Source organism: Odontesthes bonariensis, chromosome 13 (genome assembly GCF_027942865.1).
Source record: "Odontesthes bonariensis isolate fOdoBon6 chromosome 13, fOdoBon6.hap1, whole genome shotgun sequence".
Lineage (NCBI taxonomy): Eukaryota > Metazoa > Chordata > Actinopteri > Atheriniformes > Atherinopsidae > Odontesthes > Odontesthes bonariensis.
The window spans coordinates 10,470,767-10,592,662 of NC_134518.1; the positions used below are offsets into that span (position 1 = coordinate 10,470,767).

Genomic DNA, 121,896 nt, shown 5'->3' on the forward strand with positions numbered 1-121,896 from the left:
TGCAGGTTTAGATGTTTCCATACTTCAGCACACCTAATTCAGATTAAATGGATGTCTTCAAAAGCTGGTTAAATTCCACATAAATAGGCTAATGAGGCATCAATCTGCCTTGGAGTTTTGATTGGAAATGTTGGAACATTCAGGACCGCTGCCCTTGAGGACTGAAGCTTGAGATCCCTGGTCTACAGGCATTGATCATATGGCTGCTTGCAAGTCTCTGCATGATCTCTATATCGAGCCTTCAACCTTATCTGACTAGACTCTTTTGGGGTTCTTTCTTGACATGTCAACTCTGTTCATGTGGGCTCCTTCCTTGGAAGTTGAATTCTCTCAATGAATCTCAAAAAGAACCTATACCACTTTCACCTGACTCTTTATATGGTTGGACTATTTTTATTTATTTTTTCCTTCCTCAGAAACCCAGTGGGCCATTGCTCCTCATGTCTTTGAGGATGCATCAGCTGACAGCACAGCCCTTGGGCTTGGTGACTCTGTGCCATCTGGACCTGTTCTCCAGTCTGGAGAGACTTCCAGTGTTGTGAAGGAAGCTGAACTTGGGAACTACCAGCAGCAGACAGAAGAAGTTGGCTACCCAGATTTCCTTAAAGGATTTGGCCAGGAATTTGCCAGTTTATTTCTGCCCCGCTCTGGTGCTGGTGGCTTCTGGGGTTTCCCTTTTCCCTATTTTGACTACAGGCTCCTGTACGGCCTTTACCCTTCTGGTACATACAGCACCTTCAGCAAGCAACAAGAGGGGGGCAAAGATTTCTTCAAGAACATCCACTTCTCAAAAGTGCTTGCACCTAAAGCCCGTCGTTTTGGAAATAGGAGAAGGTTCTTCCCACATGCCCACAAGAGCTGAACATGATGTGCAAAGGGTATGTTGAGGAAACTATCTGCAAACATCTTTATCTCAACACTTTAACTAACATGGGTTTCCTTTCAGGTTGGACTCTGGGTAGCGCTGCTGTTACCAAATGCATGGTTTTTGGTCCTGGAATAAAATCCTGTCAAATACTCTGGCTTCAGAATGACTTGTTACTCTGAAATTGGGTCCCCTGTTTCTTGACAGTTCATCAAACATATCTAGACTGCCTCTGATCTCTCCACTAGAATCAGCAGATGGAATCACTTTCATGACAGCACCCAGAGACTTGAACATAGTTTGGGTATCTTCAACTGCTGTTGAAACCCCCACCCCATGACTCCTCTTGCCCACAAGGGATATGACAAAGACAACACTACACATGGAACTTATGGAATATCCTAACACCCTAGTCACCTTGGGAAACTCTAGAAAATTGTCCTATTCCCACATCTTGAGTTTAGGTCTAGGATCTGATTTGCTCAAAAGGAGCCTAACAATATGTTGCTTGTACAACTCAACCTCCTGAACCACTGAGAAATGTCGGTGAGCTTATTTTCTTTTAATAAATTTCAGTTCTGAGTTGTTTCATCTCTAGAACTGGTCAGTGACACTGGAAGCAACCAAGCAAAACCGGGTCCCTGCCTTCACTTGTGCCCTGGTTTTTCAACAAGTTGGTTGACGCTGATCTTTTGGTGGTTGGTCCACACAGTTGAAGCTCTAATTTTCAGACTGTCTGAACTTGGCTCCACAGGGTTCAGCCTAAAGAGGTTTGCTGCGCTTTGCAGAAAGATGTATTGCATCACTTCCTGTTACCTTGCTTGTGTAGCCTGTGGAATTTCTTCCACTGCTTGGACTACTGATAATCACTTTATTTCTATCTATAAGCTTACCGTTCTGTTCTAACACACTCCTACAGATCTTTAATCTTCTCACGTTTTAGCGGTGTCTGGTTCTCTAGCGTAGCATGGCTACCAGTTCTCTCACTTCTCCTGCTTTCACCTGCTCCGTGTGTCATGTTTAGTTACTCCTCTGCCTCCTTTAGCGACAATGGTACATGTAACAAATGTAGTTTTGGAGGCGAGGTTATCTAAATTGGAAGCTCTGCACTGTTGAAAATCAACCGATAGCAAGCCAGGTCCCTTTAGCCAGTGTGGAGCCGCCTAGCTAGCTCAATTAGCCTCCCCTGAGCAGCCAGGATTACAAGGTGACTGTCAGGAAGAGGCATAGCTCTAAAGTCAAGCCCGTTGTTCACCATCGACCTGTCCACGCTTAAAACAGATTTTCCCCACTCAGCGACACACCCGCTGAGGACAAAACCCTGGTAATTGGAAGCTCTAGTCAGAAACGTGGCATTAGAGACACCAGCGGTCATAGTCAAATGCATTCCAGGGGCCAGAGCGGGCGACGTAGAATCCTATTTAAAACTGCTGGCTAAGGATAAACGTAAATACTGTAAAATAGCTATGCACGTCGGCGTTAATGACACCCGGTTACGTCAATCGGAGGTCACTAAAATTAATGTTGCATCGGTGTGTAATCTTGCTAGAACAATGTCGGACTCCATAGTTTTCTCTGGACCCCTGCCAAATCTGACCAGTGATGACATGTTTAGTCGCATGTCGTCCAATCGCTGGTTGTCTAGATCAGAGGTCACCAACTGGCGGTCCGGGTCCGGACCGAGAAGCCGTCCGATACGGACCCGGACCTAACCGGCCAAAAACAGAAGGTTTATGATAAAACCTTCTATTTTAACTGGCGCAGCTTTTGCAGTCTTTACGGTAGCAGTTTAGCTGCTGTGATAAAACCTGATGGAGCGCTTCTATTTTAACCAGCGCAGCTTTTGCAGTCTTTACGGTAGCAGTTCAGCTGGTGTGGAAACGCAAAGACTAATCCCACGTGATACTACTCAGCCAATCAAGTCTGTGCATTACAGGCGGTAAACATTGCGAACCTACAGTACAGACAGAAAAGAGTTTGAGTCAAGTTACACATGAAAAGACGATAGATGGCCAGGGTTTGTACGGTCATGAAAAACCTGGAAAAGTTTTGAACTTTTAAAAATAAATCTCCAGGCCCTGTAAAAGTTATGGAATATATCTAGTGTTTAATCGATTATCTTAATAAAATTGATGCGCCGTAATAAATTGTAAATTGTCACGAGTTGTCTTGGGTGGAAATGTTTTCAAGCGCAGTCTAGCTTGATGCTGGGCGATGTTACAGTATGCCGGGGAAGTATAGCTTTAATAATCTGTGGCTGTCAAAAGAAAGTTACCGGCAATGGCTTGCCAGGGACGACGACCAGACTCGTGCCCGATGCTAGTTGTCACAAAACGTTCGATGTTTCAAATATGGGCGAAGGGGCCCTTGTTAGCCACCTGAGTGGTAAGAAACACAAGGCTATCACCTCAGCTACTACTAGCAGCCTAGCAATAACGGCTTTCGTGAGAACACCGGCAACAGACAAGCCGCCATCCAGCAGTGCCGCGGGTTCTTCAATAAGGTAAACGACGATCCACGAGTCAAAAAACTAAATCGAAACGAAAAAAAATACAAATCATCAGAAGACACAAGCAAGCTGTTCGCCGCTATGTTCCCCAACAGCGAGATTGCTAGGAGATTCAGCTGTGGAGAGAGGAAGTGTGCGTATGTGTGTACATTTGGGATCGCCCCTCATGTGAAGAGCCATAGTGCTAATAGGAGGGTTTCACGTGACGTCACAGAGCTGCATCGCGAACGCGCAAAATCCAGATGGATGTCAGGAAGTGAATTCTGCCCATAGAACTGCAAGCAAGATGCCCGTGTTTTGTGCTGTTTACGGCTGCTCCAACCGTTCTACCCGTGAAAAGGACAAAAGTTTTTTTAGAATACCAAAGGTGGTCGTACACAAAGGTGAGAAATATAAAAAGCTAACAGAACAACGCCGTAAAAAAAACTTTTGTCCTTTTCATGGGTAGAACGGTTGGAGCAGCCGTAAATAGCACAAAACACGGGCATCTTGCTTGCAGTTCTATGGGCAGAATTCAGTTCCTGACAACCATCTGAAAACCGCGCCCCCTTACGACCACATGACTGAAACCAAGCTATGGAGAAAAAAACAGATGAAATAGTGTATGAACCCTGTTTATATCTATCTCCACAATATACGTATGTTGATATAAATACAAATTTGTCTTCATGATGATTTCACAACCTAATTTCCTATTCATTTTCATCTCTGACTCAAGGCCTACACCAGGCAAGTGAAGTGAATAATATAAATAAAAAAGTGAATATAATTAATGTAGTATAACATAGTATAACGGCAGCGTATAGCATATAGTAAAGCATAGCCTATAGTATACGTAAATATATATAATATATATTATGTATAATATAGGCTATGTATATAATATGCCCGCGCGCACGCGATTGGTCATTGGTCTTTTGGTCATGGAAATTCAGTAAAAGGTTTTGGAAAAGTCATGGAAAAAAGTTGGTGAAAAAGTGTATGAACCCTGGATAGCATACAGGGACATATACATATACAGACGACTGACTTGAAGAAAGTTGAGAAACAGGAGTGAGACTGAGCAAGGGAGAGAAACAGGAGTGAGACTGAGCAAGGGAGAGAAACGGACAACGGAGACGGAGAAAGTCCAGGAGTGAGACGGAGAAAGGTAGAGAAAATTAAGTAACAAATGGCGCTCTCCAAAAAAAGAAAAGTAGACAGCGAAAATAGAGCATTTAATCCGGAATGGAGAGACTTGTTTCTGTTCATACTTCCCACTGGGAGCATTAAAACTTTGTGTCTCATATGTTCAGAGACTGTGGCACTTATAAAAAGTGCCAATGTGAAATGCCATTATGAGACAAAATATAAAGGTTTTGAACAAACATACCCACTCAAATCTGAAGTGAGATCACAGAAAATAAGTGGTCTCAGAGCCCAATATGACCAGTCCAGAAAGCGTTCTTTGAAGACCTGTTAGGTGTCACTCCCCTTCAGACCAGTACAAGAGGAGAAGACATCTACCTGGCCATAAAGGAGATGTTAAAAAAGAGAGCAATAGAGCCAAAACAAGTGGTTTCAATAACCACAGATGGAGCCCCTGCTATGATTGAGAACATTATACTTATCTGCAGTCATACATACATGTTCAGTTCTATGTTACGTGACAATGAATATTGTCAAAAAGTTTTTGAATTGTACTGAATTCATTTGATTTAACTGTCAAGTATTGATTACATGCAGATGTTGATACAACTACTTGGCTACTTAAATATATATCACACTAAACTTAAATATATATCACACTAAATAGTTAGACATTATGATCTTCCGGACCTTTGCTTCAAGAAATTTTCTCTAACTGGACCTCTTTAAATTTTAGTTGAATACCCCTGGGCCCTCATTTATCAAGCGTTCTTAGGAACAGATCTGTGCGTAAAGCGTGCGTACGATCATTCCTGAGCAAAGTGTGGGATTTATGAACATGTACTTGAACTTAGAAATGTGCCTAAATCTACGCACAGCTTTGACCATGCTTACGCACATTGCCTAGTGGTAGAATTACGAAACTGCAAATGGTGTTGATTGCTGCACAGGGGAATATTACAATGTTCATTCAATTGTTGCATTACAGTATGTCTGACGGCATTTGGGTCCGTGTAGCCTATGCAATTCCAAAGCACGGTGCATTAGACCTACCTGGCGTTCATTTCATTTCATTCAGAGTGTAACAAAAATTGTTTCACCAGAAGACCTGACAATAATCAGCCTAGTTTAATTGATATGGGTATAAAAGGCACACGTAGGACATGCCATTCAGAACGCAACATGGCCCATCTTGCATTGCTTGATCTGGAAAACCGTGCGCTACGGAGGGAGCGCGTGTTTAGGGAGCGTGCAGATTTATTGGCAGAAAGTAGTGAGTGGCTTCTAAGCAGGTTCAGATTTCCAAAACATATATTGCTCGACCTCTGCCGTGAATTGGGGCCATTTCTCGAGCAAGAAACTAAGCGCACGCAAGCCATACCTGTGCATATACAGGTGCTGTCCGATTCCTTTATTTTGCAGAACAGCTCCGTGGGCCTTCGTTTACAAGAAGGAGCTGCTGAAGATGGATGGCTTATTGGTGAGTGTTCCGCACCATGTTTGCAACATTGGTTATATGTATGGTCAGTGTTCGAACTACGGGGGGACTCGGGGGATCTGAGACCCCCTGAAACTGACACGAGACCCTTCCGAAAACACGATTTGGGAAATGTTGAGGGGTCTCTAAAAATATTGGCAAAATGTGATTTCCCCTAATGAGTTATGATTGCAGACGCGATGCGTGTGTGGAGGTGTAGAGCCTGTGTGCGTAATTGGCATAAAGCTGTGCTGTCCGCCGCGTATGATTCTGCATTGCTTCTCATGTGTTTTCGAGATCCGCGCTCTGAGTCAAGCGCAAGCAAGCAAGCAAGTTCCAGTGGCTTTTAAAGGGAATGTTGGTGCCATATATGGTTAATTGGGGGCGTTCCATGATGCAAATTAGTCTGATCGTGCCTGCGCAAGGTGAACTGGCAGGTGTGGTATTTATCATTGCAGATTACCTACCAGTGTGCGTACGACCTGTGTAAGAACGTTTGATGAATGCCGATTTTTTTGTACTTGGGCACATTCTAAATTTCACTCATTCGACAGGATTTAGAAGGGATTCTACGCACTAATGATAAATGAGGGCCCTGGTCTAGATGGGTGTCCAGCAAACAACGTGGGCTACATAGATAATTGGCAATCTTTCTGGAGAAAACCTGGTCTGATGAGAAGAGACGGCATCCATCCCACTTTAGAAGGAGCTGCTCTCATTTCTAGAAATATGGACGAATTTATTTGTCACCCTAAAACTTGACAACCCAGGGCTCAGACCAGGATGCAGAGTTCTAGTCTTACACACTTCTCAGCAGCTTCCCACCTGCTGCTAACCACCCAATCGATTAACACAAAAGGAGCAAATCCTCTTGTGCAAAGACAAATTAAAACGAAAACTTTAACTGAACAAAAACATCAAACTATTAAATGTGGTTTGCTGAATATCAGATCTCTCCTTTCGAAGTCTCTGTTAGTGAATGAGTTGATTTGTGATCATTGAATTGATATATTTTGTCTTAAAGAAACATGGGGGGTATTCCTAGAAAGAAGCTAAAGAAAGCCAGGCTATAGCCGGTAAGCGTCGCTTGAACTAGCGCCATCTCCCATTTAAGCCTTAAGTTGTTCCTCAAAGATATTTTAGCTGCATCTCGGTGAGGCTAATCCAAGCGAGGCTTACATAGCCTAGCTTAGTGCGAGTGCACGAGGAACATAAGAAGCCCTGACGAGTGGATGGTGGAAAAACGGAGATCTCTGTGAAAAGGAGAGCGAGACAAGAGCTGTTATTTTTTCGTCAGCTGAACAAATAATGCTGATGGAGCTGTATGAGGATTTTAAAAGTGTCATCACCAGAAATGGTAATACAGCTGTGATCAATAAAGCGAAGAAACGGCATGGCCAGGCTAACTGCAGACAGACTAAATGCGTGAGTTATGAAAGTTTCATACCATTGACATTCATTTTACTGTCCTCATGTATTTATGCTCTCTTTGTGTTATAATTTGTTTACATAAAGCATGCTAAATTGTCTCTGTATGAGATGTACAGCACAAATATACTGGCCCTGCTCAGTTTATTAATAACCCAATAATCGACACGCATCATCATACTTTGTGACTATATTATCCTGTGTGTGACCCACATATTATTTTTCACTGTTACATCTCAACAGGAGCAATCTTAACAGCCAAAAGCGTACCTGGCAGTAAGTGAAGGTAAAGTACAGGAAAATATTTCAGAGTGGTAAGTAGCCTTTGAAGAAATGTGTTTGTCCAATAAATAGAGCGCCAAACTAGATACAAGAAACTGAAAATAAAAAAGATCAAGCTAGAGATTATGAAACTGGAGATGGATGTTAGTATAAATTCAGATAAAGGAGACTTTCGTGTTGTGAACTGTATTTAATTCTGTTTTCTCTCCACAGCTTGAGAAACATGTAATAATAATTAAATTATAATTCAACACAACTCAAACTTGTCATTATTGTATGGTTCATGCAACGTGTTAGAAATGTGTTTACAGTGAACCCTCGTTTTTCGCGGGGGTTACGTTCCAAAAAGAACCCGTGATAGGCGAAATCCGTGATGTAGAAACCTTTTTTTTTTTACAATTATTATACAATGAAATACTGCATAATGCATTGAAACCAAAGAACAAAGCCGTTTTACAGGCCCAAGCATTTGTTTAACAAATAAAAGTACTGTATAAACGTTGTTTTTTTTTTACAAATAACTACTGTAGCCTACTGTAAAATAATCATTTTCATCATCAATACGAACTGAAGGCTTCAAATTGCGGAGATCAGCGCCGCCTCACCGCGACCCGAGTCATTGGATTAGAACGGGAGAAAATGAAAAATGATTTTGAAAAAAAATACAAAGTACAGTGGGACAAATAGTGACTCACGAGTATTTCAATGCTCTTCTGACTGAGCTGCTGCATCCTGACTCCGCTCTGTAGCGTTTTTTTTCTTCTAAAGCCCGCGGTGCAGGTGTGTTTTTTCGAGAGAAGAACATAGTTATCGGTAGTTGTTGTCGCTTTTTTTTCTTCTGGGCAAAAAGATTTATATATACCGACATGCCACCATCAATTATGTTTGAGAACTGTAATGAACGTGTGTGTGTATATTTTAAACTGCAACATTATTGACACACAGGTAGAGAAGAAGCGGAGAGACTGTTTAGCCAATCAGAATGCAGAACACAATGCACGATGCAAATCCGTGAAGCAGCGAGACCGTGAAAGATGAACCGCGTAATAGCGAGGGTTCACTGTATACATTTATATTCACAGTGGGGTGCCATGACCTAAACGTGTGGAAAGTTATAAATCATCTCTGTCCATTTAGCCTTCTTACACTTGCTCTGACTTAAACTGCTACTGTGTCAATGCTAAATTATGAAAAGAAGGTCATTTCTATCCGTGCCCTTGTTTTATCATGTGCATGTGCATGTGCATGTGCATGCCCTTGTTCCTGGATCAGGATATGGTGTGAGGAGGTACAGCCAGCATGCATAGCCTCTGTCCCCAAGCAGGACACCATTGAACTCTCCTGCAGAATAAGAGAAATGTTGGATGGATATACATGTGTTAAGACTTTAGGCAATTTGATGCAATGTGTGCCTTATATGGCTATCTATAATAAAGTATGACGAGCACTTTAAATTCCTTAAGATGACCTCTACACCTGACCTCTCATTAGATTACCAAAATTCTGCCTATGCTACACCTTACTTCAAAAGTACACTCCTTCGGGTTAGTAAAATTCTCGCCCCTTGTGCAAACCTCTGTGCCAGTGAGGATGCTCGGAAGATCCTAGAATCATGAACTAATCCCGGCCATTTAGCCTCAGTGTTGGAAATGAAATTACCTCCATCACAGATCATCTGTATGCACGGAGGATAGGAGTCAATGATGAGCTTTCACAGGGCATAAATGTAACATTGCTTAGCATTACTCAAAGGGGTTGATGTGGTATTTTTCAAAATGAGAAATCCAGTTCAGAGTCTATGGACAATTATCCCCAAGTGTACCTGAACATTTAGGATATGGAAAAATGTTCGGTTTACATAGTCAGCCTCCACGGGTCCAGCAGGGGCCTGGACAATGTGACAATGTTTAAATCCAGACTGAAAACAGTTCTATTTAGATGTGCATGTGACACCTGAAAGTATTTTATCTGCACTCTTAACTTTTCAATTAATTAATGATTTTTTTTTTTTTTTGGAATGATTTTATTGCCTTCTTGTGGTTTTATGTAGCTGTAAAGCACTTTGAATTGCCTTGTGTACGAATTGTGCTCTACACATTGCCTTGCCTTGGATGCGTACATGGGTACAGTGTAGTGCACCGATAACATTAGGGAAGCCTGAGGGAGATGATGAACTTAATGCAAATACTTCAGCCAGTAGGTTGTTTTACATCATCGGCTATTGTAAATGTGGAGCAGCAGCCTGAAAGGACAGAGGTCATATTTTTAATATGGTAAGATGTTTTAATTCCTGCGTTTTATCTAATATCTTATTTGTATCATTAACATTATTACCTGTCCCCCATTTTTCTGAGTCTGGTCCTACGTGGGTGTAGATCGGATGTTTGTTAGGTGTTGATTAGTTTTAATGAATACAATGTTCTCTCTCATTTAATTTCATGTTCAATACGTGTGTATAGTTGCGTTTCTTTAGTTGCACTGGCACCGACTGATTGATTTTTCGAGACAGTGAAAGTGGTGATATGATAACCACAGTTTTTGCTTCGTTTTTTAGACAAGACATGAGTTGCGGGAGCGCAGAATTCTTGGTGAACATTTCTTTCCGGAGTCCGTTTCAGCCGGTCGGACATTTTTTGAGTTGCAGCTAAGCTAAGCTTCAACTTTAGCCTGCCCGTGAGCAGGCTAGTTCAGCAGCATAAACTACCATGGTTACTCAGCGGGCGTTCAAATAAGCCACCTTTATGGAACGGAACTCTCGCTAAATTTAGCCAGAAGTAGCGAAATAAGCCAGGCTTTCCGCTAAGCCAGCTTCTAGGAATACCCCCCTGGCTGCAGCAGGAGGATCATGTTAGCATTAATGAATCAACTCCCTCTGACTGTTTAAATGTTTACGTTCCTCGAACCACAGGCAGAGGAGGAGGAGTGGCAGCTATCTTCAGATCAGGGTTACTAATCAGTCCCAGACCCAAGATTAGTGTGAGCTCTTTTGAATCTGTGATTCTCAGTTTTTCCCACGCAAAGTGGAAATCACAGAAACCTCTTGTGTTTGTTGTTGTGTATCGTCCACCTGGCCCTTATTCTGAGTTTCTGTCTGAATTCTCAGAGTTTTTATCCCAGTTAGTGATGAGTACCGATAAAGTCATTGTTGTGGGTGACTTTAATATTCATGTAGATGTTGAAAATGACAGCCTGAATATGAACTTTAATTCTATATTGGACTCTATTGGATTTTCTCAGAGTGTACACAGACCGACTCACTGCCTTAATCACACCCTTGATCTTGTGCTGACTTATGGCATTGAGAGTGAACAGTTAACAGTGTTCCCTCATAACCCTGTCTTATCTGACCATTTTCTGATAACCTTTGAGTTTACATTACTTGACTATACAGTTTCTGAGAAGAAATTTACATATAGAAGGTGTCTATCAGAGGAGACTGTAACCAGATTTAAAGAATTAATTCCATCATCCTTTTCTTCACTGCCATGTGCAGATATGACAGAGGACGACTACCTAAACTTTACTCCAGCAGCACTTGACTCTCTTGTTGACAGCACTATAGTTTCAATGCGTACAGCACTGGACAATGTTGCCCCTCTGAAAAGGAAGGTAATCAGTCAGAAGAGGTTGGCTCCTTGGTATAATTCACAGCTGCGTGCTTTAAAGCAGACTGCAAGAAAGCTGGAGAGACAGTGGCGTTCCTCTAATTTAGAAGAGTCTCAGTTAGTCTGGAAAGATAGTTTAATAACGTATAAGAAAGCCCTTCGTAAAGCTAGAACTGCTTATTATTCATCATTGATAGAAGAGAATAAGAATAATCCCAGGTTTCTTTTCAGCGCTGTAGCCAGTCTGACTAAGAGTCCGAGCTCTGCTGAGCCAGTTATTCCTTTAACTCTCAGCAGTGATGATTTCATGAGCTTCTTTATTAATACAATTGTTTCTATCAGAGAGAAGATTGATGGAGTCCTTCCCACTATTATCAGTGATGTATCATCAAGTACAGCAGCTTTAGAAGTATCTTTAGAACCTGATTTATATTTAGACGGCTTCTGTCCAGTTGATCTCTCTGAACTAACAACAGCAATAGTCTCTTCTAAACCATCAACTTGTGTTTTAGACCCAATCCCAACCAGACTGTTCAAGGAGGTTTTCCCCTTAATTGACACTTCCATATTGGATTTGATCAATTTTTCTTTGTTGACAGGATATGTACCTCAGACTTTTAAGGTTGCTGTAATTAAACCTTTACTTAAAAAACCTACTCTTGATTCAGAAGTGTTGGCTCATTATAGACCTATATCCAATCTCCCTTTTATGTCTAAAGTTCTTGAAAAAATAGTTGCAGCTCAGCTTTGTGATCACTTACACAGAAATAATCTGTTTGAAGAGTTTCAGTCAGGATTCAGAGTGCATCATAGCACAGAAACTGCACTGCTGAAAGTTACCAATGATCTCCTCTTAGCCTCTGATAGCGGACTTGTGTCTGTGCTTGTCCTGTTGGATCTCAGTGCTGCATTTGATACGGTCGATCACAGTATCTTATTACACAGACTTGAACATGTTATTGGGATTAAAGGAACTGCATTAGGCTGGTTTAAGTCATATTTATCTGATAGATTTCAGTTTGTTCTTGTAAATGAAGAATCTTCCTCACACACCAGAGTAAGTCATGGAGTTCCTCAGGGTTCTGTGCTTGGACCGATTCTTTTCACTTTATACATGCTTCCATTAGGTAACATTATTAGACAGCATGGCATAAATTTCCATTGCTATGCTGATGATACTCAGCTGTACTTATCTATAAAACCAGATGAACCCAATAGGTTGGTCAGACTACAAGCATGTCTTAAAGACATAAAGACCTGGGTGACTCAGAACTGTCTGCTTCTAAATTCAGACAAAACTGAAGTCGTTATCTTTGGACCTGAGCGTTTCAGGGAGAAATTGTCTAGCTATATAGTTACTCTAGATGGTGTTTCCTTGGCTTCTAGTTCTACAGTGAGGAACGTTGGAGTTATTTTTGACCAGAACTTATCATTTGACTCGCATATAAAACAGGTTTCTAGGACTGCCTTCTTTCATCTTCGTAATATTGTTAAAATCAGGAACATCTTGTCTCAGAGTGATGCAGAAAAACTAGTCCATGCATTTGTTACTTCAAGATTGGACTACTGTAATTCTTTATTATTGGGCTGTCCCACATATTCTCTGAAAAGCCTTCAGCTGATCCAAAATGCTGCAGCCAGAGTTCTGATGAGAACTAACAGGAGAGATCATATTTCTCCAGTTTTAGCTTCTCTTCATTGGCTCCCTGTTAAATTCAGAATAGAATTTAAGATTCTTCTCCTTACATATAAAGCTCTTAATGACCGAGCTCCATCATATCTTAAAGATCTCATTGTAAGATATTTTTCTAACAGAGCACTTCGTTCCCAAACTGCAGGTTTACTTGAGGTTCCCAGAGTTTCTAAAAGTAGAATGGGAGGCAGAGCCTTCAGTTATCAGGCCCCTCTATTGTGGAATAAGCTGCCAGTAAATGTCCGGGAAGCAGACACCCTTTCCACTTTTAAGACCAGGCTTAAAACTTTCCTTTTTTATAAAGCTTATAGTTAGGTCTGTTGAATCTGATAGTGTGTCTGCTAGTGTGTCTTGTTCTGCCTCCACCTCTGGCACCCTCTATACTTTCATTACCCCCTACCCGAACCAGGGTTTGAATCCCATTCCCGCCTATCTTACCTCTTTTATTTCTACCCCTACCCGAACCAGGGTTTGCATCCCCACCCCGCTGTGACTGGTGTGCAGTTGGTGAGAGTGAGTTGTATGGCTTTGTTTTTGCTGGTATTTTTAGTGATTATAGGACTGTTTAGGTGAGTTTGTCTGCTGAATCTGCTAGTGTGTCTTGTCCTGCCTCCACCTCTGGCACCTTCTATACTTTCATTACCCCCTACCCGAACCAGGGTTTGAATCCCATTCCCGCTTATCTTACCTCTTTTATTTCTCCCCCTACCCGAACCAGGGTTTGCATCCCCACCCCGCTGTGACTGGTGTGCAGTTGGTGAGAGGCTGAGGTAGCTTGTGGCTGTAAAAGATGGTTCTATATATGGATGTATATAGGGAGTATAGGGAATTACTCACTGAGTCTGGTCCTTTATTTATTTATTTATTTTCGTTAGCACAAGTTTCTTGTGTTTACCTTGAATAGGGATGGCTCAGGTGATCCTGAAACATCCCATAGTTAAGCTGCTATAGGCCTAGACTGCTGGGGGGCCTCATCTGTCACACCTTTCCTCACTTTACTCTCTTTATGTATATGTGACATTATTGTGGTCATTAACTCGTGTTTCCCTGTTCCAACAGATATCCTTTGAATGGTGTTACAGTGCCGCCGCCGTGCCCCCCCCCCCCTTTCTGTCTTCTCAAACCCCAGCTGGTCGAGGCGGATGGCCACCCTTGCTGAGTCTGGTTCTGCCAGAGGTCTCTTCCTGTTAAAAGGGAGTCGTTTCTCTCCACAGTCGCCTCAGGCACGCCGCTCAGGCCGGGAGATTGGACCGAAAAACAAAAAGTTTTCAGTGCAATCTGTTGGTTTTCTTAGCTAGGAAATTGTTTTTGAATTGGCTCTATATGAACGAATTGGATTATTTTATGAATTATGATTATTATTAATTAATTGAATTCCAATTGGCTTGAATTGGACTTACTATCTAAGTGCCTTGAGATGACATTTGTTGTATTTGGCGCTATATAAATAAAAATGAATTGAATTGAATTGAACCCCATGTTCAGTCCCAGCTTGAAATAGCATATGTGAAAGAAGCTTTTGAAAGATGGTGATGAAAAAATGAATGCACATGGACACAGATAAATGTCTTTTACAAACCAAAAAGATCCATTGCATTATCATGGAAAAATATTGTTTCACAAACGAGTGTATTTTACTTATACTCACCCCCCTATCCTCATATTTATTTACATGAATCTCAGTTAGAATTACTGTATTAAAATATAAGCGTAACTTTACTCTTATATTGTTCAGCTGAAAGGAACTGTGAGCCAGAATATTCTCCTGTTATTTTCATAAAAGAAGCAATGTGTACTATTCAACCGTACCCAGCACCCAATTTTCTGATAAGCCGCTTTCGGACAGACCGTTCTAAGAAAGTAGTCAGAACTACCCTCCTCGAATTTCGTTCTGATAACTATCCTTCCCCGGCGGAACTGTTTCAGTCCAGAGCTATAGAGTAATACATATACTTTTTACACCACTCTGTTTCAGTCTGCATTCGCACATGAGTCGGGACCTGATAGGGACTGATGCGTCGCGCGCAGCCGTCTGCTTCAGTGACGTGTTAGCCGTTAGCCGTTTAGCGCTACATTCAAACACAAAACAAAACGGTAAAAGTAAGGAGAGTAGAAAAAACACCACCAAGAAGCTAATATGGAGAGCGGGGAGGCCACCGTGTTTATGGTCTGCATGATGGTGATATTAATCATGGACAATCACATCAGGCGTCTAATATCAAGGCTGGAAAAGCTCACAGAGAGAGTCAGGAGATGATACTTTTTCATTTCATGAAGGAAGAAAGGAGAGCAGAGCGCTGCAGACAAATGAGACCAGTGTAAGTTTAACTTATTAAACACCCGCCGGTTGTGTCTGTGTCTATGAGGAAACATTTCAGCCGTGATAGCATGACATGGGGCGTAGCTACCGACCACCACACACCTCCGTTAGATTCGTTCTATAAGAACTATGAAAAGACCCGACCTCGGAGAAGGAGCTAAATAGTTATAGGAACTGAGGGAGATAGCCCCGAGTTCCTGTATGTCCGAACACGGGAGAAAACGGCCCCGCGGATTAAAAGGTTATAAGAACTGCCAAAGGTTCCTACAGTCCGAAAGCGGCTATAGTCAGTCACCAGCAGCTGTGTGTTGTTAGCCCGTTAAGCTCTGATTGGTAATGGCTGGTCTCTGGCAGCATTTATAAACCTTCACCTTTGCTGTTCTCTTTACTTTGTTTTTCTCACGTAAGGAGCTGACAGAAGCCATTCAGGCCGGGGCCAGTACTGCCCCAGGAAGATATAGGCTGTGCTACGACATGCTTAAACACTTGAGCGGTATGGTACTGGATGAAATCCTAGCATTGCTTAATATGATATGGGAGACAGGTAGCTTACCAGCAGAGTGGAAGCGCATGGTCATAGTTCCAATACTGAAGCCAGGAAAAAATGCAGCAAAACCAGATTCATATCGTCCTATAGCATTGACTTCAGTAATGTGTAAGGTAATGGAACGCATAGTAACCAACAGGCTTGTGTACTTCCTAGAAACAAGAGGGTTTTTTGTAGATTACCAAAATGGGTTCAGGATAGGAAGAGGTACAATGGACTCTGCAGCAGTACTGGACATGGAAGTTAGAAAGGCTATGGTAAATAAAGAAGCCATAGTAGGAGTCTTGTGAGAAAGTGTGAAAGGGTGAGAAACGTTCTTCGGAGCCTGGCTGGGTGTGAATGGGGAGCTGAGAGGGAGACTATGCTCATGATCTATCAGGCAATGATCAGATCAGCAATAGACTATGGGAGCTTTGTCTATGGGTCAGCTGCTAAGTCCACGTTGGACAAGTTATATGCCGTCCAGGCAAGAGCTTTAAGAACATGCTGTGGGGCATTTAGGACGACCCCTATCCCAGCCCTGCTTGTAGAGATGGGAGAGTGGTCACTTAGAATCAGACGCAACAAACTAGGATTGCATTATTGGTCTAAATTAAAGGGAACTAGCCAGAGTCTCTCAGCCAAGTGTCTGCTGAATGAAAGTTGGGAGTTTGCAGATGGGAGGAAAAAAGGAAACTTCCTGTCTGGGGCGGGAGAATTGGCTGAGAGAGTGGGTGTAGACAAAGAAAAAGTAGGCCTAATACACGCATTCTGGTCAGTTGTGCCAATGTGGTTGCTCCCAGAACCTATTGTAGACCTCACACTTTTAAACCTGAAGCAGCAGGGAGTCCTCACTAGTGCGATGGTTGAGGGGTACATAAAAGAGGAATGGGGTGCACACATGCAGGTATATACAGACGGGTCTAAGGACCCAGATAGTCAAAAGGCTGGGTGTGGAATATATGTGGGGAGTCCCCAAGTCCAACGAGAATTACGTATAACAAACGGAGCATCCGTTTTTGCTACAGAGCTAGTGGCAATAATTTGGGCACTATGGTGGATCGAACAAGTTAAGCCAGAAAAAGTAATCATATGCTCTGATTCAGCCGCTGCCTTGATGGCTATGAGGAGTGGGACATCTAGAGCTAGAGCCGACCTGATAAATGAAGCACTGATAAGTCTATATAAAATTGAAAAAGTGGGGTGTGATGTAGGATTCCTTTGGGTCCCAGGGCATGCAGGTGTAGAGGGGAACGAGACAGCTGACAAGCTCGCCAGAATAGCGCTCCGGAGAGAGGAAGTAAATGTGGAAATTCAAATGGGAAAGCCAGAATTCTATAGTGCCATAAAGGAGGGGCTAGAGAAACAGTGGCAAGAAGAGTGGAACAAGGAAGAGAGAGGAAGACTATATTTCTCAGCACAAAATACAGTAAAAAGACAGAGTGTGTATATGGGGGGTGATAGAAGAGACTCTGTCAAACTGTTAAGACTGAGGTTTGGGCATTGTGGTCTGGCCAGCTGCTTAAAAACCGTTGGGAAGCATCCAGATGGGCTGTGTGAATGTGGAAAAGAAGAGACTGTAGTGCATGTCCTATTGGAATGTCAAAAATATAGAGTGGAGAGACTACAGTTGCGAGAAGAACTGGGGAAAATTGGGATCTCCACTTTAGATTTTAAAACACTGTTCAGTCGGGGAAAGGATCACCAAGCTGTGGAGAAGAGCGTTCTGGATTTTATCCGCAGCACAGACCTCTACCAGAGGATATAGGAGCGTCAATATGATGAATAGCCCTTTGAACTGCGGAGGGCAGTAATGCGCAGCAGCGCAAACACTGCCGGAAATCCCCAGAAGAAGAAGAAGAAGAAGAAGAAGTTCTCTTTACTGCTGGCTTTCACCGTGATGACTGCTAGTTTTTTTTTTCCTGAGGTTTGGAACAATAGTCCTTTGAAGTCTCTTGCCAGTTTACTTAGGGATATTTGTTGATGCTTCTCTTTTACTGTATTTGTTAATGATTTCAGGGTTTCCCTCTTTGCCTTGCTAGTTGTGGATGCATATGGATTCCACTCAAAAGGTAAAAAAAAATCATCCCCTATATCTAAACCCTAGCTTTGTTTGCTTGAATTGGATCTTTCTAAGCTTTGTGTTCTCCTGCAACCAAGTTCAGAGTCTTCAGGCCAGGGGAGTGGTGGCACAACTGGTGCAGTTAACTTTGCCCCTTGGCACCAACCAGCTGTACCCTACAGAGCTTTGAGTAGTGCCTCTTTGCCTGTGCAACCTTTCAGTCTCTCTCAACCTCTCTTTCAGCCGGCACGAGCGCTTGTGCAAGCTCCTGGTGGCCCTCAAGTTGTACAGGCAGCACCAGCATTTGGCAGCTTGAGTTCTGGTCTGCCTGTGGTAGGATACTCCACCTTGGGATCTCCTGCTGTAGTTCAGGCAGGGTACGAAGTCACCCCTCCACTAAGCGGAGCTGCGCAGTCTACCCTACCAGGTAAATAATGTAATGCCTAGTTGGGTTGATTTAAAAATGTAATGCTGGGAAGTCTAAAGGTCTACAGCAGGGATCTCAAAGCCAACTGTCCTGCAGGTTTAGATGTTTCCATACTTCAACACACCTAATTCAGATTAAATGGATGTCTTCAAAAGCTGGTTAAATTCCACATAAATAGGCTAATGAGGCATCAATCTGCCTCGGAGTGTTGCTGCATGGAAACGTTAGAACATTCAGGACTGCTGCCCTTGAGGCCTGAAGCTTGAGATCCCTGGTCTACAGGCAATTGGTCATATGGCTGCTTGCAAGTCTCTGCATGATCTCTATATTGAGCCTTCAACCTTATCTGACTTGACATGTCCACGATACTGAAGGCTCCCTCCTTCCTTGGAAGTTATTCTCTCAATGAATCTCAAAAAGAACCTATACCACTTTCACCTGACTCTCTATATGGTGGGAGGACTACATTTATATATGTGTGTGTATATATATATATATATATATGTATATGCTCATTTCGCTACCTATTATCACAAGTATTCAACGTGACTGTGATTCACAGGGACTCAAGCTGAAACAAAGGTCCTTATCGAGTTTCGCGCCGAAAATGAAAGCTGCTTTCTGAGGTCGAAAGCGTCGGCCAAACAACAGTGGGAGTGAGTAATTTATTTTAAGTAATAGGTCGCTCACAATGGTTTGTTTTAGTGCATTTAAGGCGTTAACTGACGTTCTCCCTCGTATTTACAACACAGGAAGCTGATAAAGGAGCTGGGGTTGCAGGGTAAGGTCTCCTCCCAACAGGTCTCCAAAAAATGGGAGAATCTGAAAAAAAAAATACAAGGTAAACAGGAAGTAATGTCCTTTAAGTAGATGAATACTGTGTGCTCTTGAAATATCGTCAGTGAGCAATGAAATGCATTTATAATTGCCATTGAGTTTTAATTGTTTTGCTTCCTGCAGCAGCTGAGAACTCCCTCCACTGGGGGTGGAACTGAGGATGGCCAGGAGACCGCCACGACGTGGCAGTATTATGAGGCTATGCACGCAGTGCTGGGAGCAAGACCAGCGATGGACCCTCCGCTCTTGGTGGAAGCATGTGCAGAGGAGGATGTATGTTTGTATGCTTTGGTAAACATACAACCATGTATTATTTATGTATCTATTGGTCTTTAAAAATGAATGTGCATGGTATGTTTTTTTTTAAATACATACATGTATTGTACACACAGCCACCACTACCTAATTCTATAACACCTTTTTTGTCAATGGATGAAAGTGCATGCTATAATGTCATGTTGTGTCTCCCCCAGAACGATGCTAAGCCCAGCACCTCCGCCATGCCTGCTGCGGTCACCTCACCGTTGTGTCGTCGTTCTCCACCATCCCCATCACCATCCCCAAAAAGGAGCAGGAAGTCCAATCCTGTACTGGACTTCCTGCTTCAGGAGAGCGTTAAGGAGCAGCAGCGCCACGACCAAACAGAGCAGAAGACCGAGCGCTTCTTAGCTCTGTTTGAGCGCATGGTTGAGAAACTTTAAGGTGAGTTGATGCCCCCTGCACCTATTGTATACACAGCCACCACTACCGCATTCTGAAACACCTTTTTTTATTTTTTTACAATGGATGAAAGTGCATGCTATAATGTCATGTTGTGTCTTGTCCCCCCAGAACATCACTGAGCCCAGCACCGTCGATGTGCCATGCACCTTCTCCGTTCCTGCTTCGGTCACCCCACCATCATCTCGTTCTCCCCACCATCTTCCATGTTTGCACTGTTGCCCGTTTATATTTTTATTTTATTCTTGTTTTCATTCCATATTTGCACAACCAGACACTTTAAGCTTTTATTTGCACTATACCTAATAAAATAATTTAAAGACAAAAGGTTTGTGAGCATGATTATCACATCAACATCATATGAACGACTGGAACGGATATTGGTATGAAGAGATTTATTACAAAAGGGATAAAAAAAAAAAATTGGGGTACATTCTCAAACAAAAAATTAACATCTTGACAGTTCAGCATTTAAGTCACAAAAAAAATTATACATCGCACAGCTCTACAGTGAGACCTGGGCTGCTAATCTGTCCCGTGTTCCAGGCCCAGCATAAAAAATATATATATATAAAAAAAAAAGGCAGTAATAAAAAAGCCACCAAAACTGAAATGCATTGCAGATCAATACTGTGACACCAGGGCTGCCAATCTGTCCCGCATTGCATTTCCACTCGCCTCATTAACTGCTAGGGCCTCTCGGGGAGGTTGGGGATCCATGTTGTCCTCTGCCACATCCTCATCTGGCTCAAGCAGGTCCCCATTGTCCAGACACACATTGTTCAGAAATGCACAGGATGCAATAACCTGAGGTGCAAATACTGGCCTCACTTCCAGTGCCTTGAAAAGGGTACAACGCCACCTGATCTTCATTACCCCAAAGGCTCGCTCAATTATACTACGACCCTTGGCATGGTAGTAGTTGTAGCGGCCCTGTATTGGTCCATTGACTGGTTCCTTGTACGGAGGCATGAGGCTGATGGGTGTGTCTAAACATGGGTAGCCACCATCCCCAAGGAGAACATAGCCTGGTGGAGGGTACCGCCTCGCCTTGTAGCAGGTGCTGTTTTTCATGACCCTCGTGTCATGAACGGAACCCGGGTAACCAACAAAGATGTCCAGGAATCTTCCAGTGGAATCACAAATTGCCTGCATGTTGATCGAATAAAAGCCTTTGTAGTTAAGGTAGTCAATTCGGTGCAGTGTTGGTGGCTTGATTCTAATGTGGCTACCGTCTATTGCACCCAGAACATTTCTGAATGCAGGGCTCCCAGATAGCTGAACAAATCCTTGGCCAACTGCATCCAGCTCTCCAGCCTGCGGGAATACAATGGCACGCCGTAGATTTTGGCATATGTAATTCGCCACTTTGTGGATGACGCGGTGCACCGTGGATTTGGGAACGTTAAACACAAGAGCAACCACAATGTAAGAGAGTCCATGTGCCAACCAGTATATATAGATCAGGACCTCCAGTTGCCCGCCCCAACCATGGTCATGCTCTCTCTGTAATAGTCTTTGGACAGCTTGTACGGCTCTTCTGCTGAGGCGAAAGTCCTGCTTTAAGTCCGCTTCAACATTGAACCACAACCTTAGAACAGGCATGTTTTGGTCCAATCTGCAATAATTTGTAGGATGACCCGTCTGCTGGAAAGAAAAACATGGAAAGATCAGGCTTTCATCCTCCCAAACCAACACATTGACAGCACACACAATGCAGTGCATTAATTTATGTCATCAAATCTGAACCTGGTACAAAGAAAACCGCTTCAAAAACGCATTGTTTATCCCAAACGGAACGAGGCGAGTAACAAAAGGCTAAACGTTAGCTTATGCTTTCAGCTAGGTTAGCCAGGTTAGAATACTACTCCAATCAGCAAATCAGCAAATCCAACGAGACAAGCAAATTGTTTCTATATTACACGATATCACAAATGTACAGTTAGAAGCACTTTCATATACACACACACATTATCATATGCACACGCCGGCTCTGGAAGCTACCAGCTGCTCACTCACACGCGTTATTTGTATTAATTTATAATTCTACATACCGTAACAAGATCCAGCAATGCTCCCAGATGTTGAAGAATCCTTCGCCTGATGGCACTCCGTCGATTCAACGCAGATATTTCTAAAAATATCCGAATAGCCCAGGAGAGCGCGAACACCACTACAGCAGGCATGTTTGTTTTCGTCTGGCTAGAGCTGTCGCTTTTGGTTACGTAACAACTGACGGCGCGGACTTATGACGTACGTGAGTGTGAAGGGGTGTCCCAATACGTAGAGGTATGTTTTAAAGCCCTTCGCCTACGCCTTCGTTCGAAGGGGCGAGGGGTAGGGGTGAGGGGTAGGCGAAGGGGTAGGGAAATAGAATTGGGATTGGGCCTTTCTCTGAAATTGGGTCCCCTTTTTCTTGACAGTTCATCAAATATATCTAGACTGCCTCTGATCTCTCCACCAGAACTAGATGCTAGATCAGATGGAACAGCACCCAGAGACTTAAACATAGTTTGGGTATATTCAACTTCTGAAACTGCCGCCCCATCAGTGTTGTGCCAGTTCACAGCTTTTCTGAACTAGTTCAAGTTCAGTTCATACATGCTGAAAGTGAACAGTTCACGTTCAAAGTTCACAATTTTAATTCTGAACTAGTTCAAAGTTCAGTTCATTTTACTTTTTTAATGAGATATTCAAATAAATACTTTTTTTCACACTACGAGCTAGAAATCACTATACGTTCTTTGATACTGCTCATTGTAGACAATTGCTCATGACACTGCAATTGTGGGTTTCTTACCAGGTGATGAAACTTGCAGCAGTACAGACAAGGTAGACCAGTTCTATACTTAGTGCAATGAAATCTAGCAGCATTTAATTAAAAAAAGAATATATACTATGAAATGCCGTCGGGGTCTTGGTTTGCAAGAGTGTAAAATTGTTTTAAATGTTCATAAGGAGAATCAGTGTCTGTCTCCGTGCCATCACTTCCACTAGCCTTTTTTTTTTTTTAATTGCAGCGCGCTCTTTCTCTCTCTCTCTTTTGCTCGCTCGCTCCTCCACCCCTCCGCGCTATCGTCGTTGCCTGCTACGCGGCGTTGTTATGCCTACCCCGCTCTGCTGCAATTCATCACGGGTAAAGTCGTGCGGAAGCCAGTATGTTATTCAACTATTCTCAGCCGGACACTACGTTGCCCACAATGCATTGCGCAAACAATGTCAAAACCATTTCTGTCTGGTGATACATGATTTAGCGGCACCAGCGAGAATACAGGAGGGAGGAACTTTCTCTCGTTGCGTTTCAAAAGAGAAAACAGATGTCACTCAGTTTTCAATGGAAAACAAATTCCAACGTTCATTTACAGTGATGTCTGCCGTTCATGACACATAATGTGAACTAATTCACGTTCAAGTTCTTTATTAAAAAATGTGTTGTGTTCAGTTCAACGTTCACGAAAAAATGAGCGTGTTCAATGAACGCGTTCTTTTGAACTCGTTCATGCACAACACTGCGCCCCATGATTCCTCTGGCCCACCAGGGATAACTTGCCAAAGACGACACTACATATGGACTTCATCTTGGGCACCTCTGGAAAATTAGCCCAGCACCACATCTTGAGTTTGGTTCCAGGACATGATTTCCTCAGGGGATCCAACAATCTAGTTGGCACAACTCAACCTCCTGAACCAGTACAAAATGTCGTTTGGCTCATTTTAGTTCTGTTAAATTTCAGTTATCAGAGGGGTGACGTTCAACATCTCTAGAAATACCTGGCGATAGCCAGGTCCCTGCCTTGCTTGTGGCTCAGTTATCAAAGTTTGGCTGCTGATCTTTCTTTGTGGTTGGTCCGCAAAGTAACAGCTGTGTCCCTTGGCTCCATTGTTCAGCCAAGAGGTTTGCATAATTCTAATGGAGGAATACTGTGCAATGGGTATTGCAGTACAACTACAGTAACGTTTCTGTGTACACGTATCATACTTTGCAAATAAACCTTTCTGTATGTAACAGCCGAACATCCTAAATGCAGTGCTTGTTTTTGTAGTATGTATATGTACGTTGGCCTCACTGATGTTGTCACCACTTTAAAAATGCCTCACCATCTTTTGTACACAAGGCAATTCAAAGTGCTTCACAGCTACATAGTCACAAGAGGGAAAATATAAAGAATCTTAAAATCAAAAGCAATGAGTGCCAATGAAATGCTTTCAGTTGTCATGGATTTTAACATTGTCAGAATTGAGGTCTGTCATCTTCTTGAAGACTGTTCCAGATTTTGAGAGCAAACTGAAATGCAGCCTCACCTTGTTTAGTCCTGACTGGGCACCAGCAGGAGACCCCTCCCTGAGGTTCTTGGACTCCCAGTTGGTTCATATGGCTCTAACATGTCAGATGTACTTTGGCGCTAGACCTTGGCGAGACTCGTACACAAGCAGAGCTGTTTTAAAGTCTGTTCTGAGTGACAGGAAGCCAGTGCAGAGACCTGAGCACTGGACTAATATGGTCATATTTCCTGGTTCTGGTCAGGACTCGAGCAGCAGCATTCTGGATGTACTGCAGCTGTCTTACAGCCCGTTTAGAGAGCCCAGTGAGCAGGTCGTTACAGTAGTCTAACCTGCTGGAGACAAATGCATGGATTAGTCTTTCTAAGTCTGGTTTAGACACTATTCCTTTGATTCTGGCAATGTTTTTTAGATGGTAAAAAGCTGCTGATGTTATGGATTTAATGTGGCTGTTAAAGTTCAAGTGTGAGTCCAATATTACCACTAGATTTCTAACCTGATTATTAAGTTTTAGAGAGTCTCAAGGTGACTGATAACACTTTATCTTTGTTTCTGTGGGCCACAGACAATGAATTCAGTTTTGTCCGAGTTGAGCTGGAGAAAATTGCTTTGTATCCACACACTGATCTTTTTGATGCAGGGCCATAATGTATCTACAGACCCATGTTCTCCTGCCGTCAGTGACACGTAGATCTGAGTGTCATCTGCATAGTTGTGGTAGGACACATTAAGACCCGATTTATTGGTCATGCATACACGTGAAATTTGTCCTCTGCTTTTAACCCATCCAGGTTGGCACCTGTTGACACACACTTGCACATGCACAGGGTCACACACTCAGAGACAGATGCCAACCTGGAGCAGTGGACATCCATGAAGCGCCCGGGGAGCATGGGGGGTATGGTGCCTTGCTCAAGGGCACCTCAGCTGTGACAAGGAGGTGGACTGACACCCCTCCAGCTATCAGTTCCACCAATATTTTTGGAGTGGGAATCGAACCGCCAACCTTCCGGTTATTGGACGACCGACTCTAGCCCGTGAGTTATATTATAGCTGAGTATTAGCAGGCCTAATGGAAGCATGTAGGCAAGGCAAGGCAATTTTATTCATAGAGCACAATTCATACACAGGGCAATTCAAAGTGCTTCACAGCTACATAAAATCACAAGAAGGCAATAAAATCATTAAAAAGAAATTTTAAAAATTTTTTAAAAAAATAATATATATATATTAAAAACCCATTAAAAAAATCATTAATTAATTAAAAAGTGAAGAGTGCAGATAAAATACTTTCAGGTGTCATATGCACAGCTAAATAGAACTGTTTTCAGCCTGGATTTAAACATTGTCAGAGTTGAGGCCTGTTTCACATCTTCTGGAAGACTGTTCCAGATTTTAGGAGCATAAAACTGAAACGCAGCCTCACCTTGTTTAGTCCTGACTCTGGGCACCAGCAGGAGACCCCTCCCTGAGGTTCTCAGAGCCCGAGTTGGTTCATATGGCTTTAACATGTCAGAGATGTACTTTGGTGCTTGACCATGAAGAGACTTGTACACAAGCAGAGCTGTTTTAAAGTCTATTCTCTGAGCGACAGGAAGCCAGTGCAGAGACCTGAGCACTGGACTAATATGGTCGTATTTCCTGGTTCTAGTCAGGACTCGAGCAGCAGCGTTCTGGATGTACTGCAGCTGTCTTATAGCCCGTTTAGAGAGCCCAGTGAGCAGGCTGTTACAGTAGTCTAACCTGCTGGAGACAAACGCATGGATTAGTCTTTCTAAGTCTGGTTTAGACACTATTCCTTTGATTCTGGCAATGTTTTTTAGATGGTAAAAAGCTGCTGATGTTACAGATTTAATGTGGCTGTTAAAGTTCAGGTCTGAGTCCAATATTACCCCGAGATTTCTAACTTGATAGTTAGGTTTTAGAGAGAGAGTCTCAAGGTGACTGATAACACTTTCTCTTTGTTTCTGTGGGCCACAGACAATGATTTCAGTTTTGTCTGAGTTTAGCTGGAGGAAATTGTTTTGCATCCACACACTGATCTGTTCGATGCAGCGACACAATGTATCTACAGGCACGTGTTCTCCTGCCGTCAGTGACACGTAGATCTGAGTGTCATCTGCATAGTGGTAGGACACATTATAGTTGCGTATTAGCTGGCCTAGTGGAAGCATGTACAGATTGAACAATACGGGTCCCAGGATTGACCCCTGGGGAACCCCACAGGTCATAGCCATTTGGTCTGAGACACAGTTACCAATTTCAACAAAATATTTCCTGTCCTCCAGATAGGACTTGGACCAGTTTAAAGCACGACCAGAGATTCCCACACAGTCTTCTAACCTCTGTAATAAGGTCGCATGGTCAACTGTGTCAAAGGCAGCACTCAGGTCCAGCAGAACTAAGACTGTGACTTTGCCTGCGTCTGTGTTCAGGCGGATGTCATTTGTCACCTTGATCAGAGCTGTCTCAGTGCTATGGTGGGGCCTAAAGCCTGATTGGAAAGTATCAAAAGCATTGTTAGACAGGAGAAAGTCACTAAGCTGTTGGTATACAACTTTTTCTAGGACTTTGCCTAAGAATGGCAGGTTTGATATGGGCCGGTAGTTGTTCAGTACTGTGGCATCAAGATTGCTCTTCTTTAGAAGGGGTTTAATGACAGCGGTTTTTCCAGTCTGGAGTGAGATGTTGACTAGATGAGCGAGTTGTGGTAACAAACTGCTCAGCACAGACTTTAGGAATCTAGTGGCCAACTCATCAAGGCAGCATGTCGATGAACTCAGGCTGCGGCTACACGAAAACGTTTTTCACTGTAAACGATACTTTTTCTTATCGTTTCGCTGTCGCGGCCACACGGAGCCGGCGTTCCCACTACCCCAAAACGATAGTTTTTGAAAACGGGTTCCAGAGTGGGAAAGTTTGAAAACGGCCTCGTTTCGTTTCCATTGTTACAGCTAAAACGTTTTTGCGTCAGTCACACGTTGACGCTGTGAGCCAATTTTAACACTTCTCTATTGTCTCACAGCGTGGCGTGACACAGTGGCGTGTGTACTGCATCGTTTCATCGTTTTCATCCGTTTTCGTCTGGACCTGAGTCTTTACAGCAGCGCGTTTCCGTGTGGTCGCAAGAATTTTCGTACCCGTTTTCAAAAAAAACCTTGTTTCGTTTTCGTGTAGCCGTAGCCTCAGACTGCAGATGATCTCTTCAACTGTTTTGTCAGTGTAAGGTGTGAAATGTGTCAGCTCTAGGTGTCTAGCTGGCTGCATAGTTATTTGTGTTGTGGAAATTATTGCATTTTTAATGCCTTGAACTTTGTCATTAAAGAATATTGCAAACTCATTACACTTGGATGTAGAAATGAGTTCTAAAGGCAGTGAAACTGGAGGGTTTGTTAATCTGTTTACTGTAGCAAACAGGACTCGAGAATGGTTACTGCAGTTTTTGTTGATTTCAGAAAAATAACTCTCCCTTGTTCTACGTAAAGTCTGCTTGAACACAGATAGCTTTTCTTTGCAAATCGCATAATGAACCTGGAGCTTTGACCTCCGCCATTTCTGTTCGGCTCTCCGGCACTCCCTTTTCTGTGCCCTGACCGACTCTTCTTTTCTTCATGGTGCCCTTTGCCTACTTTTAACCATTATAACCTTGACAGGAACAATGGTATCAAAAACATTTAAGAGACTTGATGTGTAAGAGTTCAACAGATCATAAACATTAGAACACGGGGTGTTCTCAAACCTAATCATTTCCATAAACTGTCACTGTGCTGTCATTTATGAAACTTCCCTGAACAACTGCACACCCAACTAATGATTAGGGTGTAACAGACAGGTCGAAGAAAACACACAAATGATCAGATAAAGCAACATCGACGGCATCCACCTTTGAGATAACAACACCCTTTGAAATGAGCACATCTAGAGTGTGCCCTCTGCTGTGGTGGTTTGTAAATGGTGATATAAAGTTGGAAGATTATTTTATCTCCATTTTGAATGACAAATACTCAAATGATGAAAAAAAAACATTGTCCTTAAATATTGTCCTTATTGTCCAATATTGGTATATTGTCCTTAAACATGGCACAAACACACCCACCCCTCTGGTTTTCTCATGTTTCAGACACAAAATTGAAGTCAGATGGACTACACTCAATCAGGACTGCATTAAGAATGATTTGTTTCTTAAAGATCTGACATTGATTACTGTGTGTTTGAGATTAGCTAGAGTTGAACTGGACGCTGTGTTCTCGCAAGAGATATGGATAAGATTTCTCTGACTGGACAGTCTGTCTGTCCCTCTCTTCACTCCATCCCTGGACCTCTGGTTAAGACGGTGTTTACCAACACAGAGGCCCTTCGTGTCCTAGACACAGCATTGACGCTGTTGGAAATAACAGCTGTGGGCATCAATGGTGGGGGGCCGAGCTGGGGGGGCTTTGGTCAGTGAAGTAGGCTGAGAGGGAGAGGGGCTCGATGCTTTTTTGAGGATAGAATCCTTCATCTTGCCGTGTTTGGCGTGAGAGGAATCATTTTAATCCCTGATTTCCCTGATCAGGAAGTCTCATTGGTGACGGTGGAGAAGAGAACAATAGTGAAACGTCTCAATTCAATTCAATTCAATTCAATTAAAAAATACTTTATTTATCCCAGAGGGAAATTAAATGTTGATGTAACTCAATGTAACTTTATTATAGATGCTGATGGCTGTGGGCAGGAAAGATTTCCTGTATCGGTCCATTTTGCATCCAAACTGAAGAAGCCTTTGACTGAAGAGACTCTGTTTTCCGATAACAGTCTCATGGAGAGGATGTTCAGGGTTCTCCATAATTCTCTTGATTTTATGCAAAATCCTTCTTTGCATTATTGTCTCCAGAGGTTCCATAGTCGTCCCCAGAACAGAACCAGCCTTCCTTATCAGGTTGTTGAGTCTTTTTAGGTCCCTGGTTCTGATGCTGCTGCCCCAACAGATGACGCAATAGGAAATGACGCTCTCAACAACAGACTTGTAGAAGATCTGCAACATTTTGTTGCAAACCTTGAAGGACTTTAGCTTCCTCAAGAAGTACAGTCTGCTCTGACCTTTCTTGTAGATGGCTTCACTGTTGTGTCTCCAGTCCAGTCTGTTGTCCAGATGAACACGAAGGTATTTATATTCCTCAACCACCTCCACTTCTTCTCCCATGATGGAAACAGGGTTTGATCTGACCCTGTTTCTCCTGAAATCTACAATCATCTCCTTTGTTTTGTTAACATTCAAGATGAGATGATTGTTCCCACACCATGCCACAAAGCGGTCCACCAGCTCTCTGTACTCAGCTTCTTGTCCATCTATGATACACCCGACAACTGCAGAGTCATCTGACTATTTCTGTAGATGACAGGAGTCTGACTTGTACTGGAAGTCTGAAGTGTACAGAGTGAAAAGGAATGGTGAGAGTAGAGTCCCCTGTGGTGCTCCTGTGCTGCTGATCACCTGGTTAGACACACAATTCTTCAGTCTGACAAACTGTGGTCTGTTTGTCAGGTAGTCATTAATCCAGGTGATTGTTGAGGCCTCCACCTGAGTCTTCTGGAGTTTCAGACGAAGCAGATCAGGCTGAATTGTGTTAAATATACAGGAGAAATCAAAGAACATGATCCTCACAGTGCTGCCTGCTTTGTCCAGATGACAGTGGGTTTGTTGAAGTAGTTGTATGATAGCGTCTTCAACTCCACCTCCATGGCGATAAGCAAACTGCAGGGGGTCCTGATATGTACTGGTTTGCTTACACAGGTGGGTCAACAGGAGTCTCTCCAGGACCTTCATGATGTGGGATGTCAGGGCAACAGGTCTGTATCAATGCGTCCAATGTAAACTGTGCAGACCGAAGAGCAGACCGAGCACTCCCCTGCTTCCGAGCAGCAAACACCGTAACAGGTGCAGCTATCGCTAGGTGGCTTGACGCATTGATATCAAGGGAGGCAAAAATAGCGTCAAGCGAAGTGAGGTCTGACTTTTTCATGCAAAACGATTTTGCCATGCAAATGTATTACTCTTTTGAACGCATATATTTTTGAGAAGCAAGACGCTTTATTTTTCTAGCCCCAGCCAACTAGCCGGACTACCTTCGTGGACGTCAAAACTCAGCTGGAACTCACAGGACGCAGCGGGGGGGTAAGTCAATGTTCATAAATGATATTGCTAATATGGGATGTCATACAGCTTCATGTCAAAAGAGGCGAACTATCCCTGTGAAAGGGAGTGTTCATGGGTGTTTCACAAACGAGTGTATTTTACTCATACTCACCCTCCTATCCTCATATTTCTTTACATGAATCTCAGTTAGAATTACTTTATTAAAATATAAGCATAACTTTAAATCGTTCAGCTGCAAGGAACTGTGAGCCAGAACATTCTCCTGTTATTTTCATAAAAGTAGCAATGTTTACTATTCAACTGTACCCAGCACCCAATTTTCTGATTGTCAGTCACCAGCAGCCGTGTGTTGTTAGCCCGTTAAGCTCTGATTGGTAATGGCTGGTCTCTGGCAGCATTTATAAACCTTCACCTTTGCTGTTTTCTTTACTGCTGGGTTTCACCATGATGACTGCTATTTTTTTCCTGAGGTTTGGAACAATAGTCCTTTGAAGTCTCTTGCCAGTTTACTTGGGGATATTTGTTGATGCTTCTCTTTTACTGTATTTGTTAATGATTTCAGGGTTTCCCTCTTTGCCTTGGTAGTTGTGGATGCATATGGATTCAACTCAAAAGGTAAAAAAAAAAAGATCCCCTATATCTAAACCATAGCTTTGTTTGCTTGAATCGGATCTTTCTAAACTTTGTTCTCCTGCAACCAGGTTCAGAGTCTTCAGGCCAGGGGAGCGGTGGCACAACTGGTGCACTTAACTTTGCCCCTTGGCACCAACCGGCTGTGCCCTACAGAGCTTCCAGTAGTGCCTCTTTGCCTGTGCAACCTTTCAGTCTCTCTCAACCTTCCTTTCAGCCGGCACAAGTGCTTGTGCAAGCTCCTGGTGGCCCTCAGGTGTTTCAGCTTGTTCCAGTAAGTGGTAGCTCTGCTGTTGCACCAGCACAAATGCTTGTGCAAACTCCTGGTGGCCCTCAAGTTGTACAGGCAGCACCAGCAATTGGCAGCTTGAGTTCTGGTCTGCCTGTGGTAGGATACTCTACCTTGGGATCTCCTGCTGTAGTTCAGGCAGGGTATGAAGTCACCCCTCCACTAAGCGGAGCTGCTCAGTCTACCCTACCAGGTAAAGAATCTTCTAATGCATGGTTGGGTTGATTTAAAAATGTAATGCTGTGAAGTCTAAATGTCTACATTGGGGATCTCAAAGCCAACTGTCCTACTTCAACACACCTTATTCAGATTAAATGGATGTCTTAAAATCCTGGTTAAATTCCACATAAATTGGCTAATGAGGCATCAATCTGCCTTGGAGTTTTGATGGATGGAAACATTGGCCCATTCAGGACCGCTGCCCTTGAGGACTGAAGCTTGAGATCCCTGGTCTACAGGCAATGCTCATATGGCTGCTTGCAAGTCTCTGCATGATCTCTATATCAAGCTTTCAACCTTATCTGACTAGACTCTTGGGGTTCTTTCTTGACATGTCCACAATGTTAATGTGGGCTCCTTCCTTGGAAGTTGAATTCTCTCAATGAATCTCAAAAAGAACCTATACCACTTTCACCTGACTCTTTATATGGTGGGAGGACTACATTATTTTTTTTCCTACCTTCCCCAGAAACGCAGTGGGCCATTGCTCCTCAAGTCTTTGAGGATGCATCAGCTGACAGCACAGCCCTTGGGCTTGGTGACTCTGGCTCTGTGCCATCTGGACCTGTTCTCCAGTCTGGAGAGACTTCCAGTGTTGTGAAGGAAGCTGAACTTGGGAACTACCAGCAGCAGACAGAAGAAGTTGGCTACCCAGATTTCCTTAAAGGATTTGGCCAGGAATTTGCTAGTTTATTTCTGCCCCGCTCTGGTGCTGGTGGCTTCTGGGGTTTCCCTTTTCCCTATTTTGACTACAGGCTCCTGTACGGCCTTTACCCTTCTGGAACATACAGCACCTTCAGCAAGCAACAAGAGGGGGGCAAAGATTTCTTCAAGAACATCCACTTCTCAAAAGTGCTTGCACCTAAAGCCCGTCGTTTTGGAAATAGGAGAAGGTTCTTCCCACATGCCCACAAGAGCTGAACATGATGTGAAAAGGGTATGTTGAGGAAACTGTACCTGCAAACATGTTTATCTCAACACTAACTAACATGGGTTTCCTTTCAGGTTGGACTCTAGGTAGCGCTGCTGTTACCAAATGCATGGTTTTTGGTCCTGGAATAAAATCTTGTCAAATACTCTGGCTTTAGAATGACTTGTTACTCTGAAATTGGGTCCCCTTCTTGACAATTCATCAAATGTATCTAGATTGCCTCTGATCTCTCCACCAGAACTAGAATCAGCAGATGGAACCACTTCCATGACAGCACCCAGAGACTTAAACATAGTTTGGGTATCTTCAACTGCTGTTGAAACCCCCACCCCATGACTCTTGCCCACAAGGGATATGACAAAGACAACACTACACATGGAGCTTATGGAATATCCCAACACCCCAGTCACCTTGGGCAACTCTAGAAAATTGTCCCATCCCCACATCTTGCCTTTAGGTCTAGAACCTGATTTGCTCAAAAGGGAGCCTAACAATATCTAGCTTGTACAACTCAACCTCCTGACTCGTTGAGAAATAAGTCGTTGAGCTTATTTTCTGTTACTAAAAAAATTTCAGTTCTGAGAGGGTTGACGTTCCACATCTCTAGAACTGGTCAGTGACACTGGAAGCAACCAAGCAAAACCGGGTCCCTGCCTTCGCTTGTGTCCAGATTTTTCAACAAGTTGGTTGATGCTGATCTTTCGGTGGTTGGTCCACACAGTTGAAGCTCTAATTTTCAGACTGTCTGAACTTGGCTCCAAAGGGTTCACCCTAGAGGTTTGCTTAACCTCTCCCCATTTATGTGGGGGCACCAAGAATCACAAAGGCAAAAATCATTTATATATTGTTTGAAAACCTTTTTGGATTGCCAGTTCTGCTGACTTCCTGTAGTACTGCGCATGTCCACTCCTGAGTCAGATACCATGTTAAAGGAAAACGCCAGAAAGTTTCAAATTTACTATTTTCCCTGGTACATGTTCCCCAAAATCGATTTCTCACCTTGTTTACATTTGTCAGCCTGAGAGGGTAACATTCGCGAATGTTTGAAATTCAAGTTATACCGCTCTGGCTCTCCCTCCCTAGCGCCGCCATGTTCACTCAACATGACGTCAGAAACGCAAACATTTTTTCTACAGCAATGGAAGACACTTACGAACTGTCTTGGTCTGACTCGGACCCGGAGATAGAATGCGAAGTTTCGCCTGAGTCCGATCATGATCAGCCTCTCGATCCAAGTTATGTTAGCTTATAGCCATCAGCCGAGATGGTCGGATAAGGCTAAAAATAAGAATGGACAAGTGGCTGTCGCAGCAGCCGCGACACCGCCGCCAAATGCTAACGACTCACCGGTTGTATCCACGAGGCGTTTCCGGACCCCATACTCAACCTTGTGTACTGTTTCCAGGCCTACCGGCAGGTGACCTACTTTCTCCATGGGAGACTTGGGAAGCGCTTCCGAAGAGTGATTCCCTCCTGTGCGGTGTGGGCGATCAGGGATAAATATGAGTCGCAGGACGGGACCTACAAGGGTTTCCTTCACGCCGACGAGGCAGTTGTAGACTATCACTACAGATATATGTGAACATACATGTTGAAATAAAAATAATTTCTAATTCTACTATATACAGGTAGTATTCAATCATGTATTTCCAAGTTACACTCTACACTTTGTTAGAGCACACTCCCGCCACACAAGTAGAATTTTATTTCCGCTGCACAAGTAGAATTGCATTTCTGACGTAAAATATGCCCGGATGTGGCTGACCATGGCTGCGCCCATGGCCAGAAGTGAAAAAATCTGGGAGCGCAAGGTTATGGGTTGAATAATGTAAAACAGTGTGAGAAATCGATTTTGGGGGACAGGTGTCAGGGAAAATAGGAAAATTGAAATTTTCCGACGTTTTCCTTTAAATTCTCCTCCTGTGATCAGAGTGAAGTGAAAAAATGAGGGGTCATCAACATTTGGGCCATATATTAGCAATGCATAGACTCATATTTTGGATCAATAAGTGAACTATTATAAATCTGCCTTCTGGATCTATAACTGTGTTTACCATGAAATTTACTCTTCTACTTATCTTTGTCTGGAGTTGTAACAGGCTGAGTACACACAAGGAAACTGTGCTGTGGTGAGAATATCAGCTGCAGTCTTTGATAAATTAACCTCCTGTAATAAAACAATGTCTGCCTGTAGATCCTTTAATCTAGTCTCCCTGGACCCAGCTCCATGCACATTCCATGAAATAAACCTTAGCGTGGACATTCTCAGACTAACGCAGTGAGTGCTGGATGCTTGCAAAAAGCATCCCTTGCATGCGTGTACATATAGTTGCATGCAACTGATTGTGCTTCTGTTCTGAGTTGTGCGCTGTCAGTGCTGTGTAAGCGTGGCGTTTGATTACATGTGCTGCTCAAATCTTTATCTGTGCAATGCATGTTAATATGACGTATTGAGATGGAAACGCAGCAGGTTGGAGAAGAGAAAAACAGTACAAAAGAGTAGAAGTGTGAGATGAAGTAAAGCCCAAAACAAACCCAAATAAACAAATGTGACCTGCATAATCTTCTATGCTAGTGAGACTGGCAGTGAGCTTTATAGCCTACTTGACAGATGACTAAATTATATTTCAGGGTTACATTATGTACCATCTACAGCGGTCGCGGTACAGCTGCCCATTGATGAATAATAATTCGAATCGAGGAATACTGTGTAATTGGTATTGCAGTACAACGACGGTAATGTTTTTGTGCACACGTATCACACTTTACAATAAACTTTTATATTTATACCTTTTTTATACACTTTTTAAAAATGTGTTTTGCTTATATCTTAGACCTTTGTATGTTAGAGAAGGCACTTGTCAATGAGCGTGTGTGTAATGAAGGTAATGTTCATTACTGACTTTGGGTCACATGAGTAATGTGTTAAATAACGAGGCACAAACAAATAGTCATGATTTATTGAATATGTATATTGATAACATGTGGGTGTGCAGGTCCTGTTGCCCTCAGCAGGGAATGAGGGGGGACCAGGCCTGTAAAAGGGAAACATCCAGTTCATTAGTAGCCTGAAGGCTCTGATAAGTATACATTTAGCTGACGGATGTGAAACTGTGACTATGCTGTCTTGTAATTGAAATGTGTGTAAAGTCACTCACCTATGTCTCCTCTCCAGGGTGCTCGGGCAAAAGAGTCCCGGCAGCAGTCTGCAGCATTTGAACGATCTGGGTCATACCATGTGCTAATTGGTGTAGGGGGGAGTGCACCAGAATCAATGATAGGAAGTATAATTGATTGATTTAGTACTATGGTTTCAATATACTAGGAAGTATAATTGATTGTTTTTTATAATAGAGGGAAATGTATTTTAAGGTTTTTGTGTGTTGTTTTATGGGGATGTATAATGGGAGGAGCAGGAATCCCCTAGGGGTTTCGGTGGTAGAGCCTGAGTAAAATATAAGGCTGCCAGTTGTACCACACTCGAGAGAGCTTCCCGATTGTTAGTAATGCTGCTAGGACCACAGTGCTCCTGGTCCGGAGGATGTGTCTATGTCCAAGTCTGTCTGATATAAATGTTGGTGAATAAAACATCCGGTTGGTTTAGCACGACCTCTGCCTCAAGCCTCCTACTTTGCATATCCAGTCGCTACATGCCCATCCTCACAGTGTGTAATGGAAAATTTAATTCAGCCTTATGCTTGTCTCATGTTTAAATCACTTGTGACACTTGGTCTTTTCTCAGCTTTTACACATTTCCAAAAAAACATTTATTTCATTTGTTTTTGCGCACTCCTCCAGGCCTCCAAGTTCATCAAGAGATAAGTTAGCTTGGATAGTCTGAAACAATTTTTTTTTTTTTTTTTTTCCTTCTCCCGTGTTCGGGTATAATAACCATGCACTGAAAATCTCAATCAAGTTTATTGCTAAGTAGGTTTGCACTTACAAGGAATTTGACTTGGTGCAGAGTATTAAGTATAGACAATATCGATATATATACAAAATCTCAAAAAATAAGGAGCTGTATTGCAAGCTAAATACTATAAATGTGCAGATATACAACAGAATGAAGTGGTCCCAAATAAATAAAGACTGTGCATTAATGTAGCGCAGAAGATCTGAAGATGCTGCGCTAAAGTAGCTTCTAGGTCTGGAAGGGCAGAGGGAGAGAGTCGGTGTCAAGGGGTGCTCCGGTCCTTGTTGATAAGCCTAGTAGCAGATGGGAAGAAACTGTTCTTGTAGTGTGAGGTTATGGTCCTGATGGACCGCAGCCTCCTGCCAGAGGGGAGGGTCTCAAAGGGTTTGTGACCAGGGTGGGCGGGATCAGCCACAATCTTCTCTTCACGCCTCAGAGTCCTGGAAGCGTACAGGTCCTGGAGAGATGGAAGACTGCAGACTGAATGACATGCTGCAGTCTGCCCTTGTCCTTGGCAGTGGCCACCAGATGGTGATGGAGGAGGTGAGGATGGACTCAATGATGGAGGAGTAAAAGTGCACCATCATTGTCCTTGGCAGGTTGAATTTCTTCAGCTGCCGCAGGAAGTACATCCTCTGTTGGGTTTTCTTGATGAGGGAGCTGATGTTCAGCTCCCACTTGAGGTCCTGGGAGATGATTGTTCCCAGGAAGTGGAAAAACTCCACAGTGTCAATTGTGGAGTCACAAGGTGATGGGGGTGGGTGAGGCTGAGTTCTTCCTGAAGTCCAAAATCATCTCCACTGTCTTTAGAGCGTTGAGCTCCAGATTGTTTTGGTTGCACCAGGTCACCAGATGGCCAGCCTCCCACCTGTAGGCAGACTCGTCACCATCATAGATAAGTCTGAGACCGACTGATGACTGCAGGTGCAGCTGTTGGTGTACAGGGAGAAGAGCAGAGAAGAAAGAACACAGTTCTGGGGGGAACCAATGCTGATGGGCTGTGAGTCGGAGAAGTGTTTTCCCAGCTTCACATGCTGCTTCCTGTCAGACAGGAAGTCTGTAATCCACCTGCAGGTGGAGTCAGGCACACTCAGCTGGGAGAACTTCTCCTGAAGCAGAGATTTCTGATGATTGTGTTAAAAGCAGAGCTGAAATCCACAAAAAGGATCCTGGTTTGGTACCTGCCATGCGCGTAATTTGCACGGGGGTTACGGGGGTCATGACCCCCTCAAAAATCAGATCCAGCTAATATAACCCCCCCAATATCATCAAATCAAATCATCAAAAAATATCATAAAATTCTGAATGAATAACTTTTGTTTGTTTTCTCTATTCATTCAATTCATTTCAAGATAGTATCATGTTTTAAATAATCTGTAATGTAACCCCCCCCACAAACCGACTACTTGGTATTACCCAACCCAATTTCTCTACCGAAAGTTTGTTTATGCGCAGCCGCTGGACCTGGTGAGTGTTCCCAGAGGGTGCCAGGGATCACTGTGTGGAACCAATGTCACTGAACTGTATCTTATGTTGCTGTTTGCTCCAAAACAGTCACACTTTTTTGGGGTTTGTTGTGCTAAGAGTTGGATTAACGACAGTTAAATTGATGGAAAAGGGCTGTGACGGCTGCTCAGAAAGTTCACAAAGCTAGCGCGAAAATCTTGAACGTTGTCTTGCACATACCAAGACGTTCACCTCATGTGTTCCTTATATGTGATCCTGCAAGGCAAACCAGTCGCTTTGGTAAAATTTACAAAACTAAGTTATTGTGCTCACATGAACGGCCATAAACTAAGCTTTCCAACGATATGTATATTGAGGCTTATATTGCTATTGCTAAGATAACTGCATCCAAAGTTGGCATGGTTCTCCTGTCAGGATAATGCTAGAAGAGAAGAAAATCACCTTTTCAAGCGGCGTTGACAACTGGAATGACTGCTAATGTGTTAAATCTTCACCGGGCTTAACAGTCAAAACATATGTTTTTCCGTGAAATTTGTTCAACCCGCCCAGTTTTCCAGTCGTTTCAGTAATATATTGTGGTCAACTGTATCAAATGCAGCACTGAGATCTAGTAGAACTAAGACTGACATTTTTCCACCGTCTGCATTCAGACATATGTTGTTAAACTCTTTGTCAGAGCAGTCTCAGTGCTGTGGTTCTGTCTAAAACCTGACTGGAAGGTGTCATAGCAGTTATTTTTTTTAAAAAGTAATTAAGTGGTTGAAAAACCGCTTTTTCAATGATCTTACTTAAAAATGGGAGATTTGAGATAGGCCTGTAGTTGTTCATTTGTGTCTTGTCAAGATTGTCCTTTTTCAGCAGGGGTTTGATTACAGCTGTTTTTAGTGGCTCTGGAAACACACCCCACATTAAAGACAAGTTCACCATCAGTAACAGGTCTGACTCCTTTAATAATATTATTATTAATTTATAGCAATCTTAATGTGATAGTAAGTGGGCAATATGTGAAATCAGTTCCGAATAAAGGTGCAAGCTGCACTCCAGTGTGCCACCCTGTATTGTGTGATGTATCGAGAGTTGCATTGTGCATAATACATTTGCTGCATGTAGGTGCCAATACAGTGATGAAATTGATTAATCTTTAAGTTCTTGTCATCTGCCAATGTTGGCTAGTGCTTAAACACTGAATTTAACTACTGTGTCGTTATGGCATAAATAGTGAAGTGAACAGCTGCATTTACGTTAAGTAGCCTAAATCAGTAAAAGTATCACAATGTATTTCTAACACAGGAATGGCAAATTAGCGAGCAAGAAAATGATTAAATAAATAAATAAATATGCTGCGAGTTTAACCCCCCCAATGGTAGACCCAAAGTTACACCCTTGGTACCTGCAGAATCCAGGTGCCAGAGGATGTAGTCTGAGCAGAGATCCCCATACCGCCTTTGCCCCAGTCAGTCTCCAGCTTTTCTGTAGGAACACCAAGGCATTCACAAACCAGTCAAACCAGCTAGTCGCTCCAGCGAGTTTGCTCCAAGTCCAAATCTCACATGTGATCTTTGTATACAATGTCAGTAGAGGAAAACTTTCTGCTTTTAAGACAATTCTGCCTGCTGCAACAGAGGGTCTTTTCTTATATACATACAAAAATGAATTTGCAGATGCAGCATGTCCACTGTTGTAAATGCCTTGTGGGATGCAAGAACAAACGTCAACTAGCAACTCTGAATGACATTATATAGCAGTAGGCACAACCCAGCAGAGACATGAACGGTAAGGATAACTGTTACAGAACCCATGCAATGAACTAAACGGGGTCAGTAGTAACACTTATTTCAGTCATTTAAAAAAGTCGAATTGGGTTTAACTGATTGCTATATTTAGAATATTTCCACTGCTTTTAATTGCATCCGAGAGCACCTTCCTTCAGTAAACTAACGTCTTTACCCTCTTCAAAGCAACCAACCTCAAATGACTAAGACTGTACTTTACCTCACAGAACACGAGAGCTGCCTGTCTACCTCCACCTCATAACATTTGTTATTGTCACTGTGTGACTTTTCTGTTTTGATATGTTACATTGCACCAGAAGTAATGTGCTAAAACAGAGTTAGTGGTACACCAGCGAGGTATAATCAATAGTATGACCAAAGTCTGGTGGAGAGAGTTGAATGCTTCAATTTTCTATCCAAACTATCCATTTAAAAGGATTGTCTGATGGAAGAGTAAAGTAGTGCAAGTAATTTGAGTGTAGCATAGCCTTGACTACACTTGTGTGTCCAGAAAAAGTCCAGAAAATTTTAGATACAGTGATATGTAAAACTACTCTATTTAGTTTACCCAAAAATCTGTCAGTAGTATTTATTCACTATTACAAAATTATTATGACTTGATCAGGTGCAGTTTGTAGGTTTTACTGGTTCACAAGCAGCATGAATGCAAAATATATTCAACATGAAGCAAAAGGTCATTTTCAGCATTTATTTAAATAAAATACTTCAAATCTGAAGTTGACAATGCATCCTTGTTCATATTTCACCATATTTCACCAAAAAAATCATTACCTTCCAAACATCAAAAACCATCAGATAAACTCAAGTGCACTGTCGTAACATTGAAACAAACGATTTACTTTTCAATAGCTGAACACTATTCTAGCATACTTTGTTAGATATACAATATATGAATATCACTAAAGATATTGAATATAATTTTTTTGGATGAATGTTGTTTTAAACCATTCAACAAAACTTTGATTTAAATTCTTATTTTTGTTTGGCAGTCCACAGGTCTTGCCAGTCACTATTAATGTCTACAGAAAAACAACAAAAATGATGCATGCATATCTTTCTCTCTCACACACTCACTCACTCACACTATTGTGATCACAATATTCATCAGCAGGACATACGCATCTCGCTCTTTACATTAACAATCTGGGCAAAGTTAGACTATACTTCTAAATTGGTTCCCTGACAGAGCTCATGAGTCAAATAGCTTGTACGTCGAATCAATATTCACCATTGAAATTAATGGAAATGCCATTAATCCATTCCATGCCCCCCCAAAAACCTCCCCATTTTTTTTTGTTACGGCTTAAATTTATTTTTAAATAACAAACATTGTAGAAAAACCTAATACGATATGATAAAAGAGAATGTAAAGAAATATACTGGTTTTAACAAGTGACAACACCATCCCCACCAGAACAGTGAGATGCTTCCCTAATAACAAACCCTGGATCACCAGTGAGCTAAAGGAACTATTGAACAGAAAAAAAAGAGCCTTTAGGGAGCGAGACAGGGAGTTACTGAGGAGTATACAGAAGCAGCTCAAAGTCAAGATCAGAGAGAGCAAGGAGGTGTATAGAAAGAAGCTTGAGAGTAAACTGCAGAGGAACAATATCAGAGATGTGTGGTCAGGAATGAAGAAGATCACAGGCCTCAAGCAGAGGGAGGATCGGATGGATGGAAGTCTGGACAGAGCAAATGAGCTGAACACATTCTTCAACAGGTTCAGTTCAGGAACAAGCTCACCATCCTCCCCTCCTGTTCCCAGCCAAAGAGACATCCCACCCTCCTCTGACCCACAGCTTTCCTGTAACATCTCCACCTCCACCTCAGTCATGGATTCTTCTGCTTCCACTAGTTTGTCATCAACCCAATCAGGAGATGCTGCTGTCCCCTTTGCCTCCCCCTCCCACTTTTCTGTTTCTAGAAGTCAGGTGAAGAGGCAGTTGGAGAGACTGAACCGGAACAAGGCTGCAGGTCCAGATGGTGTCAGCCCCCGAGTCCTGAACGCCTGTGCAGAGCAGCTCTGTGGGATTCTGCAACACCTTTTCAACCTTAGCTTGACCCAAGAGAAGGTACCACTGTTGTGGAAGACATCCTGTCTGGTTCCGGTACCAAAGAAAACTCACCCTTCAGATATCAATGACTACAGACCTGTTGCCCTGACATCCCACATCATGAAGGTCCTGGAGAGACTCCTGTTGACCCACCTGTGTAAGCAAACCAGCACATATCAGGACCCCCTGCAGTTTGCTTATCGCCATGGAGTTGGAGTTGAAGACGCTATCATACACCTGCTTCAACAAACCCACTGTCATCTGGATAAAGCAGGCAGCACTGTGAGGATCATGTTCTTTGATTTCTCCAGTGCATTTAACACAATCCAGCCTGATCTGCTTCGTCTGAAACTCCAGAAGACTCAGGTGGAGGCCTCAACAATCACCTGGATTAATGACTACCTGACAAACAGACCACAGTTTGTCAGACTGAAGAATTGTGTGTCTAACCAGGTGATCAGCAGCACAGGAGCATCACAGGGGACTGTACTCTCACCATTCCTTTTCACTCTGTACACTTCAGACTTCCAGTACAAGTCAGACTCCTGTCATCTACAGAAATATTCAGATGACTCTGCAGTTGTCGGGTGTATCAGAGATGGACAAGAAGCTGAGTACAGAGAGCTGGTGGACCGCTTTGTGGCATGGTGTGGGAACAATCATCTCATCTTGAATGTTAACAAAACAAAGGAGATGATTGTAGATTTCAGGAGAAACAGGGTCAGATCAAACCCTGTTTCCATCATGGGAGAAGAAGTGGAGGTGGTTGAGGAATATAAATACCTTGGTGTTCATGTGGACAACAGACTGGACTGGAGACACAACAGTGAAGCAATCTACAAGAAAGGACAGAGCAGACTGTACTTCTTGAGGAAGCTAAGGTCCTTCAAGGTTTGCAACAAGATGTTGCAGATCTTCTACAGTCTGTTGTTGAGAGCGTGTCATCTGTTGGGGCAGCAGCATCAGAACCAGGGACCTAAAAAGACTCAACAACCTGATAAAGAAGGCTGGTTCTGTTCTGGGGACGACTGTGGAACCTCTGGAGACAATAATGCAAAGAAGGATTTTGCATAAAATCAAGAGAATTATGGACAACCCTGAACATCCTCTCCATGAGACTGTTATCGGAAAACAGAGTCTCTTCAGTCAAAGGCTTCTTCAGTTTGGATGCAAAACGGACCGCTACAGGAAATCTTTCCTGCCCACAGCCATCAGCATCTATAATAACTCTTTGATTTAATTGAGCTACATCAACATTTAATTTCCCTCTGGGATAAATAAAGTATTTTTGAATTGAATTGAATTGAATTAAATTTATCTTGGAGATCAGACGGATCATAAGACGGACTGGCAGAAGATGCTGGCGGAGGTTTGCAAAAAAAGAAACTTAATCATCTTCATCGCCATGCTTTCCTCACTTTCACTTTATATTCCTTATTGTGAATTGCTTGTATTTCTTTGACTTATTTCCTCATTGTCTTGTTGCTATTTTTTGTTGTTGTTGTTGTTGTTGTTGTTGTTGTGTTTTTTTTTTCTTCATATTTCTGTCTGTTTTTTCCTTTTTATTTTTATTGTCCTATATCTTAACTGTCCTATCCTCTCAAAGCTGCCTATGGACAAGTGTTGAGAATTAGCACTTGTGCTAAAACATTTAAACAATGCATCTGGTACGTCCAATGTAATTGCTGTCCATATCAAATAAATAGAGAAATGAAAATCTGCAGGGTGTTTTAATAAAAACCTGTCTAAGGAGGTTTGGTTAATCCTGCCTTTCAGAATGTTTCTGTGTCATTATATAACACAGCCGCACGACCAGTTGCATTTTTTCAGGGTGTTTCTTTTCAACGGACTTTGAAAGTTTGGCTAAACAACTGCACAAATGCGAACCCAAAACACGAGATGTTTCCATGTGAACGAGTAAGAGGCGGGATGCTGGCCGATTCAATCACCAAGCCAACTAGTGGCGGTGTTCCTGAAGCTTCATAACAACTAACTTAAATTTGTGCACGCAGACCGAAGCAAAAACAAATAAATAAATAAAAATCGATGGAATAGCGGCTCGTGACTAAAAAAACTTGTATGTCGGGACACTCGTAACTCAAGGTACCACTTTATAGTGCTAGATAGCTTCATGCTACACTTTAAAACTTAACTCAAAATGATGTATTCCACAAAAGTAGGTTCACTCCGGCAGTAGCTTCAACATGACACTCTCCTGCCACTCATTTCAAAGACGCCGCGTTTCTCATTCGCGTCGCGCATCTTTCAACGAGACGTGCCTGTCTGGAGTGGCACCTGAGGTATCCAATCAGGTTCCAGAGGTGGCCAGCGCATCTCCCGCTCCACTCTTCCTCTAATTACCTCACCAGTCCTCGCGCCTAAAATATGTAATCAGTGAAGGCACTGGCAGCGAGTACTGGCCGCATCAGGGGGGATTTAGAAGTGGGTATACGCAATGCTGACTGACAAATAAGTAGGTATACGCCGTATGCCCCCGTATACCCTGGACTACACCACTGGGTGCCATCAGCTACCAATGTGTACTTAAGAAGACAACTGATAAGTATTTCAGACCTATGTTTCAAAGCCGTCAAATGATCCCTTCTGAGTACATGTTGTTCTCAGTACACTTGTCACCCCAGCTAGTTATAAATGATAGGTTCACCAGACATGACCAACTGACCGAACGTTAGTAATAATTTATTCCACAGAGAGCAGCCAAGTTGTTGCATAATTTCTCGCTTGTACTTTTGTGAATAAAATAACCATACTGTTGAGGGAAGAATTAAATTGTGTACATTTTCATTTCACTTTAAGATTTTATCAGATTGCTGCCTCTCTGCTTTTAAATAAAGCATTTGCTTGCATTAATTTTTCCATATAAACTTACCTTTCATTAAAACCTACAAAAAAATAAGTGTCCTTTGGTAATCATACATACAAACCAAGGTACAGTCATCTATCTTCACATTCAACGTGCTTATATTTGTCCTACTGCCTTAAAGTCATCAAACTGACTGTGGCTGATAATGCTACTGCTAAGTTTTTCTGTAGCAAACACAACTGTTAGCTTTTTAAGGTCTGAATATCTTATTAGTTTTTTTTTTGTTGTTGTTGTTTATTCTAACTTTAGGATTGTGTGTATGTTTTTGCTTCAAATTTGTGATGTTATGAAAGGCTTTTACTGATACTTTCAAAATAAAGGTTAATGGAGTTGGTTACTGACATTGTTGTCAATACTGGGGCTCTTCTTTACTCTCTGCTGTTGCAGGAAGATGTTTTTTTTCGTCTCTGGAAAGCCACGAGTATCACTAATGTTTACTAAACTTTTCTTTAAAAAAGATTAAAAATCATCAGTAAATGCAAATCAGATGTTGTCTTTGATCTTTGAGCTTTCTTTTTTCCCAGGTTTTAAAATATTCCTAATCAAATAAAGAAGGTCGTCTCCTCAGGGGGAAAGTTTTGTCTGAAATAAGACTGTGAGAGCGAAGTTCAAAGCTGGAACCTCAAATAGGAAAACGAGGTAAAATCCCATGCAATGAAACTGCCTACGTCTCTGTTCAGTATCACAGTTTTTCATTCCTCTTCATTTGAGGTGAAGTTTATTTATTCATTCATTTTGACTGGGCTGCCTGCAGTCTACATCTGTCTCCTGTTGAAAACTGCAACAATCATTTCACTTTTGCACAAAAAATAAATAGATATTTTGGTATGTTGCAAATTTGCGACAACAGGCATCCTGGGGGGTATTCCTAGAAAGTAGCTAAAGAAAGCCAGGCTATCACTCGGTGAGGCTAATCCAAACGAGGCTTACATAGCCTAGCTAAGTGCGAGTGCACGAGGAAGAAGCCCTGACGAGTGGATGGTGGAAAAACGGAGATCTGTGTGAAAATGAGAGCGAGACAAGAGCTGTTATTTTTTCGGCAGCTGAACAAATAATGCTGATGGAGCTGTGTGAGGATTTTAAAAGTGTCATCACCAGAAATGGTAATACAGCTGCGATCAATAAAGCGAAGAAACGGCATGGCAAACAACTGCAGAAAGAAATGCGTAAGTTATGAAAGTTTCATACCATTGACATTCATTTTACTGTCCTCCTGTATTTATGCTCTCCTCTTTGTGTTATAATTTGTTAACATAAAGCATGCTGAATTGTCTCTGTATGAGATGTACAGCACACATGTGTTAGTATAGGAGAGGGATGTTAGTATAAATTCAGATAAAGGAGAATTTGGTGTTGTGAACTGTATTTAATTCTGTTTTCTCTCCACAGCTTGAGAAACATGTAATAATAATTAAACAATTCAACACAACTTAAACTCAAACTTGTCATTATTGTACGGTTCATGCAATGTGTTAGAAATGTGTTTTTTACATTTATATTCACAGTGGGGTGCCATGACCTAAACGTGTGGAAAGTTATAAATCATCTCTGTCCATTTAGCCTTCTTACACTTGCTCTGACTTAAACTGCTACTGTGTCAATGCTAAATTATGAAAAGAAGTTCTAACTCAAAGGTCCCAACAATAAGGATCAAAGGAAATATGTGTCCCTGTACAGGTCCCTCACTGTGTCAGGAGAAACTGAGTCCTTTCAGGCACTAGAACTCAACGAAGAAAAGACTTGAGCCTGAAAAGTTGTCCACAAGACAAAATGTATAAAATATGAAGTATACTATTCATTTAAGATGGCTCTGTCAGAAGTCAGCCATGGTGCCTGAGAAGTTTAAGCAATGAACCTGTATTTAATTTGGCCAAAGGTCATTTCTATCCGTGCCCTTGTTTTAGCATGTGCATGTGCATGTGCATGCCCTTGTTCCTGGATCAGGATATGGCGTGAGGAGGTACAGCCAGCATGCATAGCCTCTGTCCCCAAGCAGGACACCATTGAACTCTCCTGCAGAATAAGAGAAATGTTGGATGGATATACATGTGTTAAGACTTGGCAATTTGATGCAATATGCGCCTTATATGGCTGTCTATGATAAAGTATGACGAGCACTTTAAATTCCTTAAGATGACCTCTACACCTGACCTCTCATTAGATTACCAAAATTCTGCCTATGCTACACCTTACTTCAAAAGTACACTCCTTCGGGTAAGTAAAATTCTCGCGTCTTGTGCAAACCTCTGTGCCAGTGAGGATGCTCGGAAGATCGTAGAATCATGAACTGATCCCGGCCATTTAGCCTCAGTGTTGGAAATGAAATTACCTCCATCACAGATCATCTGTATGCACGGAGGATAGGAGTCAATGATGAGCTTTCACAGGGCATAAATGTAACATTGCACAGCATTACTCAAAGGGGTTGATGTGGTATTTTTTCAAAATGAGAAATCCAATTCAGAGTCTATGGACAATTATCCCCAAGTGTACCTGTACATTTAGGATATGGAAAAATTTTCGGTTTACATAGTCAGCCTCCACGGGTCCAGCAGGGGCCTGGACAATGTGACAATGTTTAAATCCAGACTGAAAACAGTTCTATTTAGATGTGCATATGACACCTGAAAGTATTTTATCTGCACTCTTCACTTTTAAATTAATTAATTAATTAATTTTTTTTTTTTTTTTTTGGAATTATTTTATTGCCTTCTTGTGGTTTTATGTAGCTGTAAAGCACTTTGAATTGCCTTGTGTACGAATTGTGCTTTACAAATTGCCTTGCCTTGGATGCGTACATGGGTACAGTGTAGTGCACCGATAACATTAGGGAAGCCTGAGGGAGATGATGAACTTAATGCAAATACTTCAGCCAGTAGGTTGTTTTACATTATCGGCTATTGTAAATGTGGAGCAGCAGCCTGAAAGGACAGAGGTCATATTTTTAATATGGTAAGATGTTTTAATTCCTGCGTTTTATCTAATATCTTGTTTGTACAGTGTCCTTGACTGTTTTGAAAGGAGCTTTCAATAATTTGTATCATTAACATTATTACCTGTCCCCCATTTTTCTGAGTCTGGTCCTACGTGGGTGTAGATCGGATGTTTGTTAGGTGTTGATTAGTTTTAATGAATACCATGTTCTCTCTCATTTAATTTCATGTTCAATACGTGTGTATAGTTTCTTTAGTTGCACTGGCACCGACTGATTGATTTTTCGAGACAGTGAAAGTGGTGATATGATAACCACAGTTTTTGCTTCGTTTTTTAGACAAGACATGAGTTGCGGGAGCGCAGAATTCTTGGTGAACATTTCTTTCCGGAGTCCGTTTAAGCCGGTCGGACATTTTTTGAGACGCAGCTAAGCTAAGCTTCAACTTTAGCCTGCCCGGGACCAGGCTAGTTCAGCAGTAGCCTGATTAACATAGACTTTCAAATCTCTTCGAGATTCTGGTCTGACCAAGACCATAACGAATACGGTTCGAAATGGCCTGGTCAACCCGCCTCCCTCGGGTTGCTACTGGTTGTGGCCAGAAAAGGCTGTGCCTAAGCTTAAGCCAATCACACCACTCTTTCCTCTGACGTATGATTTAGCTACCACCGGGGCTAACTGGTAGATTAAACTCTTACCAAAGCCAGTAGGGAACAAGGCGAAAACGTCTTTCCTGTCAAGAAATGATTCAAGGGCTGTTCTTTGCTCGATTTTTAACGAGAATCTCCCGTCGAACACTTTCATTACAGCATCTACAGCAGTGTCAAAAGCTTGACGCTGCTCCATGTTGATATTGAATGAAGCGCTTCCGTGTACAATCCATGGGTTGAGTGGCAGTTCAACCACGTCACTACCTTGAACACGCCTCTACCCTGGGCCGTTGGCGCTGCTCAAAGTTGATTGCTTCCCGACAAAGTGGGTGGAGTTCCCATTTTTTCGGGAACTCGAATCCACCTGAATGAGCAGTTTGCCTGAGTAAGTGTAGCAGAGCCGAAGGTGTTGCGTCACTGCGAGGGCGGAGCCTGGGTAGTTCAGCAGCATAAATTACCATGGTTACTCAGCGGGCGTTCAAATAAGCCACGTTTATTAAATTCTAAATCTAATCTAAATTTAGCCAGAAGAAGCGAAATAAGCCAGGCTTGCCGCTAAGCCAGCTTCTAGGAATACCCCCCTGGTCAATTTGGTATGTTTGGTATGTAATTTGGTATGTTGCTTATTTGCAACACCAGGCATAATGGTCAATAATAAGATAACAACAACACAGTAATATAATAATGAAAAAACAATATATATTTTTTTTTACATATTTATTTATATAAAGGTTCCTAGGTCCGTAGTGAATATGGACTAACCGCCGTTTGATTGAGTCAAACGGGCACCCTCAGTTGCTTCTCTAAGATCATTGCTGATGTCTTTCCTCCTTGGTATCGTGTTAACACACATCTGAAGGCTCCAGACGAGCAAACTGACAAAACTTCTGCTTTTATAGAGATGCTCACACTTACTGGTGATCAGCTGATCGAGAGCATTTGATTAGCAACACCTAGCTTAGTTTTTATTAAATAAATAATGGCACAGTTTAATATGTCATGTACTGTTGTTCATCTAAGGTTGTATTTACCTTATTTTAAGACCGTTGGGACCAAATGATTCTTTTATAATGTGTTTATATACAAGTACTGAAAATTTGAGGCCTTTTTTTTTACAATTATACATATATATTGTACTAACTGTAGGCCTACACTGTAGAGTTTCTTTACGTTTGACCACAGACGTAAAAAACTGATTATTACCATAATGTGACCATAGTTGTTACTTAAAATATGTATTGGATTAAACCCGTTAAATATATTTGAAATTATGGGGATACAATTACCTGTAATACCTGTGTGTTTTCTGAATTCTTTTGACCTTATTTCACATGTAGTATTAACTGTTCATGTCTCCTTAACTCTCTTGATGTAAAGTGTGTTCCATCAGCACGGAGGAAGAAGACAGTGTCACTCCACTCGCCCTTGACCGTTGGAAAGGAACACCCGGACAAACAGCACTTGCTCAATAACACTGATCTTCAACCTCTGAATTATTACCTTCTGGCTTTCTGTTTGCACAAATGCTGAAGGTTTATTAATAAACTAACATTTTATTGCAAGATGTTTATCATTTATTCGTAAAAACCACAAAGGGAACCACACCAAATACACATCAAAGCTTGTTTCCAAGTCTGGAAAGTTCTATATTTAAAGAAGTTCTGCACCTCGAGAGTTCACTGTGCATATCTCAAATGTCTTGGGTCTTGAGTCAGTTGACTGATTCAAGTTAGTTAAGTTTAAAAAAATTGGGATCTGAGCATAATGATCCTCTGTGGCCGCTTCCTCATCTCAGCTTCAAAGTTTTAGTCTCTACAAACACCTTAGACTCACCATTCTGTATCGAGTTATATTGTGCTTAATGGTGGTGCCAGATTTTTTAACTTGGAAGAATAATGAGTTCATGTTGTCCGTAGACATTTGAAATGTTAATTTGCCAAATTACCTGTGAAGGCCTTCATCTGAAGTTAGCCGTTTGTGCAGGCTAAAAAGGGAGCAGTCTGTGATTGCATTCTTCCCTCAAGGCTGAATTTGAAAAAATCTTAACATAAAAAATGAATCACTTACATTACCTCCATTTCAGGTATGATATTGTATTCCAAAGACTAAAAAGATGAATTTGTTCTCTCTTTACAAAGATTTTGCCAATGCATTGTGTGTAATGTAAGGCAATGACCAGCAGTGTGCATCTCCTCTGGTTGCAAAACTAAATCTCTGTACCATGAGAAAAAAAAAAAAACAGATGGTTTCGTAAAATCTTAAATATAGTGTTTCTTGTCCTTGTTGGTTTATTGGCTCTCACCAAAGTACACATGATGTTTATTTAGTGGATTGAGGTCGTATTTGGACTGAAATGGATAATAACATGTTTTACAGCTGCTGCGTCTGACAAGCTGCCACCCTGTGGGTATATGCTTAGTTTCTGCGGCTCACAGTCTGATCCACCACTCACGCGTAACTTCCATTTTCTGACCACAATGGTGACAGCCAAAACCTGGAAATTGAAGATTCAAACTGAATCCGTAAATCCACGAGTGACTGATTCTAAATGCATTGTTACTTCAGAGAAGAAAGCCTAGTATCAGCAGGGGCTTTTTTTAATCTCTGCCTACACTTCAGTCAGCGGGTTTCACATGAACTAACTACCCAGTTTTCATGAAAGTCAGAGGAGAGAAGTGTGGACAATATACATTGACGATGGAATGGCTTCAGATCAACCTTTAGGGGTTCATATGGGGTTCCAGGGTTCAATTTTAGGGCCCCTGCTTTTTTGTCATTGTACCTGCTGCCCCTGGGTTCCATCCTGAGAAAGCATGGTATCTCTTTTCATGGTTACACTGATGACAGCCAGATCTATGTGCCACTAAGGAAGAAGGATGCTTTCTCTCTGAAACCACTTCTGTTATGTCTTGGATGCCCCTGAACTTTTTAAAATTCATTAAGATGGACAGTGATTTTAAATTGGACTGGCAAATTGGTGCAATAGTGAAGTCCAGCTTTTTTTTTCATCTTAGGCAGCTGGCAAAGGTGAAGCCCTTCCAGCTTTATATGCACACACATACGCACTTTGAAACAGTGATCCACGTCTTCATTACATCTTGGCTGGATTACTGTAATGCACTTTACCTTGGAGCCAGTCCTCCCTCGCACGTCTCCAGTTAGTCCGAAATGCTGCTGCTTGCCTCCTAACTGGAACACGTAAAAGGGAGCACATTACTCCCATTTTAGCCTCCCTCCACTGGCTGCCTGTGCATTTTAGAGTTCATTTTAAGATTCTTTTCTTTGTTTTTAAATCTTTAAATGGGCTCGCCCAGCCTTACCTCTCTGAGCTGCTCCATCCTTATACTCCTGCCCGGTGCCTCAGGTCAGCTGATCAGCTGCTCCTGGAGGTACCAAGGGCTAAACGGAAGCTCAGAGGAGATACAGCCTTTTCTGCTGCCGGTCCTAAACTATGGAACGACCTCCCATTGCACATTAGACAAGCCCCTTCACTATCCATTTTTAAAACTCGTCTTAAAACCCATTTTTATTCCCTGGCTTTTAACCCAGCATGGGACTCTGTTTCTGTTTTTGCTTTATTGTTTTAATATTGTTATCGTTTATTGTTGTTTTTATATTGTTCTTGTGTTTCATGTCTTATACTTCGTTTTGTTATTCATGTACAGCACTTTGTTTCAGTCACGGCTGTTTTTAAAGGGCTTTATAAATAAAGTTGAGTTTAGAGGAGCAGGCTGGGCTTTTGCAGACAGAAACTGGCAGGCTGTTACACTCCAGAAAATAAGACAGACTAAACATGGCTAACTAACTTGTGGCAGACTGTGTTATTAGCAGCATTGAACAGTAAGAACCAAACTACATTAACATTGTGTTTAATTCACATACTGTTTAGCCTTGCAGTGAGGCATCTAATTAGCCAACTAGGAAGCAGTTCTAGTGAAAAACACTAGCAAAGCACTCTTCAAGTCCACTTCTTGAAGTCCTTGGGAGGCAGAGAACAGGAGGTTGTTTACTATTCCTGGATTTATTCACATGTGGTAAACATGCGCACACACCCTTGAGACGAACCCTAGTCTCGAAGCAGCTGAGCTAAGCGGTTTCTAGACACACACACACACTCTCCCTCTCTTTAATGTAATTGTGTGTGTTGCCACCGTTAACAGCAAGTCAGTGTGACCTGCCAGAATATGAGCCCATAGTGGTAATGCGATTACCAGTGTATGAAACATAATGATACTCAATGAGTGTGAGACAAACACAGAGCAGATAAGAGAAAAGGAGAAAAGGATAGTGAGAAAAGGAGGGCAAGGCAGAGCGGCAGCAGGTAAGCAGTAATGTAATAGCAATTAGATCAGTTTGGTTATGGTCAGAGATCACTGCTTGTGATGATAAATATTGATCTGATGAAACCACTGAGGCAGAAATATAAGCTGACAGGAATGCAGACAGCAGAGAGGAGAGTGGTTACAGCTGCACTGACTCACACTTCATTACTACTTTCAAAAAAGGAGTATGAACCTCAGGGTAGAGGGTGGCTAGGGAGCTGCCCTTGGCAAAGCACCATCCCACAAACTGCTTCAGTGAAACATGAAATAAGCCGAGGCCATTGAAGGGGTCTCTGATACCATTATTCATCCCCAAAGGGAAATTACATCGTTGCTGTATAATAAATTGGGGGGTACAGTTAACAAAAAAAATATTTACAATTTAAATAATCAAAGAAACACAAGAAATAATTATCACAAATTTGCCTAAAAATAGTCAATATTAACGGCTAATGCCGTGGGAAGGAATGACTGCCAGTACCGGTCCTTAGCTGATAAGAGCTGAAGTAGTCTCTGACTGAAGTCACTGTTTACCGTGCTTCAAATGAAATAAAGTTAATATGCTGGACTGCAGGGTTTTCTCTCTAGAAATTCTTTTAAATACCAATCAAAATTTTGTGACCTTTAGCATTCTGCAGACAGGAGCCAGTGCTCAGTGACTTTCTCTTTACCGCCCTGCCTTACACATTTTCATTCCCTCCCTGAGAAGGTAAAAACAGCAGGTTCTCAATCTTGAATTTGATGGCAGCAACACATCTCAACAACACTGTGACAAGCACGTTTACCATTGTGTAGAAACCTCTCATCTTTGCACAACAGTCCAAAGACATGTGTGAACCGAGGAGACTGGCTGCTGGACCTTTGAGAGACATCCCATTCATGTCAGATGCAGAATTCTAGCTGCACAACAGAATTGCATCTGTTTTTAATGCAGATATGGAGGAGACAGGCATCCAATACTGATTTTCGGCTACTATTCCCTTGCACACAGATTTGTCTCCAGATTCTGAGAATCTTCTGATATTATGTATTGTAGATGATGGAATATTCAAAGTCGTTAGTTTTATGTTGAGTAACAATATTCTAAAATTGCTCCAAAATTTGTAGACGCAAATGAACTCCTGAACTTCTGCTTATCTTCTTAGAGACTCTCCCTCTCTAAGGTGCTCTTTTTTTATAGCCAATTATATTGCTGTTTCTTTTTAGTACCTCTCACTTTCTCAGCCTTCAGCTGTCCCCATCCCAACTTTTGAGACGTGTTGTTGCCATCAAATTAAAGATGAGCTAACGTTTTTTTTTTGTTAAACAGTAAAACATCTCACACTTTCAACATCTTTGTTTTCTAAGTTTTATTGTGACCAAAAATATTGTTTAAGATTTGAATTCTGAATTCTGATTTTGAATTTTACACAGCGTCAGCGGTAAGTACCTTAAAGACACCATCTGTGCAGTGAATTTGTCTATGTATGATGATCTCTCACAGAGAAAGTTAGGAGCGGCAGAATGCTTTGAACGCTGCACTGTTGGACGTACCTCAGTCAGTTACTCGATTCCCCTGCCATGCATATATACAGGGACAGTGGTCCAATTAAAGGGCCATGTCAAACTCTAACTGTAGCTCAATCAAACTGCATTTAACTGCACTGAATGTGCAATGAAACAATACTTGGACTCCCTTGTAAAAAGACCACTTCTCAACAGCAATACCAGCAGTGGAAAATTAAAAACTATTGTACCTTTAAAGCAGATATTGTTCAGTTTAGAGCTCGACTGTGCTGCCCCCCAGTGGCCAAGAAATAAACAAACACCAGTTACTGCAAGCTGAAGAAAATCAGTTTTGTCTTGAAGTAAAAAGTCTTCATCAAACTAACATTTAGTGTGTTCACACAGTTTTATCATAAAGAAACTGCCAAAATATCAACAACAGATCATTAGAATGAAAAGGGGGTAAAAATATTGGAAGAGGATATATTGTATGTCCCATTCTGCTCCGTCCAGGAAACCTCTTGGACTTTCACTTGTTTTAAAGAGACTTTGTCTCAGACAGACGTCTACAAATGAGTCAGCATGATTTCCAAGAATTTGAAAAAAGTAAAAACACTTAAAAAAAAAATCAATGCAAAATACAATTACAAGGCTTTTAAGTGATGCGCTGCCCAGACAGACAGACACTGTGGAATCATGCACCAATTAACTCGGGCCAAAAATCCTCCAGGGCCTGAATGTAGTCTGGTTGGGCATAGAAAGTGTTCTCTCTTCCAGGGGAGAGAAGCGATCGGGTGGAAGGAGGGAGAGAAAACAGAACAGACTGGTGAGGTGCCCCAAGGGGCTTCCTCACACCTCTGCTGTGGGTGAGCACAAAATGCACGACAACAGAGCAGTGGGATGTGTGGACAGGATGCAAAGTGTCTCTGCAAGGCACACAAGAATACACACACCAGTAAGCCGTTATCCTCGGTCAAGTTTTTCCTGCTCGTGGCTTTTAAATTATCTTTTTTTATGTGTTTTTCAAATGGATTCATCAAGAGTTTGATATAAGAGCAAGGTTATGCAAATAATCTGTTTTTTTATTGTCCCTCCACCAGTGGCGATTCTAGAGTCTGTGGGGGCCCCAAGCAAAAAATCCTCTATGATCCTTGATAGGTTATCTACGTTGGCACTTGATATTCGCCTGTTGCTATTTATTTACCGGGTGTAGCTGGCCATCCAATAATAATTGTCTTCATTTAAAGATTCTTTGTGACAAGTAAAGCTGTTCATGATATCGATTTCAAGTATGGTTTTTATTTTCCACTAGCCTTGAATTTCCGGCGAACGTTGCCAACAATCGCAAACACTCTGAGGGGCTAGTTCTCCGTGAACATAGCCCACATTGGAACTTGACGTGAGTTTGACGAAGTCAACATGCAATTATGGAATTATAGAATGGCATGTTAACTAGACAATCTTTGACTAAATCATTTAAATTTAACTGTTCAAAGAAAGCATGTTCACCACGAACGTTCGCCACTGTTTGAGACACTTTATAAAGTAACTAGACAATCTTTGATTGAATGCACCTCAGCTCTCGGGGGCCCCCTAGTGGCTCGGGGCTCCAAGCAGTTGCCTGCCTTGCCTGTTGACAAGGTGCGCCTCTGCCCTCCACAGAGCTGGAGCTCTGGTTTAAAAGATGCTCCGATGGAACAAACCACAAAGATAAGCTCATCATTTCCTCGTCAGTGTCTGTATGGATAGTTTGTTACCGATTAAACCCACAGCTCAGCATGGAAATGTGCAAAAAAAAAAAAAAAAAGGAAATTTGCTCATTCAATTCCATTGTAGGATTTCTTCAACATCCTGACAGACGAGAGAACCCTCTGATGATACCGGATTCATTTGTATCCCATTAACATGAAACTGGTGCGGTGTACAATAAAGGTTGGCGGATCAAATCCCTTCCATTTGTTGTCGGACCTGAACTTAAAGCTGAAATTGCTTTCCTCCAAATTACCACACCACAAAATGCTCAGGACACTCGCTTTCATTTACATCAAATTATGAAGGATGGCTTTTGCTCACTTTAGTCCGTTTCTCTGGAATTCATCTGAACCGACTGTCGAAGGGGAGACGCCAAACAGCTCCAAGTGGCAAACCCAAAAGGAAATGTCATGAAACTTAGCACTACATTACAATAGTGCAAGTCCCAATTAACTGTTGCAGTTCAAAGTGAAAGACTAAACCTAAAGGTTCCCTTGAAGCCGTTTCATGAGACATCATAGCTCTACAGGTTTTCCAAAAGAAAAACTTTCAGATAGTTGTGGCTGATCATCAAAGCGTAATGCTTCCTAGTAACTGGGGCCACTAATGTCTGCATGTTAAATATAAGCAAGCCAGCTAGAAAGGAGTGGAAACTGTAAACTCAGTTTTTTTTCCCCCCCTACCAGCAGCTCTGAATTTGCACATCAACATCTTGTTAGTACAGCACGTTCCAAGTATATAAACTCGCCACGTATACATTTGTCTTGTTGTACAGAGGAAACCATATGGCATAAGCCAAGTGACCTTTAATACATGCTGTATTCAACTTTGAATAAAGCGTTTCCCCACCACACTTTAAGCTTTTATGCTAAACTACTGACTGGCTGCTGGATTCATCTTCCTGATTAGAGTGCACATATTACAGTAATGAGCTACTGGAGGAGATTAGCACAGTACTAATACAACATGGGTGTCCACACACATACGTACAATTTTTTTCTTTAATTCACTTGTACTCGAGATAAAACAGTCTGAAGTACCAAGTTCAAACAATAAATATGGATACCACATAATACTGAACATGTGTCAATTATATCAACTAAACAGCTTTAAATATTTTTTTCCCTTTCGTCCATCCGTCTTCCTTTTGTTCTCGTCCCCATCTGTTGCGTTGCAGTCTCGTCATCACACCCTCGCTCTGCTCGTCTTCATCCCTGCTGTGAGGTAGTGAAACTGGAACTTCAGTCTCATCTGCAGGCTCACATTCTGGATGACAGCCAACAAGTAAACAAGAAGATAAATCAGTAGATGAAAGAGGAACTGAGGGGGGGGGGGCTCTAAAACGTACTGAAACTTACATGAGGAAGGCTGGCCATCTTCCTCATCATCACACTGTGGTCAGACTCACTGTAGATGTTCCTGTCCTGACCCGGGTCGTCGGCTAACATGTAGAGCTCTCCAGCATGGACGTCAGATACATTCACCTAGGTGAAGAGATGGATGAGTCAGGCCTGGGTGATCGGTTTCTGTTATGGAAATGAAAATGCCCCCAAACATATGTGACACAAGACGGATGGATCTATCACGCTCAACTCCCTAAGCAGAACCTAACACAATCACACAGGCAGATAAGAGAAGGCACCGTACGCCACACGCCTACCTGAAAGGTGTTGGGGTTGAAGCCCAGCCACAGTGTGTATCTGTAATCCCAGCAGCGCAGGGAGTAACCCATCACCGTTATGTCTTTAAGGTCAGGGAGGTCAGAGTTCACCTAAAACAAGAACTTAGAGCTATGATTCATCTTTAAACTGCAGACATCTCTCTGTACTGCTGTCAGATCTGCACGCTGGAAGGGTGGCAACTTGGGTACGAGAGCAGCATGAGTGAAATGCTGGACCTTCTCTACTTTCTACATTTTAAGACAGAGTTCATAATCATCTTACTGAAAGTACCAGCTTTGTTGTAATAAAGGCATGCCTGCCTCACACTCTGGAAACAACAGTGATTAAACCTTTTTTTGCCTTTTGGAAAACGCTACCTGTGGGGTATCAGCAGGTCGAGGGTATTGGCTATAAGCCATGATTTCTGTATTAATTCTTTCTCTGTGTTGATATCTGTAAGCCAGGTTATCTCCTTCTGTACACAACTCCACCTGAAAGCAAGCAAGCAGATAAAGTGAAGGAAACACATGTCACAGTCAGCTGGATCGCATTAAAGGGGAAGTTGTGTTTTTTTTTTTTTAAAAACCTGGACCTTATTTCTGGCATAAAATAAGTTCATCTACTCACTGATAACAGTTTGGTGAAAGTCGTCGTCCTGCGTAAGCTATTTAGATCACTCGAGATATATCCATATAACAGCTCATCTACTGGGATGACAGACGTGCGCTGCTGCAGCACAGCTCATTCACTCGGCCATCTTTACACGGAGTTTGCTACTGCTAGTTTTGTGCAACATGGCAATAATGAACCATGTTATCAGCAGCAGAGGCGTGCATTGATGATATCATCCCAGTAGATGCCCCGTTATATGGATCGGATCTTGAGTGATCAAAATAGCGTCCAAAGGACACAGACTTTCACCAAACCGTTGTTGGTGAGTAGATGAACGCATTTTAAGCCAGAAATAAGGTCCAGGTTTTTATAAAAGAAAAAAAAAAAAAAAAAAAACTTTAATTTTAACAAGCGGTTTGTTTGGGTCTCTTTACAGAGCGCTTGCTTCTCGACTTTTTTTTTGTGGTCGTGTTAATGCAATGCCATTTCAACTCATGGCACCTGAAACTGCAAATATCTGTTCTGCTCGATGTGAACGAGAGGGATCTGAAGCAGGTGGTTTTCAAATTAAGCCGATTACAATCGTCCAATATGGAGAGTGATTTACAATGTGCTTGCTTTTGAATCTCATTTGTTCTTCAAAGCTTTTAAGTAACAAGCTTTGTTTCACTTGTTACCGAGACTAAAATATATACCAGAGGCTGAATCTGCAGCCGCGCGAGCAGCTCTGAGGCTCCACAGAAACACAGCTCTGCTTTGAGCCTCAATTAACTGCAATTATTGTAATAAGCCGTTTTGATGTTTGTTGTAAAGGGAATGCAGCTAAATGTTGTGGATGTCCATTTTAAATGAGATCAGAAATAATATTAGATTTTATGGAAATTCTATTCAATATGTCTAGGATGGTAGCGTGGCAGTTGCGCTGGCACCCATTTAGTGACGCTCCGCAATATGAGCCATCAACGTGGCAGCGAGGAAGTCCTGTGGCCTTGCGTACGACAGTGCGCACGCCTGATCGTGCGCAACTTTACTTAAGACAATGTAGCATTTTCTAATCTGCTGTGACATTTTGAGTCGGTTTAAAAACGCACCCAAATCACATGTCAGAAACACCTCAGACTCCTTTCGAGGCGCCAATCTGAGCTCTAAAACTTTTCCAATCGAATCTACAAATGTCAACAAGGATTTGAAAATGCCTTCTATCAATACCTGGAAAGAACGTTCAGGACAGGATTTTGGTTCTTTTAGGCCGGCCAGGAAGGACACAGTAGGAAAGATGTCCACCAGCTCCACCATGTTTCTTATAACTTTGGCTTCTAAAAGTGAGAGGGTCATATAGTTGGAGTTTTATTTAGCCATTGAGGGAAAAGGCAGTCATGATATCCATGAGATGTTCCCATTTAATGCACTTAGATTTAACTGTCATTGCATCATTTGTATGTTAATTAAAAACCATCTTCAGTCAAAAATATTTTCCACTAGAGCTCACAAGTACATCAAAGACTTCATTAAAGTTAAGCTGTCATATTAGTAAATGTTTAACACGTTTCAGGAAAGACCTAATACCTTTTTTTAAAAAAAAAAAAAAAAAAGTACATTTCATATTACCAATTTGCTTTTAGCAGAGAGGCCTTACTCATGAAGCCGTGATGCGATCTTCTTAAAACATCAATAAGAGGGAAATTTGACTCTCCCGGCCAGTTAAGGCCTGCTTTTACACCAGGAATGAACATGATGAGGGGGACGTGTGTCGTCACGTCAAAATTCGAGTATTTGGCCCACTCGCCGTGTTCACCTAGAGACCAACCTGTGCCAACATGGATTACAAAAACAAAAAGTGATAAAAGACGTTAGTTCAAAAACACCAAGGAAGACGGGAAAGGTAATGAGTCGGTCAACCATACAAATGCTTTAAATGTAGGGAATACATCTGAGGCAAGTTATTCCATCTCATTTTACATTTGAAGACTCATTGAGCTTGTAATAAAGAAATTCCCAAAGGACACATTTAAAACAGAGTTTTTTCAAATAGGGAGGAACTGCAGACAAAGACCTGCAGTTTTAGAGCACAGGAAAACTTAGCTGTTACAGCACTGCCACCTGGTGGTCAAAGACAACTGCATCCCCATGTGCACATAGAACCTGAAGAGAGATTTTAGAGATGTATTCTCCTAATTGCTATGAAGAGAACACCATCAACCAACCGTGATCAGAGGTGAACACAATCAAAGTGCTGTTAGCCAGCCCCAGATCGTCGAGCGCGCTGAGCAGCCTTCCAACCTGAGCGTCCATGTAAGACACAGCGGCGTAGTAGTGCTGACGGATACGCAGCTGGAAGACATGAGATGAAGCGTCGTTCATTTCAGAGAGAAGAAATGTGACATGAGATTTAAAAGGACAGACATGTCACACCTGGAAGTCTTTGGGAATTGGGCCATAAGGGAAGCTAACGTTGAGTTTTTGGACATCGTCCCTCTTTCTCACGTCCGTCCAGGGGTTGTAGGCCACAGGTGGAAGGAGTTGGGGGACGTCCGGGTCGGGGGCCAGAGTCATATTTTCGAGGGGATATAAGCTCAGGTACTCCTGTAAAATGAAAACAATGCACTTCAAAGCGCAATAAAAAGCTAAAGCATGCATGCACAAGGAAAAGAAAAATAGGTGGAATGTGACAATGTGACATAGCTCAGAAATACGTTACAATTAGTCACATATGATTGGCCAAGTTACCCAAATACTAAAGTGTTAAGAATGAAAAATTGATTTAGTTAAGATGCAAACTACTTATTTTGAAGCATATTGAGCTTTGTCCCAACTCCAGCTGTACAACTCTGTTCTTATTTTCAGAGTCATCACTTCCTGGTTTCTGTTTCAGCATTTAAGACCAACAGCTTGCATCTAAACCACCACCGTGACGGCGGTGGTTTTGGGTCTTCCCCATTAAATCTAGACTAGGAGTTTTTAAAGCACCACTGCTATTGCTGTCCACTGGTTCCGAGTAACCTTGGAATGCTCTATGTTTGTTGCCTTCAACACATTTTGTCCATGCTATAACCATCCATCTTTGTTCCCCGACAGCGTTTACGAAGCCTTTGTGTGCGTTTTAGTTAAAGACTCTTTGTCTAAAAGGGACACCGTTAAGCAAAACTGCTTGGTGCAGGACAACAACTTTCACTTTTCCCACTCCACATGCTCGGCTGTATTTGTGCCCACATTCACTAAATGAATTGCATATAATGCGTCCCCTCAGAGAATGAATGCGTGTCTGTGTGAAGTGCATTATTCAAATTCCACCAGAACAATTTACTGCATCCATTTTAGAGCAGACAATGAGTAATTAGGCGTTTGCAGACCATGGGTGGGCTTTACCAACTTGTGTTGGATGTCCGTAAATCCAAATACTCAGTGTTCACAGTTCTTTAAAAAGCAACTTTAAGGAATCTTTTGCAAAGAGTCAAATTATTTATGAACAGTGACCATTATCTTGTCATCAGATTTGTGATTCAAATAGGAACATTAGCGTCTCTGGGAGAGAAAAAAAAAAAAGCTAATGCAATAACAATGTGACTGAGCACTGCCACTCACCCAGTTATCTCATTTTACAGCATTGTCAAGTCATGGAGATCACATTAGATGTGCGGGGCAGCAGCTGCTAGTCAGAGCTTCCTCCCAGTAGTCAGTAAAGGACTGTCCAGGCAGTGTCACTCAAACTGTTGCACATTTTGTTTGGGTTTAATGAAAAGCAAACTGCGAAGTAGAGACAGTTTACCGAGTGCACAGCAGCTGTGTTTTTTTGTTTGGTTTTTTTTAAACTCAAAAAACATTCAGACGCCTGTTCCTGCAAACAGACCAGTCTCGCATCTTACCACATCAGTTGTTTCCAGCTGCTAAAAATAACTCCAAACAGGTTTGATGTGAACACATGAAATTAGTTAAGGTTTCAGAATCTGCTTAGATGGAAAAAGTGAATAAATAAAGATGTATCTGACAGCTTGTTGGCAAATCTCTGCTCTGCTGCCAACACTTTACAGTCTGTAGTAACAATCTGTCAAAGCAAACTTATTCTTAAATTCTAATAGTAAACAACTGTGATCCCGATTCCAAAATGTGCTGTGTAAAATATCAAAAAAGACAGAATGTTTTATTCACAACAGAAAACTACTTAAAGGAAGAATATTTGCTCATCTTGAATTTGATAGCAGCAATGAGTCTCAAAATGTTTGCAAAGGACCATGTTCACCACTGTGCAGCGTCCCCTCTTAACAGAACCGAGGACAGCAGGTGCTGGACTTTTGAAGAGGAATGTTGTCCGGTTTAGGATTCGAGCTGCTGCACCCCCATACCATCAGTGTTACAGGGCTGACCGCCCTGTGATGGACTGGTGACCTGTTGAAGATGTACCCTACCTATCGCCTAGTCGCAACTGAGATTGGCTCCAGCCCCTCAACTCTGAATAGGATGAAGCAGGAAAATGCTCAACTTTACTTCCGAGAGCCTCCGTCTCTCTTGGGTGCTCTTTTTATACTGACCTGTTGCACATTGACCTAATGAGTTGGAACGTGTTCCTCCAGCTGTTAGCACCACTTACTTTTCCAGCCTTTTGTTACCAAACTTCAGTCCAAACTTTGAAATGTGTTGCTGTTGTCAAATTCAAGAAGAGTGAATATCTTTCATGAAATATTAACATTTGATGTTTACTATGTGCTACTGTGAATTAAATATTGTTTTAGGAGCTTTGCAAATCTCTACATTACATTTTTGTTTACGTTTACAAAGCATCCCAACTTTATTTGGAATTGCATTTATAGATTAACAGAAATTCTGACATCAACTCGCGTACCTGTGGAATCCTGAACGGTATGTGCGGCTTATGAAAGCCCACAGCCAGGAAGAAAGGAGTGTCATCTTTTGCCCGACTCTTCAATAACCTCACAGCCTCGTCTGTGCTCTCCAGATCAGGGAGGGTTCCCCCTGGCTGCTCCGTCACGTTCACTGCACATAGCAAGTTGGCATGGAGTTGACCGTCCTCTCCTTTACACATCTGGAAACGACGTGTTCATTACAAAGTATGAGAAGTCATGTCTTCACACGGTTCCTGCCTAGATATGACACGTCATTCATTTTGTGAACAGCCGCCTTCTGGTTAGACCAACATTCAGTCTCCTATTAACTTGTTTTTTGGCTCAGTTATCTTCTCTACCAATGAAAAGAGTTTCTGGTTACAAAGCTGCTATTTGGTGATGTGGATCTACTACAAGGAGTTCAAGTGCTTGCTTGCTCAAAACAGTTGCCTTGCACAGGTGAAAACGGCACTAAGAATCGAACAAGGGAATCTTCATTCAGAACTTTGAATAGTAAACTGAACTTTCATCTTTTTATTTATCTGTTACACAACACTGGGGGTATGTGTGTGTGTTTTGTTCATACCTTCTCTTTCTCAAATCTAAATGAAGCTGGGTGGTAGGCAGGGATGGTCCAGCTGTAAGGGTAGTCATCAGTGTGGTTAGAGGCAATTCCTATAGAAGGAAAGTATGGCATCAGCTGTTATGGCTACTCAACTGGAGAGAACATATACGGGGAGATTGTGTTCCTCTCAGGCTCATCATCAACCAGTAAATATAATTATTTGCTCAGTTAGCCCAGAGAGAATAAATATAGTTATCTTACCTGGATGAAATACCTTTCCCACGGACATGGTGTAGTACCCTTTAGATTTAAAGTACTGTGGCAGAGTCGTGTAGTTCCCAGAATGGACTCTCCAGTAAGATTTGAAGTCATAGAGCCTGGTCGTGTCTGGTCTGCGACCAGTTAACATGGACGTACGACTGGGAGCGCACACAGCTTGCTGACAGGTGACATAAATGCATGTTCAAACATTTCAGTTTTGTCCAAATAACTTCACCGCTTTGACACACGTAAAACTCCCTTACCTGAGCGTACGCATTGAGAAATACTTTGCCTTTAGACGCCAGCTGGTCAATGTTCGGTGATTTAACCAGCTTGTCTCCATAGCAACCCAGGGACGTCCGCAAATCATCCGCCAAGATGAATAGGACGTTTTTCCTCTCTGAAAACAAAGACGGACGCAGACGAGTCACGTTTACACGCAAAATATGAAACAGCCAGACAGAGTTTAATTGAGTTTGAAAGTACGGGAGCTTAACATTAGAAAAATAACTAACCTGAAAGTTTAAGAAAAAAACTTCAGCTTAATGACACACAAAACACCACAGGAGTACATTAAATTAACAGATTGTGCTAACACGAGCCCCTTAATAAGCACCCATTAACGTTAATGTCAGCTAACGAAGTTAGAGCGCGACCGGAATCTTTCACATAACACAGAATGTTTTAACTCATTAAAGAAGCCAACGACGTTTACCTCCACTCACTCGAGTACCAAACTGTTTACCTGTGGTCGCATCAACAGCAAGTGTCAGAGTACGAAGGAGCAGCAGGAAAAGCCATATGCGGTCAACTTCGTACATTCTTGTCTCGCGAAAACGACAGCAGACACTATACCGCTGCTTCCCTCCCGCAGACCAATTCGCCTGAACACAGTTCGACGTCTTTACAATCAAATGTGTCAGCTGTGGTGTTTAAATTACTTCCTGTTAACGAGTCACCAGACTGCTGTGTTTTCATTGGTCCATTCAGCAGTCGCTCCGCCACGGAGGGTTGATTGTATTAATGCGCAGTCCTTTTTACTACCAGGCCGGTCTGTTTAACCTAAGAAATAATTGAAATTAACCAAATCAGGGAATTTTCTCATATCTCTCTACATATCTCTCTACGTAAAACCTCTGTGGACATTTTTTTCTCTTAAAAAAGTCACAATTACCCCAGCTCTCACAACGCATTGTTTGTCTTTATGGAGTTAAATCAATTGAAATAGTTCAATCAATTGAAGTAATTAAATCAATTTAAGTAGTTCAAGTGATTAAGCAGATTAGGGGAAAAAAACACAATCTTGAAAGCACAGCAGCACAGGACGGGCGTAAAATGCCAAATGTACATTTTTTGTGTTTAAAACTTTCCCAGGGTTACATAGTTTGTTGCTGATAATCCGCTAACTTCACATTCTGCAGAGATGGGAAATGAAGACGTCTCACTCTGCGCGGAGCTGGCTGTCGTTAAGGAAGCAATGTAATTACCAGTCTTCCTCTTTGAAATTAGACGGATTGAGCATATAATAACAATAATGATAATAATGATAATGTTCTCAACTGCCAAATTTTATCATTCTTTAGAATTTCTCTCTAGACACTATTTCAACTAGGAAATCATTCATTTACACGAGACGTACAGGAACATGTTGAGCAACTTTATTCTTTTTAAAAATCGTTTAAAATATGCAGGCTTAACAGTTTAAGAAGAGGAGATGCTTTCAAAACCAACACAAATGCTCATTTGGGACCAAATTTGACGAGTTTCTTTGAGTACGATGTTGAGTGAGATATGACTTCATACATAGACGATCTTTGGTCACCGAAGCGGCTACACGGACATGGCAAACGCGGCGGCTAAACGTGAAGCTATCAGCGCTGAAAGTGATACCTTTTCCCAGGAAGCGAAAAGGGCAAAAACAGATCACGAGAAAGGACAAGAAGATGGGAAAGAATCTCAGTGTGAAAATATCCTGGCCGGATTTAAAACATCCAGCGTCTTGAGTGATTCTGCCCGGGAGAAAATCATGTTTATCCACGGAGAGGTATTCTTCGTTTAAGCTAGCTAAACGCACATTTTTTTTTTACATTCGGCATTAAGCGAATTATCACTTAACTTATGTGTTAGGTAGCGGTTTATTGGGAGAATGAAAGATTCGTATAGTCAAATTCATTGAAAGTGTGAGTAATTTGTAAGGTGAAGACACAATATCAACTCCCCGTTTTATATTTCAAAATAAGAGCCTGGACTACATTGGTTTAGTGTTTAGGTTGATTTTAAAGACACTGTGGAGGGACTCGTGTGCAGTTATGTATTTGCTCTGATAAGCCAGGCAGAAATTGAACTATTGAACATGTGTTTGTGTTCAGATAGCTGATCAGGACGCTGTGGTGATCCTGGAGAAGACTCCATTCAGAGAGGAGACCCTCACTGAGCTTCTCAGAGGTTCCTCACTGAAGCTGGAGATGAAAAACGATATCTACAGCAGCTATCGGCTTCAGGCTCCTCCTCACCTCAATGGTATGACCATACAGGGGAAAAACTAGGGGATTGCTTTTTTTTATATATATATCTGGCAGCCACTTTGGTCACCCAGAGGAAAGCAAGATAACCTGTATATTTCTGTTCTGTTTTGATTTGCAGAGATTAAGACCACAGTAGTGTACCCAGCCACAGAGAAGCACGTAAAGAAACACCAGAGGCAGGAGAGTTTCCTGGTGGAGGAGACGGGGGAAGACTATCGGTCCATCACTCTACCCTATATTGAGAAGCAGAGCTTAAGTCTGCAGGTCGAATGACTGAAATCAGCTCCTCTGTTATGGTGTCCAGTTTGGAACGCACATCGTAAACCTTTGTCTTCGTTTTCTCCCACCAGTGGGTATACAACATCCTGGAGAAGAAGGCAGAGGCTCAGAGGATAGTTTTTGAAGATCCTGACCCAGAGGTTGGATTTGTCCTTCTCCCCGATTTAAAGTGGGACCAAAAACAGGTAAAAGACCACAAAAACTGACCGCTAGGAGTCCGTTGTCGGTTTCCCTCCTGACTAGTAATGTGCTAAAAGTAAAAGGCTGTAGACTGGAAACGACCATACAGTATAACTCCCTCCCTGTAGGTGTGATCTCACTTTCAGAGCAATGTAATGTAGGTCTTCCTCTGCCAGTTTTTACATAGTGGGAGAAAAGGCTTCTTCTGATGGGGCTTGGTATCTGCGCACTCGCTAACCGGTGCTGTGGTCTGGTTTTGTGTGTGATGAACTACAGAACCTTGTCTCCAGTAAAGTCAGAAAAGACATTGACACAGCGTGGGATCATCTTGACAGAGAACGGAACAAAAAGCCAGCTAAGAAGAGCTTTGGAATGTCTTCCAAGAGGCCTGGAGAACTATTCCTGAAGACTACTTAGCCCCTTAAAAGACAAAGGGCTCTTGCGGCACTTGTGTATAAAAGAAAAAAGTCTGTATCAACATCAAACCCATGAGAACACCTTTAAAAGTGCATACTGATGAAGTCCATCAAGAGCCTACAAATAGAAAGGTTGAGCTGTGCAATGGAGTGTGGAATAAATGAGTGTTTATATTTATTCCTCTGGCAGAAGGGCACCCTGAAGCGTGGACCTGATGGTAGGCGCTGATGCTCCTCATAGAGGATATGAGAGGGGTGTGCCAGTCTAAGGGTATGAGAAGACCCACCGTTAAAGGAACAGCTCTCCACAGGTTAGCGTTGGAACAGATGTTTCTGCTGTTTCAACATCCTGGACTTTTAAGAGAGCCCACAGAGCCAGACTGGGCCCCCGTACTGGAGGATCTTAGATCTTCGTGTCCTCAGAAATAAATCCTTTGCTGGACTTTGTTACAGATATAGCACACATGATGTGACCGTGAAAGGGCTCTGTCCACATACACTCCCAAATACCTGAAGGATACAGATTGTTTTTTGCGGGTTTGTTATGTATCATCACAGGAGCTGGTGTATGTTGTAGCCGTATCATCAGAGCGCTTGGCCAGATGCTGGTCAGGTGCGCTGATAACACAACCTCCCCGTGGAACTCCACTGCTGGTTGTGACCGGGGTGGAGGAGCATGTGCTGGTACATGTGGATTAATGTCCAACTGATACATTTTGGAGGGAAGTGAGTCTGCTTCGATTGCGTTGAACGCAGAAGAAAAGGCTACGAGCAGCCCTCTGGCACCTGTGTCCAAATGTTTGGAAACGAGGTGAGCATCACCACCGCATCATTAGGGCTGCGCTCACCCCCGTATGGGCGAACTGATGAGTTTGTTCTGACGTGACTGGGAGAACAACGATGTGATGATCTTTTTTCAAATGATTTCATCAGCACCGAGGTTCGAGCTACAGGACGATATAGCACCCTCTCAGACATGTTTTCTCTGGGACTGGAACCATGTGTGACATTTTTCCAGACTGACGGCGTGTGTCTAAGGCCTGCTGGAATATGGGCGGCCATACAGGGGTTAGCTTCTCAAAGTAGGTCTTCAGGATAGAGTGTTATACACTTCCTCCAGGTGTCTCCCGTGTGCCCCCCTAATCTTTTCCCTCAGTTCCTTGTCTTTCTTTTTTCCATCCAGCGACTGGACATATTTTTAGAAAAACCTGCATAAAACACTTTTTTTGTGCTTTTTGGCTATCAAATCTGAGCTCTGACTGTGTAAATCAGCAGGCTGCGGTCTGAAGGTTTTTTTTTTCTGGTAAACTACAACTACAGTATCGCATCCATAAGACTTGCTTACCAAAAAAAAATTCCAGTAGCATTCAGAGTTACTCTGTGTTTGCTTTCAGAAAGATATCAAAGTCAAGCATTTATTGACATGTAGTTCTAGAAAATAATTCCAATTAATTTCCCTGAAATTGGTGGGAGTTAAAGAAATGAGAAGAAAGCTCATCGAAGAGGACTCAGGTTGGATTGGAAAGTAAAGATGCTCATACCAAATATTGACCGACAAGCTTGTTGGAACCGTCCAAACTCTATTTTTTGCCTTATTTAAAGTATTTCTATTTATGCTTGCACGTGTTTTTCGGTAAATTGGAGCAACCATTTCCCATTTTACGAGCAAAACAGTGAGGGTGGGTCAAGACTTATGCTCTGCGCTGTACGGTTTTGGTAGAAATAAGTGCATAACATAACAGAGGCAGAGCCACCATAAAACATCAAACATAAAAACTCTGAACTTTCCCTTTAAAAGTCACCAGAGTTGCTGGAAGCCGTGAGTTTAGTTTCATTGGCCACTAACTAGTCTCACAGTGCTCTCTCTTCTGCTTTCAGGTAGATGACTTATACCTGATTTCAATAACATATCAGAGGGGCGTCAAGAGTCTTCGAGACCTGACGTCAGAGCACCTTCCACTGCTGCAGAACATCCTCCAGAAAGGACAGGTGAGGTTGCAACGATCCCTGCGTCGGCCAGGGGGAGTCCCGCCGGAAAGGAAAAGACCACAAAGCGACTTTGCATTGGTTTGAGAAAAGGATGATAACGCCTGTATCACTGTGATTCAGGACGCCATCCTTCAGCGCTACAAGCTTCCAGCCAGCAAGCTGAGGGTCTACCTGCACTACCAGCCCTCCTACTACCACCTGCACGTCCACTTCACCAAGCTGGGCTACGAGGCGCCGGGCTGCGGCGTCGAGCGCGCCCACCTCCTCTCAGACGTCATCCAAAACCTCAAGTCGGACCCCCGTTTCTACGAAACCCGGACGCTGCACTTCCCCCTGAGGGCGGACGACGGGCTGCTCGCCAAGTTCAAGGAGGCGGGGAGGCTGTAGCGAAGGGGGGGGCCGTTTCTCCACCCAGGAGTTAGTTTCATGGTGTGTTTTTAGAGTTAAAAAAGCAGAAGGGATGGAGCCCAGCCTAGTTGTTTCATCCGTGGAGCATTTCACACCAGCTTTTAAAGTTTTTTAATGTTTTTTTTTTTTTCTTTAAATCATGTTCACAGTAGTACTGTGTCCAGAATGTTGATGACTGAATTTAAGTCGTTTTTCTTTTTCTTTTTTTTTTTTTTTTTTACAAATGTTGGATTCAGGAACCTCTTGAAGAGGGAAAAACGGTGTATAAAGCTTTTTAAAACCAGCTTCCTACTCAGGTTGTCTCTGTGAAATCTTCATTTGGATCCATTTGTACACCAATGAGGCGGCCTACTGTCGTCATCGGGGCTTTCGTTTGTTTTTTGAATCCTTAGGTGGGTGCAGCTGTGTGGGGCAAAACCACCGTGCAGGCTGTAGTTTTCTGAAATCTTTTCCAAAGAGTTTTCTTCATGGTGGTATGAGTAAAGCGGTGGACGCGAGACAGCCCTTCAATCACAAGTGACTTAAAGTTTTACATCTCCAACACTAGGTGTCAGTGTTGAACTTTAATTTTAGATTGGAAGAGTTACTGTGACTCAACCTGCAAAACGAAAACAAAATCTCCAGTCTGAATTATATGTTTGGCTCTCTCGGGTCTTTGCTGGATGTTTTTCCTCTTCCCTAGGGATGCACTTCTTCTTCTGTCCTCAAATGTTTTAAGGACACACTACACACCATGCTGAGATACGCCTAGTTTTCAGCTAACAGCTCTTTAGGAATCACCTCATTGCTGCAAAAACACTATTTAATGTCTGCCAAACTGTTTTGTCTTTGGCGTTTTTATAGATGCAACTAAAGAAGTGGGAACAGATGATGTGTCTTTGTGACAGGCTGCTACTAACAAAGTGCCTGAAGATGCCATTTAAAATGGCTTCTTTGCTGAGTTGGCTCATCATTTGAGTTGGGTGTCTTTGTTCAACTTCAGTGATTCACAGGTCAGTGTTTAGGGGCTTAACAAACAAGCACATTCCTCTGAAAATAGTCTAAAAAAAAACAACCCAGCCGTCAGTCAGCCTGGAGAACTATTGCTTGAGGCCACTTTAAAAGATTACATGAAAGTCTGAGTGTTCGGAAGCTAAATATAAATAAATGAGAGCTGGTTCAAAGGTTTTTTCGCACAGAACTGAAAATAAAAATGTCACATCCCATCAAATCAAATGTAACCCAAGTGTGCTCATACAATAGTTTGGGTGCTTAAGTACTAGGTAGAGTTGGTACCCGCCAGAGGTTGTCAGCTACATCCACCTACACACCTCCTCCATTCAAGTCGAACAAACAGAAGCTGTCACGGCCAGAGATGTTTTTGTGGTAGTTGGGATGTTTTAGCCGTTTCTCTCTTTACTACTTTGGATACTCTGAGCTCAAACAGGAATAAACTCTTCCCTAAGAGAGTTCGTGTAGGAGACAGACATCAGTCCCTTATCTCATTAGAAGTCAGGTGGGCGTGGCTTAAGGTGCGTTTAGGCCTACTCGGTAAAAACGTAAACTCCAAAGCGGCAAAAAGAATCCACCCTGCAGATTTGTTCTGTATTGGCCGGTACGTTCAGGACTCATTTAGAACAGTCTTAAGCGGGGTTTTTTTTAACTTTAAAAATGAATCTATTAAAAACAGGGAAGCTGGATGAATATCTGAACATGTCTTCTAAAGAAAACCCAATCTTACCTGAAATCAAGCGTCAGAAAGACAACAATTGAACGCTGGCTGAGTTTATGAGTTATCGTTCTTGAAAATTATATTGATTGGATTTATAAACCATTCTCTGTTTTTATGACAACAAGTCCTGTTTGTAATGTTGTTTTGTGACTAAAATCCAAATGTAGTAGGCTTCTGGAAGTAACACCGAAAAACAGCAATGCTACTTATTCCTTTTCGTTTCTTCTTCTAGTTTCCTTGCCTTCTTTGATCGTTCGTGTTTTCATGTGTTTCATCACATCTTTGTGGGAGTGCTCATGAAAAATGTCAGGGGTATCACTTGGTACTTTTATGCAATTTAAACCCCTTAAATTCCGTCTGGTGAGCACAGATAACAAAGTCTGAAGCCTGTCCTCTGGCCCACAAACGTATATTTAAAAAAAAAAACACGGATTGTGGCCACTTATTTCTTTGAGCTACTGACTTTTCCGTGGCGCCCGTGAATGCAGCACCGCAGAGCAGAGGACGCCAGCGCAGGACTGAGACAAATAATCCAATCATCAGCGCACTAACATCGCTGATGTCTTGGTTCCAGTCTCTGAGGGATGACTTCACTCTGAGACCGTTTGAGGATCAGCAAACACGGTGAGTGTCCACTCTTTCGGCCGAGTTTCTTTTCTGTTTAAGAGCGATTTCAGCATTCTGTTACTCCGAGATGGGTCAGTGGGTGATGTTTGATTGGCAATCGATACATACGATTGATAGAGTGGGCTGTAGTCGTTTGCTGTTGTCTGTTGCATGGGCTGAAGTTGGGGGAGGAAACGTGTGTTGCTGTTTGGGTGATGAATCTGGCAACATTTAGGTCCTGTTGGGGGGTTCTAATTAGTTTTACAAGCCCTGATCCGGGTTTTATCCTCATTTTCTTCCTCTGATATACTAGTGAATCTTAACTGATGTATGTTTATCCGCTTTTCAAAACGGTCCTGTTTGTATTAGTTAGAAATGAGGGAACATTTTTAGTGGGTTGCTTACAAAGACAAAAGTTTGCAAACAAAAAAAAAAAAGTTTTATCCCAGACAAATATTGCCTCTTCCATGTGATGATTCAACCCAAGCAGAGCTGGTTGAGGTCAGTTTAGCTCCCTGTTGTGACTTATTCTGTACAGATTTGGGCCTTTAAGATGTATTTCACACACAGAGCTACACCCACACGAGTAGCTTTGGTAAGTGCTAGTTTAAAGTTGCAATATTTTTTTTTCCAGCCGGACTCTGGCTTTTTTTTTTTTTTCCTTTCTGAGTGATTTCTGAGGCTCAGTGATATTCAAAAAGTTGTAAATGTGTTTTTCCCAACTTCATCTAAGTCACGGCTCTGTGATGCCGTCAGAGCTGTGAGATCATACCAAACACACACACACACTCTGATTCTTCAGTCTTACAGTTTGTCTGTGTGAGCTCAGTGTTTGTTCGAGGCAGGTCAAGGACAGTCCAGATTAAACAGTTATCTTTCACAGTGTGAGAACAACTGTAATCCTGAACGGAGACACCGACTGAGTCAGAATAGAGTTCGTGCTGTCTGTCGGTGTGACAGAAATAAAGACTCCACTGATCTGGGATCTGATGATGTAGGATCGCACAGACCTCAGATCGCAGAGTTTCTTTGTGCTGTGAATAACAACAAAGCCCACTTTGTAGAGCCTCTCAAACCGCAATAAATAATGATGTTACAGTCGTCTCTGGGAAGAAATTGAGGTGGCGTTATCGCGCTGAACGAGGATATGTGAGCTTTAGAGCTTCGGTGCGGTTAATCTGACTGAGGAGCTTGATGTGTTTATGTGTGTGCCCTGTCAACTGTCATGGCCTCCCTGATTACAGAGCTGATCAGGTCATCTGTCACTGGGCCACACACCAAACCCCCTGAGGTGTAACAGAGGTGTTCTGCTCTCTTCCTGCCAGCGAGGAAATGCTACAATGATGAGCAAAGGTGCTGTTGCCTGAATAGCCTCTTATACTTAGACCCTTGCGTCCATTGCTGCCTAGAATGACAGCAAGTTTCATATCAGTTAATACAGACTCTGGTCTGTTGCATGAAAGAAAGCCAACACTTCCTGTGTTATTAAAGGGACAGACCAAAATCTTTTAACATAAAGGTCATTATAATCATGGTGAGCACTGCTCAGGCTTTTTTGTATATTGTCTTCAATGTTTCAAGGGTAAATTTACTGATGAAGAGCAGTGTTCTTTGTTGAAATTGCGGGAAATGAAGCATCAATCATTTTTGGACTCGGAGTGTAAATGTCGGAATATTTTTGCTTGTTTAAAAAAAAATAATAATAATCTTTTCCAAATCTATGACTGCATTAAAACCACTTAAGTTTTTGGGTGACCTGGGATTGTTCTATTATCCATGTTCAACATATTGAACTGAATTAATGTCCTCCTGTTCAGTTCTTTGTTGTCGTGGAGCTGAGGAAGCCTCTGGCTGAACACACCTAGTATGTTATTAAAGGGTGTGCAAGGCTGTCCATTATGCTGAGCCCTATTGCAGAGTTCCCTTTGCACAGTAAGCTTCAGAGCAGTTCTCAGCACAGAATCAGCTTTTTTTTTTTTTTTATCAGTTTAAGTTTCTTTAGCCCTGTAGGATGTATCGGTTGTGGCTTATTGCCAAAAAAAAAAAGATGTCCTTGTTAGCCATACGCTGTTCTTTGGTAATTCAAAGTGGATCAGCCCCGCATCAGTGCGTGCTTACAAACATCGAGCCATTGTTGCAGACTCAGCTGAGTAGACAGCGTGGTTACAGTGGTGTGTTCCATGACTTCAGCTTGCCCTTAAACACAGTCCAATTCGACTCTTGTACTACCTTCCTTTTATCACTTTTTACTCGCAGGTCAAGTAGTGAACGCCACATTTTTCACTCCATCTTACATCACAGGTGGTTTAAAAATGGTTTAATGGTTACCTTTACTCATGATCTAAGGTCCAGGCTGGATTTTTTTGAGCTGGGGTTGGGGATATGTATAATGGGCAGCATGACATTTGACTTTTTATGAAAAACTATCAGTACTTTGCATGTGTTTCTTTAGGAGATCAAAGAAAAAGCAAGGCAAATGTATTCATATTTGATATTTGACCATCATTAATACCGGTCATCTCAGAGAGACATAGGGTCTCAGTAGGGGTATAGCATAATTAAAAAAACCAGGCGAAGTGAAGTGCTTTGTAACATGCATTTAAACAAAACAATAAAAAAGTTGGTAAAAAAGGACGAATGAAACTAAGTAAAAGCAGTCGTCTACTGGACACAGTTTCAAAAGCACATACATCATTCTAAAGGAATCTGTGGCAGAGCCAATCAGAGCTGAAGAACTGCCCCCTTTCTGCCCTTGATTGGCTCAGACCATGATATCCTTCCTCTGGGGTAAAAGCAAACACACAAAGTTACATGCAAAAACAAAAGACCAGCTAATTGTCATGCAACCAGAGAAAAAAAGTTAATCACACAAAGATTTTTAATGCACGTGCACTCTTAAACCCTGGATAAATCCTTAACTTTGTATGAAATTACTTCCACTGTAGTCTGGTGGTATAATGTCATGTCAAACATAGTGGTGAAACATACTGAATACTGTAAAAAGTTAGGTCATTGTTGTTGGTTTATTTTGGATGTTGAACATTGTGAAGCATTTGGTTTGCGACACTTATGCTCCAGGTTGATGTGCAGTAAGTGAATATCAGGGTCTGTGCTGAAGTCATTTGGAAACCGAGCCGACGCCTCTGCGGCAGGTGATGAATGCTAAGATTTGTCCGCCGTGTGTGTACTTCCTCCTTCTTCTGAGCTGTTTTTGACGTCACCATACCTATAGTGTGTTATGGGGCACTATGAAAGATGAGGATGAGGAGACTGTTTTAATTTTTGTTGGCAAATCCAGATAGCTTGTGACTCGCTTGCAGTTTTTAAAGCTGAAGGGAAAGATTTCGAGTTTGTTTTGTAAAAATGTTTTAATTGCAACTTCATGTTCTTCCTGCAGAAACATTCGGGTCAGGCTGACTGTTGATTGTGAGCAGATAAGAGTTTATTATTCAATTCAATTCAAATTCAATTCAAAAATACTTTATTTATCCCAGAGGGAAATTAAATGTTGATGTAGCTCAATTAAATCAAAGAGTTATTATAGATGCTGATGGCTGTGGGCAGGAAAGATTTCCTGTAGCGGTCCATTTTGCATCCAAACTGAAGAAGCCTTTGACTGAAGAGACTCTGTTTTCTGATAACAGTCTCATGGAGAGGATGTTCAGGGTTGTCCATAATTCTCTTGATTTTATGCAAAATCCTTCTTTGCATTATTGTCTCTAGAGGTTCCACAGTCGTCCCCAGAACAGAACCAGCCTTCCTTATCAGGTTGTTGAGTCTTTTTAGGTCCCTGGTTCTGATGCTGCTGCCCCAACAGATGACGCAAGAGGAAATGACGCTCTCAACAACAGACTTGTAGAAGATCTGCAACATCTTGTTGCAAACCTTGAAGGACCTTAGCTTCCTCAAGAAGTACAGTCTGCTCTGTCCTTTCTTGTAGATTGCTTCACTGTTGTGTCTCCAGTCCAGTCTGTTGTCCACATGAACACCAAGGTATTTATATTCCTCAACCACCTCCACTTCTTCTCCCATGATGGAAACAGGGTTTGATCTGACCCTGTTTCTCCTGAAATCTACAATCATCTCCTTTGTTTTGTTAACATTCAAGATGAGATGATTGTTCCCACACCATGCCACAAAGCGGTCCACCAGCTCTCTGTACTCAGCTTCTTGTCCATCTCTGATACACCCGACAACTGCAGAGTCATCTGAATATTTCTGTAGATGACAGGAGTCTGACTTGTACTGGAAGTCTGAAGTGTACAGAGTGAAAAGGAATGGTGACAGTACAGTCCCCTGTGGTGCTCCTGTGCTGCTGATCATCTGGTTAGACACACAATTCTTCAGTCTGACAAACTGTGGTCTGTTTGTCAGGTAGTCATTAATCCAGGTGATTGTTGAGGCCTCCACCTGAGTCTTCTGGAGTTTCAGACTAAGCAGATCAGGCTGGATTGTGTTAAATGCACTGGAGAAATCAAAGAACATGATCCTCACAGTGCTGCCTGCTTTATCCAGATGACAGTGGGTTTGTTGAAGCAGGTGTATGATAGCGTCTTCAACTCCAACTCCATGGCGATAAGCAAACTGCAGGGGGTCCTGATATGTGCTGGTTTGCTTACACAGGTGGGTCAACAGGAGTCTCTCCAGGACCTTCATGATGTGGGATGTCAGGGCAACAGGTCTGTAGTCATTGATATCTGAAGGGTGAGTTTGCTTTGGTACCGGAACCAGACAGGATGTCTTCCACAACAGTGGTACCTTCTCTTGGGTCAAGCTAAGGTTGAAAAGGTGTTGCAGAATCCCACAGAGCTGCTCTGCACAGGCCTTCAGGACTCGGGGGCTGACACCATCTGGACCTGCAGCCTTGTTCCGGTTCAGTCTCTCCAACTGCCTCTTCACCTGACTTCTAGAAACAGAAAAGTGGGAGGGGGAGGCAAAGGGGACAGCAGCATCTCCTGATTGGGTTGATGACAAACTAGTGGAAGCAGAAGAATCCATGACTGAGGTGGAGGTGGAGATGTTACAGGAAAGCTGTGGGTCAGAGGAGGGTGGGATGTCTCTTTGGCTGGGAACAGGAGGGGAGGATGGTGAGCTTGTTCCTGAACTGAACCTGTTGAAGAATGTGTTCAGCTCATTTGCTCTGTCCAGACTTCCATCCATCCGATCCTCCCTCTGCTTGAGGCCTGTGATCTTCTTCATTCCTGACCACACATCTCTGATTTTGTTCCTCTGCAATTTACTCTCAAGCTTCTTTCTATACACCTCCTTGCTCTCTCTGATCTTGACTTTGAGCTGCTTCTGTATACTCCTCAGTAACTCCCTGTCTCGCTCCCTAAAGGCTCTTTTTTTCCTGTTCAATAGTTCCTTTAGCTCACTGGTGATCCAGGGTTTGTTATTAGGGAAGCATCTCACTGTTCTGGTGGGGATGGTGTTGTCCACACAGAAGTTTATATAGTCAGTCACACACTCAGTCATGGCATTAATGTCCTCTCCATGTGGCTTACAAAGAGAAATCCAATCGGTTGCATCAAAACAACCCTGTAAGGCTTCTTCAGCTTCCTCTGACCACTTTCTAACAGTCCTTTTTGTGACAGGTAGTCTCTGGACAAGGGGTTTATATGCTGAACAGAGAAAAACAAGGTTGTGATCTGATTTTCCCAGGGGAGGTCTTGATTTGGAAATGTATGAATCCTTGACATTTGTGTAAAACAAATCCAATGTCTTGTTTTCTCTGGTAGAGCAGCTGACAAACTGTTGAAAAGTTGGCAGTGTAGCAGAGAGTGAGGCATGATTAAAATCACCAGATATTGCCACAAAAGAATTGGGGTGTTGAGTCTGTATCTTAGCAACAACGGAACTGATGACATCACATGCAGTGTCGGCAACAGCTGAGGGTGGAATGTAAACAGCCACCAAAACAACACTGGTGAACTCTCTTGGCAAATAATATGGACGAAAACTTACTGCCAATAGTTCAATGTCAGGACTGCAGAGACGACTCTTCACAGTAACATGTCCTGGGTGACACCATCTGTTGTTGACAAGCACTGCCAATCCACCCCCTTTCCTTTTCCTGCTACTCTTTATATCTCGATCTGCTCGTACAGTCAGGAAGCCCGGCAGAGAGACGCTGGAGTCGGGGATACGATCCTGCAGCCAATGTCTCAGTTAAACACATGATGCTACATTCCCGATATTCTTGCTGAGTCCTTGTCAAGGCTAGAAGTTCATCCAACTTGTTAGCTAACGATCTTACATTTCCCATGATGCAGGATGGCAGAGATGGTTTGAACTTCTTCTTTCTTTCTCTCCTCTTTGCTCCTGCTCTGCATCCACGCGAGCGATGGTGAGTAGGCTTTGGTTGTCTTCCTTCAGCTTATTAGACGACAACAAAGGAAGTTTTTTTTCAGCATCGCCAGGACACTTCAGAAGGCAGCAATGAGACGCATCAATCGTGTCCTGGCGCCCATTTAAAAACGTCACTTTGAGGCCTTTAGGTCATCATCATTCAGTTAAACGCTGAATAAATTGTGTGTGGCCCTCCTGTTGCTTTAGCGCTCACACAAACACATGTGTGAGTGCACAAGTTGAGTAGAAGAGAAGTGTTTTTTTGTTTTTATCGCCCCATAAACCTCAGCTGGGAGCTGAAATGGAGAGAAAGAAGAAGAGATCTCGGCTTGTTCTGTGTAGGATTTCTGTCTCACAAACGCGCACATACACACCACCCAGCACGTAAGGCTTTTGGGCAGAAGTTTGATTACAGGGCTATTTACATTACAGCAGAGAAAGACGGAGAAGAAGGGAGAGAGAAGATGGTTTCCAGATGTTTGGTGGAATTCAGAGTGCTGCGGAGCGACTCCCCTCCTCTTCCTCTGTGCAGGGATCCAGAGGGGTGTGTGTGTGTGTGTGTGTGTGTGTATGTATGTGTGTGTGTGTGTGTGTTATAATGGAGACAATAGGAGACACGAGGAAACCACAAAACTGAGAAGAAGGAGAAGGCGTTGCACTGCAGGAGGGGGTGAGAGAATGCAATGGGGAAGAAGTGATGGGGAAGGGGATGGAAAGAAGAAAGGCAGGGCTTCCTGGTTGACCACAGGTCAAAACATCTAGCTGGGGAAAGTTTATCTCTGTGGAAGCTGTTTTGGCATTGGTAAGAAGAAAATCCACCATATTTAAACAATTATGTAAGCATCTATGTTTTATTCCACAAACATTTGTTGCTTTCTTGTCATGACCCAAGGCTGATCTGATTCTGTTTCTGGCCTCTTTATGTTGTGTGGTCAAGACCGACAAGAATGGCATAAGCCAAAAGGGCCTTCAGTCATTTCTGTACAGGCACTGGGCTGGTACAGAAGGGAACCTGTTGTGCATGGCTCAAGTTAAAGAAACTGAATACCGTGCCTAGTTGAGCCAAGTACAGGCTAGAAGGTGTTCAGCATTGACAGGCCATTGTATTGTTCGCATTACGTAGTATAATTCTCTTGTGATTCGAAGTCCTAGTGGGTTCCCACTACTATCAGTCAACCAATCTGCAACTGTTTTGCCGGACTGAACACCCGGCACATCTGATCTTTATAAAGTATTTATAGCTCTCACACAGACAAGTCTCTTTCGTCATTAACATTACATCACGATACAGAGGGCATGTTTATGCTGTTTATGTTGATGCTGTAGCAGCGTGTATGCTAATCTCTTCAGGGGTTGACATTGTCGAAGATCTTCCGACCTGAAACCTGGTGGCAGGTGCCAGTAAAAACACAATGTGGATTGCCTGCATACATAAAGTCTGGCACACTGGATTCCTTTGTAATCCTGATCTCGTTAGAATCCTTCCAGCTTGCATTATGTCAAAAAACGCTGGCTGCTTATTGACCACCACAATTCTTTTGATTATCAGTTTATCTCTTTTTTTTTTTTTTTTTTTTTTTTTTTAATTTTTGTTTTTTTTATTGTCGTTACTTATGTTCAAAGCACAAAAAATAGTGAAAAAGTCCACGATCAATTCTATGAGTTCAAGGTAACACCCTCCTTCTTTTATCTTGTAAAGAAATGGTTGGAGACTGAAGATTGATAAGACTTCTGTGCTCTCAGAGGAGAAAATAGTCACCCGCCTGATCTTCTGTACTTACTCTGTGTTTCTCTCTTCGTGGGTCCAGCCTCAGGGTCGTTTCAGGAAATACCAAAATCTTTTTTTCTTTTTTTTCTTTTTTTTTTTCTTCGAAGGGAAACTGACCGACATTCCTCTTGGCTCTGTAAACACCAAGTCCTACGATTGATACATGTATACACACATATATCCGCACACACCTTTTGCGAGTAGATGGTTGCATCATGCTCCTGGATTTGTTTGGACTTGTCAGCATTGAGAAATTCATACTGGCATGTATGCAGAAATGTTAGACGGCTATCCTTTGCAAACCTCCTCCTGTCTGGGAGGTAACGTAGTGAGCGGTTCATATGCTGGAGTGGAGGTTATAAATCTTCTTCGCCTTGAGTGTATTATTTAGATTCCTCTGCAAAACACACAGGGTTGAGTTTGTTTTAGGAGTTAAACGTAAAAGCAACATGTCTGGATTGGGTGTGACTCATAAATGGAAAGACGGACTCGATCTGCTGCTGCAGTTATCAGTGCTTTCACAATAACATCTGATGAAGGTGTTGTTTCAATTCAATCCAATTTCATTCATATAGCGCCAAATGTCATCTCAAGGCACTTCAGAGGTTCAAGCCGATTGGAATCCAATTTTTTGTAATCCAATCAAATCCAATTCACACATACGTTTTTTTTAAGTGACAAACATATGACTACACTATGTTAGATTTCCTATTAGCTTTTTAGCATTTCTAGAATATTGTTTTGGCTATTGCTTTAACTTTTTGGTTCCTTCTCACTGGATTTAAATTATCTGCATAGAAGCAAATGCTTGAGCTATCAACTTAAACTTCTTATTAGTTTGAGAGCCTGAAAAGTATGTATATATCTTTATAAACGGTATACATCTGAAAGAGAACAGAAGAATGAATGAGGAAATATACATAGAAATAAATATTGGGAAACTATATAAAAAGACAAAATGACACAAACGCACTCATGTGCACACGTACATACATACATACATGTTTCAGCCTGAGAAGGTCTATATATATATATATATATATATATATATATATATATATATATATATGTGTGTGTACATACATGGAAAAGTCGGAACTAACTTCTAATATTGGCTTTGTAGATGTAACATGAGCTTAGATTCCACAACTGTAGTGTTTATATCCCACCTCAAATGCATTCAGAAACAGATTTTGTTTTATGGTTTAGATGGAATTAGCAATAGAGGAAGTAGTCTCCCCCACAGACCAGGCGCAGTTCATCAAGAGGAAGCAGAAAAAGCCTAAAGCTGACCGGCTCAGAGCACCCGGGGGGGTCTGAACCCGACTCAAACCTCTAAGGATCAGAATGAAGGCTGAAAGCAAAGCAATGACAATGAAATAAAGTAACGGTGAAAAATGTAAAAGAATTCATATTAATGAATGCCATTTCAAAACATTAAAATAATAAATATATACATACACATAGGAAAACTAAACCATTTGCAAACAAGAAAAGGATCATTATTCAAGATTTAAAACCAAATATACACAAAATAAATGAATTGGAATGAAGTTTTTTTCCTATTTTCTTGTAAGATCTGTTTTTTTACATCATTCCATAGAAATTATTTCAGGATTTCACGGAGAGAAAACCAGAGCTAAAGGAGACGTGAACGATGGACTCATCAAGCTGATTCTGCCGGATGTTTAAACGAGCAGCTGTTGCTGCTACAACATTGACCGCCAGTGGCCCAGAAAAAAATTACAATAAGCCACTATAAGGTTTTTTTTTTTTTTTCAGGTCATGAAAATTGATTGACTCATAACAGCTTTGGTGTGCAGTGCTAAAAGCATTAAATTGACTGCTGTTATCAGGGCACCGTAGAGGGCAAAATTTTTGGATGTAATCTTGAATGAATGACGCCTGGATGATGCTGTATGGAGCATATTTATTTAATTGAGCTTTCAACAATATCTCAATGTATTAATTCAAGTTAAGAATGATAACATATACTTAAAGCTGTGAAATTCTGTGGACTTTGGTGTACAGATGTTGAAATTTAGGGGGCATCTTGTTGGTTTTGATGCCTGACATCACACTGTCATGCTGTTTTTTTTTTTTAATATTACAGGAGGAGGTCCAGATGTCTTTCATTTCTATAATGCATAATGGAATTTTGAAATGATCATAGATTACTCATCCAGGGAGAGATTTTTTTTTTTTTCCTGAAGTTACACACCCAGAATATAAAACTCGACAGAACAAAGGTGCAGTCTGTTGTGTTTTGTTCGATCAGACCTGTGATCTCTCTGTTGTGTGAAAGCCAAGCATTTTTAACCCCTTATTATAATCATTTGCTCTGTAGAACAGTGCTAGTTATCAGTATGTTTTACTCAACACAAATGTGTCATTAACCTAAACCAAGCACAGATAAAGTCCATCTTTCAAGTTTTTAATCTTACTCAGATTTTAAAAATAGACCAATACACTTTTTTTTTTTTTTTCACTATGACAAATGTCATTTTTTCTGAGTTCCTGTAAATGAGGGGAATGAGAGATTCAGGATGGGGAAACTCCAGGAGCCTGGTTCCTGGTATTAAACTCCAGCCAAGCCAATATGGCAATGAATGTATCAGTTGGAAGCACTGATTAACCCATAGATTAGAATGGTGGAAGTCCTCCGTCAACATTGTTTCAGCCTGAGAAGGTCCTTCTTGATGGTTTATTGGCAGGGTCATGTGGTACAGTCGATACTGGTATGTGTGTTTGTTTGTGTGTGCGTGTGTGTGTGTGTGTGTGAGGGAAGAAATTTCTCAACTCTAGCTCAGTGTGCCAAAACTGATCTCAGCGACTGTGTTTGTGTATTATGCTGTTGAAATGGAGCTGCTGAGCTCTGGAACTGATACAGACTGTCTCTCATTGTTTACATTGACACACAAGCAGGCCCACACACGCACACACAAAAACACACACATTCTACTGACCAGACATGAATTTTGAATCACACGGACAGCATTCAGTCTGGGCTTGTTGAGATTGAGAAATTAATTCCTCTACCATCATTCCTCTATGACTGGTTTGATGATTCATGATATTCACACATTTGTTTGTTTCCCAAGTTCAGGTAGTTTGGTCCCTTTGGGTGACGAAGCTTCTTTTTTTTTTTTTTTTTTTTTCTTTTTTTTTTTTTCTTCACTTTTTAAACTTTCACTTGAATTCTGACAAATCCGTGGGGTCTTGAAGCATTTTAAAACGTGCTCTGTCATGGATGACAGCATAAAACTCTTCTCTGTAATGATCTTATAGTGATCATTTAGGAAGATAAGCCACTTTTGACTCCTTCTCTTGATTGTGTGGGTCTGAGAGGATTCAGGAGCAGGGAGTCTCTTGTTTCGAGCCCTATGTCAGCTAACACATATCGTACACACTTAGCAGCAGAAGCTGCAGGCAGTTAATCCCCCTACTAATAGTGATTAGCTGCGACAGGCTGTTATACCGCTGCTAGGCCCCCCAACTGGGATGGATAGAAGGATCAACAGCCTCTATTTCTCTTAGTTAAAAGGACAGTGATGTGCAGGGGTTGGGCGTTTTTGTGTTAACAAGCTTCATACTGTTAAAGCTTAATGCATAAAACTTGAGAGAGAGATTTTTTTTTATTTTTTTATATTCCACTTTTATATAAGGTTCTGATAGCAGTGATATTTTACATGCTCTGTGGTTGCATAAAAGGATAAACAAGTGTATCCATAACTGTAGTCATGTGTCAAATGAATGCTGTCATCACTAAGTGCTGCATATTGATTCATTTAGAAAATGCAAACCCATTGACTGAAACTCTAAAAGGAAAGTGTACCACTTCACGTCAGTCAAAAATCTCTTTGCCTTAATGATAACTTGATCCATTTTATTAATCAAAATTAGATTTATTTTTCTTTCGGAAAGACAATATTTAGCTCTCCCATTAAGTGCAGGAGAGAAGGTTGTTTGGTCTCTCATCATGTTAAAGGGGTAGTTTGTAATATTTTGAAACATTTTAAAGAATTTTTTTATGAATATGATCCAACAATGGCGCTTCACAGATACAATACTTTTATTTTTTACAGTACACGATTACAATTTTTGGCCAGTCATGTTATCAGGCAGGAAACTGTAAAGCTAGCGATGCCTTTTATTCACAAAGAATATTGGAATTTGAAAGGTGTATAAACTATTTATTGAGTGGGTCAATAACATTCTTATGAGTTTTCCATTAGGTAACGAGAGAGCTGTTGCACCTAGTCAAGAAAATAGTAAAAACCTGCTGTTGTCCGCAACATCATTGAAAGAGTAGACCTAAAAGGAAATACAAATTGTATGATAAACATTTATCATCAACAATGACCATGTGAGCTCCTCTTCTTGCTCTTGGGAATTCTACATTTTGCTGCCTAATATTATTGCTTGAGTGGAAGTTGTTTTTGAGGGGAGTTGACTGACTGTACTCTTCGTAGTAGGAGTGTTCAAAGTCTTAATTTGTCAGACCGAGTGGATGCAGAAACTTTGATTTGGTCTTAATCAGCTTTAGTGATGCTGACTCATGGACTTTGTTAGCATGGATGAGCCAAGCTAGCTGGCTCCAATTTCATTCTGGACAGATGGAGTGTGGATTTTTATTTTATTTTTTTCAGCTTAACTGTAAAAAAGTTGAGCGTTTTGTGTAACTTGCTCACATTAAAGCGGAACTATGCAACTTTTTCATGGTCATAAACTTGCTTGGCAATCATGAGATTGCTTGGCTGACCCGTTCTGATGAAAACGGTGACATTTCCATCTCCATCTGGTGGCCCTAGACCGAAACAGCGCTTGCAACTTTGCCTGTGGCGCCGCGTGCTTTGTTTACCTCTGGAAGTCTCACGACACACGAGAGCCGAGAACTACTGCTTCACGGCAGGTCGTAAAGGGCTCTGAGCCGAGCCAGGTAGCCTGATAAGACACACCCTCTCTCCATTAGCTGTCGACGGCTAAATTGAATGCGGTTAGTTTCTAGAGTAGTAAATAATATGGCTAGACTGTCGCCTTATTTTCTACGGAGCTCCCCCTACAGCTTTGGGGTGTGTATTGCATGGTAAACAAACCCCGTATTACTGAAAGTTGCATAGCGCCGCTTTAACGTAAGAATTGGATGTGAGATATGTAATATTGATTTGCTGTCAGTTAACATTTAATGCCTTTAACAGTTGACTTGTTGTTTTATCTCCACAATTTTTGATCAAGAAGCCATCCGCTGTGTTTATGGATTCCAAATGTAACTCGACATGACACAACAGATTAAATGTTCACATTTGCTCATATCAACATCACCATATGAACATTCAATAAATGCTTTCACTGCCCCAACACAGAGAGGACTCTAGTGATGGACAAATCTGAAGTAAAGTCATCAGTCCAGCTGTTTTAGCCATTGCTGCTGAAACACTAAGAACTTTGGTAATCCAGCATGGCCGCCAAATTTACTTGAAGCAAAAATTTGCTAAACCCGAGTATTAATTTCAGAGTTGGTAATCCAATTCAGAGTTTATCTGAATTTGTAAGATAACAACACAATTTAACAGTTAAAAGACATAAATGAGGATAAGACCATGAGGAGGAAGTATCTTGTTCACACATGCCTCATCCCTCCCTCACTCCTCCCTCTTTATCTTTCCTCCTCCCTGCTTCTGCAGCATTACCAGTCGTGGGGACTGGAGAGAGAGGAGCGAGACATGCAGCAGCCACTCATTTAGTCCATTGTTTTTACCACCGTATTGAGCCACTTTAAGAATTTGAACTTCTTTTGTTGGTGGCAGTTGTTCAGGAAAAGACAGTTTCCTGTTTTTGGCTAGACATAAAATCCAAATTCATTTGCAAAGGAGACTGCTTTTTTTTTTTTTTTTTTTTCCAATTTACTTTGTATATTCTTGTGCCTCTGTATGATCCGGTCATAATCTCACGTTTTTGCTGTTGCTCTCAGTGGCTACTGGAGTTGTTAAGACTGTTGCGCTTCACCTGCCAAATTTTGTATAAAGGGTATCCTGTATGTGATTTGACTTTAGAGGAGCTCAAAGGGAAGAAGAACCACGGCAGATGGTTTGACTTGGAAAAGCAGTAGAGTAGCTTCTTCTCTGGTGCAAGGAGAGGGAAGTCATCGATTTACATGAGAAGTCGGGAGAAAACCAGAAACTGCTCGATTTGAGGCTTCCATACCATTCCAGACCGGAGGAAGATATAGGGAAGGACGACATCTTTTGCTTTTGTTTTGTTTGTTTTCTTCATCACCTCATCATCACGCCATGGCGGGGATGTATGGATGCTTTAAGGCCCAAAAGTAAGTTTCATACTTAAAAAAAAATGATCTGCAGATTTCAACTTGTCCTTATATCGTTCTCTGACAGCTCAGTATTGCTCATTCGATCATTCATATTATCACGAAAGCTGTATTTTAGAATCCCTACAAGAGCATATGGGTGTTATTTGGCTCTTTTAAAGTGGTTAATTATTTTCAGACTAAATAAAGACCACTGCCTACTAATTGTGGTGAAAAGGAACTCTAATCTGTAGCTAAAACTGACTATCTGTACACACAGAGATCTTGGGTTGTCGTTGGTACAAGCAGTTAGTTCTGTGACTCAGAACTGATTCAAGAGACTGATTGATTGTACCTGGGAGTGAATGATTAGTCATAAGATCCCAGAAGTAAACTTTTGTTTTGGGTGTCATGCAGAATCAGGCGGATGAACGCGATTTCCTGTAAATTTCCTTGGCACAGAATCAAGTCATGTTGCTCAACTGATGACTTTACGCTAGATAGCAGTGGAAAAAACATGTTAGGCTTTTCACTGATTTGATATTGAGTGCATGTTTCTGTTCATGCTGATGGAAGTCCTCAGTGATTTATTTTACTGCTTTGAATAGACTAAATTTAGGACTCCCGGCTTGGCAGTAGGTTTGAACCACTGAGGGTTAGCATAATGAGTGCCTTTAGTTTGCGCAGTAAAGTGAAGTATCTTTTTTTGTACCAGAACTGCATAGATGTGGTGTTGGTCACACTGATACCCCCTTCCACTGTCTTTTGTCTTCATCCTCTTAGTCTCATGACAGGACAACAATACATGCTTTTTATGGCCCACTCAGCATAGTTGACTTAGACAAACATTTTATTTGTGTGACACGCAACGAGAAAAGTGAATTAGAGGGAGTAGAGATGAGCTGCGAGACAGCTATGCACAGGTTTAAGAAAAGAAACAAAACACTAAAGTGTAAAAAAAGTAAGATTAAGTTTGTTCACTTCATATATATATATATATATATATATATAAGTTAAATATGCCTTTAAGCTGTCTTAATTTCCAGAAGGGATACCAAGTTCATGAAATTTGTTGTATGTAAGGAGTTTAAGAGGGGCATTTTAGCACGGCTACAGGCAAAAAATCTTGGACACCTGCTTGTATAATTGTAATACTGTAGATTATTTTCTTTGTGTGTTAAAAACAATAAACACACAGCTACAAAAAAAAAGATAACTTCCATGAACAGCATGGATCGATCTTATTCAGTTTTATCCACTGCACGTACTTGCTGGTGTGTTGTTTGCACCCGATGGCGTCGCACAAATGCTACTAATTTTACACAGAGCCATAAAGGTTTTACTAATCTGAAACCTCCAGAATACAGTGTGTGGTTTTTCTTTTTCTTTTAATTTTATCATAAGATTCAGAATTCTTTGTAAAAAATAAAAACCTACATTGTTTGTAGTTGGAGAGGTCCTGTCTGCAATTTGACAGATGTGAGTAGGGGGGTATTTTTCCACTCCACAGGACCTCCAGTTGATAATGGATCATACCTTCTATCTAGGTGGCCATGTGATCAATCATATTCACAAAACCATGCTGTTAAAACTGGCTAAAACTTTTAGTCACTGCGTTGTAGGGCATTTGCTGAACCTCTTTACCAGCGGCAGATGTTCAGTTCAGCAGTAACCATAAACTTTGGGTATCACTATGCTATAGTAGCAATTGTGGGGTTGTTGTTGCAGTGGTATAGACTTTACAAAAGGTTTGAAAGTTGCGTCTTTCCAAAACAAAAATCGCAAACAAAAGTGTAAGGAATTGATGTGTGTGTGTCTGCTCTAGTGAAAGTAGCAAATGTTAGCTTGTATGGCTAACTAGCTTGCCACTGGATTACACTCATACAGCTAATGTAGTACTAGACTACTCTGAATTTATTTTTTGCTAAATTCAGCATAGCATTTCAGGCAGACTTGATATACCACTCATACTAATGTCTTTATATTTTTCTTGTTTGCTGTATTTTGATGTGATGCTGAGTAGCTCTTTTTAATCTTTGTGAATTACTGAAGGGTAACAGCGGCTGTCTGATGTGGCCAATATGGCATGATCGTGTGAAAAGAGCTTTTGTCTGATTTTAATGTGTCATTGATGCTGCTCTGTTCTGGGATTTTCTTTATTTTTATTTTTTGCTGCTGTTCTCCCTGTTTTATAGCATTCATTACTTGCACGTAGAAAAGTAAGAAGGTCCTAGAGCAGAGCCACAACACCAAGTATGAACTATTCTAAATTGCAGATGTTGGAACATTCTTGACGTGCTGAAATAATCTATTTTAAGAGGTTGTAGGTTATTGAGTGATGTCTATGTGGATGTGACATCTTAAGAATATAGAATTCTATACCAGGTATATTCTGTTTATACTGACAAATTAGCACCTAATGCAACCGGTGACCAAAACCTCAGCATTTGTCTACAATCGTTAGATCAGAAGCTCACTGATTCAACATTTGGAACTGTAAATAGGACCTCATGATCACTATAAATTACATGTGCTATACAAGGATGAAGAGCTGAACAGGCCTAACAACAGCAGCATGCAGCATACTGTAAAGGCTGAATTGGTTTTAGTGTCTTCAAAATTCACTTAAGATACAACTGACTAGTAGTGTTGACCGTCACGCCATGAATATTAACTGAGGACATGTCTGGTTTCTCACTTTCTCACCAGGCCTCACTGTGTTTTTTCTAGTCTTAAGAGTCATTATGTAACCAGAGTAGATTGAGTTTGTACAGGACAAATGGTGATGCAGCTGTAAATGAATGTAGACTGTCCAGGGTGACTGATGGAAGTATTTGGTCAGATTCTGTCCTGACTCCATGTAAGGCTTGTTGCTAAGAGCACAGCCCCCTTCACAGAGGAGGGGTGTGAAGACAGAAGAATAGAATGTGGCGAAGGAAGGGGAGCTGAAAGACAAGAGGAACCCCCATACTTAAAGGAATTATTTCTCAGTTGGTACCAAACCTTGAGCTGCGTGAAAAACATGTTGGAACTATTTGACAATAATGCTTTTTTTTTTTTAACGGTGATCTGAAAATCTGAACTTGATTTTGTTCTGAATTGAGTTAATATCATTTAGAAATAATCATTGTCATAGTTCCATCCAGATCTGTTTGACAAAATTAACTCTTCAAAAGACTTAAAAGTTCCACTGTGTACCAATTAAAGTATAACTATTTGGAAACACAATATAACACTCTTGCACTATGTTTTTATTAGTAAAGAATCGAATGAAAAAACAGCACTATGAGCTATCAGTAGTGCCATGGCTTATAACAGAAAGACTTAACACTGGTTGTAGAGAGGCTCTTTCCAGTTTTGCACGTCTTCATATGGCCACTGTAGTTTTTCTCATGTTGACTGCAATCTACCACTTTGCAGCTAGATGTCACTACATCCTACACATGCCTCCTTTTGATATACGTCCACTAAACAAATGTGCCCTCTGGTATTCAGCAGCAAACGAGACCAAGAGGAATAACAAGTTTTGTCTTTCTCAATACTTATCTTTTATCTCTTCACACTTCCTTAATTCCAACTGGTTGCAACAGGTGGATGCCCTTCCTGAGTCTGATTCTTTTGGAGACATCTTCCTGTTCAGATAAAGAGTATGTCCTGCCCACTCTCATCAAATACAGCTCAAATGGGAGAAAATGGGTGTCTTTGAAGTTTTTTACAACACTCATTTACTTTGTTTTGCTGGATTACTACACTCGAGACTAATACAAACAGACTAAGAAGCTAAACTCTTATCTAAACACGCTTATCTGAGATTTGTCTAAGTTGCTTTACAGCAAATAGTCTTTGGTTCTGTCTCAGGCTTACAGTTGGTACACCCAAATACTCTACTTTGTCCTAGTGGATTGATTTCTATGTTTCTTACTTTAATTGTAGACTTGTGATTCTACAGACTTGGCACATGTTGGTCTCAAATCAGAATACCATGGATCACGGATGTGCTGCATCATATTTTATGTTAGAAGGTCATTGTAGCTTATTAGCATGTTATGGTATTTGACAAGATTGCTTTAAGGCAGTGCTTGGAATATCAGGGTTCACGTATCAGGGCGGCATGAGTTGGATATCAGGTCATGTTTCCGTGTTACAAACCGCCTGTAGCAGTTCGTAAAACCACTTTGATGTTTTTCAGTGTATGGACATGAAGCAAATCGAAACCTATTAAGATACTGTCTAGAGGTAATGGAGCATGGATCCTTGTATTTAAAGACTTTTGGCCAAATGCTTGCTTTAGCCTTTTGACTCCAGATATCAAACTTGGCATCTGAAGTAAAAAAAAAAAGAACAGCTAATAGCAGTGATGATGCCAACCTACCTGGAAGTTTCTACCCTGACGTGTCCTAAAATATCAACCAAAAGCACAGGTTGAAACCACAGAACAATGCTGGTACTTTAAAGCCTGAGTCGGAGTAAAAGGAAAATACCCTATATTAGTAACTTCTCTTGTATGTTGTACCTTTTAACCCCTGCTACATCAAAGAACGACTATATTCTCAAAACAATCAGATTTTGGTTTTTTTTTCCTTTTTTTTGTTGTAAACTCACAATGAAATTCGTCAGAGTTCAGGATTAACATTTAATGAATAATTTCCTTCTTGGTCACTGTCTGTGGGTGTGGAAAGGTTGACTGGGTCATGGGGAAATACCATGGTTCTTAAAGGCCATGTTCTCAGTTCTCAGGCATTTTGCAGCTGGACAAGAGGGGCAGACAAAGAGGAAGAAAGGAAGAGAGGTGAGATAATGTGACTGGAGGTATAAAGAGTGAAGAGAAAGAAGGGGAAGAGGTATGAAAAGCAAAGCTGGTGTGGAGTTGTGTTATCTGGCTACATTCTTTCTATAGTTCTCATATCCTTTTATGGCTCTTTGAGAGAAGAAGATGGGCTAAGGAAAACTCATTAAAAAGCTTTTTAACATCTGGCAAGAGAACAACAAGAGTCCTGTAAGGACACTTTCTTTACACATGTTGTTCCCCATTAAAGTTTTATTAAATAACATGGTGAGAGGCATGTGACAAACTGGACTATGAGCAATGTTCACTGGTGCATGAAAATGGACCAAATCGATGAGAAATACTACCCCTATTTGCAGTGTATTACAGTGTTTGAAGCCCCGATGCTGTGCGAGTGCGTTGAATTCTGGTCTCCACCAAATATAGAGCTAAAAGAAACTGGTGGCATTTGGCTTGTTTTAATCACTAGTGCTGTTCACATTCAAGGTATAACCCAGTTTTCTTTTTTTTAAATTTACTGATGTTTTCTAATTGTTCCATGTGGGCCAATTTGTTGTTGTGAAAGCATAACGGTAAACAACTTCACACCTAAATACGAGAACTACTGATCAAAATAAATGACACCTGGGCATTGCACCTGTGTGTGTACATAGTTGGCATAATCTTCTATTTTCTGAGGTCCTAAATTAAATGTCTGTGACATGCTTTGTTGAAAATACCACAGAAAGACTGTATAAAAGCCGCCTTTTCAACCATGACTTTACACTCATAGCAGCTGGTTTTAGCAGGTGGAGAACGCCACTGGCTTTGCAGTGCCATGCAATCTTAAAGTTGGATACAAATGATATAATGCGGCATTACAAAAAAAAACTAGTAATTCAAAATATTTTTTGGTCCGTTGTTCTCGTTTAACCTTTAATCTGATTTACATTTCATATAATGTGGCTTGTTTTGTGCTATATATTTATATAAAGCTCTAATCTGTTTCACGTAACCAAGAACAGGCTGCTCTACATTTAAGAAAGTGATCAGAAGAGCATGTTGCCGTGATAAATCAGCTCCTGTCAACTCATGGTACCTTCTCATCTCTCAATTCAATGCTTGAAATGAAAAGTACATTTAAAATCAGAAACGGCACATTAGTAAATGTCACATTTTCATATCGGTGGCTTTAAATACATCATGTAATCAGTGGTTGGTATCCTGCCCCCAGCAATCGGGGATCAGACCCACAAAGTAGCAACGATCATCATCTGTTGCACCACAACATTAACACCTTATAGACTTCTGTTGTTAAATTCTGTAAATATTTAAAGCTTCTAGATTCCACATTTAAAAACCCCTCACTGGTGGTTTGTGAATGAACAGGGCTACATCAGGAGGAGGAATGTGCGTCAGAAAACAAATCTTTCATTCACAAACTCTGTTGGCTCCTTCAGCACTAACAGCTCTCACATGGCTTGGGTTTGGCTCTGCTTTCACTGTGTACTACCACACAGCTGGGAGCAGTGTTCCGTTTGAGCCTAATAGAAAATCATTCCCGTGATTATTCACATTATCTAAGAAAGAAGGTATTGTAGGGTGTCCTGAACTACTCTCTGTAGCCGATTTCAAATAGTAAAAATGAAATCTCCATCATACTGTGTTCAGTTCTGCCTGTGCTGCTGAGACTTTGTAACTCTATGGTCCCTGAATGCTGTGGTGCACAGGTTGTTATTGGTATAGTTTAGTGGGTGGTATAGAGTAACTTGGACAAGAGTTTGTATACAGAGATGTTATGTGTGGATCATAAGTGTGTTTACTGATCACATTAAAAGCTTATTTCCTGACATAGAAAGATATAATAGAGGGATATCAGTCAGATATCCTGTTAAACATGTGCATATCTCTGTTGACTGTAGCTATTTGTCAGCACCACAAGTCTGTGGTTCAATGAGCGTGTCAACACTGGTTCCATTGAGGGATTAAGACTGAACAAGACTGGATTTGCTCTACGTCAGAAGGACAGAAACACTGTTGACAAGTTAGTCGTCAGGGACAGCACAGCTTGTTGTGCACTTCTATAGCCATCATTCACAGTTCTTTATAATACTGCATTTATCTGAATTTAGCACTCTCTTTTTGTAGCTTTACACTGACACCATCTTTTCAAGAGTTCCTCCGTAAGGGTTGTTTCTGAGCTGAGAGCTGGACCCCATTCAGTCCAGTCATGATTTATGCTGTGAGAATTTGGACTTTGTTCCGTCTGCATCAGCATAACAAGACTTAACTGACAGCAGATGGCACACCACTAAAGTGTGCGCCTGTTCATGTCTATACATTCCTAGCTTTAGCACAGATTTAAGTGCATAGGCAAATATGGATGCGTGTACCTGTCCTGTGTGTAAATGAAGTTACCTCGGCTATCTTATAAAGGCAACCCCCCCCACTGGTCTGAAAACCTCAACGTGCTAATCCATGGTTATGTAATGTGACTGATACACACAATCTACTTCCAAGTAAAGCTAATGATGTGCTTGAGTGTTTACACTGTGTGCAGCCAAAGTATCTGAAAACGGTTACTAAGTACTTGCCAGAAAACTGTACGGAGCAATGCAAAATGGGAAAGAGTGTGGGATGTATAGGTAGCCAAAAAGAAAACAATGCTTCCAAAAAGCAGACAGAATATAGTAATTATTGCCTTAAGACCGCTGTTGTGGTGGGACTTTTTATAGAGTTTGGATCTGTTAAATGATGTAGCGAATATGTTGCTAAATGAGTGCTCCAAGAACATAAAAGAATATTGCTGTTCCTGTGAAATCTAAATCTGCCAGACATACCAGTAAAAGTATAAGGTTCTTTGCACTGTCTCAGACTGTGATTATGTTACTGCTGTGCTATGAAAACCTGTCTCGTTTGTTAAGGGAGTGTTGCTGTCCGCTCACTCATTCACTTATAGTGGTATACAAAGAATATTTTAAACCACTGAGTCATTTTTAGTACAGTCACGTGAAAAAGGAAATGCACCTTCTTTGAGTTCTAAGTATTTATGCATCATGACGTAATTAAAAAAAATATCATCTGGTCCCTACCAGGTCTCAAAATCAGATAAGGACATCCTCAGATGAACAGCATATGACATTGTTTAAAATTGGGCCAAAATGCAGAAGCAGTGTGTGAAAAACTAAGTCCATCTTTACTGCCTCTTAGGAATTAATGGGGTAAGTAGCAGCCAGGTGCTGATAATCAAATGCACTTGATTAATTGATCATTAACAAGTCTGAGCACCTACATAAAAGTAAAACTTTTATATATTATAAAACACTGAACAAGTATGGCTTGTTTGGAAGGGTTGCAGGAGAAAGTATCTTCCCTCTTAAGAACATGGCAGCACAGCTTAGGTTTGCAAAGCTGCATCTGAACAAGCCTTATGGAACATTGGGCCTCATGCAAGAACATTTTCGTATTTTTATTCTAAATTTCTCTTAATTTTTTCGTACGAAGGTCTCGTACGAACACGCCAAGTCAGATTCAACAAACACTCTTAACTTTGGAAAATGTTTGTAAACGACCTGCGTAAATGATGAATGCCACCCATGCGTATTTAAGTGCACGTGCACGAGGATAGTAAATTTGTATACTCCACGCCCAAAATGATACCATATAAGGCAGTGCTTCCTCGCTCCTGTGCCAGGAAGTGTTGAGTGTTGAGTCGTGAGAATGGCATCAAGGCGCAAAAAGAACAACTTTATGGGCTCTGACTGAAGTTCTGCTTTCAGAGATCCAGAAAGGAAAATCTGTCATTGTTAGCGGTGTCAACAGTGGAATTACGGGATCTGCTAAAGCGAAGAAATGGGAAGAAATTACGAGTGCTGTTAATTCCGTGTCACCTGCAGTTCGTAATGTCACCGAAATAAAAAATAAATGGTTTGATATGAAAATGGCTTAAAAAAAAAAAAAATGTCTCTCCATGAGCAGATGCTCGATGACTGCAACTAAAGCCGTGCAATCAGTTGTTGCCTCATCATGATGGCTCTTCAATGGGGCGGTCCATGAGGGGGGTCTTCTGGCACCACACCTTCTGGTCTGCCTGGGCTGGTTCAGGTAGTAGGAGACCCTCGTTCATGGCAATATTGTGCAAATCTGGCATGCCTTCTCTGGGCTATAGAGCAGTTTGCCCCCCACTGTATCGAGATGCACCCACCTGGCCTTCAGCTCAGTGCGCTCCACAACAGCACGGGTACTTTGATGCATATATGTGTGTAGTCTATTGCTCCAATTATGATTGGCAGTCCAGCCACGGCATGAGAGTCCCTCTTAATTTGTACTTATTGGACAGCGGTGTATGGGAATTTGATGTACCATGGGTGATAAACTGATGAGAGCTTTGATGATCAAGGGGAGCGCACGACTCACAGAGGACTGGGACACCCCCGATCTGTCTCCAATCTCCCTCTGAAAGGTTCCAGTGGCCAAAAATCCAAAGGTGGTGAAGACCTGGACATGTGGTGGAATTGGGTTTGATCGGCGTTTTTCTCTCTGGAGTTGTGGCTCTAGCAAGCTGCATATTTGCAGCAGCACAGTCCTGGGCGATCTAAATCGCGATGTCAGCCATTCGTCTGTCTACACCGTCTCGGAGCACACATGCGCTAAGGCATCCAAAAGTAGAAAGTCAGCCGCTGGTTACGCTTCCCATTGACCTTCTTATATATAGAGTCAAATTAACCTTCAATTAGTGCATAATTGAAGTCCAAATAGAATAATGTCAGCATCATTATTGGGTATAATGTATATATTTATTTATGTTTGCTTCAAAGTAATTAAATGTACAATCCATTAGTCAAGCGAACTTGATTGGAATAACAGCGGATTTTACGAAACTCCTACGACAGGTCTGGATCACTCGTAAATTCTGTTCATACCTGAAAGAAAACGTAAAATAAGAAAAGATTGGTGAATGCGCAAATTCTCTTAAATCACTCGTACGGACGATTTAAGAACAAATCTGTGCGTACGAATGGTTCTTGCATGAGGCCCAATGATCCCAAACACAGCAGCAGATCTACAACAGAATGTCTAAAAACAAAAAGTCCATACCTTAGTGAAATGTTGAAGTGGGACCTTAAGAAAGTGTATAAATGAATACTCGCAAACCTTAATGAACAGGATCAGGGGACTGATACTGTCATACAAAAAACAATTCATTCAAGTTATCGTTGCTAAAGGTGTTTCGCAAGTTAAGTCATGGGGTTAACATAGTTTTTCACATACTGGTTTTATAAGTTTTTGTTAGATAATTACAAAAGTCTTATATTGTTTCTTTTTTCCAGTTCATGCCCCAATACTTAAAACCTTATAATTATAAGAAGGATTACTTTCTTTTCACGTGACTAAATGCAAATCCAGCGCTAATTGTGTCAGACTGAGGTTTTAGATTTGCAACAACGTATTTCTGGATACAAACTCAACAAAAGTCAATCATATAATTTGCAAAGATCCTGTCAAGCTTCTGTGAAGTTTCCGTTTCATTAAAGTTTTAAGGTTTACAAGAAATAACATGACCATGTTTTAGTTAACTAGATTGATGGACTAAAGTATAATATTTAGCCAGCTGTGTTACAGTAAAGGGGCTTTCAGTCAGATTTGAAAAATACTCGAATTTCATAATTAACATGTTTGAGTCAGAAAATGATTTCGCTATAAGCTCTTCTTTGCTCGCAAACTTCCCTGCTGTTTTCCATTTGGAGGCCTCTTTGTTTACTGTAAGTCTGTTTTCCCTTTTGTCTCTCTCCATCTCAATATTCTTTTGTTGATCTAACGGAGTCTTCTTTCCTTTCATGCTGCTCTTTCCCACAACCCTTCTTTCTGACCCCTTCCCTCCGTCTGTCTTGTTTGTCCCGTTCTTCTTTTTTTTCTCACTCCCCTTCACTCTGTATTTATATGTTCCTCATTCATCCTCACATCTGTAACTTTATCTGTTTTTGAAAATCCGTCTTTCTGCCTCTATTCCCCCCTTTTTGCTCTCCTTCCTATGTCACTTCTCCGTCGTCTTAGATGAAGCGGAGGATGGCACCGTGGGGAGCCAGCTTTGGAAGTGGGCGCAGGTCAGTCCTATTGACCCCTGAACTTGAGCCTAACCCTTGTCCATAATGTCGATATTTTTTCATTGTTGTATCAAGTCATTAAAGCCTCAGTACATAAGCCCTGTTTTGCTTTCTACACTTTCTACAGTGCAATTGCACTGGTTTACTCTCCAGATGAGAGTTGCATGAGAATTTTGAGACGACATCCATACATGAGTTAGGTTTACAGCCACAGCTGGGACTTAGTTAGCGTCTTTTAGCATAGCTATTCAAACCCTCCAGAAACTCCTTATAAAAACAACTTTTAATTTTTTACATTTCAGTTTATATCAAAATAATGCGATATAACATGTCCATTTGTGAGCATTAAATGTTAAAGTGTAGATCTTTTTCTTTAGCTTATAACCTAGCTATTTTTTTTGTTTTGTTTTGTTTTCATGCTAACCAAAGCTAACCGTCCACCTCCTAACTTTAGCTCTGTCCATAATGTACTGATATGAGAAGTATTGTCAATAACTTATCAGTTGTGTTGCATTTTGCATTTCAGTGAGAGTCTTGGAGCTTAGCATCTCTTTCAGTTGCACTGTAGTAGCTACTTTAGATCAATATTTTTGATTTTCTACCTTTTGGGTTTTTAAAAAAAACTTTAACACATTTTATTTGTCTAACGTTTAAGATCAAAGCCACCTTCTAAACTTAGAAGGTCAGTCAAGCTAAAAAAAAAAACAATATATGGTGTAGGCTCAGTGAGATGTTTGGGTGAACAAGATGCAATCCTTAGTAGTGTACAAATCCTCAGACGGTTTGCAAGTTGCTCTCCTCTAAGGTTCTAAATTCAAATGTCTCACAAATAACATCCCTGTAATTGTAAGGGAACCCTACAGAGCTACATATGGTGGAGATTTCAAGGGGACCTTAAACAGATGTCCAAGGGACCTGTTTTTTTTTTTTGTTTGTTTTTTTTTGTCTGCTGAAAATCCGCCACACTGATGGCAAAAATGTTTGTTCCAAATAATAATTAATTAAAAACTATGCTGAAAGTCTGCATATCACTTTGCCATTTACTGGTGCACTGTGCTGCCCACTGTGGGCTGTGGTGGAGACCCGCTACTCCTCCGCCTCAGATACTGTCGGACACTGACATATTCGTCAAGCCATATAACCAACCCCCAAAAGTCACCATATCTAGGAAACTTAACACTAGCCAATTGGACGTCGAGCAGGGCTATGTGTTTATGAACTGTGCAGAGATTAATCTGAGAAGAATGTAGCTGATTAAAAGTGTGTTCACATTCAATAGGTGAACGCTGTCATCAGAACCTACCTGCTCATCAAACATTTGGACCTAGATCCCTTTAAAAGCATATTCCCTCGAATAAAGCCCACTTAAATCCAATGAGTGCATTCATCCTGGCATACAACATTACTTTCAAAGTTTTGAACCTCCTTCAACAAAATGTATTTCAGAGAAGCTGTCCAATTAGGGTGTGACGTTATTCATATGTCTTTGATTAGGCATTTTTGTGGTTTTATATGTACAAAAGCCCAGTATGAAGAGCGAAGCAAACCCAGACTGAACTGGTCCAGGCTATAAAACCAAACTGAAAGTGTGAGGACAGCCCGAGAATATGCAGCATTCGATAGGTTTAAAAAAAAAAAGATAATAATAATACCCTTGAAATTGATTTTTATATTTGGATTTAAAGTAAATATAATGGCAGACGCTTTATATAAAACAACATAAACATGTTCAGTGTCTCCCATATGTCCCAGGCTCTGCATTATTTCATGTGATCGATGAAATATGACATAAATGTCTGTGTTTGTTGCCGTATGTATCTGTTTCTTAGAGATATAATTACTGTGTGTGTGTCTGTGTTTGTATGTGGTTTAGCTGTAGTATGTGTCTGTGGTATCCAACAGGAAATGATCAGCCAAGTGCAATTATCTTACAACAGCAACAAAAGCAGTAAGTGTCTGCTTCTACCATGATAAGTGAAGTCACTGAAATCGTACATTTAAGTTGAGTTCAGTTGTGTCTTTCTCTGCTACATGATGGCTGCATGATGACTTTAGGGGAAAGGGTGCAGATGACGATTTCGTGACTTGGGCAGGGGCGAAGATGATGATGATACTGCTGCTGATTTGATTGCGTAATGGTAATTCTGAAAAAAGGCCGTCGGCATGTCAACAAACCCTCCGGAATGTTCCGTCTGTTTCTACAATACACAACTCACTGTAAACACAGCTGACAAGAAGCTCTCCAGCCGCTTGGCTAATGGAGAGGAAGAGCCCGTTTACACTAACGGCAAGCATGTAAAAAATTGTACTGTTTAAAAAGGATCATTTCTCTGCCATGTTAAAACATTCATGCCTCCCCTACAATCTTATTACAAGGAGAACTTGCCACCTTTCTGGCGCAATCGATCATTTTACATGGTTTTCATGAGCAGATGGCGTTCCCTCAGTTTTCATAGAGAGGTTTGTTGCCAAAGCGCTCGATGGCGGTTATGATTTTATTCTTCCTGCCTGTAAACTATGTTTGTGGATGAAATCATCCAAAGGCCACCATTCACAATATGTGAACCATAATAGTAATCAGATTCGAGTCTTGCTCAGGATTTTTTTTTTTCCAAACTTCCTTGTTTTAGAGGGGAGAGATGTCATAAAGGCTTCATTCCAGTAGTTATTAAACCCCTAAAAACTATTTTTGTTCCTCAAAATCAACAATTTTTTTTTAACATGGAGAAAATTCTTGGCCTTAAAATGGCTTGGAGCATGACATTGCCCTCATCTCCTGGCTCGCTTGGCCTCCTTTTTACCCTCCAGCTCCAGCTAGCTAGTGCTAACTTTTGCTCCAGCTTGCAATATCTTTTCAGTTCCTTGCAGCACATGCAAAAAGCACCAACCAGCAAGTTGTCAGGATTGGTTCTTCACTCATTTTACATTGAACATATACTTACATAACATATACTGGCTGTCTGATCTACTTTTCTCAGACTCTAGGTCGCACTCTAAAGCAAACATCCTCAGCCCTAGCAATAATGGCGTTTTTAGCCCCGATCTGTCTTGTAACCCATAGCTTATCGATATATGTGCCGAGGATCATGTTTAAGTTAAAAAATAAATAAATAAATGAATAATTGTTCCTACATGAAAGTAGTCTCAACAGAGTTCGTCCATTTTCTTGAGAAATGTCTGCCCCATTTCTTGACCTGGTACTTTGTTGTTTTTATAAATAAATCTGTCAGCAATTTCTGCAAACTGAGCTAACAGTTTAGATGGTTAAATGGCACTCCATGTCAAAGAGAAAAATGGTTTGCTTTGGCAGTGAGCGCTCACATTACAGAGGTACAGGTTTATGCTTATACTTGGAAGAAACTGTAATTATAACTTCATATTTTTGAGATGCTCTTATTTTAGCTCCTGCGTAAAAGGGAAACACAGGTTGTATGAAAAAGTCATGATATTTCTCAAATTTGACTTTGACTCTGTGCATGAAAACGATTGGTAACTTAGTCACAATTACTCTAAGGCATCAGTTTGCTAAAAGCCATTTTAGTAATGAATCAGCTCCCGGCCAAACTGGAAATCCTGTGCATGCAGCTAATTGGATTATAGACTAGACTCGGAAGAAGTCGAATAAAACTTGTGAATCAATTTCCCCGCTTTATGAGAGCTCAACAGGCTCGGCATGCTGCGAGCTGCAGTCTTTGTATGCCTCAAATTTAATGTCTACTGGAGTGAAATAAGTGAAATTAAAGCTTTTTTTTTTTTAAGCTCAAAATAAACCAGAAGATGACTTAGAAATGAACATACTTGTGGTTTCATACTTTACTGAACCAGAGAAGCCCAAATTTACCACACTCTATGCTGCTGCACGGAGGGAGCAAAAACAAGAATATGTTTTCGCGATTTTATCTTGAGAATGGGTTTTGTATTCGACGTTAACGAGCATTGTTTGTTTGTGGGACGTGAACATTTTTGTGGACAGAGATGGACGGCTGAGCAGAGCAGTGGAAACGGAGCACAGATGCCAATGAGTTGGCTGGATTGTAGAAAAGTATTGGACAAGAGATTGGATTTAGACAGAGATGAGGTGTGACCAAACGACTCGTTTTATGCATAAATGTGACCCTTAGATAAAACATCAGATTTTCACCCATATCTCTACCAATTGTTTGAATACCAACCCCTAGGCCTAATTCCTTTGTGGAACTCCTCAGGGATTGGTTATCATGACATTATTTGAAAGAGTTGTGCTCATCTTGTGTGTGTTTGTGTGTCTCCCTCTCAGCAGTGACAGTGCTGCCATGGCATCGGGACCTCCAGACTTGATGTCCAATCAGGAGCCTGCTGAGGTCCAGGAAGAGTGCTCAGGTAGCCATTCGATTAAACGTTCGGTTGATGTTTGATTTTACGTCTAGTTTTACTCGTACATGTGCAGAGAGCCTTTCTTCACTCAATTGACCTGGTGTTAGTCTCTATGTTTCACTTTGAATGAAGAGCATTAGAATTTTCTACAGATTTTTGTCTGATATCATGTTAATGGCCCAATAACAAAGTTTTCATAACGGTCTTTCAGTTTCAGTTGATATGGTTCCCGAATTCCACCTTAAAGACATAAATCCCATTTCCACTGCCCAGCTGCTCGTCCACATCATGTAGATGCATCTTCCAAAGTACAAAAAAAAAAAAAAATTGTTTTTAGCATCTTTATTTTTATGTCGGGGACACAAAAGATTAGATTATAAGCTTGTGTTTCCAAGGATGCAGATATACATGTTTGTGATTTCATAATTTTATACATTTGTGCAAAAGTTTTAGAAATTTCAGCAATATTGTGAGTCTTCTGCATACAAAGAGCATTGTAAAAAATGAAAAAAAACTTTTCCATTTTTGGATTTACTGTATATTGGCAGCTCCAATTAGTAGCAATGAACTGACAATGAGTTTTAAACTTTAACACTTAAACGAGCGGCGTCTTCAGCTTCTTTCAGAGTTTTGCTATGGTTTATACAACCACAGCACACTTGGTATGGAAAGAAGATTGACTTGTTTATGAATGTATGACTAGAAAAAAAGGTGACGACTGTGTTGTTCCATACCGCAACACCCAAAAAGGGATTTGTTATAGTTTGTTTATCATCTTTGTCTAACTTGCAGTTAAGTGTGGGTGGGATCCGAATCACAAGCAGGGTTACCTATTGCTATGAGCACTAAAAGTATTAGACCGAGGCAAGCCAAGCCAAACCTGCTTATATGTTTTCTATTTTTAATGCTGGAGAACAGTAGAGTAGAAATGTCCATGGCATGGTTTCCCCCTCAAAGGTCACCATCTTCTCAGTGTGTCAGCTGAGATCAGGTCCCCCTAATATTGACTTTCGCCTGCATTCAAATCCCCATGCTGCTATTTTTAGTATGTCTGCCGTCATGTTAGTGACTGAAAAAATATACACAGGGAAATGATGATATCTCAGCCCTGCAATGGCGATAGAGTGACGATCCAGTGACCTTCCACTGATTCGGTGGCATTTTTCAACTCTATATTAGTGCAGACCTTCAGTTTAATAGTGTATTGTGCTTAAAATAGTACAATGAATGGCACGGTGGGGTGGTGCTTCCCCTGATATTTCATCTTGGCCATGCAGAGAGGTTTCTGAAGCTTCACTGAAAAGCATGCTGGAAGCTCCTCAAGCAAATCGAGCACTTCACTTTGTTGTGTCAGAATGTATAAAAGAGGGGTGGATTTCCATCCAACAGCTCTTTGTGGAAATTGGATGAAAAATCAAATTATATCCTATGTGGTTTCATGGCATATCATCAAGATTCTCTTTTTAGGACTTCACACAGGGTGGGAAAAAATGTTTTTGATTAGTTTTTTATATGGCGCGCACAACCTCTAGAAGGGAAAGACGTGATATAAAATGTCTGATGCTGGAAATGTTTTCACAAAACGGACTCAGAAATTTTAACCATCTTGTCCCTGAGCCTCAAATTTACATTCTTAAGATTCTTTAGTTGTGATTGAGCTTCAACCAGAAAGCATATTTTTAGAAAAGTGGGAATGCTCAAGGATTCCCCACAGGGGTGAAGGACAAAAAAGAAGCAGCTTGTATAAAAAGAATAACTCTATTTTTAAAGTCTCTGCCAAAGCACTTTTATGCAGGGATCCGGATTCTCAAAATATTTTTTTCTTCTGGCTTCTGGTCTGATTTGCATCTCTATCTAGTTTTTTGGGGTCATGTACCCATCCTCTGAAATACGAAGCCTGATCCTTCCCCACAAGGTAGTGCTTCAATTTATTTTTTCTAACAATAGTTATGCTTCAGTCTACAATGACTTTTGTCACTCACTTTAGCAGGACCAATGATATGACGGTCATCAGACACATTCTTATTCATTATGAAAACCTGAAACCCACAATACCCACAAGGCAACTTATACCCTGACCATTTGGTTATAGATTCAAGTGTTTTAATGAAATGTTTAAATTTCACACTTTTCTCAGCTGTGCTTTATGTTTTCCTCAAACCAATAAATGTCATGTTCTGATTTACACAGTAATCATTACAGCTGCTAAACATCAGTATGTTAGCATTGCTCCTTCCACATTAAATTTTTCATCGCTGGAAAAAAAAGTTTAACATGTTCCTCAGGAACAGCTGTTACATTTTTAAAACTTGGCCACATTGGGCGCGTTCATACTTGCTTGGGGGTATCCGTCGGCATCAGTCTTAGCCCCTTCAAACTTCAACATAGATGGACAGTAGTCCTCGAACGCACAGACAACAGCTGCATTGGAAAATCTTCATTATTTAAAATGTAGTTTCACTCTACCACAAAGCAGATCTTTGTCCACATTGACCTCTCTTTTCACTTCAGAGCAAAGCTAGAGCACCAACAACAACACAAACGCAACTAAGAGCAGCCCACAGCTCAGATTGTTGTCCGAACAAAGGAGTGAAAACCACCCTCACCTCAGCACATCCCTGTGCTTCCTCCTTTTTGTAGTTTCACTGATCTGTCTGTAAACTTCACTCAGATCTGAACCTGAAACAGATCTGAGTTGAAATTCCAATGAATACATTGTGTTGGGCACAAAAAATCCCCGTGTGATAAATTACCACTGCACCTCAATCGAAAATAGCAACAGTAACTTTTTAACGCCAAAATGGGGTTTGCGGCAGGTGTAAACCATTAGTAACTCTTTCACAGACAACTTTTTCGTTTGTTTTTAGCCTGGCTATAATGAAATGTATGCCTGAAGTGTGTGAATGTTGAGAACACCCACAGCCCTGTTGCATGAGGTGCTAAGGAAAGGCCATCAGGTTTGTGAGGATTGCTTGGGTGAAAAAAGGCAGTGGAAGCAGTTTGTAGCTGCTTAAGGAGTTATAAAAGAGCTGTTGAGTTTTCCACTGTGGTGCTAATGGACGTGGACTCAGTGTGGGGGATGGTTTACAAGCTTGTGTGTGTGTGTGTGTGTGTGGTTTCTCCTGGGCTGCTACCTGCACCTTTTACAGCCATCACAGGGCTAATTGTTCTTTAACAACAGTTCAATTAAGGGCAATGCGTAAAGATGCTGGGTGTGTCATTTCTCAATGAAGTTTGACTTAATTATTCTTTTACCTGTCATTTTAGGAAAGAAGAAATCCAAGTTCCAGACATTTAAAAAGTTCTTTGCCAGGAAAAAGAGAAAGGAGCCGTCGGCAGCCGGCGCAGATGCGTGCCTTAAAGCCAGCCATTCGAGCGACAATGTCAGTAAAACATCAGAGAACAACAAACTCACTCGATCAGAGAAGGAGAAGGGATCTGGGTAAGATCACATGCATGCTGATTGTTACTAATTCAAGCACTGACACGATTACATTCGTGCTCTTACCGTAAGCACCCATCTGTCTGTTCTAAAAATAAATAAATAAAAGAGACCGTTTTAGGCATTTCTGTGTGGTTCATTGGTTGGCAGCAGTTCTTGTATGAGAGTATTCATCTCAGCAAATTACTGTGTATACACTGAAGGTCATACCAGCTAGAAGTTTTTGCTAAACATCTTTGGTAGTTTCAGATAAATATCTTCTCTTGAAAAGAATTAATTTAGGAGGGGAACATCCATCTCCTGTCCTGCAGAACTCACCTCAGTGGAGGCTTGTTGCTTCCTGTTTTTGTAACATGAAGTGGAATGTCTTTTCCTGAGGACAAGTCCTGAATTTCTTTGTTTTCCTAAGCTGTGCCACTTCCTGCCTTGTCTGCTCTTTGTCTGTGTCTCAGGATATATCTGGTTAAATATTACTGTAGTCATCATATACAGACGACTAACCAGAAAAGCGTATCACTTTAATATATATAAATTTTTTTCCCCCTTTGGTCAAAGAGAATTACTGCCAAAACTAAGCTAAGCACATTATAAACCAATGTCACTTAATGTTTATTGTTTCGAGTCTCTGACTAACTAGTTGTGTTTATTTTGTTTTCAAAGCTGTGAAACCTCCATTTAGGCTTTGTTTATTTCTTCGTCTTCCTGTTTCCCAAAAGGTCAAAGATCAGTCTGGGAAGCAAGGCCTTGTCACATGACTCTGTCTTTGTCTCTGACTCATCTGACACCAATGAGGCTCTCGAGGTATCCCAGGACAGCATTAATGGGAAAGTGAAATCTCTACAGGTAAATACGCACTCAAGAGTCCAAAGCATCTCAGGCTTTTGACCCACCTGTGTGACTGCAGGGGTTTGCCAGGAAAAATAAGCAAATGACACTGTTTTAATGTGTGTGGTGTGAGAATGTTGATAATCCTGTTACATTGTCAGATGTCATGAATGATGTTCATAAGACAAAATGGCACCAGCTGCTCTGTTTTATATTTAGCCAATGTGATTATGCCGTAGGACTGAGTGTAATAGATTAGATAAGGTAACATTTGTAGCCGAAACTACGGTGTAGGATCAGAGTGGTGTGGTAAATACAACGTTTCAAACGGGCAGAACTGCTTTGTGTCACAGATTACAGCTGTGCAAAAGCAAAATGAAAATTCTGGATGATGATAAGGAAAGCAGACAGACAGACAGACAGAACAAATATCTGTCACAACAACAAGCTAAAACAGGAAGACATGCCCAGATGGACAGACTGACCTCCAGTGAAACTGTTTCACTAAGCTACCATGGAGTGAGAGTTAAATGGCTCCTTAAGGGGATTTGCTAAAAAGGAAAACTTTCTCCTGTAGGTGTTATAAAGAGAAAGTGTCTAATTCTGCCCTGTTTGCAGATGAGACGGGTTATGAATGACAGACGGGGTTAAAGCGCTCAGTAGTCGATGAAAATCTAAGGATTTGTTGTTCAGGAAAAAGTTACAGGCATGTCAGGCAGATGCATGACTCGGATACATTAATTTGCATAAACTGAATTTACTGTGTGGGATACTATCTGATGGAGATTTCCTGAGCTTAATCCTCACTCTGGGCTGGGCTGCCATTTTAATAAGCAGAATGAGGTCACCCTGGAGCCAAATATAAACACGTTATGCAAGGATCGATATCTTTTTGAGGTGCTATTCGAGGACAGAGCAGAGTTAAAACACACGTTCACTCACGGTAGTAATTGTTCAAGTTGATCTTTAAGCACTGTCAGAAACATCACAAGCCCAATCCCTAAAGGAGAAGTACGTGTATTCTTTTAGAAACAAAAATTACATTTCAATGTTGCCATGGTGCAAATTTAGCTTCCTAAAACAACTGTTAGCTATTTGATGTTCCTTCGACTTTCCATTGTAATGTTGAAATATTAACACTTGATAGCTTCGCCGGTGCCATTATTCAACCCAGCTCAACAAAAGCTGTACTGTATAGTTTGTTTTGTGCCTAAGTAAACTTGTTCTCGAGTGACTGTTACAAGGCAGCATGGAGATAAAGAAAGCGTTTGAGTTTCTGCGATACCTACCACCCACACACACTGATAAACAAGGCCTGAAAGCACTTTGAAACACTTTCCCTCTCGGGCGCTCGCCAACTGTCCTCAAAAGTCTTTTCTTTGTTAATCACACTCCACACTGGTAAAGGATTTTGGCTTTGAAAGCAGTGATAATCTATATACTTAGAATGTGTACTCAGACACACCTTTGTGTCCCTTTTTTTTAAATGCCGTTATTCATTAAACGGTTCTCCATCGACCCTACACAGTAAACCTGGAACTTACCCTCAATGGGTGAAAGGTTAGATGAGTCCCACACATACTGAAGGAGCCCTACTTGACTAAATGTTTGTTTTCTCTGCAGCTCCAGCTGAAGCAGGCCATCAAATTGGGCTCTCCTCCTTCCTTAATGTGTGTGAAGAAGACTGAAGATGCCGGAACCATGTCCGAGGATGACGGTCTACCCTGCAGTCCGCCGGAATACACAAGTCTCCACACAGCGACGGTAACGCACCCCTAGAGAAAGCGCTTCCAGTTGTAGTCCACGTGAATGCTCTTTGTTGCTGACGGCTCTGCTAACGCTCTTCTCTTAATTCTCTCCGCTTCTCTCAGAGTCGGGCTCAGAGGAACAGCTCCAACAGTCTGCATGAAATGGACAGTGACGACGACCAGGTAAACGCCTACAGGTGTAAATGTGTAACGTTTCCACGTTAAAATGTCTGAAAAAAAGGCTACAACAATATCTTTTTTTTTAAAATATTCCCAACATGGTGAAAACCCAGAGAAATTAATAGTGTATTACTGTGGCTGTACATTGTTGTTGTGTTGAACGCTGTTTTAAGAGCACCGTTCAACATGCTCTCACAGTTTTTGTCAGTGTGATCATTTCACCTCAGACAAGTCAGCGACATGACGTTTGCTTTCACGGCACGTTTTCGTCACATTTTCTGATGGTTAGTTGGCGATCGAACTTTTGCAAATGTTACCGATGGCTTTTCCATTTTTAAAGAAACTGCACAGCATCGAGTCATATGAAATTGTGAAGTGAATAAAACTTTAAGGCATTCATTTGTCAGCGAACTTGATTGACAACAGACTTTCATTGGCATGGAAAACAGGTACTGTGACGTCACAGCGCTTTACAAAGCTGTCGGGGTTTTCATTGCAAGATCACAATTCCTTATGCTTTTTTTTTTTTTTTTTTTTTTTTTTTTTTACACCTTTTTTTATTTTTATTTTTATTTTCTAAATGGGTACATCCGCCCTCGAGAAGCAAAGTAAATCCTTTCTCCTTCTCATTATTAGCATGTTCCCCTTCAGTGCTCAGAGGGCTACATTGTATTCAGACTGCGTCTAGTAATTACCGCTACTAGATAATTAGACTAGTTTATTAGTTTTGATTCCGACCACTTACGTCAACTCCACACAGAACAGCTGTATTGCAGTCAGGCAAAAATGATCAGGTTCGCCACTTTTTGTCCGTGAGTTATTCCTGACAGTTTCAATGTTACCATGTAAGCAATGTGATCGGTAAATTTGTGCTTCTGTAGAGAAAAAGTGACCCCGAGTGCAGTACCCTCATTGAATATTGGCATGTGCGCCTACCTGGGTGTTGTGTTCCCATCAATGCCGACTGGGGCCGGAGCTGAAAAATAGCCACAACTAATGCAGAGCCATGTGACAATGGGACTGGAATGCCAATTTTAACACCTTGCCATTGCTCTCAAAAGCCAAAACTTGGCAGGTGTTAGTGGGTTTTTGGCTATAATGCGTGTTTTTGGCACACTCTACTAATTTAGCATTGCACACTAATAATGTTGTCAGTTTTGAAACTGGCAACACAACCGCAGCTAAACCAGACATACTGTATCGTCCTTTTAATTCCATGCATACTTCGTCCTGCTGAAAAGCTTCTACCTGCTTTTCCAACCATGCAACTTGTAACTTGGCATACTTTTTGTCTGAGGTTCTGAGGTGTGTTAGGCTTACAGTTACTAATGTAACCCTGCGCCTCACCCAGAGATGATGGCTGGATACATATACAGATACATTTTATTAGATATCATTAATCTCTATAAGGAGCAACAAGAGGTTTTACTCTTTTTTTTTTTTTTTTTTTTTTTTTTTTTTTTTTTAATTGTTCTTCAGTGCTGTTCAGAACTAAAGCTGCATAGATGCTTTTCCAATGCTGCTCTAACATGTCTGTAAAGTAATCTTTTTACTCTCCTTTGGTCGGCACCATTTTCAAAGAGAAATATTTTCCTTTTAAGCAGTTGGATATTAGAGTTCCTTCTTTGGTTTCTCCCTAATGTCATTGTCAAGCATTAAAACCAGCAGTGCCCGTAATGGCTTTGAGATGACAAGAATTCAATTTGTTATGCTTAGGGGAAGAATTCGAATTCAAATGTTGCCCTCATAACACAACGACTGCACCACAAGAGGTGCAAACTCAGCTTCATGTTTACAGATCAGAGGCAGGAGGAATGCATTTAGATTTGATGTAAAAGACTAATTTACTTATAGTGCAAGTTCAGTATTCTTATGTAAAATCATCAAGATGGAATCCCTGAACTTCAAAGCAGCCCTTTTAATATGAGCGTCATGTTGTGAGTGGATTCACCAGCTTAACAACCTTTAAAGTGAATTAGAAAAGCCGAGAGGAGTCTTCGGGCTGTGTGAGTGTGGAGCTTTGTGTATGTGACATTTCTGCTCATGTGACCGTGATGGTGAACATCTCATGATCCAGTCTAAATATTAAACCAGCACTCTTGGTTCTAAGTAAAAGCTTTCTTCATGCAGATTGACCTTATTTTTTGGGTTTTCCCCCATCGGCTCTCTCCTGGTCTCCCTTTTCCTCCTCACTTTGTTATTCTCCTGACTTACTGTGTGAACATATGTGGCTCAGACCACGAGACTTTAACCCCCCCCCCCGTGATGCCCAACTATGCTGTCAGTTAAAACAATCTAAAATGGGTGCTTTTTGGGATGAAGAGAATGGACTGCCAAAGCGTGATAAGCCAGATGTCCTGTAAAACCTTAACCATCCATTTAGTCCCACTGGCTCTAATGTGGCCCAAAGGCACAGTCAGCAAAGTATGACAAATGAGCACTTAATGATAGTGCAGTTTTGGCAATTTCAGAAGGGTTTTGGCCGATCATCTGCCCACAGGAAAGAGCCACAAAAGGCCAGCTGCAAATATATGCTCACAAAAACCTGAAAATACCCCTTTTCGAAGTGCATTCCACCGACGGATCTGATCAAGGACTGCAGTGACTGATGAATGGCAGCTACAGTTGGACAGTTACAACTTGAAATTGATTTCATATACATTTAAAGCTTGAGCTACACACATGTGCTCTCATTAGCTTATCCTGGCCCCGTAGATCTTGTCCAGTCTGTCCTTAGTTCACTGTATACGCAGTAGAGAGAGTGTCACCTGTTGGCGTGCGCTTCAGAGCACAGCTCGCCACTCTTTGACTCGGAGATTGAGTTTTGCTAGATTAAAGGAGTTGAGACCGCATTGATCTTTCTCACCCATGGATTCTCATCAAGTTGAAACTGCTTCGATCGTTATTTTCATGTTAGCAATTGATTCGATATGCAAGGGGAGATTTCTTGTAGTAACTGATGTTGCAGTGGATTGTCATTTGTTTTTTTACAAAGCATTAAAAAAAAAAAGTGAACTTTTGTGTTAGTTGGACCAAAACCAGACTTTTAACATGCATGGGAACACGTGCAGAACCGTAGCACAGTAAATAATGCCTGTGTGAGGCTTAAAAACTGAACTTCAGAGAGAAAGTGTGTGTGCGTATGTGTGTATTATTGGGTGTTGTCCTCAAGCTGCTCCTCTAACCCTAAATAGAAGCCCGTAGCCTGACCACTTCTTCCTCTGCGTGTCACTTTCTCTCTTCCCTCTCTTTGTTTTTCCTGACCTTCCTTCACTTTTCTGCAGCCACAGGACTTTACATGTTATTCCACTGACCTACTGTATGTGCGTGTGTGTGTTCAGAGTGCATTCCAATGGCTTCTTTGGCAGTCAGCATGTCTGCTCATAGTTATAGCATTCAGAGTCTGACTCGGCACGCCTATGCAACACACACGTAGCCATGTTTCTGTGACTAAAGAGGACGTTCCATTGATTCACATTCATTCCTTTGGGCCGACTCGGAGCTCAGCTGTAACTACCACTTCTTTGGCTCTAACCTCAACCTAATGTGATATTACCTCAACCGTAAAACATAGAAAATATTTTCTTAAAAGAAGAAACATGCAACTTGTGATGAGGTGTGTCAGACTTTTTTTTTTAATGGATTAGAGGAGTTAGAGGCTTTCTGGTGAAACTAAATGAGAGGTGAGGCGAGTGAGGGCTACTTCCACAGATAAGGGCAGCTTATATTTGTACAGCTGGACTCCTTCTCTCCTGCTGGTGATCTATATCCTCTGGTTTATTTATGTGACGCCTTCATTATTCAGGGGAAAATCCAGCTCTTTATTAACGGACACTTTTATTTGAGCCGTTTTTTTTTGTTGCTTTTTTTAAAGCTGGAAAGCGAACATTCAGGTCTGCAAGGTGACCAGCTATGTCTGGATTTTTGTGGATACAATGGCATGTGGACACAATTTCCCCCCCAGACACGGGCTGACAAAGCTTCCCCAGAGGTCTCTCCAGGCTAGAGTGTTGGTTCTCTGGAGTCCAGAAGTAGCAGGGAGTTGATTTACCTGTTCCCATGTGCTGACAAAGTGTTTCTTGTGTTAATAAGTTGTGTGTCTTTCCCTTCCCAGCTGTCCTGTGCAGCCTCCAGCAGAGCAGTGAGCCCCCTGGTGGTTCCCGGGGACTTCAGCCAGCCAGCCAGTCCCTTCGGTTGTCTGGATAACTCTGCTGCCAAGCACAAGCTGGGCCTGAGGCACAAAGCCCACAACAAGAGAAAACCTGTCAGAGTAAGACATACAAACAAATGCAGTCATGACATGAACTAGGAGTTACTCTAGTTTATTGTAACTTGGGTGTTATTTTGAATTGTTTTGGAAGTTTTTTTTTTTACCTATTTCTTTTCTTAAACTTTGACTCGGCGAAGTCATCGCTGAGGCTGTAAACATCTGCTGCAGTGGAACGATCAAACGGCAAACAGTTTGGCGGCTTTCTCCAAAACTTTATTTAGAGCTCAAACTGACAGTGAGCATGTTTACATGACACTAAATAAAACCAAAACATTGCGTTAGTCCGACCAAAACCGGACTTTTAAAAAGGATGCAAACATGTTAGTTAGCCTGAAATTGTTATAAATCGAGCTCCTCAGAGCCAGGGTAATGCACCCAGATGATGCGATTGGGGGATGAAATCACTCCTGCATGTAAACGCTCAACCAGAGTCTAATGTGCCGAAGGCTCAACGCAGGCGCCAAAGTTTTGACTTTGTTTTTGTAAAAGCATTAAAGTGTACGTTTTTTTAACCTTAAAACTTATGTGCTTCAGACTCGTTTTAAAGCACAAATACTTATGTTAAATTGTTACTGAGCATCAGCCCATTAAGACTGTGTGTCAACTCATAGTTGTATAAAGCATTTCCAGCTCTGCTCTAATAAAATCCAGATTTTTTTTTTTTTTTTTTTTTTTATTATAATCGCAGCGTCATCTGACAAAATACAATTCAGGTAACTTAGAGATAACATCAGTGCAGTGAATTCAGCTTAAAGTGATGGTTCGGAGTAGATTCACCCTAGGGTCATTTGAACCGTGACATCCAGCCAAGTAGCCCACCCGAAGTTTTTCCTATATTGGCTGAACATCAGCCGAGTTACTAAGTTATCCCGAATAGCTTAGTACAAGCGCTAACGGAACCTTGCAGTATTTCCAAAATGACCACACTAAAATCACATGCCATGACACCAAACTTCTACAGTAGTACAAATATGGTCTGTACTCACCAAACGATGCATTTGGAAGTTTGTACATAGTCCAGGAGTTTATTATTATCAACACAAGCCTAATAGCTTCTCTGCTGCTAAAGCTGCGTCGACGTCACTTCCTTGATCTGGGAGCTTCAATGTAAGATGAGGGTTTGTAAGATGTGGTAATTTTGGAGATACTGCGAGGTTGTACTAAGCTTTTCGGGATAACTCAGTAACTCGGCTGATGTTCAGCCAATATCGGAAAAACTTCGGGTGGGCTACTTGGCTGGATGTCACGGTTCAAATGACCCTAGTGTGAATCTACTCCGAACCATCACTTTAACTTGCATGTTCGATGATCTCCCGCAGAGAGAGTTAGAAGCTGTAGTATACTTTGTTTATTGACTCGATTTCTCTCACTAAACTGAGACATTCTGGAAGTCCAATTAAGTGACCGAGTCGAGCTTTGACCGCAGCCCGAAACGACCTGATTGTAAAACCCTCATTCCAAATGTTAGGCGCTGCCTAAATGGTAATCCAGCTGTCTTGCAAAGTTTCTTATTATTAGCAATGGAAGTAATTATCAGCACTGCAAAACAGAGAAACCCCTCGCTGTGTAAAGAAGGATTTACAGCTTAATCTTGTTACAGATGTTCTACACACAGGTTCGTAGCAGCTGCTGCTGCAGTAGGTGTTTCTAAAATGCTTCTCAAGTAGCTCAGTTTTTACACAAATGCGCTTCTCTCATATTCAGCTCAGCTAATCCTAACAAATGTAAAAGTAATGCGCCGATGACTTCTCCTCCAACAAGAATGTAAGAATTCAGGGTCAGCCAGGAAACACCGTGGTAGCTCAGCTGATGTTATGGCTTTAGTCATAGTGTTCTGGCCAGAGGAATTTTTTTTTTTTTTTTTTTTTTTAAAGTTCATCACAACACCCACCTGAGTGGCAGCTAATGAATTGACTCATGTTTGTGCAGCGTCTCGCAGACCAAGCGGAGGGAGACTCTGCAGTGAAGACGGCGAACATTTCCACAGCAGAGGCAGATACGGGAGCTGCAGAGGAACAACAGCGGACAGAAGGTCGGGCCAGGTTTTTTTACGGTTTCATCTCTTGTTTAACTTTGAAACCGAGTAGTCTGCCAGTGTGGAAGAAACATTCTAATAACGTCTTAAACTCTTTCAAGTCATTTCCTTGGTTTGAAATTTCTTTAAATACTGTCAAACACTCCATCTTTTGTTTAACTTCAAATGAAGGACTCTGAATGCCTATATACACAGTATTATTTATATATATATATATATATATTCAAAGATTTTTACCTTGTATAACACAAAAGAAAGCTGAAAGAAGCTTTATAATCTTTTCAACTATCTGAAATTATTTTCATAGCTGGAAAAATAATCAAATGGGACCACTGTGACGTTCTTATTGGCTGTTATTGAACTGTGTCCCAGTTTTACAATCCAAAAATTCTGCAATTAAACGTTCAGCTCAGACTGCATATTGACCACCTGTAACTTTGAAATCCATGTTTGACTTGATTTGTATCTACTTGAGGTCCGTGTAATGCTCGGTTCCATTTTTAACTCAAAATGAGTATTTGTAAAGTTTAAAAAAAAAAAAACTTTTAAAAGCTAACACTCTGGGATTATTTTTAACACTGTTATAAACCCGCCGCCGTTGTTTCATTGTAGCCTCTTCCATAAAGTCTCTGTTTCTGTGATTCAGATGTAAGTGGTGATCAGCTGAAACCAAAAGTGGAGAGGGAAGAGGAGGAGGAGGATGAAGAGGGTGAGGAGAAAGGGCAACCGCAGGATTCCAGAACGTCCCTTTTGAGAGATAAGCAGAAGGATGAGGATGAGTCGGAAGCAGAACAGGATGTTTCACACGGCCTGGACACTTCCCGTCCCCCCGAGCCGAGTCTCTCAGAGGAGGAAGTCTCTGATAATCAGCCCCTGCCCTCCTCCAAGATCAGCTCGATAGCGTCCACTCTTGACAGTCCCAGGTCTTTAGATCTAATTTCCTCTTGGCTCTCTCCTTCTCACATTTAGGCTTTTCTTTCTTTTTTCTTTTAGTTTTCTTCTTTTAATCAGAACTCTGAATGTGATGAATTCTGCTTCTAGGGCAACACCAGAGCCCCCTGCTGGTCCGAGAGAGTATCTGATGGACCCTCTGAGCGTGTCCCACGTAGCAGAGGATAAACCCGCTGCTAGCGACTCTTCATCAGAAGATGAAGACGTGGTCCAGGAAAGCAGGGATGAGGAGAGCTCCTTCTTAGAGGAGGTGCTGAGCTCCTTAAAGACTCCCCTCGCATCTTGCTCTCTGGAGACTGAGGATGTTGTCCTGGAGTTGGAGGAGACGGAGGAAAAGGAGAAGGAGATGGTCGAAACAGAAGAAAGTGTGGAGACTGAAGGAAAGGAAGATGAGGCGGAAGAGCCTGTTGGTTATCAAGCTGCCTCTTCGTGCTCCATCCAGTCAGAACAGACCTCGGAGGGGGAGGAGGAGGGGGAGGAGGAGGAGGAGGGGGAGGAGGAGGAGGAGGAGGAGGAGGGAGGGATTGAAAGACCGTCCTTGCAAGAAGAAGTGGTTGCTGTTGGAGAAGAGGTGAAAGATGGAGAAGAAAAATTAGCAGAGAAGGAGGAGGAAGATCTTGTTGTGGAGCGGTTCATTCAACATAGTGTATGTCATTTTTATTATTTGCAGTATTGTGATGAACTACTTTGTACTGTGCATCCTCAGTATAGTTCAAGTGCTGTGCAATTTTACTTAATTATCAAATTATTTCACCTCTCAATAATTATATTATTCCCCTAACTTGACAACTAGTAAATGCTGTAGAAAGACACGTGGGATTTCCAGTTATTCTATTTGAAGTCTATTTGAGGAAATGCATCTATCTGCTCATCTGTATCATTCTGAATTCAGTGAATTTTCAAAATCTCATGAACAAACATTTCATCACAACCGAGCATAGAAAACACGGTGAAGTTGAAAGTGCGACATTTTACGGAAAAAAAGATTTTTCATCAAACCGTAAAATGAATCCCTTCCAATGTTTGACATGTTTTTCTATGTTCTGATATCGGTTTATGAGATTACAAAAGCATTGCATACTGTTTTAATCCCATTTTACAGAGCGTTCCAACTCTTTTGGAATAAGGGTTGTGACCATAAAATGTTTGCAAAAAGTTGACCAGCTAAGGCTAGTCACGAGGCAGCGGGTGACTGTGGGGGGGGTGGGGGGACTTCCATTTAGAAGGAAGAGATAGAAAAACTGATGAAAATGAAAATTAGGTGCACATGTTTTTGTCAGATGAGACAACATGCATTTAGACTCTGTCGGCATTAAACCAGCCAGGACTTTCGCACAGAAGGCAGTCTCTTCAGTGAGGCATGGAGGTGGCAGTGTGATTATATGGGCCTGCTTGAGAGATGGCTGGATAGCAGCGATGAGGTTGCACTGATACAGGGATTTGGTTAAGTTCGGTTATACTTGAAATCAAATCAAATGGTTACGATTTATAAATACGGTCAACAAAGAATAAAGAAAGGCTATATGTTATATCAAGTCTGAAATTTTTTTTTTCATTAAAAAGCTCACATTTAAACTCTATTTTTTTTAACCTGCTTGTCTTCCAGGATGATGAGGCAGAGGAGGTCAAACCTGAAGAAGAAGACCTCATGCTGGCAAGACAAACTATCAGCCAAGAGAGAGAAGAGGGAGAAGAAGAGGAGAGTGAGCGAGAGGAAGAGGAAATGGAGCAGGAGAAGGAACCTGAGATGGAGGAGGAGCACTGGGAGAAGAGGGAGGCAGCTGATGAAAACGAGGTGAATGAAGAAGAGGCAGGGGATGCAGAACAAGAAGAGAGCGGTAATGCAGGGGCGATTATTCCTGTCTGCCAAGACGAGGACGTTCAGAGCCACTCTCTGCAGGAGGCAGAAGAAGGTGAAGTTGTTGGAGACGCCAGTGTGTGCAACACAGATGATAAAATCCTGACTGAAGTGGGTGATCAGATACTCGCCAGAGAGCAGGAGGGGCAAGAAGAATTCAACCAGAACTCTGGAGATGAGAAGGAGGACGGAGAAGAGGAGGGCGAAGAGGCCGACCTTATGGAAGAAAAGACAGAGGAAGAGGAAGCAGAAGAAGAAGTGGAAGCAAACCAACCTGATGCAGATCACACTGAAAGGAACCTGGAACAGGAAAGTTACAAAACGCTGACCCATTTAGATACGAAAGAGATGCAGAAGGATCCAAGTGAGGTCTCAGAACAAGCCACAGTTTCCTCCAAGCCTAGTCCATTGTCTCTTCCTGAGTCACATGATTACAGTCAGTCGCACAAAAGTGTGGTCAGCTCTCCCAGTAAGACCTTCAGCTTGCAGATAAATCTAAGCTCTCCCACCTCAGAGAAAGCCTCGTCTTGGTTCCAGCCATCTTCGACTGCTGCAGAACCCAGTGAAAGCGTCGCCGAGTCGCCCTCTCCTGGTGTAGATTCCACCCAGCCTGATGTCGCATCTGTAGATGAAGAGCATGCTGGCCCTGTGGCAGACGTAGAGGAAAACCAGTCCGACCAGGAACGAGAGGATTCCCCTCCTCCGGCTGTGGAGGAAGCCTTTACCCCGCCCCCAGATAAGGGCAAAGCCCGCTTCACCATCGCCCCAGCGTGGCAGAGGTCACAAAGTTTGACCCCTCCTTCCTCCCCTACTGCCGGCGTCTCTTTGTCTGCCACTTTCGCGAAGCCCGGAGGTGATGAGGTGGAGGCGGCAACTGAAAAAGAGCAAGTTATAAAAGCAGAACCGCCGAGTTCGGCGAAGGTCGATGTGGTGTTGAGCCCAGATAGCGTCAGGAATGCTGGGAGCTCCACTGACAAAGCACAGAGCGACGCAGCCCCGGTTCCTGTTAAAGCTCAGAGCTCAGCTGCTGCAGCCACAACAGGTGAGAACCCCGAATATGTCCAAAGGTACCATGAAGGTTTTTTTATTAGGATATTTTCGTATTTATTTTAGTCACTTGAAGTAGGGTAATATTTGTAAATATAATATATATATGTGAAATATAAGTTTTTCTACCCTTCCACCTGCAGAGAGCTCTGTGGTAGCCGAGGGAAACCCCGACAATCCTTTTGGAGTTCGGCTGAGGAAGACGTCTGCTCTGTCCCGCTTCAGCTCGGAGGAGGAAAACCCTGAGGTGATAAAACCAGAACGTTGGTTACTTGGGTTACTTTTTGAAGCAAACTTTGCTGTTTCCAGCTGCAACTCCTTTAGCCAATAAACATCAGAGCGATGAGAGCGTTAACGTTGGCACTCCTCTGTTAGATGGAGATCCCGCCTCGGTCCCCTGAGAGCTTGTTCAGCTAGTTCTGGGCCAAGCTTGTGGCTCCAGAATCCTCGGCCAAACAAAACCAAGCTGGCTTGTTTCCCATCCGACTCTGGGTTCCTGCAGCTTGCTCTGCCTTTCTTCTTCTGGCTTCTTGTGCTAACTTGTCGTCATAGCTTCTGTTTTCATCAGTTCCTTGCAGTGCATGCAAATTAGCTGTACAGTTCCTGAAAATAGTCCACTTAGAGCATAAAGGCTGTCTGACCTCACCTTCCTGAGGATGTAGTAGTGGTGTTGTGGCAGAAATCCTCAGCTATAGCAATGATGGCTAATTTTGCTCATGATACGCCTATAGATGTGTTTCAAAGGTTAAAAGCTTGACTTTTTGTGAAGATGGACTTGATAACATAGGGTTTTTTTTTTTTTTTTGGTTATCTGCTTTATTTGTCATGCAGCCTCCAGCTGAATCGCCATCTCAGCTAACCACCTGTAAAGTTGACCCACCGCAGCCGGTCAGCAGTAAACCCACCATATGTCAGCCAATAAGCAACAAGCCTGCCCTCCCTAAAAAACCCGAGGTGCATGGAGACGCTGGGGGGAAGCTGAGGCGTGTCTCAGGTGTGTATTCAGAATCACAGACGCACACACAACGTACTGATCCTCTGTGTTCCAAAGGCGTTTTACCACGGCTCTGTTCCATGAACGATCTGCTCAGATGCTGGGGAACAGACTCTGATTCAGTGTCTCTGCCGTATTCTGGATTCAGACCCAGTTGCAGGTCGAGGCGTTTCTGGTGGAGCAGATCCTCCCAGCTGGATATCTATGGCCAAACAAAGGCAGAAGATCTATAAGGAAAACTCACTGGATGAGATCACGGTCATAAAGGTAATCTGTGTCTTCAGAACACTCTCATTGTTACCATGATAATAAACAGGAAGCAGGGTCACAGGTGAACAGTTCAGCATGCTGTAGCACTGCTGTGACTGTCATGATTGATTATATTCAGAATGTGTGTCGACTGCAAGTTAAAGCCTCAGTTTGTGGACACTTCAGCGCACATTTCCAGCCACACACTGTGATGCTGCTCTTTTTCATTAGGAGGAACCAGAGCGAAAGTCTTCCCTGCCAACATATGTCAGCTCGGCTGCAAGCAGGGAACAGAGCAACAAAACGGCTCAATCCACCAGCAAAGGTCAGCGCGCACACACACACACACACACACACACACACACACACGCCCCCACGGCCATTTAAAACTGGCAAAAACAGTTTTTTGCATTGCCAAAACTCACATCAATTGCTTAGTTGCAGCATCTCTGGAGTCTTTATTGTGACATTTTGATTTTAAATAAATAAATAAATAAATAAACAAAACAGTAAGAACTGTCATGTGAAAAATTAAGTACACCCTCTTTCAATTCCAAACTTTAAATATCAGGACAGTTTCTTGTATTTTTCTAAATCACCTGGTCCCCACCAGGTCTTAAAATGAGATAAATGCAACCTCAGATGAACAGCAACACGTGACATTTTACACCGTTTTACACACTGAAGAAAAAACGCAGCCAAAACATGCAGAATCAGCGTTTGAAAAACTGAGTACACCCTTACTGCTTCAACAAGGTCAAATTATGTGGAGTCCATCATCCTACAGTGAGAGAGGATGTCCCGGCAGGTTCAACCCAAGGTCAGACCATGCAATGCTCAGAGAAACTGCAAAACACCCAAGAGCTACATCTCAGACTACAGGCCTCAGTTAGCATGTTAAATGTTCATGACAGCACAGTTGGCAACAGACTGAACAGCTATGGCTTGTTTGGAAGGGTTGCAGGAGAAAGCCGCTGAATCGTGGGGTGTACATAGTTTTTCACACACCGCTTCTGTATTTTGGTTGACTTTTTGTTAGATAAATATGTGTTGTTGTTCGTCTGATGTTATATTTATCTCGTTTTAAGACCTGATGATTACTTCATCATGTTGTAATCCATCAGACCTTGGAACTGAAAGACGGCGTGCCTTGTTTTTACCATGACTTTAGCTCAAATACACAAAACATGTTGCCACTGTCATGTGCTCACCACCTGTATTTGTTACTTGCAAATTAATTTTTCACTTATTCGATACTGCCCTCACCTGGTTAACTTGTGCTACTGCGGCCTCATCACATCATGTAATTCCCATTGGAGCAACCACAGAGTAAGCTGTTGTTGCTGAGGTTTGCAGTGGTTACACATGAGCAGAAATCTGCTCATTAAGATTTTAAAGATTACCTCAAAATTGCTTTAAAAGTTCTTTTTCTTTTCATTGCATCCGTAATCCAGTGTCAGTGAGTGAGTAATTATTAATTTTATCCAAAAGTCATGCTCATCGGCATCAGTCGCATGTTTCAGGATGATATCTGCTTGTTTTCTTTTCCCTCCAGCTGGGCAGTCGGAGATCAGTAAGCCATCGGTGTCTGTAGAAAAGGAAACCAGGAGGGCTCTTTCTCCTCCAACTCCAGTGCCAGCTCACCCTTCAAAGTCCCAGCCACTCCCCTGCCCTGTTGCCCCAAAACCGCAGATGCCCCCCATCACAGCGAAACCTCCACCACAACCCAACTCGCCTCAGAAGTCCTTGTCGCCTCCCACTCCGGTTCCCGTTACCTCAAAACCGGTTCCCATTCCCTCAAAACCTGCTCCCAGCACAAGCCCTTCATATCTCTCCAAAACTGCCACTTCACCCAAAACACCCCCAGTCACCTCGCCTCCTTTCTCATCGAGAATCTCTCCAGAGAAGCCCGGCTCCAGAGCTCCAGGGCTCCCTGGACAAGGCGTTTCCTCCCAGCGAGGCCTGCCTCCTCCAGCTCTGCCCCAAGACGAGCCGCCCTGGATGGCCCTAGCCAAGAAGAAGGCCAAAGCCTGGAGCGAGATGCCACAGATAGTCCAGTGATAGCCCCAGGTTTACAGAGGGCCTGGTACACGGGCCCAAGTTGGCACAAAACAAGCTAAAGTGGGTCAGATGGGTAGAGGCTGGATGGACCACTGAGCATTTGCACACCAATTTCTTCTAATCCCGTCTTCAGGCTTCTGATTGGCTCTAAATGTCCAATCCTGCACCTTAAGACGGGCTCTGTTTAACTCCTCTCCTCACGTCGTACAGCCACGCTCTCTGAATGACAGGGTAGGACCGTTAATGTGTCTTACTTGAAAATTATTCATATTTTTTCAACAGTCTTAGTATGTTATACGGTGCCTGAATTAAAGAAGCGACACGTAGCCTCACAGCAGCGAATATAACCTTTTTATGTATGAGTCCGAATGACATCACTAAAATCTTCAGGAAAGGGAAGGGGGACAGAAAATACTTTATTCACAAAAGTCGAAATCAAGATAAAGACACGGAATCAATATTGTAGTAAGCGATCCATTTGTTTTGTCTTAAGAATGAATGGACGTGATGCTTTAACTCTGCCAGTCAGTATTTTTTTCTTCTTTATATATGTGTGTGTGTGTGTGTGTGTGTGTGTGTGTGTGTGTGTGTGTGTGTGTGTGAGAGAGGGAGTGTTTCTATTTTAAGGCAGTGATACGTGCTGTTGAGGAATTTGCTGATCTCACTGATCTAATCTGTGGTCCACTTTTCTTCACTCCGGTTTGTGCATCGGGTGCTTCAGACTTCTTAACACGATTCACAATCTAATTGCGTTTGTTGTGGTTAGCGGGTGTGCGGAGTGTGTTTCAGGCTGTAAATGTAAATTATATTTTTAATTTTCTGTTTTGATATTTGTAAGATCTCTTTTTGTTATTCTGAGTACTTAACCGCAGCTCATCGGCTCGCGTCCCACGGAACGGCGTAAACCCCCGAAAGACTCTCTTGTG

At 41.7% G+C, this 121,896-nt stretch overlaps 3 protein-coding genes across 7 annotated transcripts; 2 read left to right on the plus strand and 1 right to left on the minus strand.

Annotated features, from left to right (window-relative positions):
• Window positions 1–55,661: 55,661 nt before the first annotated feature.
• ids (iduronate 2-sulfatase) lies at window positions 55,662–64,502 on the minus strand. 2 transcript variants are annotated; one of them, XM_075480882.1, is made up of 13 exons: window positions 64,300–64,502; window positions 63,818–63,954; window positions 63,555–63,732; window positions 63,315–63,403; window positions 62,728–62,928; window positions 60,303–60,473; window positions 60,095–60,221; window positions 59,527–59,697; window positions 59,100–59,206; window positions 57,656–57,769; window positions 57,278–57,388; window positions 56,976–57,101; window positions 55,662–56,883 (listed from the first exon to the last, which is right to left on the minus strand). In XM_075480882.1, exons 1-13 carry the CDS (start codon window positions 64,373–64,375, stop codon window positions 56,803–56,805), a joined length of 1,689 nt encoding a protein of 562 aa, XP_075336997.1. In that variant the 5' UTR covers window positions 64,376–64,502; the 3' UTR covers window positions 55,662–56,802. The 2 variants fall into 2 exon arrangements, with proteins under 2 accessions (XP_075336997.1, XP_075336996.1); XM_075480881.1 differs by having other exon boundaries at window positions 64,270–64,502.
• An 863-nt stretch (window positions 64,503–65,365) lies between these two features.
• dcps (decapping enzyme, scavenger) lies at window positions 65,366–69,686 on the plus strand. Its single transcript, XM_075480541.1, has 6 exons — window positions 65,366–65,598; window positions 65,924–66,074; window positions 66,198–66,343; window positions 66,430–66,543; window positions 68,833–68,943; window positions 69,064–69,686. The coding sequence occupies exons 1-6, from the start codon at window positions 65,395–65,397 to the stop codon at window positions 69,328–69,330; spliced, it is 993 nt and encodes a 330-aa protein (XP_075336656.1). The 5' UTR covers window positions 65,366–65,394; the 3' UTR covers window positions 69,331–69,686.
• A 1,894-nt stretch (window positions 69,687–71,580) lies between these two features.
• LOC142397490 (uncharacterized) lies at window positions 71,581–121,556 on the plus strand. Of its 4 annotated transcripts, none has more exons than XM_075480884.1 (16): window positions 71,581–71,686; window positions 101,234–101,316; window positions 104,578–104,752; window positions 105,469–105,595; window positions 107,201–107,341; window positions 107,449–107,508; window positions 111,620–111,775; window positions 113,705–113,807; window positions 114,457–114,733; window positions 114,852–115,407; window positions 116,368–117,661; window positions 117,810–117,913; window positions 118,498–118,660; window positions 118,809–118,927; window positions 119,144–119,234; window positions 120,465–121,556. In XM_075480884.1, the coding sequence occupies exons 1-16, from the start codon at window positions 71,622–71,624 to the stop codon at window positions 120,968–120,970; spliced, it is 4,020 nt and encodes a 1,339-aa protein (XP_075336999.1). In that variant the 5' UTR covers window positions 71,581–71,621; the 3' UTR covers window positions 120,971–121,556. The 4 variants fall into 4 exon arrangements, with proteins under 4 accessions (XP_075336999.1, XP_075336998.1, XP_075337002.1 ...); XM_075480883.1 differs by having other exon boundaries at window positions 71,582–71,686; window positions 119,141–119,234; XM_075480887.1 differs by lacking the exon at window positions 71,581–71,686 and adding an exon at window positions 85,463–86,109 and having other exon boundaries at window positions 119,141–119,234.
• Window positions 121,557–121,896: the final 340 nt, after the last annotated feature.

What these genes read in the sequence shown, in the direction of transcription:
- dcps (XM_075480541.1), top strand. Translation starts at nt 65,395, where the DNA reads ATGGCAAACGCGGCGGCTAAACGTGAAGCTATCAGCGCTGAAAGTGAT. An exon ending in TAAAGTGGGACCAAAAACAG is followed by an intron (nt 66,544 to 68,832) that starts GTAAAAGACCAC and finishes TTCTGCTTTCAG; the next exon opens with GTAGATGACTTATACCTGAT. An exon ending in ACATCCTCCAGAAAGGACAG is followed by an intron (nt 68,944 to 69,063) that starts GTGAGGTTGCAA and finishes ACTGTGATTCAG; the next exon opens with GACGCCATCCTTCAGCGCTA.
- LOC142397490 (XM_075480883.1), top strand. Translation starts at nt 71,622, where the DNA reads ATGTCTTGGTTCCAGTCTCTGAGGGATGACTTCACTCTGAGACCGTTT. An exon ending in GGAAAGTGAAATCTCTACAG is followed by an intron (nt 105,596 to 107,200) that starts GTAAATACGCAC and finishes TTTTCTCTGCAG; the next exon opens with CTCCAGCTGAAGCAGGCCAT. An exon ending in TGGACAGTGACGACGACCAG is followed by an intron (nt 107,509 to 111,619) that starts GTAAACGCCTAC and finishes TTCCCTTCCCAG; the next exon opens with CTGTCCTGTGCAGCCTCCAG.
- ids (XM_075480881.1), bottom strand. Translation starts at nt 64,375, where the DNA reads ATGTACGAAGTTGACCGCATATGGCTTTTCCTGCTGCTCCTTCGTACT. An exon ending in TTAGATTTGAGAAAGAGAAG is followed by an intron (nt 62,929 to 63,314) that starts GTATGAACAAAA and finishes CGTCGTTTCCAG; the next exon opens with ATGTGTAAAGGAGAGGACGG. An exon ending in TGTGTTCACCTCTGATCACG is followed by an intron (nt 59,698 to 60,094) that starts GTTGGTTGATGG and finishes ATGTTGGCACAG; the next exon opens with GTTGGTCTCTAGGTGAACAC.